Consider the following 143572-nt stretch of genomic DNA (forward strand, 5'->3'; position numbering starts at 1 on the left):
AAATCTCCCAACAGCCAAACGCAAAAGCAGCAAACATCTCGCTGTATGTCCCACATCCAAAGTGCCAAGAGAGAGCTTGCTCTCCCTGTCTTTGAGTACTGTTTTCACTGTCCCGGTTACCTCTTTGCTAACATTCTCTTCAGAGCTGCAGTGAAACCAGGAACCACGTGGAGAAGGCACCCACACTGAAAGTGCCTGGAGGGAACATTGGGGCTTCTTCTCAGTGTCTCTGACATAGGGTTTCACTGTCCCGGGAAAGTCTCTGCTAACACCGTGCAGAGCGCTGTGCCCAATATACAGAAACGTCTTGCGGTATCTCCTACAGGGAAAGTGCCAGGAGGGAATTGTCGAGCTTGTTCTCAGTGTCTCTGAGAATTGCTCTGATTATCCCTGTGACCTCTTTGCTAAGACTCTCCAGAGAGACGTCCTCAAAACCAACACACATCTTGACATATCTCCCGCATTGATCGCAGTGTCTCCAGAAACGGCATTCAAGGAGCCAGGACCTTTTCTCCCTACACTGTCCATTGAGTTGTCCTCAAAACCAATATCCATCCTGCTATATCTCCCACATGGAAAGTGCCAGGAGGGAGAAGTGGGGATTATGTTTAGACTTTCTCGGAACTGCTTCAAATCAACTAGATATCTTTGGGCTGTAAATCTCCCAACAGCCAAACGCAAAAGCAGCAAACATCTCGCTGTATGTCCCACATCCAAAGTGCCAAGAGAGAGCTTGCTCTCCCTGTCTTTGAGTACTGTTTTCACTGTCCCGGTTACCTCTTTGCTAACATTCTCTTCAGAGCTGCAGTGAAACCAGGAACCACGTGGAGAAGGCACCCACACTGAAAGTGCCTGGAGGGAACATTGGGGCTTCTTCTCAGTGTCTCTGACATAGGGTTTCACTGTCCCGGGAAAGTCTCTGCTAACACCGTGCAGAGCGCTGTGCCCAATATACAGAAACGTCTTGCGGTATCTCCTACAGGGAAAGTGCCAGGAGGGAATTGTCGAGCTTGTTCTCAGTGTCTCTGAGAATTGCTCTGATTATCCCTGTGACCTCTTTGCTAAGACTCTCCAGAGAGACGTCCTCAAAACCAACACACATCTTGACATATCTCCCGCATTGATCGCAGTGTCTCCAGAAACGGCATTCAAGGAGCCAGGACCTTTTCTCCCTACACTGTCCATTGAGTTGTCCTCAAAACCAATATCCATCCTGCTATATCTCCCACATGGAAAGTGCCAGGAGGGAGAAGTGGGGATTATGTTTAGACTTTCTCGGAACTGCTTCAAATCAACTAGATATCTTTGGGCTGTAAATCTCCCAACAGCCAAACGCAAAAGCAGCAAACATCTCGCTGTATGTCCCACATCCAAAGTGCCAAGAGAGAGCTTGCTCTCCCTGTCTTTGAGTACTGTTTTCACTGTCCCGGTTACCTCTTTGCTAACATTCTCTTCAGAGCTGCAGTGAAACCAGGAACCACGTGGAGAAGGCACCCACACTGAAAGTGCCTGGAGGGAACATTGGGGCTTCTTCTCAGTGTCTCTGACATAGGGTTTCACTGTCCCGGGAAAGTCTCTGCTAACACCGTGCAGAGCGCTGTGCCCAATATACAGAAACGTCTTGCGGTATCTCCTACAGGGAAAGTGCCAGGAGGGAATTGTCGAGCTTGTTCTCAGTGTCTCTGAGAATTGCTCTGATTATCCCTGTGACCTCTTTGCTAAGACTCTCCAGAGAGACGTCCTCAAAACAAACACACATCTTGACATATCTCCCGCATTGATCGCAGTGTCTCCAGAAACGGCATTCAAGGAGCCAGGAGGTTTTCTCCCTACACTGTCCATTGAGTTGTCCTCAAAACCAATATCCATCCTGCTATATCTCCCACATGGAAAGTGCCAGGAGGGAGAAGTGGGGATTATGTTTAGACTTTCTCGGAACTGCTTCAAATCAACTAGATATCTTTGTGCTGTAAATCTCCCAACAGCCAAACGCAAAAGCAGCAAACATCTCGCTGTATGTCCCACATCCAAAGTGCCAAGAGAGAGCTTGCTCTCCCTGTCTTTGAGTACTGTTTTCACTGTCCCGGTTACCTCTTTGCTAACATTCTCTTCAGAGCTGCAGTGAAACCAGGAACCACGTGGAGAAGGCACCCACACTGAAAGTGCCTGGAGGGAACATTGGGGCTTCTTCTCAGTGTCTCTGACATAGGGTTTCACTGTCCCGGGAAAGTCTCTGCTAACACCGTGCAGAGCGCTGTGCCCAATATACAGAAACGTCTTGCGGTATCTCCTACAGGGAAAGTGCCAGGAGGGAATTGTCGAGCTTGTTCTCAGTGTCTCTGAGAATTGCTCTGATTATCCCTGTGACCTCTTTGCTAAGACTCTCCAGAGAGCCGTCCTCAAAACAAACACACATCTTGACATATCTCCCGCATTGATCGCAGTGTCTCCAGAAACGGCATTCAAGGAGCCAGGACCTTTTCTCCCTACACTGTCCATTGAGTTGTCCTCAAAACCAATATCCATCCTGCTATATCTCCCACATGGAAAGTGCCAGGAGGGAGAAGTGGGGATTATGTTTAGACTTTCTCGGAACTGCTTCAAATCAACTAGATATCTTTGTGCTGTAAATCTCCCAACAGCCAAATGCAAAAGCAGCAAACATCTCGCTGTATGTCCCACATCCAATGTGCCAAGAGAGAGCTTGCTCTCCCTGTCTTTGAGTACTGTTTTCACTGTCCCGGTTACCTCTTTGCTAACATTCTCTTCAGAGCTGCAGTGAAACCAGGAACCACGTGGAGAAGGCAGCCACACTGAAAGTGCCTGGAGGGAACATTGGGGCTTCTTCTCAGTGTCTCTGACATAGGGTTTCACTGTCCCGGGAAAGTCTCTGCTAACACCGTGCAGAGCGCTGTGCCCAATATACAGAAACGTCTTGCGGTATCTCCTACAGGGAAAGTGCCAGGAGGGAATTGTCGAGCTTGTTCTCAGTGTCTCTGAGAATTGCTCTGATTATCCCTGTGACCTCTTTGCTAAGACTCTCCAGAGAGCCGTCCTCAAAACCAACACACATCTTGACATACCTCCCGCATTGATCGCAGTGTCTCCAGAAACGGCATTCAAGGAGCCAGGACCTTTTCTCCCTACACTGTCCATTGAGTTGTCCTCAAAACCAATATCCATCCTGCTATATCTCCCACATGGAAAGTGCCAGGAGGGAGAAGTGGGGATTATGTTTAGACTTTCTCGGAACTGCTTCAAATCAACTAGATATCTTTGTGCTGTAAATCTCCCAACAGCCAAACGCAAAAGCAGCAAACATCTCGCTGTATGTCCCACATCCCAAGTGCCAAGAGAGAGCTTGCTCTCCCTGTCTTTGAGTACTGTTTTCACTGTCCCGGTTACCTCTTTGCTAACATTCTCTTCAGAGCTGCAGTGAAACCAGGAACCACGTGGAGAAGGCACCCACACTGAAAGTGCCTGGAGGGAACATTGGGGCTTCTTCTCAGTGTCTCTGACATAGGGTTTCACTGTCCCGGGAAAGTCTCTGCTAACACCGTGCAGAGCGCTGTGCCCAATATACAGAAACGTCTTGCGGTATCTCCTACAGGGAAAGTGCCAGGAGGGAATTGTGGAGCTTGTTCTCAGTGTCTCTGAGAATTGCTCTGATTATCCCTGTGACCTCTTTGCTAAGACTCTCCAGAGAGCCGTCCTCAAAACAAACACACATCTTGACATATCTCCCGCATTGATCGCAGTGTCTCCAGAAACGGCATTCAAGGAGCCAGGACCTTTTCTCCCTACACTGTCCATTGAGTTGTCCTCAAAACCAATATCCATCCTGCTATATCTCCCACATGGAAAGTGCCAGGAGGGAGAAGTGGGGATTATGTTTAGACTTTCTCGGAACTGCTTCAAATCAACTAGATATCTTTGTGCTGTAAATCTCCCAACAGCCAAACGCAAAAGCAGCAAACATCTCGCTGTATGTCCCACATCCAATGTGCCAAGAGAGAGCTTGCTCTCCCTGTCTTTGAGTACTGTTTTCACTGTCCCGGTTACCTCTTTGCTAACATTCTCTTCAGAGCTGCAGTGAAACCAGGAACCACGTGGAGAAGGCACCCACACTGAAAGTGCCTGGAGGGAACATTGGGGCTTCTTCTCAGTGTCTCTGACATAGGGTTTCACTGTCCCGGGAAAGTCTCTGCTAACACCGTGCAGAGCGCTGTGCCCAATATACAGAAACGTCTTGCGGTATCTCCTACAGGGAAAGTGCCAGGAGGGAATTGTCGAGCTTGTTCTCAGTGTCTCTGAGAATTGCTCTGATTATCCCTGTGACCTCTTTGCTAAGACTCTCCAGAGAGCCGTCCTCAAAACCAACACACATCTTGACATACCTCCCGCATTGATCGCAGTGTCTCCAGAAACGGCATTCAAGGAGCCAGGACCTTTTCTCCCTACACTGTCCATTGAGTTGTCCTCAAAACCAATATCCATCCTGCTATATCTCCCACATGGAAAGTGCCAGGAGGGAGAAGTGGGGATTATGTTTAGACTTTCTCGGAACTGCTTCAAATCAACTAGATATCTTTGTGCTGTAAATCTCCCAACAGCCAAACGCAAAAGCAGCAAACATCTCGCTGTATGTCCCACATCCAAAGTGCCAAGAGAGAGCTTGCTCTCCCTGTCTTTGAGTACTGTTTTCACTGTCCCGGTTACCTCTTTGCTAACATTCTCTTCAGAGCTGCAGTGAAACCAGGAACCACGTGGAGAAGGCACCCACACTGAAAGTGCCTGGAGGGAACATTGGGGCTTCTTCTCAGTGTCTCTGACATAGGGTTTCACTGTCCCGGGAAAGTCTCTGCTAACACCGTGCAGAGCGCTGTGCCCAATATACAGAAACGTCTTGCGGTATCTCCTACAGGGAAAGTGCCAGGAGGGAATTGTGGAGCTTGTTCTCAGTGTCTCTGAGAATTGCTCTGATTATCCCTGTGACCTCTTTGCTAAGACTCTCCAGAGAGCCGTCCTCAAAACAAACACACATCTTGACATATCTCCCGCATTGATCGCAGTGTCTCCAGAAACGGCATTCAAGGAGCCAGGAGGTTTTCTCCCTACACTGTCCATTGAGTTGTCCTCAAAACCAATATCCATCCTGCTATATCTCCCACATGGAAAGTGCCAGGAGGGAGAAGTGGGGATTATGTTTAGACTTTCTCGGAACTGCTTCAAATCAACTAGATATCTTTGGGCTGTAAATCTCCCAACAGCCAAACGCAAAAGCAGCAAACATCTCGCTGTATGTCCCACATCCAAAGTGCCAAGAGAGAGCTTGCTCTCCCTGTCTTTGAGTACTGTTTTCACTGTCCCGGTTACCTCTTTGCTAACATTCTCTTCAGAGCTGCAGTGAAACCAGGAACCACGTGGAGAAGGCACCCACACTGAAAGTGCCTGGAGGGAACATTGGGGCTTCTTCTCAGTGTCTCTGACATAGGGTTTCACTGTCCCGGGAAAGTCTCTGCTAACACCCTGCAGAGCGCTGTGCCCAATATACAGAAACGTCTTGCGGTATCTCCTACAGGGAAAGTGACAGGAGGGAATTGTCGAGCTTGTTCTCAGTGTCTCTGAGAATTGCTCTGATTATCCCTGTGACCTCTTTGCTAAGACTCTCCAGAGAGACGTCCTCAAAACCAACACACATCTTGACATATCTCCCGCATTGATCGCAGTGTCTCCAGAAACGGCATTCAAGGAGCCAGGACCTTTTCTCCCTACACTGTCCATTGAGTTGTCCTCAAAACCAATATACATCCTGCTATATCTCCCACATGGAAAGTGCCAGGAGGGAGAAGTGGGGATTATGTTTAGACTTTCTCGGAACTGCTTCAAATCAACTAGATATCTTTGTGCTGTAAATCTCCCAACAGCCAAACGCAAAAGCAGCAAACATCTCGCTGTATGTCCCACATCCAAAGTGCCAAGAGAGAGCTTGCTCTCCCTGTCTTTGAGTACTGTTTTCACTGTCCCGGTTACCTCTTTGCTAACATTCTCTTCAGAGCTGCAGTGAAACCAGGAACCACGTGGAGAAGGCACCCACACTGAAAGTGCCTGGAGGGAACATTGGGGCTTCTTCTCAGTGTCTCTGACATAGGGTTTCACTGTCCCGGGAAAGTCTCTGCTAACACCGTGCAGAGCGCTGTGCCCAATATACAGAAACGTCTTGCGGTATCTCCTACAGGGAAAGTGCCAGGAGGGAATTGTCGAGCTTGTTCTCAGTGTCTCTGAGAATTGCTCTGATTATCCCTGTGACCTCTTTGCTAAGACTCTCCAGAGAGCCGTCCTCAAAACCAACACACATCTTGACATACCTCCCGCATTGATCGCAGTGTCTCCAGAAACGGCATTCAAGGAGCCAGGACCTTTTCTCCCTACACTGTCCATTGAGTTGTCCTCAAAACCAATATCCATCCTGCTATATCTCCCACATGGAAAGTGCCAGGAGGGAGAAGTGGGGATTATGTTTAGACTTTCTCGGAACTGCTTCAAATCAACTAGATATCTTTGTGCTGTAAATCTCCCAACAGCCAAACGCAAAAGCAGCAAACATCTCGCTGTATGTCCCACATCCAAAGTGCCAAGAGAGAGCTTGCTCTCCCTGTCTTTGAGTACTGTTTTCACTGTCCCGGTTACCTCTTTGCTAACATTCTCTTCAGAGCTGCAGTGAAACCAGGAACCACGTGGAGAAGGCACCCACACTGAAAGTGCCTGGAGGGAACATTGGGGCTTCTTCTCAGTGTCTCTGACATAGGGTTTCACTGTCCCGGGAAAGTCTCTGCTAACACCGTGCAGAGCGCTGTGCCCAATATACAGAAACGTCTTGCGGTATCTCCTACAGGGAAAGTGCCAGGAGGGAATTGTCGAGCTTGTTCTCAGTGTCTCTGAGAATTGCTCTGATTATCCCTGTGACCTCTTTGCTAAGACTCTCCAGAGAGACGTCCTCAAAACAAACACACATCTTGACATATCTCCCGCATTGATCGCAGTGTCTCCAGAAACGGCATTCAAGGAGCCAGGAGGTTTTCTCCCTACACTGTCCATTGAGTTGTCCTCAAAACCAATATCCATCCTGCTATATCTCCCACATGGAAAGTGCCAGGAGGGAGAAGTGGGGATTATGTTTAGACTTTCTCGGAACTGCTTCAAATCAACTAGATATCTTTGGGCTGTAAATCTCCCAACAGCCAAACGCAAAAGCAGCAAACATCTCGCTGTATGTCCCACATCCAAAGTGCCAAGAGAGAGCTTGCTCTCCCTGTCTTTGAGTACTGTTTTCACTGTCCCGGTTACCTCTTTGCTAACATTCTCTTCAGAGCTGCAGTGAAACCAGGAACCACGTGGAGAAGGCACCCACACTGAAAGTGCCTGGAGGGAACATTGGGGCTTCTTCTCAGTGTCTCTGACATAGGGTTTCACTGTCCCGGGAAAGTCTCTGCTAACACCCTGCAGAGCGCTGTGCCCAATATACAGAAACGTCTTGCGGTATCTCCTACAGGGAAAGTGACAGGAGGGAATTGTCGAGCTTGTTCTCAGTGTCTCTGAGAATTGCTCTGATTATCCCTGTGACCTCTTTGCTAAGACTCTCCAGAGAGACGTCCTCAAAACCAACACACATCTTGACATATCTCCCGCATTGATCGCAGTGTCTCCAGAAACGGCATTCAAGGAGCCAGGACCTTTTCTCCCTACACTGTCCATTGAGTTGTCCTCAAAACCAATATACATCCTGCTATATCTCCCACATGGAAAGTGCCAGGAGGGAGAAGTGGGGATTATGTTTAGACTTTCTCGGAACTGCTTCAAATCAACTAGATATCTTTGTGCTGTAAATCTCCCAACAGCCAAACGCAAAAGCAGCAAACATCTCGCTGTATGTCCCACATCCAAAGTGCCAAGAGAGAGCTTGCTCTCCCTGTCTTTGAGTACTGTTTTCACTGTCCCGGTTACCTCTTTGCTAACATTCTCTTCAGAGCTGCAGTGAAACCAGGAACCACGTGGAGAAGGCACCCACACTGAAAGTGCCTGGAGGGAACATTGGGGCTTCTTCTCAGTGTCTCTGACATAGGGTTTCACTGTCCCGGGAAAGTCTCTGCTAACACCGTGCAGAGCGCTGTGCCCAATATACAGAAACGTCTTGCGGTATCTCCTACAGGGAAAGTGCCAGGAGGGAATTGTCGAGCTTGTTCTCAGTGTCTCTGAGAATTGCTCTGATTATGCCTGTGACCTCTTTGCTAAGACTCTCCAGAGAGACGTCCTCAAAACCAACACACATCTTGACATATCTCCCGCATTGATCGCAGTGTCTCCAGAAACGGCATTCAAGGAGCCAGGACCTTTTCTCCCTACACTGTCCATTGAGTTGTCCTCAAAACCAATATCCATCCTGCTATATCTCCCACATGGAAAGTGCCAGGAGGGAGAAGTGGGGATTATGTTTAGACTTTCTCGGAACTGCTTCAAATCAACTAGATATCTTTGTGCTGTAAATCTCCCAACAGCCAAACGCAAAAGCAGCAAACATCTCGCTGTATGTCCCACATCCAAAGTGCCAAGAGAGAGCTTGCTCTCCCTGTCTTTGAGTACAGTTTTCAGTGTCCCGGTTACCTCTTTGCTAACATTCTCTTCAGAGCTGCAGTGAAACCAGGAACCACGTGGAGAAGGCACCCACACTGAAAGTGCCTGGAGGGAACATTGGGGCTTCTTCTCAGTGTCTCTGACATAGGGTTTCACTGTCCCGGGAAAGTCTCTGCTAACACCGTGCAGAGCGCTGTGCCCAATATACAGAAACGTCTTGCGGTATCTCCTACAGGGAAAGTGCCAGGAGGGAATTGTCGAGCTTGTTCTCAGTGTCTCTGAGAATTGCTCTGATTATGCCTGTGACCTCTTTGCTAAGACTCTCCAGAGAGCCGTCCTCAAAACAAACACACATCTTGACATATCTCCCGCATTGATCGCAGTGTCTCCAGAAACGGCATTCAAGGAGCCAGGACCTTTTCTCCCTACACTGTCCATTGAGTTGTCCTCAAAACCAATATACATCCTGCTATATCTCCCACATGGAAAGTGCCAGGAGGGAGAAGTGGGGATTATGTTTAGACTTTCTCGGAACTGCTTCAAATCAACTAGATATCTTTGTGCTGTAAATCTCCCAACAGCCAAGTGCAAAAGCAGCAAATATCTCGCTGTATGTCCCACATCCAAAGTGCCAAGAGAGAGCTTGCTCTCCCTGTCTTTGAGTACTGTTTTCACTGTCCCGGTTACCTCTTTGCTAACATTCTCTTCAGAGCTGCAGTGAAACCAGGAACCACGTGGAGAAGGCACCCACACTGAAAGTGCCTGGAGGGAACATTGGGGCTTCTTCTCAGTGTCTCTGACATAGGGTTTCACTGTCCCGGGAAAGTCTCTGCTAACACCGTGCAGAGCGCTGTGCCCAATATACAGAAACGTCTTGCGGTATCTCCTACAGGGAAAGTGCCAGGAGGGAATTGTGGAGCTTGTTCTCAGTGTCTCTGAGAATTGCTCTGATTATCTGTGTGACCTCTTTGCTAAGACTCTCCAGAGAGCCGTCCTCAAAACAAACACACATCTTGACATATCTCCCGCATTGATCGCAGTGTCTCCAGAAACGGCATTCAAGGAGCCAGGAGGTTTTCTCCCTACACTCTCCATTGAGTTGTCCTCAAAACCAATATACATCCTGCTATATCTCCCACATGGAAAGTGCCAGGAGGGAGAAGTGGGGATTATGTTTAGACTTTCTCGGAACTGCTTCAAATCAACTAGATATCTTTGTGCTGTAAATCTCCCAACAGCCAAACGCAAAAGCAGCAAACATCTCGCTGTATGTCCCACATCCAAAGTGCCAAGAGAGAGCTTGCTCTCCCTGTCTTTGAGTACTGTTTTCACTGTCCCGGTTACCTCTTTGCTAACATTCTCTTCAGAGCTGCAGTGAAACCAGGAACCACGTGGAGAAGGCACCCACACTGAAAGTGCCTGGAGGGAACATTGGGGCTTCTTCTCAGTGTCTCTGACATAGGGTTTCACTGTCCCGGGAAAGTCTCTGCTAACACCGTGCAGAGCGCTGTGCCCAATATACAGAAACGTCTTGCGGTATCTCCTACAGGGAAAGTGCCAGGAGGGAATTGTCGAGCTTGTTCTCAGTGTCTCTGAGAATTGCTCTGATTATCCCTGTGACCTCTTTGCTAAGACTCTCCAGAGAGCCGTCCTCAAAACAAACACACATCTTGACATATCTCCCGCATTGATCGCAGTGTCTCCAGAAACGGCATTCAAGGAGCCAGGACCTTTTCTCCCTACACTGTCCATTGAGTTGTCCTCAAAACCAATATCCATCCTGCTATATCTCCCACATGGAAAGTGCCAGGAGGGAGAAGTGGGGATTATGTTTAGACTTTCTCGGAACTGCTTCAAATCAACTAGATATCTTTGGGCTGTAAATCTCCCAACAGCCAAACGCAAAAGCAGCAAACATCTCGCTGTATGTCCCACATCCAAAGTGCCAAGAGAGAGCTTGCTCTCCCTGTCTTTGAGTACTGTTTTCACTGTCCCGGTTACCTCTTTGCTAACATTCTCTTCAGAGCTGCAGTGAAACCAGGAACCACGTGGAGAAGGCACCCACACTGAAAGTGCCTGGAGGGAACATTGGGGCTTCTTCTCAGTGTCTCTGACATAGGGTTTCACTGTCCCGGGAAAGTCTCTGCTAACACCGTGCAGAGCGCTGTGCCCAATATACAGAAACGTCTTGCGGTATCTCCTACAGGGAAAGTGCCAGGAGGGAATTGTCGAGCTTGTTCTCAGTGTCTCTGAGAATTGCTCTGATTATCCCTGTGACCTCTTTGCTAAGACTCTCCAGAGAGACGTCCTCAAAACAAACACACATCTTGACATATCTCCCGCATTGATCGCAGTGTCTCCAGAAACGGCATTCAAGGAGCCAGGAGGTTTTCTCCCTACACTGTCCATTGAGTTGTCCTCAAAACCAATATCCATCCTGCTATATCTCCCACATGGAAAGTGCCAGGAGGGAGAAGTGGGGATTATGTTTAGACTTTCTCGGAACTGCTTCAAATCAACTAGATATCTTTGTGCTGTAAATCTCCCAACAGCCAAACGCAAAAGCAGCAAACATCTCGCTGTATGTCCCACATCCAAAGTGCCAAGAGAGAGCTTGCTCTCCCTGTCTTTGAGTACTGTTTTCACTGTCCCGGTTACCTCTTTGCTAACATTCTCTTCAGAGCTGCAGTGAAACCAGGAACCACGTGGAGAAGGCACCCACACTGAAAGTGCCTGGAGGGAACATTGGGGCTTCTTCTCAGTGTCTCTGACATAGGGTTTCACTGTCCCGGGAAAGTCTCTGCTAACACCGTGCAGAGCGCTGTGCCCAATATACAGAAACGTCTTGCGGTATCTCCTACAGGGAAAGTGCCAGGAGGGAATTGTGGAGCTTGTTCTCAGTGTCTCTGAGAATTGCTCTGATTATGCCTGTGACCTCTTTGCTAAGACTCTCCAGAGAGCCGTCCTCAAAACAAACACACATCTTGACATATCTCCCGCATTGATCGCAGTGTCTCCAGAAACGGCATTCAAGGAGCCAGGACCTTTTCTCCCTACACTGTCCATTGAGTTGTCCTCAAAACCAATATCCATCCTGCTATATCTCCCACATGGAAAGTGCCAGGAGGGAGAAGTGGGGATTATGTTTAGACTTTCTCGGAACTGCTTCAAATCAACTAGATATCTTTGTGCTGTAAATCTCCCAACAGCCAAATGCAAAAGCAGCAAACATCTCGCTGTATGTCCCACATCCAATGTGCCAAGAGAGAGCTTGCTCTCCCTGTCTTTGAGTACTGTTTTCACTGTCCCGGTTACCTCTTTGCTAACATTCTCTTCAGAGCTGCAGTGAAACCAGGAACCACGTGGAGAAGGCAGCCACACTGAAAGTGCCTGGAGGGAACATTGGGGCTTCTTCTCAGTGTCTCTGACATAGGGTTTCACTGTCCCGGGAAAGTCTCTGCTAACACCGTGCAGAGCGCTGTGCCCAATATACAGAAACGTCTTGCGGTATCTCCTACAGGGAAAGTGCCAGGAGGGAATTGTCGAGCTTGTTCTCAGTGTCTCTGAGAATTGCTCTGATTATCCCTGTGACCTCTTTGCTAAGACTCTCCAGAGAGACGTCCTCAAAACAAACACACATCTTGACATATCTCCCGCATTGATCGCAGTGTCTCCAGAAACGGCATTCAAGGAGCCAGGAGGTTTTCTCCCTACACTGTCCATTGAGTTGTCCTCAAAACCAATATCCATCCTGCTATATCTCCCACATGGAAAGTGCCAGGAGGGAGAAGTGGGGATTATGTTTAGACTTTCTCGGAACTGCTTCAAATCAACTAGATATCTTTGTGCTGTAAATCTCCCAACAGCCAAACGCAAAAGCAGCAAACATCTCGCTGTATGTCCCACATCCAAAGTGCCAAGAGAGAGCTTGCTCTCCCTGTCTTTGAGTACTGTTTTCACTGTCCCGGTTACCTCTTTGCTAACATTCTCTTCAGAGCTGCAGTGAAACCAGGAACCACGTGGAGAAGGCACCCACACTGAAAGTGCCTGGAGGGAACATTGGGGCTTCTTCTCAGTGTCTCTGACATAGGGTTTCACTGTCCCGGGAAAGTCTCTGCTAACACCGTGCAGAGCGCTGTGCCCAATATACAGAAACGTCTTGCGGTATCTCCTACAGGGAAAGTGCCAGGAGGGAATTGTCGAGCTTGTTCTCAGTGTCTCTGAGAATTGCTCTGATTATCCCTGTGACCTCTTTGCTAAGACTCTCCAGAGAGCCGTCCTCAAAACAAACACACATCTTGACATATCTCCCGCATTGATCGCAGTGTCTCCAGAAACGGCATTCAAGGAGCCAGGAGGTTTTCTCCCTACACTGTCCATTGAGTTGTCCTCAAAACCAATATCCATCCTGCTATATCTCCCACATGGAAAGTGCCAGGAGGGAGAAGTGGGGATTATGTTTAGACTTTCTCGGAACTGCTTCAAATCAACTAGATATCTTTGTGCTGTAAATCTCCCAACAGCCAAACGCAAAAGCAGCAAACATCTCGCTGTATGTCCCACATCCAAAGTGCCAAGAGAGAGCTTGCTCTCCCTGTCTTTGAGTACTGTTTTCACTGTCCCGGTTACCTCTTGGCTAACATTCTCTTCAGAGCTGCAGTGAAACCAGGAACCACGTGGAGAAGGCACCCACACTGAAAGTGCCTGGAGGGAACATTGGGGCTTCTTCTCAGTGTCTCTGACATAGGGTTTCACTGTCCCGGGAAAGTCTCTGCTAACACCGTGCAGAGCGCTGTGCCCAATATACAGAAACGTCTTGCGGTATCTCCTACAGGGAAAGTGCCAGGAGGGAATTGTCGAGCTTGTTCTCAGTGTCTCTGAGAATTGCTCTGATTATCCCTGTGACCTCTTTGCTAAGACTCTCCAGAGAGCCGTCCTCAAAACAAACACACATCTTGACATATCTCCCGCATTGATCGCAGTGTCTCCAGAAACGGCATTCAAGGAGCCAGGACCTTTTCTCCCTACACTGTCCATTGAGTTGTCCTCAAAACCAATATCCATCCTGCTATATCTCCCACATGGAAAGTGCCAGGAGGGAGAAGTGGGGATTATGTTTAGACTTTCTCGGAACTGCTTCAAATCAACTAGATATCTTTGTGCTGTAAATCTCCCAACAGCCAAATGCAAAAGCAGCAAACATCTCGCTGTATGTCCCACATCCAATGTGCCAAGAGAGAGCTTGCTCTCCCTGTCTTTGAGTACTGTTTTCACTGTCCCGGTTACCTCTTTGCTAACATTCTCTTCAGAGCTGCAGTGAAACCAGGAACCACGTGGAGAAGGCAGCCACACTGAAAGTGCCTGGAGGGAACATTGGGGCTTCTTCTCAGTGTCTCTGACATAGGGTTTCACTGTCCCGGGAAAGTCTCTGCTAACACCGTGCAGAGCGCTGTGCCCAATATACAGAAACGTCTTGCGGTATCTCCTACAGGGAAAGTGCCAGGAGGGAATTGTCGAGCTTGTTCTCAGTGTCTCTGAGAATTGCTCTGATTATCCCTGTGACCTCTTTGCTAAGACTCTCCAGAGAGACGTCCTCAAAACAAACACACATCTTGACATATCTCCCGCATTGATCGCAGTGTCTCCAGAAACGGCATTCAAGGAGCCAGGAGGTTTTCTCCCTACACTGTCCATTGAGTTGTCCTCAAAACCAATATCCATCCTGCTATATCTCCCACATGGAAAGTGCCAGGAGGGAGAAGTGGGGATTATGTTTAGACTTTCTCGGAACTGCTTCAAATCAACTAGATATCTTTGTGCTGTAAATCTCCCAACAGCCAAACGCAAAAGCAGCAAACATCTCGCTGTATGTCCCACATCCAAAGTGCCAAGAGAGAGCTTGCTCTCCCTGTCTTTGAGTACTGTTTTCACTGTCCCGGTTACCTCTTTGCTAACATTCTCTTCAGAGCTGCAGTGAAACCAGGAACCACGTGGAGAAGGCACCCACACTGAAAGTGCCTGGAGGGAACATTGGGGCTTCTTCTCAGTGTCTCTGACATAGGGTTTCACTGTCCCGGGAAAGTCTCTGCTAACACCGTGCAGAGCGCTGTGCCCAATATACAGAAACGTCTTGCGGTATCTCCTACAGGGAAAGTGCCAGGAGGGAATTGTGGAGCTTGTTCTCAGTGTCTCTGAGAATTGCTCTGATTATCCCTGTGACCTCTTTGCTAAGACTCTCCAGAGAGCCGTCCTCAAAACAAACACACATCTTGACATATCTCCCGCATTGATCGCAGTGTCTCCAGAAACGGCATTCAAGGAGCCAGGACCTTTTCTCCCTACACTGTCCATTGAGTTGTCCTCAAAACCAATATCCATCCTGCTATATCTCCCACATGGAAAGTGCCAGGAGGGAGAAGTGGGGATTATGTTTAGACTTTCTCGGAACTGCTTCAAATCAACTAGATATCTTTGTGCTGTAAATCTCCCAACAGCCAAATGCAAAAGCAGCAAACATCTCGCTGTATGTCCCACATCCAATGTGCCAAGAGAGAGCTTGCTCTCCCTGTCTTTGAGTACTGTTTTCACTGTCCCGGTTACCTCTTTGCTAACATTCTCTTCAGAGCTGCAGTGAAACCAGGAACCACGTGGAGAAGGCACCCACACTGAAAGTGCCTGGAGGGAACATTGGGGCTTCTTCTCAGTGTCTCTGACATAGGGTTTCACTGTCCCGCGAAAGTCTCTGCTAACACCCTGCAGAGCGCTGTGCCCAATATACAGAAACGTCTTGCGGTATCTCCTACAGGGAAAGTGCCAGGAGGGAATTGTCGAGCTTGTTCTCAGTGTCTCTGAGAATTGCTCTGATTATCCCTGTGACCTCTTTGCTAAGACTCTCCAGAGAGACGTCCTCAAAACCAACACACATCTTGACATACCTCCCGCATTGATCGCAGTGTCTCCAGAAACGGCATTCAAGGAGCCAGGACCTTTTCTCCCTACACTGTCCATTGAGTTGTCCTCAAAACCAATATCCATCCTGCTATATCTCCCACATGGAAAGTGCCAGGAGGGAGAAGTGGGGATTATGTTTAGACTTTCTCGGAACTGCTTCAAATCAACTAGATATCTTTGTGCTGTAAATCTCCCAACAGCCAAACGCAAAAGCAGCAAACATCTCGCTGTATGTCCCACATCCCAAGTGCCAAGAGAGAGCTTGCTCTCCCTGTCTTTGAGTACTGTTTTCACTGTCCCGGTTACCTCTTTGCTAACATTCTCTTCAGAGCTGCAGTGAAACCAGGAACCACGTGGAGAAGGCACCCACACTGAAAGTGCCTGGAGGGAACATTGGGGCTTCTTCTCAGTGTCTCTGACATAGGGTTTCACTGTCCCGGGAAAGTCTCTGCTAACACCGTGCAGAGCGCTGTGCCCAATATACAGAAACGTCTTGCGGTATCTCCTACAGGGAAAGTGCCAGGAGGGAATTGTGGAGCTTGTTCTCAGTGTCTCTGAGAATTGCTCTGATTATCCCTGTGACCTCTTTGCTAAGACTCTCCAGAGAGCCGTCCTCAAAACAAACACACATCTTGACATATCTCCCGCATTGATCGCAGTGTCTCCAGAAACGGCATTCAAGGAGCCAGGACCTTTTCTCCCTACACTGTCCATTGAGTTGTCCTCAAAACCAATATCCATCCTGCTATATCTCCCACATGGAAAGTGCCAGGAGGGAGAAGTGGGGATTATGTTTAGACTTTCTCGGAACTGCTTCAAATCAACTAGATATCTTTGTGCTGTAAATCTCCCAACAGCCAAACGCAAAAGCAGCAAACATCTCGCTGTATGTCCCACATCCAATGTGCCAAGAGAGAGCTTGCTCTCCCTGTCTTTGAGTACTGTTTTCACTGTCCCGGTTACCTCTTTGCTAACATTCTCTTCAGAGCTGCAGTGAAACCAGGAACCACGTGGAGAAGGCACCCACACTGAAAGTGCCTGGAGGGAACATTGGGGCTTCTTCTCAGTGTCTCTGACATAGGGTTTCACTGTCCCGGGAAAGTCTCTGCTAACACCGTGCAGAGCGCTGTGCCCAATATACAGAAACGTCTTGCGGTATCTCCTACAGGGAAAGTGCCAGGAGGGAATTGTCGAGCTTGTTCTCAGTGTCTCTGAGAATTGCTCTGATTATCCCTGTGACCTCTTTGCTAAGACTCTCCAGAGAGCCGTCCTCAAAACCAACACACATCTTGACATACCTCCCGCATTGATCGCAGTGTCTCCAGAAACGGCATTCAAGGAGCCAGGACCTTTTCTCCCTACACTGTCCATTGAGTTGTCCTCAAAACCAATATCCATCCTGCTATATCTCCCACATGGAAAGTGCCAGGAGGGAGAAGTGGGGATTATGTTTAGACTTTCTCGGAACTGCTTCAAATCAACTAGATATCTTTGTGCTGTAAATCTCCCAACAGCCAAACGCAAAAGCAGCAAACATCTCGCTGTATGTCCCACATCCAAAGTGCCAAGAGAGAGCTTGCTCTCCCTGTCTTTGAGTACTGTTTTCACTGTCCCGGTTACCTCTTTGCTAACATTCTCTTCAGAGCTGCAGTGAAACCAGGAACCACGTGGAGAAGGCACCCACACTGAAAGTGCCTGGAGGGAACATTGGGGCTTCTTCTCAGTGTCTCTGACATAGGGTTTCACTGTCCCGGGAAAGTCTCTGCTAACACCGTGCAGAGCGCTGTGCCCAATATACAGAAACGTCTTGCGGTATCTCCTACAGGGAAAGTGCCAGGAGGGAATTGTCGAGCTTGTTCTCAGTGTCTCTGAGAATTGCTCTGATTATCCCTGTGACCTCTTTGCTAAGACTCTCCAGAGAGACGTCCTCAAAACAAACACACATCTTGACATATCTCCCGCATTGATCGCAGTGTCTCCAGAAACGGCATTCAAGGAGCCAGGAGGTTTTCTCCCTACACTGTCCATTGAGTTGTCCTCAAAACCAATATCCATCCTGCTATATCTCCCACATGGAAAGTGCCAGGAGGGAGAAGTGGGGATTATGTTTAGACTTTCTCGGAACTGCTTCAAATCAACTAGATATCTTTGGGCTGTAAATCTCCCAACAGCCAAACGCAAAAGCAGCAAACATCTCGCTGTATGTCCCACATCCAAAGTGCCAAGAGAGAGCTTGCTCTCCCTGTCTTTGAGTACTGTTTTCACTGTCCCGGTTACCTCTTTGCTAACATTCTCTTCAGAGCTGCAGTGAAACCAGGAACCACGTGGAGAAGGCACCCACACTGAAAGTGCCTGGAGGGAACATTGGGGCTTCTTCTCAGTGTCTCTGACATAGGGTTTCACTGTCCCGGGAAAGTCTCTGCTAACACCCTGCAGAGCGCTGTGCCCAATATACAGAAACGTCTTGCGGTATCTCCTACAGGGAAAGTGACAGGAGGGAATTGTCGAGCTTGTTCTCAGTGTCTCTGAGAATTGCTCTGATTATCCCTGTGACCTCTTTGCTAAGACTCTCCAGAGAGACGTCCTCAAAACCAACACACATCTTGACATATCTCCCGCATTGATCGCAGTGTCTCCAGAAACGGCATTCAAGGAGCCAGGACCTTTTCTCCCTACACTGTCCATTGAGTTGTCCTCAAAACCAATATACATCCTGCTATATCTCCCACATGGAAAGTGCCAGGAGGGAGAAGTGGGGATTATGTTTAGACTTTCTCGGAACTGCTTCAAATCAACTAGATATCTTTGTGCTGTAAATCTCCCAACAGCCAAACGCAAAAGCAGCAAACATCTCGCTGTATGTCCCACATCCAAAGTGCCAAGAGAGAGCTTGCTCTCCCTGTCTTTGAGTACTGTTTTCACTGTCCCGGTTACCTCTTTGCTAACATTCTCTTCAGAGCTGCAGTGAAACCAGGAACCACGTGGAGAAGGCACCCACACTGAAAGTGCCTGGAGGGAACATTGGGGCTTCTTCTCAGTGTCTCTGACATAGGGTTTCACTGTCCCGGGAAAGTCTCTGCTAACACCGTGCAGAGCGCTGTGCCCAATATACAGAAACGTCTTGCGGTATCTCCTACAGGGAAAGTGCCAGGAGGGAATTGTCGAGCTTGTTCTCAGTGTCTCTGAGAATTGCTCTGATTATGCCTGTGACCTCTTTGCTAAGACTCTCCAGAGAGACGTCCTCAAAACCAACACACATCTTGACATATCTCCCGCATTGATCGCAGTGTCTCCAGAAACGGCATTCAAGGAGCCAGGACCTTTTCTCCCTACACTGTCCATTGAGTTGTCCTCAAAACCAATATCCATCCTGCTATATCTCCCACATGGAAAGTGCCAGGAGGGAGAAGTGGGGATTATGTTTAGACTTTCTCGGAACTGCTTCAAATCAACTAGATATCTTTGTGCTGTAAATCTCCCAACAGCCAAACGCAAAAGCAGCAAACATCTCGCTGTATGTCCCACATCCAAAGTGCCAAGAGAGAGCTTGCTCTCCCTGTCTTTGAGTACTGTTTTCACTGTCCCGGTTACCTCTTTGCTAACATTCTCTTCAGAGCTGCAGTGAAACCAGGAACCACGTGGAGAAGGCACCCACACTGAAAGTGCCTGGAGGGAACATTGGGGCTTCTTCTCAGTGTCTCTGACATAGGGTTTCACTGTCCCGGGAAAGTCTCTGCTAACACCGTGCAGAGCGCTGTGCCCAATATACAGAAACGTCTTGCGGTATCTCCTACAGGGAAAGTGCCAGGAGGGAATTGTCGAGCTTGTTCTCAGTGTCTCTGAGAATTGCTCTGATTATGCCTGTGACCTCTTTGCTAAGACTCTCCAGAGAGCCGTCCTCAAAACAAACACACATCTTGACATATCTCCCGCATTGATCGCAGTGTCTCCAGAAACGGCATTCAAGGAGCCAGGACCTTTTCTCCCTACACTCTCCATTGAGTTGTCCTCAAAACCAATATCCATCCTGCTATATCTCCCACATGGAAAGTGCCAGGAGGGAGAAGTGGGGATTATGTTTAGACTTTCTCGGAACTGCTTCAAATCAACTAGATATCTTTGTGCTGTAAATCTCCCAACAGCCAAACGCAAAAGCAGCAAACATCTCGCTGTATGTCCCACATCCAAAGTGCCAAGAGAGAGCTTGCTCTCCCTGTCTTTGAGTACAGTTTTCAGTGTCCCGGTTACCTCTTTGCTAACATTCTCTTCAGAGCTGCAGTGAAACCAGGAACCACGTGGAGAAGGCACCCACACTGAAAGTGCCTGGAGGGAACATTGGGGCTTCTTCTCAGTGTCTCTGACATAGGGTTTCACTGTCCCGGGAAAGTCTCTGCTAACACCGTGCAGAGCGCTGTGCCCAATATACAGAAATGTCTTGCGGTATCTCCTACAGGGAAAGTGCCAGGAGGGAATTGTCGAGCTTGTTCTCAGTGTCTCTGAGAATTGCTCTGATTATGCCTGTGACCTCTTTGCTAAGACTCTCCAGAGAGCCGTCCTCAAAACAAACACACATCTTGACATATCTCCCGCATTGATCGCAGTGTCTCCAGAAACGGCATTCAAGGAGCCAGGACCTTTTCTCCCTACACTGTCCATTGAGTTGTCCTCAAAACCAATATACATCCTGCTATATCTCCCACATGGAAAGTGCCAGGAGGGAGAAGTGGGGATTATGTTTAGACTTTCTCGGAACTGCTTCAAATCAACTAGATATCTTTGTGCTGTAAATCTCCCAACAGCCAAGTGCAAAAGCAGCAAATATCTCGCTGTATGTCCCACATCCAAAGTGCCAAGAGAGAGCTTGCTCTCCCTGTCTTTGAGTACTGTTTTCACTGTCCCGGTTACCTCTTTGCTAACATTCTCTTCAGAGCTGCAGTGAAACCAGGAACCACGTGGAGAAGGCACCCACACTGAAAGTGCCTGGAGGGAACATTGGGGCTTCTTCTCAGTGTCTCTGACATAGGGTTTCACTGTCCCGGGAAAGTCTCTGCTAACACCGTGCAGAGCGCTGTGCCCAATATACAGAAACGTCTTGCGGTATCTCCTACAGGGAAAGTGCCAGGAGGGAATTGTGGAGCTTGTTCTCAGTGTCTCTGAGAATTGCTCTGATTATCTGTGTGACCTCTTTGCTAAGACTCTCCAGAGAGCCGTCCTCAAAACAAACACACATCTTGACATATCTCCCGCATTGATCGCAGTGTCTCCAGAAACGGCATTCAAGGAGCCAGGACCTTTTCTCCCTACACTCTCCATTGAGTTGTCCTCAAAACCAATATACATCCTGCTATATCTCCCACATGGAAAGTGCCAGGAGGGAGAAGTGGGGATTATGTTTAGACTTTCTCGGAACTGCTTCAAATCAACTAGATATCTTTGTGCTGTAAATCTCCCAACAGCCAAACGCAAAAGCAGCAAACATCTCGCTGTATGTCCCACATCCAAAGTGCCAAGAGAGAGCTTGCTCTCCCTGTCTTTGAGTACTGTTTTCACTGTCCCGGTTACCTCTTTGCTAACATTCTCTTCAGAGCTGCAGTGAAACCAGGAACCACGTGGAGAAGGCACCCACACTGAAAGTGCCTGGAGGGAACATTGGGGCTTCTTCTCAGTGTCTCTGACATAGGGTTTCACTGTCCCGGGAAAGTCTCTGCTAACACCGTGCAGAGCGCTGTGCCCAATATACAGAAACGTCTTGCGGTATCTCCTACAGGGAAAGTGCCAGGAGGGAATTGTCGAGCTTGTTCTCAGTGTCTCTGAGAATTGCTCTGATTATCCCTGTGACCTCTTTGCTAAGACTCTCCAGAGAGCCGTCCTCAAAACAAACACACATCTTGACATATCTCCCGCATTGATCGCAGTGTCTCCAGAAACGGCATTCAAGGAGCCAGGACCTTTTCTCCCTACACTGTCCATTGAGTTGTCCTCAAAACCAATATCCATCCTGCTATATCTCCCACATGGAAAGTGCCAGGAGGGAGAAGTGGGGATTATGTTTAGACTTTCTCGGAACTGCTTCAAATCAACTAGATATCTTTGTGCTGTAAATCTCCCAACAGCCAAACGCAAAAGCAGCAAACATCTCGCTGTATGTCCCACATCCAAAGTGCCAAGAGAGAGCTTGCTCTCCCTGTCTTTGAGTACTGTTTTCACTGTCCCGGTTACCTCTTTGCTAACATTCTCTTCAGAGCTGCAGTGAAACCAGGAACCACGTGGAGAAGGCAGCCACACTGAAAGTGCCTGGAGGGAACATTGGGGCTTCTTCTCAGTGTCTCTGACATAGGGTTTCACTGTCCCGGGAAAGTCTCTGCTAACACCGTGCAGAGCGCTGTGCCCAATATACAGAAACGTCTTGCGGTATCTCCTACAGGGAAAGTGCCAGGAGGGAATTGTCGAGCTTGTTCTCAGTGTCTCTGAGAATTGCTCTGATTATCCCTGTGACCTCTTTGCTAAGACTCTCCAGAGAGCCGTCCTCAAAACCAACACACATCTTGACATATCTCCCACATTGATCGCAGTGTCTCCAGAAACGGCATTCAAGGAGCCAGGACCTTTTCTCCCTACACTGTCCATTGAGTTGTCCTCAAAACCAATATCCATCCTGCTATATCTCCCACATGGAAAGTGCCAGGAGGGAGAAGTGGGGATTATGTTTAGACTTTCTCGGAACTGCTTCAAATCAACTAGATATCTTTGTGCTGTAAATCTCCCAACAGCCAAACGCAAAAGCAGCAAACATCTCGCTGTATGTCCCACATCCAATGTGCCAAGAGAGAGCTTGCTCTCCCTGTCTTTGAGTACTGTTTTCACTGTCCCGGTTACCTCTTTGCTAACATTCTCTTCAGAGCTGCAGTGAAACCAGGAACCACGTGGAGAAGGCACCCACACTGAAAGTGCCTGGAGGGAACATTGGGGCTTCTTCTCAGTGTCTCTGACATAGGGTTTCACTGTCCCGGGAAAGTCTCTGCTAACACCCTGCAGAGCGCTGTGCCCAATATACAGAAACGTCTTGCGGTATCTCCTACAGGGAAAGTGCCAGGAGGGAATTGTCGAGCTTGTTCTCAGTGTCTCTGAGAATTGCTCTGATTATCCCTGTGACCTCTTTGCTAAGACTCTCCAGAGAGCCGTCCTCAAAACCAACACACATCTTGACATACCTCCCGCATTGATCGCAGTGTCTCCAGAAACGGCATTCAAGGAGCCAGGACCTTTTCTCCCTACACTGTCCATTGAGTTGTCCTCAAAACCAATATCCATCCTGCTATATCTCCCACATGGAAAGTGCCAGGAGGGAGAAGTGGGGATTATGTTTAGACTTTCTCGGAACTGCTTCAAATCAACTAGATATCTTTGTGCTGTAAATCTCCCAACAGCCAAACGCAAAAGCAGCAAACATCTCGCTGTATGTCCCACATCCAAAGTGCCAAGAGAGAGCTTGCTCTCCCTGTCTTTGAGTACTGTTTTCACTGTCCCGGTTACCTCTTTGCTAACATTCTCTTCAGAGCTGCAGTGAAACCAGGAACCACGTGGAGAAGGCACCCACACTGAAAGTGCCTGGAGGGAACATTGGGGCTTCTTCTCAGTGTCTCTGACATAGGGTTTCACTGTCCCGGGAAAGTCTCTGCTAACACCGTGCAGAGCGCTGTGCCCAATATACAGAAACGTCTTGCGGTATCTCCTACAGGGAAAGTGCCAGGAGGGAATTGTCGAGCTTGTTCTCAGTGTCTCTGAGAATTGCTCTGATTATCCCTGTGACCTCTTTGCTAAGACTCTCCAGAGAGACGTCCTCAAAACAAACACACATCTTGACATATCTCCCGCATTGATCGCAGTGTCTCCAGAAACGGCATTCAAGGAGCCAGGAGGTTTTCTCCCTACACTGTCCATTGAGTTGTCCTCAAAACCAATATCCATCCTGCTATATCTCCCACATGGAAAGTGCCAGGAGGGAGAAGTGGGGATTATGTTTAGACTTTCTCGGAACTGCTTCAAATCAACTAGATATCTTTGTGCTGTAAATCTCCCAACAGCCAAACGCAAAAGCAGCAAACATCTCGCTGTATGTCCCACATCCAAAGTGCCAAGAGAGAGCTTGCTCTCCCTGTCTTTGAGTACTGTTTTCACTGTCCCGGTTACCTCTTTGCTAACATTCTCTTCAGAGCTGCAGTGAAACCAGGAACCACGTGGAGAAGGCACCCACACTGAAAGTGCCTGGAGGGAACATTGGGGCTTCTTCTCAGTGTCTCTGACATAGGGTTTCACTGTCCCGGGAAAGTCTCTGCTAACACCCTGCAGAGCGCTGTGCCCAATATACAGAAACGTCTTGCGGTATCTCCTACAAGGAAAGTGCCAGGAGGGAATTGTCGAGCTTGTTCTCAGTGTCTCTGAGAATTGCTCTGATTATCCGTGTGACCTCTTTGCTAAGACTCTCCAGAGAGACGTCCTCAAAACCAACACACATCTTGACATATCTCCCGCATTGATCGCAGTGTCTCCAGAAACGGCATTCAAGGAGCCAGGACCTTTTCTCCCTACACTGTCCATTGAGTTGTCCTCAAAACCAATATACATCCTGCTATATCTCCCACATGGAAAGTGCCAGGAGGGAGAAGTGGGGATTATGTTTAGACTTTCTCGGAACTGCTTCAAATCAACTAGATATCTTTGTGCTGTAAATCTCCCAACAGCCAAACGCAAAAGCAGCAAACATCTCGCTGTATGTCCCACATCCAAAGTGCCAAGAGAGAGCTTGCTCTCCCTGTCTTTGAGTACTGTTTTCACTGTCCCGGTTACCTCTTTGCTAACATTCTCTTCAGAGCTGCAGTGAAACCAGGAACCACGTGGAGAAGGCACCCACACTGAAAGTGCCTGGAGGGAACATTGGGGCTTCTTCTCAGTGTCTCTGACATAGGGTTTCACTGTCCCGGGAAAGTCTCTGCTAACACTCTGCAGAGCGCTGTGCCCAATATACAGAAACGTCTTGCGGTATCTCCTACAGGGAAAGTGCCAGGAGGGAATTGTCGAGCTTGTTCTCAGTGTCTCTGAGAATTGCTCTGATTATGCCTGTGACCTCTTTGCTAAGACTCTCCAGAGAGACGTCCTCAAAACCAACACACATCTTGACATATCTCCCGCATTGATCGCAGTGTCTCCAGAAACGGCATTCAAGGAGCCAGGACCTTTTCTCCCTACACTGTCCATTGAGTTGTCCTCAAAACCAATATCCATCCTGCTATATCTCCCACATGGAAAGTGCCAGGAGGGAGAAGTGGGGATTATGTTTAGACTTTCTCGGAACTGCTTCAAATCAACTAGATATCTTTGTGCTGTAAATCTCCCAACAGCCAAACGCAAAAGCAGCAAACATCTCGCTGTATGTCCCACATCCAAAGTGCCAAGAGAGAGCTTGCTCTCCCTGTCTTTGAGTACTGTTTTCACTGTCCCGGTTACCTCTTTGCTAACATTCTCTTCAGAGCTGCAGTGAAACCAGGAACCACGTGGAGAAGGCACCCACACTGAAAGTGCCTGGAGGGAACATTGGGGCTTCTTCTCAGTGTCTCTGACATAGGGTTTCACTGTCCCGGGAAAGTCTCTGCTAACACCGTGCAGAGCGCTGTGCCCAATATACAGAAACGTCTTGCGGTATCTCCTACAGGGAAAGTGCCAGGAGGGAATTGTGGAGCTTGTTCTCAGTGTCTCTGAGAATTGCTCTGATTATGCCTGTGACCTCTTTGCTAAGACTCTCCAGAGAGCCGTCCTCAAAACAAACACACATCTTGACATACCTCCCGCATTGATCGCAGTGTCTCCAGAAACGGCATTCAAGGAGCCAGGACCTTTTCTCCCTACACTGTCCATTGAGTTGCCCTCAAAACCAATATACATCCTGCTATATCTCCCACATGGAAAGTGCCAGGAGGGAGAAGTGGGGATTATGTTTAGACTTTCTCGGAACTGCTTCAAATCAACTAGATATCTTTGTGCTGTAAATCTCCCAACAGCCAAACGCAAAAGCAGCAAACATCTCGCTGTATGTCCCACATCCAAAGTGCCAAGAGAGAGCTTGCTCTCCCTGTCTTTGAGTACAGTTTTCAGTGTCCCGGTTACCTCTTTGCTAACATTCTCTTCAGAGCTGCAGTGAAACCAGGAACCACGTGGAGAAGGCACCCACACTGGAAGTGCCTGGAGGGAACATTGGGGCTTCTTCTCAGTGTCTCTGACATAGGGTTTCACTGTCCCGGGGAAGTCTCTGCTAACACCGTGCAGAGCGCTGTGCCCAATATACAGAAACGTCTTGCGGTATCTCCTACAGGGAAAGTGCCAGGAGGGAATTGCGGAGCTTGTTCTCAGTGTCTCTGAGAATTGCTCTGATTATCTGTGTGACCTCTTTGCTAAGACTCTCCAGAGAGCCGTCCTCAAAACAAACACACATCTTGACATATCTCCCGCATTGATCGCAGTGTCTCCAGAAACGGCATTCAAGGAGCCAGGACCTTTTCTCCCTACACTGTCCATTGAGTTGTCCTCAAAACCAATATACATCCTGCTATATCTCCCACATGGAAAGTGCCAGGAGGGAGAAGTGGGGATTATGTTTAGACTTTCTCGGAACTGCTTCAAATCAACTAGATATCTTTGTGCTGTAAATCTCCCAACAGCCAAACGCAAAAGCAGCAAACATCTCGCTGTATGTCCCACATCCAAAGTGCCAAGAGAGAGCTTGCTCTCCCTGTCTTTGAGTACTGTTTTCACTGTCCCGGTTACCTCTTTGCTAACATTCTCTTCAGAGCTGCAGTGAAACCAGGAACCACGTGGAGAAGGCACCCACACTGAAAGTGCCTGGAGGGAACATTGGGGCTTCTTCTCAGTGTCTCTGACATAGGGTTTCACTGTCCCGGGAAAGTCTCTGCTAACACCGTGCAGAGCGCTGTGCCCAATATACAGAAACGTCTTGCGGTATCTCCTACAGGGAAAGTGCCAGGAGGGAATTGTGGAGCTTGTTCTCAGTGTCTCTGAGAATTGCTCTGATTATCTGTGTGACCTCTTTGCTAAGACTCTCCAGAGAGCCGTCCTCAAAACAAACACACATCTTGACATATCTCCCGCATTGATCGCAGTGTCTCCAGAAACGGCATTCAAGGAGCCAGGACCTTTTCTCCCTACACTGTCCATTGAGTTGTCCTCAAAACCAATATACATCCTGCTATATCTCCCACATGGAAAGTGCCAGGAGGGAGAAGTGGGGATTATGTTTAGACTTTCTCGGAACTGCTTCAAATCAACTAGATATCTTTGTGCTGTAAATCTCCCAACAGCCAAACGCAAAAGCAGCAAACATCTCGCTGTATGTCCCACATCCAAAGTGCCAAGAGAGAGCTTGCTCTCCCTGTCTTTGAGTACTGTTTTCACTGTCCCGGTTACCTCTTTGCTAACATTCTCTTCAGAGCTGCAGTGAAACCAGGAACCACGTGGAGAAGGCACCCACACTGAAAGTGCCTGGAGGGAACATTGGGGCTTCTTCTCAGTGTCTCTGACATAGGGTTTCACTGTCCCGGGAAAGTCTCTGCTAACACCGTGCAGAGCGCTGTGCCCAATATACAGAAACGTCTTGCGGTATCTCCTACAGGGAAAGTGCCAGGAGGGAATTGTCGAGCTTGTTCTCAGTGTCTCTGAGAATTGCTCTGATTATCCGTGTGACCTCTTTGCTAAGACTCTCCAGAGAGACGTCCTCAAAACCAACACACATCTTGACATATCTCCCGCATTGATCGCAGTGTCTCCAGAAACGGCATTCAAGGAGCCAGGACCTTTTCTCCCTACACTGTCCATTGAGTTGTCCTCAAAACCAATATCCATCCTGCTATATCTCCCACATGGAAAGTGCCAGGAGGGAGAAGTGGGGATTATGTTTAGACTTTCTCGGAACTGCTTCAAATCAACTAGATATCTTTGTGCTGTAAATCTCCCAACAGCCAAACGCAAAAGCAGCAAACATCTCGCTGTATGTCCCACATCCAAAGTGCCAAGAGAGAGCTTGCTCTCCCTGTCTTTGAGTACTGTTTTCACTGTCCCGGTTACCTCTTTGCTAACATTCTCTTCAGAGCTGCAGTGAAACCAGGAACCACGTGGAGAAAGCACCCACACTGAAAGTGCCTGGAGGGAACATTGGGGCTTCTTCTCAGTGTCTCTGACATAGGGTTTCACTGTCCCGGGAAAGTCTCTGCTAACACTCTGCAGAGCGCTGTGCCCAATATACAGAAACGTCTTGCGGTATCTCCTACAGGGAAAGTGCCAGGAGGGAATTGTCGAGCTTGTTCTCAGTGTCTCTGAGAATTGCTCTGATTATGCCTGTGACCTCTTTGCTAAGACTCTCCAGAGAGACGTCCTCAAAACCAACACACATCTTGACATATCTCCCGCATTGATCGCAGTGTCTCCAGAAACGGCATTCAAGGAGCCAGGACCTTTTCTCCCTACACTGTCCATTGAGTTGTCCTCAAAACCAATATACATCCTGCTATATCTCCCACATGGAAAGTGCCAGGAGGGAGAAGTGGGGATTATGTTTAGACTTTCTCGGAACTGCTTCAAATCAACTAGATATCTTTGTGCTGTAAATCTCCCAACAGCCAAACGCAAAAGCAGCAAACATCTCGCTGTATGTCCCACATCCAAAGTGCCAAGAGAGAGCTTGCTCTCCCTGTCTTTGAGTACTGTTTTCACTGTCCCGGTTACCTCTTTGCTAACATTCTCTTCAGAGCTGCAGTGAAACCAGGAACCACGTGGAGAAGGCACCCACACTGAAAGTGCCTGGAGGGAACATTGGGGCTTCTTCTCAGTGTCTCTGACATAGGGTTTCACTGTCCCGGGAAAGTCTCTGCTAACACCGTGCAGAGCGCTGTGCCCAATATACAGAAACGTCTTGCGGTATCTCCTACAGGGAAAGTGCCAGGAGGGAATTGTCGAGCTTGTTCTCAGTGTCTCTGAGAATTGCTCTGATTATCCCTGTGACCTCTTTGCTAAGACTCTCCAGAGAGCCGTCCTCAAAACAAACACACATCTTGACATATCTCCCACATTGATCGCAGTGTCTCCAGAAACGGCATTCAAGGAGCCAGGACCTTTTCTCCCTACACTGTCCATTGAGTTGTCCTCAAAACCAATATACATCCTGCTATATCTCCCACATGGAAAGTGCCAGGAGGGAGAAGTGGGGATTATGTTTAGACTTTCTCGGAACTGCTTCAAATCAACTAGATATCTTTGTGCTGTAAATCTCCCAACAGCCAAACGCAAAAGCAGCAAACATCTCGCTGTATGTCCCACATCCAAAGTGCCAAGAGAGAGCTTGCTCTCCCTGTCTTTGAGTACTGTTTTCACTGTCCCGGTTACCTCTTTGCTAACATTCTCTTCAGAGCTGCAGTGAAACCAGGAACCACGTGGAGAAGGCACCCACACTGAAAGTGCCTGGAGGGAACATTGGGGCTTCTTCTCAGTGTCTCTGACATAGGGTTTCACTGTCCCGGGAAAGTCTCTGCTAACACCCTGCAGAGCGCTGTGCCCAATATACAGAAACGTCTTGCGGTATCTCCTACAGGGAAAGTGCCAGGAGGGAATTGTCGAGCTTGTTCTCAGTGTCTCTGAGAATTGCTCTGATTATCCCTGTGACCTCTTTGCTAAGACTCTCCAGAGAGCCGTCCTCAAAACCAACACACATCTTGACATATCTCCCGCATTGATCGCAGTGTCTCCAGAAACGGCATTCAAGGAGCCAGGACCTTTTCTCCCTACACTGTCCATTGAGTTGTCCTCAAAACCAATATCCATCCTGCTATATCTCCCACATGGAAAGTGCCAGGAGGGAGAAGTGGGGATTATGTTTAGACTTTCTCGGAACTGCTTCAAATCAACTAGATATCTTTGTGCTGTAAATCTCCCAACAGCCAAACGCAAAAGCAGCAAACATCTCGCTGTATGTCCCACATCCGAAGTGCCAAGAGAGAGCTTGCTCTCCCTGTCTTTGAGTACTGTTTTCACTGTCCCGGTTACCTCTTTGCTAACATTCTCTTCAGAGCTGCAGTGAAACCAGGAACCACGTGGAGAAGGCACCCACACTGAAAGTGCCTGGAGGGAACATTGGGGCTTCTTCTCAGTGTCTCTGACATAGGGTTTCACTGTCCCGGGAAAGTCTCTGCTAACACTCTGCAGAGCGCTGTGCCCAATATACAGAAACGTCTTGCGGTATCTCCTACAGGGAAAGTGCCAGGAGGGAATTGTCGAGCTTGTTCTCAGTGTCTCTGAGAATTGCTCTGATTATCCCTGTGACCTCTTTGCTAAGACTCTCCAGAGAGCCGTCCTCAAAACCAACACACATCTTGACATATCTCCCACATTGATCGCAGTGTCTCCAGAAACGGCATTCAAGGAGCCAGGACCTTTTCTCCCTACACTGTCCATTGAGTTGTCCTCAAAACCAATATACATCCTGCTATATCTCCCACATGGAAAGTGCCAGGAGGGAGAAGTGGGGATTATGTTTAGACTTTCTCGGAACTGCTTCAAATCAACTAGATATCTTTGTGCTGTAAATCTCCCAACAGCCAAACGCAAAAGCAGCAAACATCTCGCTGTATGTCCCACATCCAAAGTGCCAAGAGAGAGCTTGCTCTCCCTGTCTTTGAGTACTGTTTTCACTGTCCCGGCTACCTCTTGGCTAACATTCTCTTCAGAGCTGCAGTGAAACCAGGAACCACGTGGAGAAGGCACCCACACTGAAAGTGCCTGGAGGGAACATTGGGGCTTCTTCTCAGTGTCTCTGACATAGGGTTTCACTGTCCCGGGAAAGTCTCTGCTAACACCGTGCAGAGCGCTGTGCCCAATATACAGAAACGTCTTGCGGTATCTCCTACAGGGAAAGTGCCAGGAGGGAATTGTGGAGCTTGTTCTCAGTGTCTCTGAGAATTGCTCTGATTATGCCTGTGACCTCTTTGCTAAGACTCTCCAGAGAGCCGTCCTCAAAACAAACACACATCTTGACATATCTCCCGCATTGATCGCAGTGTCTCCAGAAACGGCATTCAAGGAGCCAGGACCTTTTCTCCCTACACTGTCCATTGAGTTGTCCTCAAAACCAATATCCATCCTGCTATATCTCCCACATGGAAAGTGCCAGGAGGGAGAAGTGGGGATTATGTTTAGACTTTCTCGGAACTGCTTCAAATCAACTAGATATCTTTGTGCTGTAAATCTCCCAACAGCCAAACGCAAAAGCAGCAAACATCTCGCTGTATGTCCCACATCCAAAGTGCCAAGAGAGAGCTTGCTCTCCCTGTCTTTGAGTACTGTTTTCACTGTCCCGGTTACCTCTTTGCTAACATTCTCTTCAGAGCTGCAGTGAAACCAGGAACCACGTGGAGAAGGCACCCACACTGAAAGTGCCTGGAGGGAACATTGGGGCTTCTTCTCAGTGTCTCTGACATAGGGTTTCACTGTCCCGGGAAAGTCTCTGCTAACACCGTGCAGAGCGCTGTGCCCAATATACAGAAACGTCTTGCGGTATCTCCTACAGGGAAAGTGCCAGGAGGGAATTGTGGAGCTTGTTCTCAGTGTCTCTGAGAATTGCTCTGATTATGCCTGTGACCTCTTTGCTAAGACTCTCCAGAGAGCCGTCCTCAAAACAAACACACATCTTGACATATCTCCCGCATTGATCGCAGTGTCTCCAGAAACGGCATTCAAGGAGCCAGGACCTTTTCTCCCTACACTGTCCATTGAGTTGTCCTCAAAACCAATATCCATCCTGCTATATCTCCCACATGGAAAGTGCCAGGAGGGAGAAGTGGGGATTATGTTTAGACTTTCTCGGAACTGCTTCAAATCAACTAGATATCTTTGTGCTGTAAATCTCCCAACAGCCAAATGCAAAAGCAGCAAATATCTCGCTGTATGTCCCACATCCAAAGTGCCAAGAGAGAGCTTGCTCTCCCTGTCTTTGAGTACTGTTTTCACTGTCCCGGTTACCTCTTTGCTAACATTCTCTTCAGAGCTGCAGTGAAACCAGGAACCACGTGGAGAAGGCACCCACACTGGAAGTGCCTGGAGGGAACATTGGGGCTTCTTCTCAGTGTCTCTGACATAGGGTTTCACTGTCCCGGGAAAGTCTCTGCTAACACCGTGCAGAGCGCTGTGCCCAATATACAGAAACGTCTTGCGGTATCTCCTACAGGGAAAGTGCCAGGAGGGAATTGTCGAGCTTGTTCTCAGTGTCTCTGAGAATTGCTCTGATTATCCCTGTGACCTCTTTGCTAAGACTCTCCAGAGAGACGTCCTCAAAACCAACACACATCTTGACATATCTCCCGCATTGATCGCAGTGTCTCCAGAAACGGCATTCAAGGAGCCAGGACCTTTTCTCCCTACACTGTCCATTGAGTTGTCCTCAAAACCAATATCCATCCTGCTATATCTCCCACATGGAAAGTGCCAGGAGGGAGAAGTGGGGATTATGTTTAGACTTTCTCGGAACTGCTTCAAATCAACTAGATATCTTTGTGCTGTAAATCTCCCAACAGCCAAACGCAAAAGCAGCAAACATCTCGCTGTATGTCCCACATCCAAAGTGCCAAGAGAGAGCTTGCTCTCCCTGTCTTTGAGTACTGTTTTCACTGTCCCGGTTACCTCTTTGCTAACATTCTCTTCAGAGCTGCAGTGAAACCAGGAACCACGTGGAGAAGGCAGCCACACTGAAAGTGCCTGGAGGGAACATTGGGGCTTCTTCTCAGTGTCTCTGACATAGGGTTTCACTGTCCCGGGAAAGTCTCTGCTAACACCGTGCAGAGCGCTGTGCCCAATATACAGAAACGTCTTGCGGTATCTCCTACAGGGAAAGTGCCAGGAGGGAATTGTGGAGCTTGTTCTCAGTGTCTCTGAGAATTGCTCTGATTATCCGTGTGACCTCTTTGCTAAGACTCTCCAGAGAGCCGTCCTCAAAACAAACACACATCTTGACATATCTCCCGCATTGATCGCAGTGTCTCCAGAAACGGCATTCAAGGAGCCAGGACCTTTTCTCCCTACACTGTCCATTGAGTTGTCCTCAAAACCAATATCCATCCTGCTATATCTCCCACATGGAAAGTGCCAGGAGGGAGAAGTGGGGATTATGTTTAGACTTTCTCGGAACTGCTTCAAATCAACTAGATATCTTTGTGCTGTAAATCTCCCAACAGCCAAACGCAAAAGCAGCAAACATCTCGCTGTATGTCCCACATCCAAAGTGCCAAGAGAGAGCTTGCTCTCCCTGTCTTTGAGTACTGTTTTCACTGTCCCGGTTACCTCTTTGCTAACATTCTCTTCAGAGCTGCAGTGAAACCAGGAACCACGTGGAGAAGGCAGCCACACTGAAAGTGCCTGGAGGGAACATTGGGGCTTCTTCTCAGTGTCTCTGACATAGGGTTTCACTGTCCCGGGAAAGTCTCTGCTAACACCGTGCAGAGCGCTGTGCCCAATATACAGAAACGTCTTGCGGTATCTCCTACAGGGAAAGTGCCAGGAGGGAATTGTCGAGCTTGTTCTCAGTGTCTCTGAGAATTGCTCTGATTATCCCTGTGACCTCTTTGCTAAGACTCTCCAGAGAGCCGTCCTCAAAACCAACACACATCTTGACATATCTCCCGCATTGATCGCAGTGTCTCCAGAAACGGCATTCAAGGAGCCAGGACCTTTTCTCCCTACACTCTCCATTGAGTTGTCCTCAAAACCAATATACATCCTGCTATATCTCCCACATGGAAAGTGCCAGGAGGGAGAAGTGGGGATTATGTTTAGACTTTCTCGGAACTGCTTCAAATCAACTAGATATCTTTGTGCTGTAAATCTCCCAACAGCCAAACGCAAAAGCAGCAAACATCTCGCTGTATGTCCCACATCCAAAGTGCCAAGAGAGAGCTTGCTCTCCCTGTCTTTGAGTACTGTTTTCACTGTCCCGGTTACCTCTTTGCTAACATTCTCTTCAGAGCTGCAGTGAAACCAGGAACCACGTGGAGAAGGCAGCCACACTGAAAGTGCCTGGAGGGAACATTGGGGCTTCTTCTCAGTGTCTCTGACATAGGGTTTCACTGTCCCGGGAAAGTCTCTGCTAACACCGTGCAGAGCGCTGTGCCCAATATACAGAAACGTCTTGCGGTATCTCCTACAGGGAAAGTGCCAGGAGGGAATTGTCGAGCTTGTTCTCAGTGTCTCTGAGAATTGCTCTGATTATCCGTGTGACCTCTTTGCTAAGACTCTCCAGAGAGCCGTCCTCAAAACAAACACACATCTTGACATATCTCCCGCATTGATCGCAGTGTCTCCAGAAACGGCATTCAAGGAGCCAGGACCTTTTCTCCCTACACTGTCCATTGAGTTGTCCTCAAAACCAATATCCATCCTGCTATATCTCCCACATGGAAAGTGCCAGGAGGGAGAAGTGGGGATTATGTTTAGACTTTCTCGGAACTGCTTCAAATCAACTAGATATCTTTGTGCTGTAAATCTCCCAACAGCCAAACGCAAAAGCAGCAAACATCTCGCTGTATGTCCCACATCCAAAGTGCCAAGAGAGAGCTTGCTCTCCCTGTCTTTGAGTACTGTTTTCACTGTCCCGGTTACCTCTTTGCTAACATTCTCTTCAGAGCTGCAGTGAAACCAGGAACCACGTGGAGAAGGCAGCCACACTGAAAGTGCCTGGAGGGAACATTGGGGCTTCTTCTCAGTGTCTCTGACATAGGGTTTCACTGTCCCGGGAAAGTCTCTGCTAACACCGTGCAGAGCGCTGTGCCCAATATACAGAAACGTCTTGCGGTATCTCCTACAGGGAAAGTGCCAGGAGGGAATTGTCGAGCTTGTTCTCAGTGTCTCTGAGAATTGCTCTGATTATCCCTGTGACCTCTTTGCTAAGACTCTCCAGAGAGACGTCCTCAAAACCAACACACATCTTGACATATCTCCCGCATTGATCGCAGTGTCTCCAGAAACGGCATTCAAGGAGCCAGGACCTTTTCTCCCTACACTGTCCATTGAGTTGTCCTCAAAACCAATATACATCCTGCTATATCTCCCACATGGAAAGTGCCAGGAGGGAGAAGTGGGGATTATGTTTAGACTTTCTCGGAACTGCTTCAAATCAACTAGATATCTTTGTGCTGTAAATCTCCCAACAGCCAAACGCAAAAGCAGCAAACATCTCGCTGTATGTCCCACATCCAAAGTGCCAAGAGAGAGCTTGCTCTCCCTGTCTTTGAGTACTGTTTTCACTGTCCCGGTTACCTCTTTGCTAACATTCTCTTCAGAGCTGCAGTGAAACCAGGAACCACGTGGAGAAGGCACCCACACTGAAAGTGCCTGGAGGGAACATTGGGGCTTCTTCTCAGTGTCTCTGACATAGGGTTTCACTGTCCCGGGAAAGTCTCTGCTAACACCGTGCAGAGCGCTGTGCCCAATATACAGAAACGTCTTGCAGTATCTCCTACAGGGAAAGTGCCAGGAGGGAATTGTCGAGCTTGTTCTCAGTGTCTCTGAGAATTGCTCTGATTATCCCTGTGACCTCTTTGCTAAGACTCTCCAGAGAGACGTCCTCAAAACCAACACACATCTTGACATATCTCCCGCATTGATCGCAGTGTCTCCAGAAACGGCATTCAAGGAGCCAGGACCTTTTCTCCCTACACTCTCCATTGAGTTGTCCTCAAAACCAATATACATCCTGCTATATCTCCCACATGGAAAGTGCCAGGAGGGAGAAGTGGGGATTATGTTTAGACTTTCTCGGAACTGCTTCAAATCAACTAGATATCTTTGTGCTGTAAATCTCCCAACAGCCAAACGCAAAAGCAGCAAACATCTCGCTGTATGTCCCACATCCAAAGTGCCAAGAGAGAGCTTGCTCTCCCTGTCTTTGAGTACTGTTTTCACTGTCCCGGTTACCTCTTTGCTAACATTCTCTTCAGAGCTGCAGTGAAACCAGGAACCACGTGGAGAAGGCACCCACACTGAAAGTGCCTGGAGGGAACATTGGGGCTTCTTCTCAGTGTCTCTGACATAGGGTTTCACTGTCCCGGGAAAGTCTCTGCTAACACCCTGCAGAGCGCTGTGCCCAATATACAGAAACGTCTTGCGGTATCTCCTACAGGGAAAGTGCCAGGAGGGAATTGTCGAGCTTGTTCTCAGTGTCTCTGAGAATTGCTCTGATTATCCCTGTGACCTCTTTGCTAAGACTCTCCAGAGAGCCGTCCTCAAAACAAACACACATCTTGACATACCTCCCGCATTGATCGCAGTGTCTCCAGAAACGGCATTCAAGGAGCCAGGACCTTTTCTCCCTACACTGTCCATTGAGTTGTCCTCAAAACCAATATCCATCCTGCTATATCTCCCACATGGAAAGTGCCAGGAGGGAGAAGTGGGGATTATGTTTAGACTTTCTCGGAACTGCTTCAAATCAACTAGATATCTTTGTGCTGTAAATCTCCCAACAGCCAAACGCAAAAGCAGCAAACATCTCGCTGTATGTCCCACATCCAAAGTGCCAAGAGAGAGCTTGCTCTCCCTGTCTTTGAGTACTGTTTTCACTGTCCCGGTTACCTCTTTGCTAACATTCTCTTCAGAGCTGCAGTGAAACCAGGAACCACGTGGAGAAGGCACCCACACTGAAAGTGCCTGGAGGGAACATTGGGGCTTCTTCTCAGTGTCTCTGACATAGGGTTTCACTGTCCTGGGAAAGTCTCTGCTAACACCCTGCAGAGCGCTGTGCCCAATATACAGAAACGTCTTGCGGTATCTCCTACAGGGAAAGTGCCAGGAGGGAATTGTCGAGCTTGTTCTCAGTGTCTCTGAGAATTGCTCTGATTATGCCTGTGACCTCTTTGCTAAGACTCTCCAGAGAGCCGTCCTCAAAACCAACACACATCTTGACATATCTCCCGCGTTGATCGCAGTGTCTCCAGAAACGGCATTCAAGGAGCCAGGACCTTTTCTCCCTACACTGTCCATTGAGTTGTCCTCAAAACCAATATACATCCTGCTATATCTCCCACATGGAAAGTGCCAGGAGGGAGAAGTGGGGATTATGTTTAGACTTTCTCGGAACTGCTTCAAATCAACTAGATATCTTTGTGCTGTAAATCTCCCAACAGCCAAACGCAAAAGCAGCAAACATCTCGCTGTATGTCCCACATCCAAAGTGCCAAGAGAGAGCTTGCTCTCCCTGTCTTTGAGTACTGTTTTCACTGTCCCGGTTACCTCTTTGCTAACATTCTCTTCAGAGCTGCAGTGAAACCAGGAACCACGTGGAGAAGGCACCCACACTGAAAGTGCCTGGAGGGAACATTGGGGCTTCTTCTCAGTGTCTCTGACATAGGGTTTCACTGTCCCGGGAAAGTCTCTGCTAACACCGTGCAGAGCGCTGTGCCCAATATACAGAAACGTCTTGCGGTATCTCCTACAGGGAAAGTGCCAGGAGGGAATTGTCGAGCTTGTTCTCAGTGTCTCTGAGAATTGCTCTGATTATCCCTGTGACCTCTTTGCTAAGACTCTCCAGAGAGACGTCCTCAAAACAAACACACATCTTGACATATCTCCCGCATTGATCGCAGTGTCTCCAGAAACGGCATTCAAGGAGCCAGGACCTTTTCTCCCTACACTCTCCATTGAGTTGTCCTCAAAACCAATATACATCCTGCTATATCTCCCACATGGAAAGTGCCAGGAGGGAGAAGTGGGGATTATGTTTAGACTTTCTCGGAACTGCTTCAAATCAACTAGATATCTTTGTGCTGTAAATCTCCCAACAGCCAAACGCAAAAGCAGCAAACATCTCGCTGTATGTCCCACATCCAAAGTGCCAAGAGAGAGCTTGCTCTCCCTGTCTTTGAGTACTGTTTTCACTGTCCCGGTTACCTCTTTGCTAACATTCTCTTCAGAGCTGCAGTGAAACCAGGAACCACGTGGAGAAGGCACCCACACTGAAAGTGCCTGGAGGGAACATTGGGGCTTCTTCTCAGTGTCTCTGACATAGGGTTTCACTGTCCCGGGAAAGTCTCTGCTAACACCGTGCAGAGCGCTGTGCCCAATATACAGAAACGTCTTGCGGTATCTCCTACAGGGAAAGTGCCAGGAGGGAATTGTCGAGCTTGTTCTCAGTGTCTCTGAGAATTGCTCTGATTATCCCTGTGACCTCTTTGCTAAGACTCTCCAGAGAGACGTCCTCAAAACAAACACACATCTTGACATATCTCCCGCATTGATCGCAGTGTCTCCAGAAACGGCATTCAAGGAGCCAGGACCTTTTCTCCCTACACTCTCCATTGAGTTGTCCTCAAAACCAATATACATCCTGCTATATCTCCCACATGGAAAGTGCCAGGAGGGAGAAGTGGGGATTATGTTTAGACTTTCTCGGAACTGCTTCAAATCAACTAGATATCTTTGTGCTGTAAATCTCCCAACAGCCAAACGCAAAAGCAGCAAACATCTCGCTGTATGTCCCACATCCAAAGTGCCAAGAGAGAGCTTGCTCTCCCTGTCTTTGAGTACTGTTTTCACTGTCCCGGTTACCTCTTTGCTAACATTCTCTTCAGAGCTGCAGTGAAACCAGGAACCACGTGGAGAAGGCACCCACACTGAAAGTGCCTGGAGGGAACATTGGGGCTTCTTCTCAGTGTCTCTGACATAGGGTTTCACTGTCCCGGGAAAGTCTCTGCTAACACCGTGCAGAGCGCTGTGCCCAATATACAGAAACGTCTTGCGGTATCTCCTACAGGGAAAGTGCCAGGAGGGAATTGTCGAGCTTGTTCTCAGTGTCTCTGAGAATTGCTCTGATTATCCGTGTGACCTCTTTGCTAAGACTCTCCAGAGAGCCGTCCTCAAAACCAACACACATCTTGACATATCTCCCGCATTGATCGCAGTGTCTCCAGAAACGGCATTCAAGGAGCCAGGACCTTTTCTCCCTACACTGTCCATTGAGTTGTCCTCAAAACCAATACCCATCCTGCTATATCTCCCACATGGAAAGTGCCAGGAGGGAGAAGTGGGGATTATGTTTAGACTTTCTCGGAACTGCTTCAAATCAACTAGATATCTTTGTGCTGTAAATCTCCCAACAGCCAAATGCAAAAGCAGCAAACATCTCGCTGTATGTCCCACATCCAAAGTGCCAAGAGAGAGCTTGCTCTCCCTGTCTTTGAGTACTGTTTTCACTGTCCCGGTTACCTCTTTGCTAGCATTCTCTTCAGAGCTGCAGTGAAACCAGGAACCACGTGGAGAAGGCAGCCACACTGAAAGTGCCTGGAGGGAACATTGGGGCTTCTTCTCAGTGTCTCTGACATAGGGTTTCACTGTCCCGGGAAAGTCTCTGCTAACACCGTGCAGAGCGCTGTGCCCAATATACAGAAACGTCTTGCGGTATCTCCTACAGGGAAAGTGCCAGGAGGGAATTGTCGAGCTTGTTCTCAGTGTCTCTGAGAATTGCTCTGATTATACCTGTGACCTCTTTGCTAAGACTCTCCAGAGAGACGTCCTCAAAACCAACACACATCTTGACATATCTCCCGCATTGATCGCAGTGTCTCCAGAAACGGCATTCAAGGAGCCAGGACCTTTTCTCCCTACACTCTCCATTGAGTTGTCCTCAAAACCAATATCCATCCTGCTATATCTCCCACATGGAAAGTGCCAGGAGGGAGAAGTGGGGATTATGTTTAGACTTTCTCGGAACTGCTTCAAATCAACTAGATATCTTTGTGCTGTAAATCTCCCAACAGCCAAACGCAAAAGCAGCAAACATCTCGCTGTATGTCCCACATCCAAAGTGCCAAGAGAGAGCTTGCTCTCCCTGTCTTTGAGTACTGTTTTCACTGTCCCGGTTACCTCTTTGCTAACATTCTCTTCAGAGCTGCAGTGAAACCAGGAACCACGTGGAGAAGGCACCCACACTGAAAGTGCCTGGAGGGAACATTGGGGCTTCTTCTCAGTGTCTCTGACATAGGGTTTCACTGTCCCGGGAAAGTCTCTGCCAACACCCTGCAGAGCGCTGTGCCCAATATACAGAAACGTCTTGCGGTATCTCCTACAGGGAAAGTGCCAGGAGGGAATTGTCGAGCTTGTTCTCAGTGTCTCTGAGAATTGCTCTGATTATCTGTGTGACCTCTTTGCTAAGACTCTCCAGAGAGCCGTCCTCAAAACAAACACACATCTTGACATATCTCCCGCATTGATCGCAGTGTCTCCAGAAACGGCATTCAAGGAGCCAGGACCTTTTCTCCCTACACTCTCCATTGAGTTGTCCTCAAAACCAATATACATCCTGCTATATCTCCCACATGGAAAGTGCCAGGAGGGAGAAGTGGGGATTATGTTTAGACTTTCTCGGAACTGCTTCAAATCAACTAGATATCTTTGTGCTGTAAATCTCCCAACAGCCAAACGCAAAAGCAGCAAACATCTCGCTGTATGTCCCACATCCAAAGTGCCAAGAGAGAGCTTGCTCTCCCTGTCTTTGAGTACTGTTTTCACTGTCCCGGTTACCTCTTTGCTAACATTCTCTTCAGAGCTGCAGTGAAACCAGGAACCACGTGGAGAAGGCACCCACACTGAAAGTGCCTGGAGGGAACATTGGGGCTTCTTCTCAGTGTCTCTGACATAGGGTTTCACTGTCCCGGGAAAGTCTCTGCTAACACCGTGCAGAGCGCTGTGCCCAATATACAGAAACGTCTTGCGGTATCTCCTACAGGGAAAGTGCCAGGAGGGAATTGTCGAGCTTGTTCTCAGTGTCTCTGAGAATTGCTCTGATTATCCGTGTGACCTCTTTGCTAAGACTCTCCAGAGAGACGTCCTCAAAACCAACACACATCTTGACATATCTCCCGCATTGATCGCAGTGTCTCCAGAAACGGCATTCAAGGAGCCAGGACCTTTTCTCCCTACACTGTCCATTGAGTTGTCCTCAAAACCAATATCCATCCTGCTATATCTCCCACATGGAAAGTGCCAGGAGGGAGAAGTGGGGATTATGTTTAGACTTTCTCGGAACTGCTTCAAATCAACTAGATATCTTTGTGCTGTAAATCTCCCAACAGCCAAACGCAAAAGCAGCAAACATCTCGCTGTATGTCCCACATCCAAAGTGCCAAGAGAGAGCTTGCTCTCCCTGTCTTTGAGTACTGTTTTCACTGTCCCGGTTACCTCTTTGCTAACATTCTCTTCAGAGCTGCAGTGAAACCAGGAACCACATGGAGAAGGCACCCACACTGAAAGTGCCTGGAGGGAACATTGGGGCTTCTTCTCAGTGTCTCTGACATAGGGTTTCACTGTCCCGGGAAAGTCTCTGCCAACACCCTGCAGAGCGCTGTGCCCAATATACAGAAACGTCTTGCGGTATCTCCTACAGGGAAAGTGCCAGGAGGGAATTGTCGAGCTTGTTCTCAGTGTCTCTGAGAATTGCTCTGATTATCCGTGTGACCTCTTTGCTAAGACTCTCCAGAGAGACGTCCTCAAAACCAACACACATCTTGACATATCTCCCGCATTGATCGCAGTGTCTCCAGAAACGGCATTCAAGGAGCCAGGACCTTTTCTCCCTACACTGTCCATTGAGTTGTCCTCAAAACCAATACCCATCCTGCTATATCTCCCACATGGAAAGTGCCAGGAGGGAGAAGTGGGGATTATGTTTAGACTTTCTCGGAACTGCTTCAAATCAACTAGATATCTTTGTGCTGTAAATCTCCCAACAGCCAAACGCAAAAGCAGCAAACATCTCGCTGTATGTCCCACATCCAAAGTGCCAAGAGAGAGCTTGCTCTCCCTGTCTTTGAGTACTGTTTTCACTGTCCCGGTTACCTCTTTGCTAACATTCTCTTCAGAGCTGCAGTGAAACCAGGAACCACGTGGAGAAGGCACCCACACTGGAAGTGCCTGGAGGGAACATTGGGGCTTCTTCTCAGTGTCTCTGACATAGGGTTTCACTGTCCTGGGAAAGTCTCTGCTAACACCCTGCAGAGCGCTGTGCCCAATATACAGAAACGTCTTGCGGTATCTCCTACAGGGAAAGTGCCAGGAGGGAATTGTCGAGCTTGTTCTCAGTGTCTCTGAGAATTGCTCTGATTATACCTGTGACCTCTTTGCTAAGACTCTCCAGAGAGACGTCCTCAAAACCAACACACATCTTGACATATCTCCCGCATTGATCGCAGTGTCTCCAGAAACGGCATTCAAGGAGCCAGGACCTTTTCTCCCTACACTGTCCATTGAGTTGTCCTCAAAACCAATATCCATCCTGCTATATCTCCCACATGGAAAGTGCCAGGAGGGAGAAGTGGGGATTATGTTTAGACTTTCTCGGAACTGCTTCAAATCAACTAGATATCTTTGTGCTGTAAATCTCCCAACAGCCAAACGCAAAAGCAGCAAACATCTCGCTGTATGTCCCACATCCAAAGTGCCAAGAGAGAGCTTGCTCTCCCTGTCTTTGAGTACTGTTTTCACTGTCCCGGTTACCTCTTTGCTAACATTCTCTTCAGAGCTGCAGTGAAACCAGGAACCACGTGGAGAAGGCACCCACACTGAAAGTGCCTGGAGGGAACATTGGGGCTTCTTCTCAGTGTCTCTGACATAGGGTTTCACTGTCCCGGGAAAGTCTCTGCCAACACCCTGCAGAGCGCTGTGCCCAATATACAGAAACGTCTTGCGGTATCTCCTACAGGGAAAGTGCCAGGAGGGAATTGTGGAGCTTGTTCTCAGTGTCTCTGAGAATTGCTCTGATTATCCCTGTGACCTCTTTGCTAAGACTCTCCAGAGAGCCGTCCTCAAAACAAACACACATCTTGACATATCTCCCGCATTGATCGCAGTGTCTCCAGAAACGGCATTCAAGGAGCCAGGACCTTTTCTCCCTACACTGTCCATTGAGTTGTCCTCAAAACCAATATCCATCCTGCTATATCTCCCACATGGAAAGTGCCAGGAGGGAGAAGTGGGGATTATGTTTAGACTTTCTCGGAACTGCTTCAAATCAACTAGATATCTTTGTGCTGTAAATCTCCCAACAGCCAAACGCAAAAGCAGCAAACATCTCGCTGTATGTCCCACATCCAAAGTGCCAAGAGAGAGCTTGCTCTCCCTGTCTTTGAGTACTGTTTTCACTGTCCCGGTTACCTCTTTGCTAACATTCTCTTCAGAGCTGCAGTGAAACCAGGAACCACGTGGAGAAAGCACCCACACTGAAAGTGCCTGGAGGGAACATTGGGGCTTCTTCTCAGTGTCTCTGACATAGGGTTTCACTGTCCCGGGAAAGTCTCTGCTAACACCGTGCAGAGCGCTGTGCCCAATATACAGAAACGTCTTGCGGTATCTCCTACAGGGAAAGTGCCAGGAGGGAATTGTGGAGCTTGTTCTCAGTGTCTCTGAGAATTGCTCTGATTATCCGTGTGACCTCTTTGCTAAGACTCTCCAGAGAGACGTCCTCAAAACCAACACACATCTTGACATATCTCCCGCATTGATCGCAGTGTCTCCAGAAACGGCATTCAAGGAGCCAGGACCTTTTCTCCCTACACTGTCCATTGAGTTGTCCTCAAAACCAATATCCATCCTGCTATATCTCCCACATGGAAAGTGCCAGGAGGGAGAAGTGGGGATTATGTTTAGACTTTCTCGGAACTGCTTCAAATCAACTAGATATCTTTGTGCTGTAAATCTCCCAACAGCCAAACGCAAAAGCAGCAAACATCTCGCTGTATGTCCCACATCCAAAGTGCCAAGAGAGAGCTTGCTCTCCCTGTCTTTGAGTACTGTTTTCACTGTCCCGGTTACCTCTTTGCTAACATTCTCTTCAGAGCTGCAGTGAAACCAGGAACCACGTGGAGAAGGCACCCACACTGAAAGTGCCTGGAGGGAACATTGGGGCTTCTTCTCAGTGTCTCTGACATAGGGTTTCACTGTCCCGGGAAAGTCTCTGCCAACACCCTGCAGAGCGCTGTGCCCAATATACAGAAACGTCTTGCGGTATCTCCTACAGGGAAAGTGCCAGGAGGGAATTGTGGAGCTTGTTCTCAGTGTCTCTGAGAATTGCTCTGATTATCTGTGTGACCTCTTTGCTAAGACTCTCCAGAGAGCCGTCCTCAAAACAAACACACATCTTGACATATCTCCCGCATTGATCGCAGTGTCTCCAGAAACGGCATTCAAGGAGCCAGGACCTTTTCTCCCTACACTGTCCATTGAGTTGTCCTCAAAACCAATATCCATCCTGCTATATCTCCCACATGGAAAGTGCCAGGAGGGAGAAGTGGGGATTATGTTTAGACTTTCTCGGAACTGCTTCAAATCAACTAGATATCTTTGTGCTGTAAATCTCCCAACAGCCAAACGCAAAAGCAGCAAACATCTCGCTGTATGTCCCACATCCAAAGTGCCAAGAGAGAGCTTGCTCTCCCTGTCTTTGAGTACTGTTTTCACTGTCCCGGTTACCTCTTTGCTAACATTCTCTTCAGAGCTGCAGTGAAACCAGGAACCACGTGGAGAAAGCACCCACACTGAAAGTGCCTGGAGGGAACATTGGGGCTTCTTCTCAGTGTCTCTGACATAGGGTTTCACTGTCCCGGGAAAGTCTCTGCTAACACCGTGCAGAGCGCTGTGCCCAATATACAGAAACGTCTTGCGGTATCTCCTACAGGGAAAGTGCCAGGAGGGAATTGTCGAGCTTGTTCTCAGTGTCTCTGAGAATTGCTCTGATTATCCGTGTGACCTCTTTGCTAAGACTCTCCAGAGAGACGTCCTCAAAACCAACACACATCTTGACATATCTCCCGCATTGATCGCAGTGTCTCCAGAAACGGCATTCAAGGAGCCAGGAACTTTTCTCCCTACACTGTCCATTGAGTTGTCCTCAAAACCAATATCCATCCTGCTATATCTCCCACATGGAAAGTGCCAGGAGGGAGAAGTGGGGATTATGTTTAGACTTTCTCGGAACTGCTTCAAATCAACTAGATATCTTTGTGCTGTAAATCTCCCAACAGCCAAATGCAAAAGCAGCAAACATCTCGCTGTATGTCCCACATCCAAAGTGCCAAGAGAGAGCTTGCTCTCCCTGTCTTTGAGTACTGTTTTCACTGTCCCGGTTACCTCTTTGCTAACATTCTCTTCAGAGCTGCAGTGAAACCAGGAACCACGTGGAGAAGGCACCCACACTGAAAGTGCCTGGAGGGAACATTGGGGCTTCTTCTCAGTGTCTCTGACATAGGGTTTCACTGTCCCGGGAAAGTCTCTGCTAACACCGTGCAGAGCGCTGTGCCCAATATACAGAAACGTCTTGCGGTATCTCCTACAGGGAAAGTGCCAGGAGGGAATTGTCGAGCTTGTTCTCAGTGTCTCTGAGAATTGCTCTGATTATCCCTGTGACCTCTTTGCTAAGACTCTCCAGAGAGCCGTCCTCAAAACCAACACACATCTTGACATATCTCCCGCATTGATCGCAGTGTCTCCAGAAACGGCATTCAAGGAGCCAGGACCTTTTCTCCCTACACTCTCCATTGAGTTGTCCTCAAAACCAATATACATCCTGCTATATCTCCCACATGGAAAGTGCCAGGAGGGAGAAGTGGGGATTATGTTTAGACTTTCTCGGAACTGCTTCAAATCAACTAGATATCTTTGTGCTGTAAATCTCCCAACAGCCAAACGCAAAAGCAGCAAACATCTCGCTGTATGTCCCACATCCAAAGTGCCAAGAGAGAGCTTGCTCTCCCTGTCTTTGAGTACTGTTTTCACTGTCCCGGTTACCTCTTTGCTAACATTCTCTTCAGAGCTGCAGTGAAACCAGGAACCACGTGGAGAAGGCACCCACACTGAAAGTGCCTGGAGGGAACATTGGGGCTTCTTCTCAGTGTCTCTGACATAGGGTTTCACTGTCCCGGGAAAGTCTCTGCTAACACCCTGCAGAGCGCTGTGCCCAATATACAGAAACGTCTTGCGGTATCTCCTACAGGGAAAGTGCCAGGAGGGAATTGTCGAGCTTGTTCTCAGTGTCTCTGAGAATTGCTCTGATTATCTGTGTGACCTCTTTGCTAAGACTCTCCAGAGAGCCGTCCTCAAAACAAACACACATCTTGACATATCTCCCACATTGATCGCAGTGTCTCCAGAAACGGCATTCAAGGAGCCAGGACCTTTTCTCCCTACACTGTCCATTGAGTTGTCCTCAAAACCAATACCCATCCTGCTATATCTCCCACATGGAAAGTGCCAGGAGGGAGAAGTGGGGATTATGTTTAGACTTTCTCGGAACTGCTTCAAATCAACTAGATATCTTTGTGCTGTAAATCTCCCAACAGCCAAATGCAAAAGCAGCAAACATCTCGCTGTATGTCCCACATCCAAAGTGCCAAGAGAGAGCTTGCTCTCCCTGTCTTTGAGTACTGTTTTCACTGTCCCGGTTACCTCTTTGCTAACATTCTCTTCAGAGCTGCAGTGAAACCAGGAACCACGTGGAGAAGGCACCCACACTGAAAGTGCCTGGAGGGAACATTGGGGCTTCTTCTCAGTGTCTCTGACATAGGGTTTCACTGTCCCGGGAAAGTCTCTGCTAACACCGTGCAGAGCGCTGTGCCCAATATACAGAAACGTCTTGCGGTATCTCCTACAGGGAAAGTGCCAGGAGGGAATTGTCGAGCTTGTTCTCAGTGTCTCTGAGAATTGCTCTGATTATCCCTGTGACCTCTTTGCTAAGACTCTCCAGAGAGACGTCCTCAAAACCAACACACATCTTGACATATCTCCCGCATTGATCGCAGTGTCTCCAGAAACGGCATTCAAGGAGCCAGGACCTTTTCTCCCTACACTCTCCATTGAGTTGTCCTCAAAACCAATATACATCCTGCTATATCTCCCACATGGAAAGTGCCAGGAGGGAGAAGTGGGGATTATGTTTAGACTTTCTCGGAACTGCTTCAAATCAACTAGATATCTTTGTGCTGTAAATCTCCCAACAGCCAAACGCAAAAGCAGCAAACATCTCGCTGTATGTCCCACATCCCAAGTGCCAAGAGAGAGCTTGCTCTCCCTGTCTTTGAGTACTGTTTTCACTGTCCCGGTTACCTCTTTGCTAACATTCTCTTCAGAGCTGCAGTGAAACCAGGAACCACGTGGAGAAGGCACCCACACTGAAAGTGCCTGGAGGGAACATTGGGGCTTCTTCTCAGTGTCTCTGACATAGGGTTTCACTGTCCCGGGAAAGTCTCTGCTAACACCCTGCAGAGCGCTGTGCCCAATATACAGAAACGTCTTGCGGTATCTCCTACAGGGAAAGTGCCAGGAGGGAATTGTCGAGCTTGTTCTCAGTGTCTCTGAGAATTGCTCTGATTATCTGTGTGACCTCTTTGCTAAGACTCTCCAGAGAGACGTCCTCAAAACAAACACACATCTTGACATATCTCCCACATTGATCGCAGTGTCTCCAGAAACGGCATTCAAGGAGCCAGGACCTTTTCTCCCTACACTGTCCATTGAGTTGTCCTCAAAACCAATACCCATCCTGCTATATCTCCCACATGGAAAGTGCCAGGAGGGAGAAGTGGGGATTATGTTTAGACTTTCTCGGAACTGCTTCAAATCAACTAGATATCTTTGTGCTGTAAATCTCCCAACAGCCAAACGCAAAAGCAGCAAACATCTCGCTGTATGTCCCACATCCAAAGTGCCAAGAGAGAGCTTGCTCTCCCTGTCTTTGAGTACTGTTTTCACTGTCCCGGTTACCTCTTGGCTAACATTCTCTTCAGAGCTGCAGTGAAACCAGGAACCACGTGGAGAAGGCACCCACACTGGAAGTGCCTGGAGGGAACATTGGGGCTTCTTCTCAGTGTCTCTGACATAGGGTTTCACTGTCCCGGGAAAGTCTCTGCTAACACCGTGCAGAGCGCTGTGCCCAATATACAGAAACGTCTTGCGGTATCTCCTACAGGGAAAGTGCCAGGAGGGAATTGTCGAGCTTGTTCTCAGTGTCTCTGAGAATTGCTCTGATTATACCTGTGACCTCTTTGCTAAGACTCTCCAGAGAGACGTCCTCAAAACCAACACACATCTTGACATATCTCCCGCATTGATCGCAGTGTCTCCAGAAACGGCATTCAAGGAGCCAGGACCTTTTCTCCCTACACTCTCCATTGAGTTGTCCTCAAAACCAATATCCATCCTGCTATATCTCCCACATGGAAAGTGCCAGGAGGGAGAAGTGGGGATTATGTTTAGACTTTCTCGGAACTGCTTCAAATCAACTAGATATCTTTGTGCTGTAAATCTCCCAACAGCCAAACGCAAAAGCAGCAAACATCTCGCTGTATGTCCCACATCCAAAGTGCCAAGAGAGAGCTTGCTCTCCCTGTCTTTGAGTACTGTTTTCACTGTCCCGGTTACCTCTTTGCTAACATTCTCTTCAGAGCTGCAGTGAAACCAGGAACCACGTGGAGAAGGCACCCACACTGAAAGTGCCTGGAGGGAACATTGGGGCTTCTTCTCAGTGTCTCTGACATAGGGTTTCACTGTCCCGGGAAAGTCTCTGCTAACACCGTGCAGAGCGCTGTGCCCAATATACAGAAACGTCTTGCGGTATCTCCTACAGGGAAAGTGCCAGGAGGGAATTGTCGAGCTTGTTCTCAGTGTCTCTGAGAATTGCTCTGATTATCCGTGTGACCTCTTTGCTAAGACTCTCCAGAGAGACGTCCTCAAAACCAACACACATCTTGACATATCTCCCGCATTGATCGCAGTGTCTCCAGAAACGGCATTCAAGGAGCCAGGACCTTTTCTCCCTACACTGTCCATTGAGTTGTCCTCAAAACTAATATACATCCTGCTATATCTCCCACATGGAAAGTGCCAGGAGGGAGAAGTGGGGATTATGTTTAGACTTTCTCGGAACTGCTTCAAATCAACTAGATATCTTTGTGCTGTAAATCTCCCAACAGCCAAATGCAAAAGCAGCAAACATCTCACTGTATGTCCCACATCCAAAGTGCCAAGAGAGAGCTTGCTCTCCCTGTCTTTGAGTACTGTTTTCACTGTCCCGGTTACCTCTTTGCTAACATTCTCTTCAGAGCTGCAGTGAAACCAGGAACCACGTGGAGAAGGCACCCACACTGAAAGTGCCTCGAGGGAACATTGGGGCTTCTTCTCAGTGTCTCTGACATAGGGTTTCACTGTCCCGGGAAAGTCTCTGCTAACACCCTGCAGAGCGCTGTGCCCAATATACAGAAACGTCTTGCGGTATCTCCTACAGGGAAAGTGCCAGGAGGGAATTGTCGAGCTTGTTCTCAGTGTCTCTGAGAATTGCTCTGATTATCCCTGTGACCTCTTTGCTAAGACTCTCCAGAGAGACGTCCTCAAAACAAACACACATCTTGACATATCTCCCACATTGATCGCAGTGTCTCCAGAAACGGCATTCAAGGAGCCAGGACCTTTTCTCCCTACACTGTCCATTGAGTTGTCCTCAAAACCAATACCCATCCTGCTATATCTCCCACATGGAAAGTGCCAGGAGGGAGAAGTGGGGATTATGTTTAGACTTTCTCGGAACTGCTTCAAATCAACTAGATATCTTTGTGCTGTAAATCTCCCAACAGCCAAACGCAAAAGCAGCAAACATCTCGCTGTATGTCCCACATCCAAAGTGCCAAGAGAGAGCTTGCTCTCCCTGTCTTTGAGTACTGTTTTCACTGTCCCGGTTACCTCTTTGCTAACATTCTCTTCAGAGCTGCAGTGAAACCAGGAACCACGTGGAGAAGGCACCCACACTGGAAGTGCCTGGAGGGAACATTGGGGCTTCTTCTCAGTGTCTCTGACATAGGGTTTCACTGTCCCGGGAAAGTCTCTGCTAACACCGTGCAGAGCGCTGTGCCCAATATACAGAAACGTCTTGCGGTATCTCCTACAGGGAAAGTGCCAGGAGGGAATTGTCGAGCTTGTTCTCAGTGTCTCTGAGAATTGCTCTGATTATCCGTGTGACCTCTTTGCTAAGACTCTCCAGAGAGACGTCCTCAAAACCAACACACATCTTGACATATCTCCCGCATTGATCGCAGTGTCTCCAGAAACGGCATTCAAGGAGCCAGGACCTTTTCTCCCTACACTGTCCATTGAGTTGTCCTCAAAACCAATATACATCCTGCTATATCTCCCACATGGAAAGTGCCAGGAGGGAGAAGTGGGGATTATGTTTAGACTTTCTCGGAACTGCTTCAAATCAACTAGATATCTTTGTGCTGTAAATCTCCCAACAGCCAAATGCAAAAGCAGCAAACATCTCGCTGTATGTCCCACATCCAAAGTGCCAAGAGAGAGCTTGCTCTCCCTGTCTTTGAGTACTGTTTTCACTGTCCCGGTTACCTCTTTGCTAACATTCTCTTCAGAGCTGCAGTGAAACCAGGAACCACGTGGAGAAGGCAGCCACACTGAAAGTGCCTGGAGGGAACATTGGGGCTTCTTCTCAGTGTCTCTGACATAGGGTTTCACTGTCCCGGGAAAGTCTCTGCTAACACCGTGCAGAGCGCTGTGCCCAATATACAGAAACGTCTTGCGGTATCTCCTACAGGGAAAGTGCCAGGAGGGAATTGTCGAGCTTGTTCTCAGTGTCTCTGAGAATTGCTCTGATTATCCCTGTGACCTCTTTGCTAAGACTCTCCAGAGAGCCGTCCTCAAAACAAACACACATCTTGACATATCTCCCGCATTGATCGCAGTGTCTCCAGAAACGGCATTCAAGGAGCCAGGACCTTTTCTCCCTACACTCTCCATTGAGTTGTCCTCAAAACCAATATCCATCCTGCTATATCTCCCACATGGAAAGTGCCAGGAGGGAGAAGTGGGGATTATGTTTAGACTTTCTCGGAACTGCTTCAAATCAACTAGATATCTTTGTGCTGTAAATCTCCCAACAGCCAAATGCAAAAGCAGCAAACATCTCGCTGTATGTCCCACATCCAAAGTGCCAAGAGAGAGCTTGCTCTCCCTGTCTTTGAGTACTGTTTTCACTGTCCCGGTTACCTCTTTGCTAACATTCTCTTCAGAGCTGCAGTGAAACCAGGAACCACGTGGAGAAGGCAGCCACACTGAAAGTGCCTGGAGGGAACATTGGGGCTTCTTCTCAGTGTCTCTGACATAGGGTTTCACTGTCCCGGGAAAGTCTCTGCTAACACCGTGCAGAGCGCTGTGCCCAATATACAGAAACGTCTTGCGGTATCTCCTACAGGGAAAGTGCCAGGAGGGAATTGTCGAGCTTGTTCTCAGTGTCTCTGAGAATTGCTCTGATTATCTGTGTGACCTCTTTGCTAAGACTCTCCAGAGAGCCGTCCTCAAAACAAACACACATCTTGACATATCTCCCGCATTGATCGCAGTGTCTCCAGAAACGGCATTCAAGGAGCCAGGACCTTTTCTCCCTACACTGTCCATTGAGTTGTCCTCAAAACCAATATCCATCCTGCTATATCTCCCACATGGAAAGTGCCAGGAGGGAGAAGTGGGGATTATGTTTAGACTTTCTCGGAACTGCTTCAAATCAACTAGATATCTTTGTGCTGTAAATCTCCCAACAGCCAAATGCAAAAGCAGCAAACATCTCGCTGTATGTCCCACATCCAAAGTGCCAAGAGAGAGCTTGCTCTCCCTGTCTTTGAGTACTGTTTTCACTGTCCCGGTTACCTCTTTGCTAACATTCTCTTCAGAGCTGCAGTGAAACCAGGAACCACGTGGAGAAGGCACCCACACTGAAAGTGCCTGGAGGGAACATTGGGGCTTCTTCTCAGTGTCTCTGACATAGGGTTTCACTGTCCCGGGAAAGTCTCTGCTAACACCGTGCAGAGCGCTGTGCCCAATATACAGAAACGTCTTGCGGTATCTCCTACAGGGAAAGTGCCAGGAGGGAATTGTCGAGCTTGTTCTCAGTGTCTCTGAGAATTGCTCTGATTATCTGTGTGACCTCTTTGCTAAGACTCTCCAGAGAGACGTCCTCAAAACAAACACACATCTTGACATATCTCCCACATTGATCGCAGTGTCTCCAGAAACGGCATTCAAGGAGCCAGGAGGTTTTCTCCCTACACTGTCCATTGAGTTGTCCTCAAAACCAATACCCATCCTGCTATATCTCCCACATGGAAAGTGCCAGGAGGGAGAAGTGGGGATTATGTTTAGACTTTCTCGGAACTGCTTCAAATCAACTAGATATCTTTGTGCTGTAAATCTCCCAACAGCCAAACGCAAAAGCAGCAAACATCTCGCTGTATGTCCCACATCCAAAGTGCCAAGAGAGAGCTTGCTCTCCCTGTCTTTGAGTACTGTTTTCACTGTCCCGGTTACCTCTTTGCTAACATTCTCTTCAGAGCTGCAGTGAAACCAGGAACCACGTGGAGAAGGCACCCACACTGAAAGTGCCTCGAGGGAACATTGGGGCTTCTTCTCAGTGTCTCTGACATAGGGTTTCACTGTCCCGGGAAAGTCTCTGCTAACACCGTGCAGAGCGCTGTGCCCAATATACAGAAACGTCTTGCGGTATCTCCTACAGGGAAAGTGCCAGGAGGGAATTGTCGAGCTTGTTCTCAGTGTCTCTGAGAATTGCTCTGATTATCCCTGTGACCTCTTTGCTAAGACTCTCCAGAGAGACGTCCTCAAAACAAACACACATCTTGACATATCTCCCGCATTGATCGCAGTGTCTCCAGAAACGGCATTCAAGGAGCCAGGACCTTTTCTCCCTACACTGTCCATTGAGTTGTCCTCAAAACCAATATCCATCCTGCTATATCTCCCACATGGAAAGTGCCAGGAGGGAGAAGTGGGGATTATGTTTAGACTTTCTCGGAACTGCTTCAAATCAACTAGATATCTTTGTGCTGTAAATCTCCCAACAGCCAAACGCAAAAGCAGGAAACATCTCGCTGTATGTCCCACATCCCAAGTGCCAAGAGAGAGCTTGCTCTCCCTGTCTTTGAGTACTGTTTTCACTGTCCCGGTTACCTCTTTGCTAACATTCTCTTCAGAGCTGCAGTGAAACCAGGAACCACGTGGAGAAGGCACCCACACTGAAAGTGCCTGGAGGGAACATTGGGGCTTCTTCTCAGTGTCTCTGACATAGGGTTTCACTGTCCCGGGAAAGTCTCTGCCAACACCCTGCAGAGCGCTGTGCCCAATATACAGAAACGTCTTGCGGTATCTCCTACAGGGAAAGTGCCAGGAGGGAATTGTCGAGCTTGTTCTCAGTGTCTCTGAGAATTGCTCTGATTATCCCTGTGACCTCTTTGCTAAGACTCTCCAGAGAGACGTCCTCAAAACCAACACACATCTTGACATATCTCCCGCATTGATCGCAGTGTCTCCAGAAACGGCATTCAAGGAGCCAGGACCTTTTCTCCCTACACTGTCCATTGAGTTGTCCTCAAAACTAATATACATCCTGCTATATCTCCCACATGGAAAGTGCCAGGAGGGAGAAGTGGGGATTATGTTTAGACTTTCTCGGAACTGCTTCAAATCAACTAGATATCTTTGTGCTGTAAATCTCCCAACAGCCAAATGCAAAAGCAGCAAACATCTCGCTGTATGTCCCACATCCAAAGTGCCAAGAGAGAGCTTGCTCTCCCTGTCTTTGAGTACTGTTTTCACTGTCCCGGTTACCTCTTTGCTAGCATTCTCTTCAGAGCTGCAGTGAAACCAGGAACCACGTGGAGAAGGCACCCACACTGAAAGTGCCTGGAGGGAACATTGGGGCTTCTTCTCAGTGTCTCTGACATAGGGTTTCACTGTCCCGGGAAAGTCTCTGACAACAACCTGCAGAGCGCTGTGCCCAATATACAGAAACGTCTTGCGGTATCTCCTACAGGGAAAGTGCCAGGAGGGAATTGTCGAGCTTGTTCTCAGTGTCTCTGAGAATTGCTCTGATTATGCCTGTGACCTCTTTGCTAAGACTCTCCAGAGAGACGTCCTCAAAACCAACACACATCTTGACATATCTCCCGCATTGATCGCAGTGTCTCCAGAAACGGCATTCAAGGAGCCAGGACCTTTTCTCCCTACACTGTCCATTGAGTTGTCCTCAAAACCAATACCCATCCTGCTATATCTCCCACATGGAAAGTGCCAGGAGGGAGAAGTGGGGATTATGTTTAGACTTTCTCGGAACTGCTTCAAATCAACTAGATATCTTTGTGCTGTAAATCTCCCAACAGCCAAACGCAAAAGCAGCAAACATCTCGCTGTATGTCCCACATCCAAAGTGCCAAGAGAGAGCTTGCTCTCCCTGTCTTTGAGTACTGTTTTCACTGTCCCGGTTACCTCTTTGCTAACATTCTCTTCAGAGCTGCAGTGAAACCAGGAACCACGTGGAGAAGGCACCCACACTGGAAGTGCCTGGAGGGAACATTGGGGCTTCTTCTCAGTGTCTCTGACATAGGGTTTCACTGTCCCGGGAAAGTCTCTGCTAACACCCTGCAGAGCGCTGTGCCCAATATACAGAAACGTCTTGCGGTATCTCCTACAGGGAAAGTGCCAGGAGGGAATTGTCGAGCTTGTTCTCAGTGTCTCTGAGAATTGCTCTGATTATACCTGTGACCTCTTTGCTAAGACTCTCCAGAGAGACGTCCTCAAAACCAACACACATCTTGACATATCTCCCGCATTGATCGCAGTGTCTCCAGAAACGGCATTCAAGGAGCCAGGACCTTTTCTCCCTACACTGTCCATTGAGTTGTCCTCAAAACCAATATCCATCCTGCTATATCTCCCACATGGAAAGTGCCAGGAGGGAGAAGTGGGGATTATGTTTAGACTTTCTCGGAACTGCTTCAAATCAACTAGATATCTTTGTGCTGTAAATCTCCCAACAGCCAAACGCAAAAGCAGCAAACATCTCGCTGTATGTCCCACATCCAAAGTGCCAAGAGAGAGCTTGCTCTCCCTGTCTTTGAGTACTGTTTTCACTGTCCCGGTTACCTCTTTGCTAACATTCTCTTCAGAGCTGCAGTGAAACCAGGAACCACGTGGAGAAGGCACCCACACTGAAAGTGCCTGGAGGGAACATTGGGGCTTCTTCTCAGTGTCTCTGACATAGGGTTTCACTGTCCCGGGAAAGTCTCTGCCAACACCCTGCAGAGCGCTGTGCCCAATATACAGAAACGTCTTGCGGTATCTCCTACAGGGAAAGTGCCAGGAGGGAATTGTCGAGCTTGTTCTCAGTGTCTCTGAGAATTGCTCTGATTATCTGTGTGACCTCTTTGCTAAGACTCTCCAGAGAGCCGTCCTCAAAACAAACACACATCTTGACATATCTCCCGCATTGATCGCAGTGTCTCCAGAAACGGCATTCAAGGAGCCAGGACCTTTTCTCCCTACACTGTCCATTGAGTTGTCCTCAAAACCAATATCCATCCTGCTATATCTCCCACATGGAAAGTGCCAGGAGGGAGAAGTGGGGATTATGTTTAGACTTTCTCGGAACTGCTTCAAATCAACTAGATATCTTTGTGCTGTAAATCTCCCAACAGCCAAACGCAAAAGCAGCAAACATCTCGCTGTATGTCCCACATCCAAAGTGCCAAGAGAGAGCTTGCTCTCCCTGTCTTTGAGTACTGTTTTCACTGTCCCGGTTACCTCTTTGCTAACATTCTCTTCAGAGCTGCAGTGAAACCAGGAACCACGTGGAGAAGGCACCCACACTGAAAGTGCCTGGAGGGAACATTGGGGCTTCTTCTCAGTGTCTCTGACATAGGGTTTCACTGTCCCGGGAAAGTCTCTGCTAACACCGTGCAGAGCGCTGTGCCCAATATACAGAAACGTCTTGCGGTATCTCCTACAGGGAAAGTGCCAGGAGGGAATTGTCGAGCTTGTTCTCAGTGTCTCTGAGAATTGCTCTGATTATCCCTGTGACCTCTTTGCTAAGACTCTCCAGAGAGACGTCCTCAAAACCAACACACATCTTGACATATCTCCCGCATTGATCGCAGTGTCTCCAGAAACGGCATTCAAGGAGCCAGGACCTTTTCTCCCTACACTGTCCATTGAGTTGTCCTCAAAACCAATATCCATCCTGCTATATCTCCCACATGGAAAGTGCCAGGAGGGAGAAGTGGGGATTATGTTTAGACTTTCTCGGAACTGCTTCAAATCAACTAGATATCTTTGTGCTGTAAATCTCCCAACAGCCAAACGCAAAAGCAGCAAACATCTCGCTGTATGTCCCACATCCAAAGTGCCAAGAGAGAGCTTGCTCTCCCTGTCTTTGAGTACTGTTTTCACTGTCCCGGTTACCTCTTTGCTAACATTCTCTTCAGAGCTGCAGTGAAACCAGGAACCACGTGGAGAAGGCACCCACACTGAAAGTGCCTGGAGGGAACATTGGGGCTTCTTCTCAGTGTCTCTGACATAGGGTTTCACTGTCCCGGGAAAGTCTCTGCTAACACCCTGCAGAGCGCTGTGCCCAATATACAGAAACGTCTTGCGGTATCTCCTACAGGGAAAGTGCCAGGAGGGAATTGTCGAGCTTGTTCTCAGTGTCTCTGAGAATTGCTCTGATTATCTGTGTGACCTCTTTGCTAAGACTCTCCAGAGAGACGTCCTCAAAACAAACACACATCTTGACATATCTCCCACATTGATCGCAGTGTCTCCAGAAACGGCATTCAAGGAGCCAGGACCTTTTCTCCCTACACTGTCCATTGAGTTGTCCTCAAAACCAATACCCATCCTGCTATATCTCCCACATGGAAAGTGCCAGGAGGGAGAAGTGGGGATTATGTTTAGACTTTCTCGGAACTGCTTCAAATCAACTAGATATCTTTGTGCTGTAAATCTCCCAACAGCCAAACGCAAAAGCAGCAAACATCTCGCTGTATGTCCCACATCCAAAGTGCCAAGAGAGAGCTTGCTCTCCCTGTCTTTGAGTACTGTTTTCACTGTCCCGGTTACCTCTTTGCTAACATTCTCTTCAGAGCTGCAGTGAAACCAGGAACCACGTGGAGAAGGCACCCACACTGGAAGTGCCTGGAGGGAACATTGGGGCTTCTTCTCAGTGTCTCTGACATAGGGTTTCACTGTCCCGGGAAAGTCTCTGCTAACACCGTGCAGAGCGCTGTGCCCAATATACAGAAACGTCTTGCGGTATCTCCTACAGGGAAAGTGCCAGGAGGGAATTGTCGAGCTTGTTCTCAGTGTCTCTGAGAATTGCTCTGATTATCCGTGTGACCTCTTTGCTAAGACTCTCCAGAGAGACGTCCTCAAAACCAACACACATCTTGACATATCTCCCGCATTGATCGCAGTGTCTCCAGAAACGGCATTCAAGGAGCCAGGACCTTTTCTCCCTACACTGTCCATTGAGTTGTCCTCAAAACCAATATACATCCTGCTATATCTCCCACATGGAAAGTGCCAGGAGGGAGAAGTGGGGATTATGTTTAGACTTTCTCGGAACTGCTTCAAATCAACTAGATATCTTTGTGCTGTAAATCTCCCAACAGCCAAACGCAAAAGCAGGAAACATCTCGCTGTATGTCCCACATCCCAAGTGCCAAGAGAGAGCTTGCTCTCCCTGTCTTTGAGTACTGTTTTCACTGTCCCGGTTACCTCTTTGCTAACATTCTCTTCAGAGCTGCAGTGAAACCAGGAACCACGTGGAGAAGGCACCCACACTGAAAGTGCCTGGACGGAACATTGGGGCTTCTTCTCAGTGTCTCTGACATAGGGTTTCACTGTCCCGGGAAAGTCTCTGCCAACACCCTGCAGAGCGCTGTGCCCAATATACAGAAACGTCTTGCGGTATCTCCTACAGGGAAAGTGCCAGGAGGGAATTGTCGAGCTTGTTCTCAGTGTCTCTGAGAATTGCTCTGATTATCCCTGTGACCTCTTTGCTAAGACTCTCCAGAGAGACGTCCTCAAAACCAACACACATCTTGACATATCTCCCGCATTGATCGCAGTGTCTCCAGAAACGGCATTCAAGGAGCCAGGACCTTTTCTCCCTACACTGTCCATTGAGTTGTCCTCAAAACTAATATACATCCTGCTATATCTCCCACATGGAAAGTGCCAGGAGGGAGAAGTGGGGATTATGTTTAGACTTTCTCGGAACTGCTTCAAATCAACTAGATATCTTTGTGCTGTAAATCTCCCAACAGCCAAATGCAAAAGCAGCAAACATCTCGCTGTATGTCCCACATCCAAAGTGCCAAGAGAGAGCTTGCTCTCCCTGTCTTTGAGTACTGTTTTCACTGTCCCGGTTACCTCTTTGCTAGCATTCTCTTCAGAGCTGCAGTGAAACCAGGAACCACGTGGAGAAGGCACCCACACTGAAAGTGCCTGGAGGGAACATTGGGGCTTCTTCTCAGTGTCTCTGACATAGGGTTTCACTGTCCCGGGAAAGTCTCTGCCAACAACCTGCAGAGCGCTGTGCCCAATATACAGAAACGTCTTGCGGTATCTCCTACAGGGAAAGTGCCAGGAGGGAATTGTCGAGCTTGTTCTCAGTGTCTCTGAGAATTGCTCTGATTATGCCTGTGACCTCTTTGCTAAGACTCTCCAGAGAGACGTCCTCAAAACCAACACACATCTTGACATATCTCCCGCATTGATCGCAGTGTCTCCAGAAACGGCATTCAAGGAGCCAGGACCTTTTCTCCCTACACTGTCCATTGAGTTGTCCTCAAAACCAATACCCATCCTGCTATATCTCCCACATGGAAAGTGCCAGGAGGGAGAAGTGGGGATTATGTTTAGACTTTCTCGGAACTGCTTCAAATCAACTAGATATCTTTGTGCTGTAAATCTCCCAACAGCCAAACGCAAAAGCAGCAAACATCTCGCTGTATGTCCCACATCCAAAGTGCCAAGAGAGAGCTTGCTCTCCCTGTCTTTGAGTACTGTTTTCACTGTCCCGGTTACCTCTTTGCTAACATTCTCTTCAGAGCTGCAGTGAAACCAGGAACCACGTGGAGAAGGCACCCACACTGGAAGTGCCTGGAGGGAACATTGGGGCTTCTTCTCAGTGTCTCTGACATAGGGTTTCACTGTCCCGGGAAAGTCTCTGCTAACACCCTGCAGAGCGCTGTGCCCAATATACAGAAACGTCTTGCGGTATCTCCTACAGGGAAAGTGCCAGGAGGGAATTGTCGAGCTTGTTCTCAGTGTCTCTGAGAATTGCTCTGATTATACCTGTGACCTCTTTGCTAAGACTCTCCAGAGAGACGTCCTCAAAACCAACACACATCTTGACATATCTCCCGCATTGATCGCAGTGTCTCCAGAAACGGCATTCAAGGAGCCAGGACCTTTTCTCCCTACACTGTCCATTGAGTTGTCCTCAAAACCAATATCCATCCTGCTATATCTCCCACATGGAAAGTGCCAGGAGGGAGAAGTGGGGATTATGTTTAGACTTTCTCGGAACTGCTTCAAATCAACTAGATATCTTTGTGCTGTAAATCTCCCAACAGCCAAACGCAAAAGCAGCAAACATCTCGCTGTATGTCCCACATCCAAAGTGCCAAGAGAGAGCTTGCTCTCCCTGTCTTTGAGTACTGTTTTCACTGTCCCGGTTACCTCTTTGCTAACATTCTCTTCAGAGCTGCAGTGAAACCAGGAACCACGTGGAGAAGGCACCCACACTGAAAGTGCCTGGAGGGAACATTGGGGCTTCTTCTCAGTGTCTCTGACATAGGGTTTCACTGTCCCGGGAAAGTCTCTGCCAACACCCTGCAGAGCGCTGTGCCCAATATACAGAAACGTCTTGCGGTATCTCCTACAGGGAAAGTGCCAGGAGGGAATTGTGGAGCTTGTTCTCAGTGTCTCTGAGAATTGCTCTGATTATCTGTGTGACCTCTTTGCTAAGACTCTCCAGAGAGCCGTCCTCAAAACAAACACACATCTTGACATATCTCCCGCATTGATCGCAGTGTCTCCAGAAACGGCATTCAAGGAGCCAGGACCTTTTCTCCCTACACTGTCCATTGAGTTGTCCTCAAAACCAATATCCATCCTGCTATATCTCCCACATGGAAAGTGCCAGGAGGGAGAAGTGGGGATTATGTTTAGACTTTCTCGGAACTGCTTCAAATCAACTAGATATCTTTGTGCTGTAAATCTCCCAACAGCCAAACGCAAAAGCAGCAAACATCTCGCTGTATGTCCCACATCCAAAGTGCCAAGAGAGAGCTTGCTCTCCCTGTCTTTGAGTACTGTTTTCACTGTCCCGGTTACCTCTTTGCTAACATTCTCTTCAGAGCTGCAGTGAAACCAGGAACCACGTGGAGAAAGCACCCACACTGAAAGTGCCTGGAGGGAACATTGGGGCTTCTTCTCAGTGTCTCTGACATAGGGTTTCACTGTCCCGGGATAGTCTCTGCTAACACCCTGCAGAGCGCTGTGCCCAATATACAGAAACGTCTTGCGGTATCTCCTACAGGGAAAGTGCCAGGAGGGAATTGTCGAGCTTGTTCTCAGTGTCTCTGAGAATTGCTCTGATTATCCGTGTGACCTCTTTGCTAAGACTCTCCAGAGAGACGTCCTCAAAACCAACACACATCTTGACATATCTCCCGCATTGATCGCAGTGTCTCCAGAAACGGCATTCAAGGAGCCAGGACCTTTTCTCCCTACACTGTCCATTGAGTTGTCCTCAAAACCAATATCCATCCTGCTATATCTCCCACATGGAAAGTGCCAGGAGGGAGAAGTGGGGATTATGTTTAGACTTTCTCGGAACTGCTTCAAATCAACTAGATATCTTTGTGCTGTAAATCTCCCAACAGCCAAACGCAAAAGCAGCAAACATCTCGCTGTATGTCCCACATCCAAAGTGCCAAGAGAGAGCTTGCTCTCCCTGTCTTTGAGTACTGTTTTCACTGTCCCGGTTACCTCTTTGCTAACATTCTCTTCAGAGCTGCAGTGAAACCAGGAACCACGTGGAGAAAGCACCCACACTGAAAGTGCCTGGAGGGAACATTGGGGCTTCTTCTCAGTGTCTCTGACATAGGGTTTCACTGTCCCGGGAAAGTCTCTGCTAACACCGTGCAGAGCGCTGTGCCCAATATACAGAAACGTCTTGCGGTATCTCCTACAGGGAAAGTGCCAGGAGGGAATTGTCGAGCTTGTTCTCAGTGTCTCTGAGAATTGCTCTGATTATCCGTGTGACCTCTTTGCTAAGACTCTCCAGAGAGACGTCCTCAAAACCAACACACATCTTGACATATCTCCCGCATTGATCGCAGTGTCTCCAGAAACGGCATTCAAGGAGCCAGGACCTTTTCTCCCTACACTGTCCATTGAGTTGTCCTCAAAACCAATATCCATCCTGCTATATCTCCCACATGGAAAGTGCCAGGAGGGAGAAGTGGGGATTATGTTTAGACTTTCTCGGAACTGCTTCAAATCAACTAGATATCTTTGTGCTGTAAATCTCCCAACAGCCAAACGCAAAAGCAGCAAACATCTCGCTGTATGTCCCACATCCAAAGTGCCAAGAGAGAGCTTGCTCTCCCTGTCTTTGAGTACTGTTTTCACTGTCCCGGTTACCTCTTTGCTAACATTCTCTTCAGAGCTGCAGTGAAACCAGGAACCACGTGGAGAAGGCACCCACACTGAAAGTGCCTGGAGGGAACATTGGGGCTTCTTCTCAGTGTCTCTGACATAGGGTTTCACTGTCCCGGGAAAGTCTCTGCTAACACCCTGCAGAGCGCTGTGCCCAATATACAGAAACGTCTTGCGGTATCTCCTACAGGGAAAGTGCCAGGAGGGAATTGTCGAGCTTGTTCTCAGTGTCTCTGAGAATTGCTCTGATTATCTGTGTGACCTCTTTGCTAAGACTCTCCAGAGAGACGTCCTCAAAACAAACACACATCTTGACATATCTCCCACATTGATCGCAGTGTCTCCAGAAACGGCATTCAAGGAGCCAGGACCTTTTCTCCCTACACTGTCCATTGAGTTGTCCTCAAAACCAATACCCATCCTGCTATATCTCCCACATGGAAAGTGCCAGGAGGGAGAAGTGGGGATTATGTTTAGACTTTCTCGGAACTGCTTCAAATCAACTAGATATCTTTGTGCTGTAAATCTCCCAACAGCCAAACGCAAAAGCAGCAAACATCTCGCTGTATGTCCCACATCCAAAGTGCCAAGAGAGAGCTTGCTCTCCCTGTCTTTGAGTACTGTTTTCACTGTCCCGGTTACCTCTTTGCTAACATTCTCTTCAGAGCTGCAGTGAAACCAGGAACCACGTGGAGAAGGCACCCACACTGGAAGTGCCTGGAGGGAACATTGGGGCTTCTTCTCAGTGTCTCTGACATAGGGTTTCACTGTCCCGGGAAAGTCTCTGCCAACACCCTGCAGAGCGCTGTGCCCAATATACAGAAACGTCTTGCGGTATCTCCTACAGGGAAAGTGCCAGGAGGGAATTGTGGAGCTTGTTCTCAGTGTCTCTGAGAATTGCTCTGATTATCCCTGTGACCTCTTTGCTAAGACTCTCCAGAGAGCCGTCCTCAAAACAAACACACATCTTGACATATCTCCCGCATTGATCGCAGTGTCTCCAGAAACGGCATTCAAGGAGCCAGGACCTTTTCTCCCTACACTGTCCATTGAGTTGTCCTCAAAACCAATATCCATCCTGCTATATCTCCCACATGGAAAGTGCCAGGAGGGAGAAGTGGGGATTATGTTTAGACTTTCTCGGAACTGCTTCAAATCAACTAGATATCTTTGTGCTGTAAATCTCCCAACAGCCAAACGCAAAAGCAGCAAACATCTCGCTGTATGTCCCACATCCAAAGTGCCAAGAGAGAGCTTGCTCTCCCTGTCTTTGAGTACTGTTTTCACTGTCCCGGTTACCTCTTTGCTAACATTCTCTTCAGAGCTGCAGTGAAACCAGGAACCACGTGGAGAAAGCACCCACACTGAAAGTGCCTGGAGGGAACATTGGGGCTTCTTCTCAGTGTCTCTGACATAGGGTTTCACTGTCCCGGGATAGTCTCTGCTAACACCCTGCAGAGCGCTGTGCCCAATATACAGAAACGTCTTGCGGTATCTCCTACAGGGAAAGTGCCAGGAGGGAATTGTCGAGCTTGTTCTCAGTGTCTCTGAGAATTGCTCTGATTATCCGTGTGACCTCTTTGCTAAGACTCTCCAGAGAGACGTCCTCAAAACCAACACACATCTTGACATATCTCCCGCATTGATCGCAGTGTCTCCAGAAACGGCATTCAAGGAGCCAGGACCTTTTCTCCCTACACTGTCCATTGAGTTGTCCTCAAAACCAATATCCATCCTGCTATATCTCCCACATGGAAAGTGCCAGGAGGGAGAAGTGGGGATTATGTTTAGACTTTCTCGGAACTGCTTCAAATCAACTAGATATCTTTGTGCTGTAAATCTCCCAACAGCCAAACGCAAAAGCAGCAAACATCTCGCTGTATGTCCCACATCCAAAGTGCCAAGAGAGAGCTTGCTCTCCCTGTCTTTGAGTACTGTTTTCACTGTCCCGGTTACCTCTTTGCTAACATTCTCTTCAGAGCTGCAGTGAAACCAGGAACCACGTGGAGAAAGCACCCACACTGAAAGTGCCTGGAGGGAACATTGGGGCTTCTTCTCAGTGTCTCTGACATAGGGTTTCACTGTCCCGGGAAAGTCTCTGCTAACACCGTGCAGAGCGCTGTGCCCAATATACAGAAACGTCTTGCGGTATCTCCTACAGGGAAAGTGCCAGGAGGGAATTGTCGAGCTTGTTCTCAGTGTCTCTGAGAATTGCTCTGATTATCCGTGTGACCTCTTTGCTAAGACTCTCCAGAGAGACGTCCTCAAAACAAACACACATCTTGACATATCTCCCGCATTGATCGCAGTGTCTCCAGAAACGGCATTCAAGGAGCCAGGACCTTTTCTCCCTACACTCTCCATTGAGTTGTCCTCAAAACCAATATCCATCCTGCTATATCTCCCACATGGAAAGTGCCAGGAGGGAGAAGTGGGGATTATGTTTAGACTTTCTCGGAACTGCTTCAAATCAACTAGATATCTTTGTGCTGTAAATCTCCCAACAGCCAAACGCAAAAGCAGCAAACATCTCGCTGTATGTCCCACATCCAAAGTGCCAAGAGAGAGCTTGCTCTCCCTGTCTTTGAGTACTGTTTTCACTGTCCCGGTTACCTCTTTGCTAACATTCTCTTCAGAGCTGCAGTGAAACCAGGAACCACGTGGAGAAGGCACCCACACTGAAAGTGCCTGGAGGGAACATTGGGGCTTCTTCTCAGTGTCTCTGACATAGGGTTTCACTGTCCCGGGAAAGTCTCTGCTAACACCCTGCAGAGCGCTGTGCCCAATATACAGAAACGTCTTGCGGTATCTCCTACAGGGAAAGTGCCAGGAGGGAATTGTCGAGCTTGTTCTCAGTGTCTCTGAGAATTGCTCTGATTATCTGTGTGACCTCTTTGCTAAGACTCTCCAGAGAGACGTCCTCAAAACAAACACACATCTTGACATATCTCCCACATTGATCGCAGTGTCTCCAGAAACGGCATTCAAGGAGCCAGGACCTTTTCTCCCTACACTGTCCATTGAGTTGTCCTCAAAACCAATACCCATCCTGCTATATCTCCCACATGGAAAGTGCCAGGAGGGAGAAGTGGGGATTATGTTTAGACTTTCTCGGAACTGCTTCAAATCAACTAGATATCTTTGTGCTGTAAATCTCCCAACAGCCAAACGCAAAAGCAGCAAACATCTCGCTGTATGTCCCACATCCAAAGTGCCAAGAGAGAGCTTGCTCTCCCTGTCTTTGAGTACTGTTTTCACTGTCCCGGTTACCTCTTTGCTAACATTCTCTTCAGAGCTGCAGTGAAACCAGGAACCACGTGGAGAAGGCACCCACACTGGAAGTGCCTGGAGGGAACATTGGGGCTTCTTCTCAGTGTCTCTGACATAGGGTTTCACTGTCCCGGGAAAGTCTCTGCTAACACCGTGCAGAGCGCTGTGCCCAATATACAGAAACGTCTTGCGGTATCTCCTACAGGGAAAGTGCCAGGAGGGAATTGTCGAGCTTGTTCTCAGTGTCTCTGAGAATTGCTCTGATTATCCGTGTGACCTCTTTGCTAAGACTCTCCAGAGAGACGTCCTCAAAACAAACACACATCTTGACATATCTCCCACATTGATCGCAGTGTCTCCAGAAACGGCATTCAAGGAGCCAGGACCTTTTCTCCCTACACTGTCCATTGAGTTGTCCTCAAAACCAATACCCATCCTGCTATATCTCCCACATGGAAAGTGCCAGGAGGGAGAAGTGGGGATTATGTTTAGACTTTCTCGGAACTGCTTCAAATCAACTAGATATCTTTGTGCTGTAAATCTCCCAACAGCCAAACGCAAAAGCAGCAAACATCTCGCTGTATGTCCCACATCCAAAGTGCCAAGAGAGAGCTTGCTCTCCCTGTCTTTGAGTACTGTTTTCACTGTCCCGGTTACCTCTTTGCTAACATTCTCTTCAGAGCTGCAGTGAAACCAGGAACCACGTGGAGAAGGCACCCACACTGGAAGTGCCTGGAGGGAACATTGGGGCTTCTTCTCAGTGTCTCTGACATAGGGTTTCACTGTCCCGGGAAAGTCTCTGCTAACACCGTGCAGAGCGCTGTGCCCAATATACAGAAACGTCTTGCGGTATCTCCTACAGGGAAAGTGCCAGGAGGGAATTGTCGAGCTTGTTCTCAGTGTCTCTGAGAATTGCTCTGATTATCCGTGTGACCTCTTTGCTAAGACTCTCCAGAGAGACGTCCTCAAAACCAACACACATCTTGACATATCTCCCGCATTGATCGCAGTGTCTCCAGAAACGGCATTCAAGGAGCCAGGACCTTTTCTCCCTACACTGTCCATTGAGTTGTCCTCAAAACCAATATACATCCTGCTATATCTCCCACATGGAAAGTGCCAGGAGGGAGAAGTGGGGATTATGTTTAGACTTTCTCGGAACTGCTTCAAATCAACTAGATATCTTTGTGCTGTAAATCTCCCAACAGCCAAATGCAAAAGCAGCAAACATCTCGCTGTATGTCCCACATCCAAAGTGCCAAGAGAGAGCTTGCTCTCCCTGTCTTTGAGTACTGTTTTCACTGTCCCGGTTACCTCTTTGCTAACATTCTCTTCAGAGCTGCAGTGAAACCAGGAACCACGTGGAGAAGGCACCCACACTGAAAGTGCCTGGAGGGAACATTGGGGCTTCTTCTCAGTGTCTCTGACATAGGGTTTCACTGTCCCGGGAAAGTCTCTGCTAACACCGTGCAGAGCGCTGTGCCCAATATACAGAAACGTCTTGCGGTATCTCCTACAGGGAAAGTGCCAGGAGGGAATTGTCGAGCTTGTTCTCAGTGTCTCTGAGAATTGCTCTGATTATCTGTGTGACCTCTTTGCTAAGACTCTCCAGAGAGCCGTCCTCAAAACAAACACACATCTTGACATATCTCCCGCATTGATCGCAGTGTCTCCAGAAACGGCATTCAAGGAGCCAGGACCTTTTCTCCCTACACTGTCCATTGAGTTGTCCTCAAAACCAATATCCATCCTGCTATATCTCCCACATGGAAAGTGCCAGGAGGGAGAAGTGGGGATTATGTTTAGACTTTCTCGGAACTGCTTCAAATCAACTAGATATCTTTGTGCTGTAAATCTCCCAACAGCCAAATGCAAAAGCAGCAAACATCTCGCTGTATGTCCCACATCCAAAGTGCCAAGAGAGAGCTTGCTCTCCCTGTCTTTGAGTACTGTTTTCACTGTCCCGGTTACCTCTTTGCTAACATTCTCTTCAGAGCTGCAGTGAAACCAGGAACCACGTGGAGAAGGCACCCACACTGGAAGTGCCTGGAGGGAACATTGGGGCTTCTTCTCAGTGTCTCTGACATAGGGTTTCACTGTCCCGGGAAAGTCTCTGCTAACACCGTGCAGAGCGCTGTGCCCAATATACAGAAACGTCTTGCGGTATCTCCTACAGGGAAAGTGCCAGGAGGGAATTGTCGAGCTTGTTCTCAGTGTCTCTGAGAATTGCTCTGATTATCCGTGTGACCTCTTTGCTAAGACTCTCCAGAGAGACGTCCTCAAAACCAACACACATCTTGACATATCTCCCGCATTGATCGCAGTGTCTCCAGAAACGGCATTCAAGGAGCCAGGACCTTTTCTCCCTACACTGTCCATTGAGTTGTCCTCAAAACCAATATACATCCTGCTATATCTCCCACATGGAAAGTGCCAGGAGGGAGAAGTGGGGATTATGTTTAGACTTTCTCGGAACTGCTTCAAATCAACTAGATATCTTTGTGCTGTAAATCTCCCAACAGCCAAATGCAAAAGCAGCAAACATCTCGCTGTATGTCCCACATCCAAAGTGCCAAGAGAGAGCTTGCTCTCCCTGTCTTTGAGTACTGTTTTCACTGTCCCGGTTACCTCTTTGCTAACATTCTCTTCAGAGCTGCAGTGAAACCAGGAACCACGTGGAGAAGGCACCCACACTGAAAGTGCCTGGAGGGAACATTGGGGCTTCTTCTCAGTGTCTCTGACATAGGGTTTCACTGTCCCGGGAAAGTCTCTGCTAACACCGTGCAGAGCGCTGTGCCCAATATACAGAAACGTCTTGCGGTATCTCCTACAGGGAAAGTGCCAGGAGGGAATTGTCGAGCTTGTTCTCAGTGTCTCTGAGAATTGCTCTGATTATCTGTGTGACCTCTTTGCTAAGACTCTCCAGAGAGCCGTCCTCAAAACAAACACACATCTTGACATATCTCCCGCATTGATCGCAGTGTCTCCAGAAACGGCATTCAAGGAGCCAGGACCTTTTCTCCCTACACTCTCCATTGAGTTGTCCTCAAAACCAATATCCATCCTGCTATATCTCCCACATGGAAAGTGCCAGGAGGGAGAAGTGGGGATTATGTTTAGACTTTCTCGGAACTGCTTCAAATCAACTAGATATCTTTGTGCTGTAAATCTCCCAACAGCCAAATGCAAAAGCAGCAAACATCTCGCTGTATGTCCCACATCCAAAGTGCCAAGAGAGAGCTTGCTCTCCCTGTCTTTGAGTACTGTTTTCACTGTCCCGGTTACCTCTTTGCTAACATTCTCTTCAGAGCTGCAGTGAAACCAGGAACCACGTGGAGAAGGCACCCACACTGAAAGTGCCTGGAGGGAACATTGGGGCTTCTTCTCAGTGTCTCTGACATAGGGTTTCACTGTCCCGGGAAAGTCTCTGCTAACACCCTGCAGAGCGCTGTGCCCAATATACAGAAACGTCTTGCGGTATCTCCTACAGGGAAAGTGCCAGGAGGGAATTGTCGAGCTTGTTCTCAGTGTCTCTGAGAATTGCTCTGATTATCCCTGTGACCTCTTTGCTAAGACTCTCCAGAGAGACGTCCTCAAAACAAACACACATCTTGACATATCTCCCACATTGATCGCAGTGTCTCCAGAAACGGCATTCAAGGAGCCAGGAGGTTTTCTCCCTACACTGTCCATTGAGTTGTCCTCAAAACCAATACCCATCCTGCTATATCTCCCACATGGAAAGTGCCAGGAGGGAGAAGTGGGGATTATGTTTAGACTTTCTCGGAACTGCTTCAAATCAACTAGATATCTTTGTGCTGTAAATCTCCCAACAGCCAAACGCAAAAGCAGCAAACATCTCGCTGTATGTCCCACATCCAAAGTGCCAAGAGAGAGCTTGCTCTCCCTGTCTTTGAGTACTGTTTTCACTGTCCCGGTTACCTCTTTGCTAACATTCTCTTCAGAGCTGCAGTGAAACCAGGAACCACGTGGAGAAGGCACCCACACTGAAAGTGCCTCGAGGGAACATTGGGGCTTCTTCTCAGTGTCTCTGACATAGGGTTTCACTGTCCCGGGAAAGTCTCTGCTAACACCGTGCAGAGCGCTGTGCCCAATATACAGAAACGTCTTGCGGTATCTCCTACAGGGAAAGTGCCAGGAGGGAATTGTCGAGCTTGTTCTCAGTGTCTCTGAGAATTGCTCTGATTATCCGTGTGACCTCTTTGCTAAGACTCTCCAGAGAGACGTCCTCAAAACAAACACACATCTTGACATATCTCCCGCATTGATCGCAGTGTCTCCAGAAACGGCATTCAAGGAGCCAGGACCTTTTCTCCCTACACTCTCCATTGAGTTGTCCTCAAAACCAATATACATCCTGCTATATCTCCCACATGGAAAGTGCCAGGAGGGAGAAGTGGGGATTATGTTTAGACTTTCTCGGAACTGCTTCAAATCAACTAGATATCTTTGTGCTGTAAATCTCCCAACAGCCAAACGCAAAAGCAGCAAACATCTCGCTGTATGTCCCACATCCAAAGTGCCAAGAGAGAGCTTGCTCTCCCTGTCTTTGAGTACTGTTTTCACTGTCCCGGTTACCTCTTTGCTAACATTCTCTTCAGAGCTGCAGTGAAACCAGGAACCACGTGGAGAAGGCACACACACTGAAAGTGCCTGGAGGGAACATTGGGGCTTCTTCTCAGTGTCTATGACATAGGGTTTCACTGTCCCGGGAAAGTCTCTGCTAACACCCTGCAGAGCGCTGTGCCCAATATACAGAAACGTCTTGCGGTATCTCCTACAGGGAAAGTGCCAGGAGGGAATTGTCGAGCTTGTTCTCAGTGTCTCTGAGAATTGCTCTGATTATCTGTGTGACCTCTTTGCTAAGACTCTCCAGAGAGCCGTCCTCAAAACAAACACACATCTTGACATATCTCCCGCATTGATCGCAGTGTCTCCAGAAACGGCATTCAAGGAGCCAGGACCTTTTCTCCCTACACTGTCCATTGAGTTGTCCTCAAAACCAATATCCATCCTGCTATATCTCCCACATGGAAAGTGCCAGGAGGGAGAAGTGGGGATTATGTTTAGACTTTCTCGGAACTGCTTCAAATCAACTAGATATCTTTGTGCTGTAAATCTCCCAACAGCCAAACGCAAAAGCAGCAAACATCTCGCTGTATGTCCCACATCCAAAGTGCCAAGAGAGAGCTTGCTCTCCCTGTCTTTGAGTACTGTTTTCACTGTCCCGGTTACCTCTTTGCTAACATTCTCTTCAGAGCTGCAGTGAAACCAGGAACCACGTGGAGAAGGCACCCACACTGGAAGTGCCTGGAGGGAACATTGGGGCTTCTTCTCAGTGTCTCTGACATAGGGTTTCACTGTCCCGGGAAAGTCTCTGCTAACACCGTGCAGAGCGCTGTGCCCAATATACAGAAACGTCTTGCGGTATCTCCTACAGGGAAAGTGCCAGGAGGGAATTGTCGAGCTTGTTCTCAGTGTCTCTGAGAATTGCTCTGATTATCCGTGTGACCTCTTTGCTAAGACTCTCCAGAGAGACGTCCTCAAAACCAACACACATCTTGACATATCTCCCGCATTGATCGCAGTGTCTCCAGAAACGGCATTCAAGGAGCCAGGACCTTTTCTCCCTACACTGTCCATTGAGTTGTCCTCAAAACCAATATCCATCCTGCTATATCTCCCACATGGAAAGTGCCAGGAGGGAGAAGTGGGGATTATGTTTAGACTTTCTCGGAACTGCTTCAAATCAACTAGATATCTTTGTGCTGTAAATCTCCCAACAGCCAAACGCAAAAGCAGCAAACATCTCGCTGTATGTCCCACATCCAAAGTGCCAAGAGAGAGCTTGCTCTCCCTGTCTTTGAGTACTGTTTTCACTGTCCCGGTTACCTCTTTGCTAACATTCTCTTCAGAGCTGCAGTGAAACCAGGAACCACGTGGAGAAGGCACCCACACTGAAAGTGCCTGGAGGGAACATTGGGGCTTCTTCTCAGTGTCTCTGACATAGGGTTTCACTGTCCCGGGAAAGTCTCTGCTAACACCGTGCAGAGCGCTGTGCCCAATATACAGAAACGTCTTGCGGTATCTCCTACAGGGAAAGTGCCAGGAGGGAATTGTGGAGCTTGTTCTCAGTGTCTCTGAGAATTGCTCTGATTATCCCTGTGACCTCTTTGCTAAGACTCTCCAGAGAGCCGTCCTCAAAACAAACACACATCTTGACATATCTCCCGCATTGATCGCAGTGTCTCCAGAAACGGCATTCAAGGAGCCAGGACCTTTTCTCCCTACACTGTCCATTGAGTTGTCCTCAAAACCAATATACATCCTGCTATATCTCCCACATGGAAAGTGCCAGGAGGGAGAAGTGGGGATTATGTTTAGACTTTCTCGGAACTGCTTCAAATCAACTAGATATCTTTGTGCTGTAAATCTCCCAACAGCCAAACGCAAAAGCAGCAAACATCTCGCTGTATGTCCCACATCCAAAGTGCCAAGAGAGAGCTTGCTCTCCCTGTCTTTGAGTACTGTTTTCACTGTCCCGGTTACCTCTTTGCTAACATTCTCTTCAGAGCTGCAGTGAAACCAGGAACCACGTGGAGAAGGCACCCACACTGAAAGTGCCTGGAGGGAACATTGGGGCTTCTTCTCAGTGTCTCTGACATAGGGTTTCACTGTCCCGGGAAAGTCTCTGCTAACACCCTGCAGAGCGCTGTGCCCAATATACAGAAACGTCTTGCGGTATCTCCTACAGGGAAAGTGCCAGGAGGGAATTGTCGAGCTTGTTCTCAGTGTCTCTGAGAATTGCTCTGATTATCCGTGTGACCTCTTTGCTAAGACTCTCCAGAGAGACGTCCTCAAAACCAACACATATCTTGACATATCTCCCGCATTGATCGCAGTGTCTCCAGAAACGGCATTCAAGGAGCCAGGACCTTTTCTCCCTACACTGTCCATTGAGTTGTCCTCAAAACTAATATCCATCCTGCTATATCTCCCACATGGAAAGTGCCAGGAGGGAGAAGTGGGGATTATGTTTAGACTTTCTCGGAACTGCTTCAAATCAACTAGATATCTTTGTGCTGTAAATCTCCCAACAGCCAAATGCAAAAGCAGCAAACATCTCGCTGTATGTCCCACATCCAAAGTGCCAAGAGAGAGCTTGCTCTCCCTGTCTTTGAGTACTGTTTTCACTGTCCCGGTTACCTCTTTGCTAACATTCTCTTCAGAGCTGCAGTGAAACCAGGAACCACGTGGAGAAGGCACCCACACTGAAAGTGCCTGGAGGGAACATTGGGGCTTCTTCTCAGTGTCTCTGACATAGGGTTTCACTGTCCCGGGAAAGTCTCTGCTAACACCGTGCAGAGCGCTGTGCCCAATATACAGAAACGTCTTGCGGTATCTCCTACAGGGAAAGTGCCAGGAGGGAATTGTCGAGCTTGTTCTCAGTGTCTCTGAGAATTGCTCTGATTATCCCTGTGACCTCTTTGCTAAGACTCTCCAGAGAGACGTCCTCAAAACAAACACACATCTTGACATATCTCCCACATTGATCGCAGTGTCTCCAGAAACGGCATTCAAGGAGCCAGGACCTTTTCTCCCTACACTGTCCATTGAGTTGTCCTCAAAACCAATACCCATCCTGCTATATCTCCCACATGGAAAGTGCCAGGAGGGAGAAGTGGGGATTATGTTTAGACTTTCTCGGAACTGCTTCAAATCAACTAGATATCTTTGTGCTGTAAATCTCCCAACAGCCAAACGCAAAAGCAGCAAACATCTCGCTGTATGTCCCACATCCAAAGTGCCAAGAGAGAGCTTGCTCTCCCTGTCTTTGAGTACTGTTTTCACTGTCCCGGTTACCTCTTTGCTAACATTCTCTTCAGAGCTGCAGTGAAACCAGGAACCACGTGGAGAAGGCACCCACACTGGAAGTGCCTGGAGGGAACATTGGGGCTTCTTCTCAGTGTCTCTGACATAGGGTTTCACTGTCCCGGGAAAGTCTCTGCTAACACCGTGCAGAGCGCTGTGCCCAATATACAGAAACGTCTTGCGGTATCTCCTACAGGGAAAGTGCCAGGAGGGAATTGTCGAGCTTGTTCTCAGTGTCTCTGAGAATTGCTCTGATTATCCGTGTGACCTCTTTGCTAAGACTCTCCAGAGAGACGTCCTCAAAACCAACACACATCTTGACATATCTCCCGCATTGATCGCAGTGTCTCCAGAAACGGCATTCAAGGAGCCAGGACCTTTTCTCCCTACACTGTCCATTGAGTTGTCCTCAAAACCAATATACATCCTGCTATATCTCCCACATGGAAAGTGCCAGGAGGGAGAAGTGGGGATTATGTTTAGACTTTCTCGGAACTGCTTCAAATCAACTAGATATCTTTGTGCTGTAAATCTCCCAACAGCCAAATGCAAAAGCAGCAAACTTCTCGCTGTATGTCCCACATCCAAAGTGCCAAGAGAGAGCTTGCTCTCCCTGTCTTTGAGTACTGTTTTCACTGTCCCGGTTACCTCTTTGCTAACATTCTCTTCAGAGCTGCAGTGAAACCAGGAACCACGTGGAGAAGGCACCCACACTGAAAGTGCCTGGAGGGAACATTGGGGCTTCTTCTCAGTGTCTCTGACATAGGGTTTCACTGTCCCGGGAAAGTCTCTGCTAACACCGTGCAGAGCGCTGTGCCCAATATACAGAAACGTCTTGCGGTATCTCCTACAGGGAAAGTGCCAGGAGGGAATTGTCGAGCTTGTTCTCAGTGTCTCTGAGAATTGCTCTGATTATCCGTGTGACCTCTTTGCTAAGACTCTCCAGAGAGCCGTCCTCAAAACAAACACACATCTTGACATATCTCCCGCATTGATCGCAGTGTCTCCAGAAACGGCATTCAAGGAGCCAGGACCTTTTCTCCCTACACTGTCCATTGAGTTGTCCTCAAAACCAATATACATCCTGCTATATCTCCCACATGGAAAGTGCCAGGAGGGAGAAGTGGGGATTATGTTTAGACTTTCTCGGAACTGCTTCAAATCAACTAGATATCTTTGTGCTGTAAATCTCCCAACAGCCAAATGCAAAAGCAGCAAACATCTCGCTGTATGTCCCACATCCAAAGTGCCAAGAGAGAGCTTGCTCTCCCTGTCTTTGAGTACTGTTTTCACTGTCCCGGTTACCTCTTTGCTAACATTCTCTTCAGAGCTGCAGTGAAACCAGGAACCACGTGGAGAAGGCACCCACACTGAAAGTGCCTGGAGGGAACATTGGGGCTTCTTCTCAGTGTCTCTGACATAGGGTTTCACTGTCCCGGGAAAGTCTCTGCTAACACCGTGCAGAGCGCTGTGCCCAATATACAGAAACGTCTTGCGGTATCTCCTACAGGGAAAGTGCCAGGAGGGAATTGTCGAGCTTGTTCTCAGTGTCTCTGAGAATTGCTCTGATTATCCCTGTGACCTCTTTGCTAAGACTCTCCAGAGAGCCGTCCTCAAAACAAACACACATCTTGACATATCTCCCGCATTGATCGCAGTGTCTCCAGAAACGGCATTCAAGGAGCCAGGACCTTTTCTCCCTACACTGTCCATTGAGTTGTCCTCAAAACCAATATACATCCTGCTATATCTCCCACATGGAAAGTGCCAGGAGGGAGAAGTGGGGATTATGTTTAGACTTTCTCGGAACTGCTTCAAATCAACTAGATATCTTTGTGCTGTAAATCTCCCAACAGCCAAACGCAAAAGCAGCAAACATCTCGCTGTATGTCCCACATCCAAAGTGCCAAGAGAGAGCTTGCTCTCCCTGTCTTTGAGTACTGTTTTCACTGTCCCGGTTACCTCTTTGCTAACATTCTCTTCAGAGCTGCAGTGAAACCAGGAACCACGTGGAGAAGGCACCCACACTGAAAGTGCCTGGAGGGAACATTGGGGCTTCTTCTCAGTGTCTCTGACATAGGGTTTCACTGTCCCGGGAAAGTCTCTGCTAACACCCTGCAGAGCGCTGTGCCCAATATACAGAAACGTCTTGCGGTATCTCCTACAGGGAAAGTGCCAGGAGGGAATTGTCGAGCTTGTTCTCAGTGTCTCTGAGAATTGCTCTGATTATGCCTGTGACCTCTTTGCTAAGACTCTCCAGAGAGCCGTCCTCAAAACAAACACACATCTTGACATATCTCCCGCATTGATCGCAGTGTCTCCAGAAACGGCATTCAAGGAGCCAGGACCTTTTCTCCCTACACTGTCCATTGAGTTGTCCTCAAAACCAATATCCATCCTGCTATATCTCCCACATGGAAAGTGCCAGGAGGGAGAAGTGGGGATTATGTTTAGACTTTCTCGGAACTGCTTCAAATCAACTAGATATCTTTGTGCTGTAAATCTCCCAACAGCCAAACGCAAAAGCAGCAAACATCTCGCTGTATGTCCCACATCCAAAGTGCCAAGAGAGAGCTTGCTCTCCCTGTCTTTGAGTACTGTTTTCACTGTCCCGGTTACCTCTTTGCTAACATTCTCTTCAGAGCTGCAGTGAAACCAGGAACCACGTGGAGAAGGCACCCACACTGAAAGTGCCTGGAGGGAACATTGGGGCTTCTTCTCAGTGTCTCTGACATAGGGTTTCACTGTCCCGGGAAAGTCTCTGCTAACACCCTGCAGAGCGCTGTGCCCAATATACAGTAACGTCTTGCGGTATCTCCTACAGGGAAAGTGCCAGGAGGGAATTGTCGAGCTCGTTCTCAGTGTCTCTGAGAATTGCTCTGATTATGCCTGTGACCTCTTTGCTAAGACTCTCCAGAGAGACGTCCTCAAAACCAACACACATCTTGACATATCTCCCGCATTGATCGCAGTGTCTCCAGAAACGGCATTCAAGGAGCCAGGACCTTTTCTCCCTACACTGTCCATTGAGTTGTCCTCAAAACTAATATACATCCTGCTATATCTCCCACATGGAAAGTGCCAGGAGGGAGAAGTGGGGATTATGTTTAGACTTTCTCGGAACTGCTTCAAATCAACTAGATATCTTTGTGCTGTAAATCTCCCAACAGCCAAACGCAAAAGCAGCAAACATCTCGCTGTATGTCCCACATCCAAAGTGCCAAGAGAGAGCTTGCTCTCCCTGTCTTTGAGTACTGTTTTCACTGTCCCGGTTACCTCTTTGCTAACATTCTCTTCAGAGCTGCAGTGAAACCAGGAACCACGTGGAGAAGGCACCCACACTGGAAGTGCCTGGAGGGAACATTGGGGCTTCTTCTCAGTGTCTCTGACATAGGGTTTCACTGTCCCGGGAAAGTCTCTGCTAACACCGTGCAGAGCGCTGTGCCCAATATACAGAAACGTCTTGCGGTATCTCCTACAGGGAAAGTGCCAGGAGGGAATTGTCGAGCTTGTTCTCAGTGTCTCTGAGAATTGCTCTGATTATCCGTGTGACCTCTTTGCTAAGACTCTCCAGAGAGACGTCCTCAAAACCAACACACATCTTGACATATCTCCCGCATTGATCGCAGTGTCTCCAGAAACGGCATTCAAGGAGCCAGGACCTTTTCTCCCTACACTGTCCATTGAGTTGCCCTCAAAACCAATATACATCCTGCTATATCTCCCACATGGAAAGTGCCAGGAGGGAGAAGTGGGGATTATGTTTAGACTTTCTCGGAACTGCTTCAAATCAACTAGATATCTTTGTGCTGTAAATCTCCCAACAGCCAAATGCAAAAGCAGCAAACATCTCGCTGTATGTCCCACATCCAAAGTGCCAAGAGAGAGCTTGCTCTCCCTGTCTTTGAGTACTGTTTTCACTGTCCCGGTTACCTCTTTGCTAGCATTCTCTTCAGAGCTGCAGTGAAACCAGGAACCACGTGGAGAAGGCACCCACACTGAAAGTGCCTGGAGGGAACATTGGGGCTTCTTCTCAGTGTCTCTGACATAGGGTTTCACTGTCCCGGGATAGTCTCTGCTAACACCCTGCAGAGCGCTGTGCCCAATATACAGAAACGTCTTGCGGTATCTCCTACAGGGAAAGTGCCAGGAGGGAATTGTCGAGCTTGTTCTCAGTGTCTCTGAGAATTGCTCTGATTATCCGTGTGACCTCTTTGCTAAGACTCTCCAGAGAGACGTCCTCAAAACCAACACACATCTTGACATATCTCCCGCATTGATCGCAGTGTCTCCAGAAACGGCATTCAAGGAGCCAGGACCTTTTCTCCCTACACTGTCCATTGAGTTGTCCTCAAAACTAATATCCATCCTGCTATATCTCCCACATGGAAAGTGCCAGGAGGGAGAAGTGGGGATTATGTTTAGACTTTCTCGGAACTGCTTCAAATCAACTAGATATCTTTGTGCTGTAAATCTCCCAACAGCCAAATGCAAAAGCAGCAAACATCTCGCTGTATGTCCCACATCCAAAGTGCCAAGAGAGAGCTTGCTCTCCCTGTCTTTGAGTACTGTTTTCACTGTCCCGGTTACCTCTTTGCTAACATTCTCTTCAGAGCTGCAGTGAAACCAGGAACCACGTGGAGAAGGCACCCACACTGAAAGTGCCTGGAGGGAACATTGGGGCTTCTTCTCAGTGTCTCTGACATAGGGTTTCACTGTCCCGGGAAAGTCTCTGCTAACACCGTGCAGAGCGCTGTGCCCAATATACAGAAACGTCTTGCGGTATCTCCTACAGGGAAAGTGCCAGGAGGGAATTGTGGAGCTTGTTCTCAGTGTCTCTGAGAATTGCTCTGATTATCCCTGTGACCTCTTTGCTAAGACTCTCCAGAGAGCCGTCCTCAAAACAAACACACATCTTGACATATCTCCCGCATTGATCGCAGTGTCTCCAGAAACGGCATTCAAGGAGCCAGGACCTTTTCTCCCTACACTGTCCATTGAGTTGTCCTCAAAACCAATATACATCCTGCTATATCTCCCACATGGAAAGTGCCAGGAGGGAGAAGTGGGGATTATGTTTAGACTTTCTCGGAACTGCTTCAAATCAACTAGATATCTTTGTGCTGTAAATCTCCCAACAGCCAAACGCAAAAGCAGCAAACATCTCGCTGTATGTCCCACATCCAAAGTGCCAAGAGAGAGCTTGCTCTCCCTGTCTTTGAGTACTGTTTTCACTGTCCCGGTTACCTCTTTGCTAACATTCTCTTCAGAGCTGCAGTGAAACCAGGAACCACGTGGAGAAGGCACCCACACTGAAAGTGCCTGGAGGGAACATTGGGGCTTCTTCTCAGTGTCTCTGACATAGGGTTTCACTGTCCCGGGAAAGTCTCTGCTAACACCCTGCAGAGCGCTGTGCCCAATATACAGAAACGTCTTGCGGTATCTCCTACAGGGAAAGTGCCAGGAGGGAATTGTCGAGCTTGTTCTCAGTGTCTCTGAGAATTGCTCTGATTATCCGTGTGACCTCTTTGCTAAGACTCTCCAGAGAGCCGTCCTCAAAACAAACACACATCTTGACATATCTCCCGCATTGATCGCAGTGTCTCCAGAAACGGCATTCAAGGAGCCAGGACCTTTTCTCCCTACACTGTCCATTGAGTTGTCCTCAAAACCAATATCCATCCTGCTATATCTCCCACATGGAAAGTGCCAGGAGGGAGAAGTGGGGATTATGTTTAGACTTTCTCGGAACTGCTTCAAATCAACTAGATATCTTTGTGCTGTAAATCTCCCAACAGCCAAACGCAAAAGCAGCAAACATCTCGCTGTATGTCCCACATCCAAAGTGCCAAGAGAGAGCTTGCTCTCCCTGTCTTTGAGTACTGTTTTCACTGTCCCGGTTACCTCTTTGCTAACATTCTCTTCAGAGCTGCAGTGAAACCAGGAACCACGTGGAGAAGGCAGCCACACTGAAAGTGCCTGGAGGGAACATTGGGGCTTCTTCTCAGTGTCTCTGACATAGGGTTTCACTGTCCCGGGAAAGTCTCTGCTAACACCCTGCAGAGCGCTGTGCCCAATATACAGAAACGTCTTGCGGTATCTCCTACAGGGAAAGTGCCAGGAGGGAATTGTCGAGCTTGTTCTCAGTGTCTCTGAGAATTGCTCTGATTATCCCTGTGACCTCTTTGCTAAGACTCTCCAGAGAGCCGTCCTCAAAACAAACACACATCTTGACATATCTCCCGCATTGATCGCAGTGTCTCCAGAAACGGCATTCAAGGAGCCAGGACCTTTTCTCCCTACACTGTCCATTGAGTTGTCCTCAAAACCAATATACATCCTGCTATATCTCCCACATGGAAAGTGCCAGGAGGGAGAAGTGGGGATTATGTTTAGACTTTCTCGGAACTGCTTCAAATCAACTAGATATCTTTGTGCTGTAAATCTCCCAACAGCCAAACGCAAAAGCAGCAAACATCTCGCTGTATGTCCCACATCCAAAGTGCCAAGAGAGAGCTTGCTCTCCCTGTCTTTGAGTACTGTTTTCACTGTCCCGGTTACCTCTTTGCTAACATTCTCTTCAGAGCTGCAGTGAAACCAGGAACCACGTGGAGAAGGCACCCACACTGAAAGTGCCTGGAGGGAACATTGGGGCTTCTTCTCAGTGTCTCTGACATAGGGTTTCACTGTCCCGGGAAAGTCTCTGCTAACACCCTGCAGAGCGCTGTGCCCAATATACAGAAACGTCTTGCGGTATCTCGTACAGGGAAAGTGCCAGGAGGGAATTGTCGAGCTTGTTCTCAGTGTCTCTGAGAATTGCTCTGATTATGCCTGTGACCTCTTTGCTAAGACTCTCCAGAGAGCCGTCCTCAAAACAAACACACATCTTGACATATCTCCCGCATTGATCGCAGTGTCTCCAGAAACGGCATTCAAGGAGCCAGGAGGTTTTCTCCCTACACTGTCCATTGAGTTGTCCTCAAAACCAATATCCATCCTGCTATATCTCCCACATGGAAAGTGCCAGGAGGGAGAAGTGGGGATTATGTTTAGACTTTCTCGGAACTGCTTCAAATCAACTAGATATCTTTGTGCTGTAAATCTCCCAACAGCCAAACGCAAAAGCAGCAAACATCTCGCTGTATGTCCCACATCCAAAGTGCCAAGAGAGAGCTTGCTCTCCCTGTCTTTGAGTACTGTTTTCACTGTCCCGGTTACCTCTTTGCTAACATTCTCTTCAGAGCTGCAGTGAAACCAGGAACCACGTGGAGAAGGCACCCACACTGGAAGTGCCTGGAGGGAACATTGGGGCTTCTTCTCAGTGTCTCTGACATAGGGTTTCACTGTCCCGGGAAAGTCTCTGCTAACACCGTGCAGAGCGCTGTGCCCAATATACAGAAACGTCTTGCGGTATCTCCTACAGGGAAAGTGCCAGGAGGGAATTGTCGAGCTTGTTCTCAGTGTCTCTGAGAATTGCTCTGATTATCCGTGTGACCTCTTTGCTAAGACTCTCCAGAGAGACGTCCTCAAAACCAACACACATCTTGACATATCTCCCGCATTGATCGCAGTGTCTCCAGAAACGGCATTCAAGGAGCCAGGACCTTTTCTCCCTACACTGTCCATTGAGTTGCCCTCAAAACCAATATACATCCTGCTATATCTCCCACATGGAAAGTGCCAGGAGGGAGAAGTGGGGATTATGTTTAGACTTTCTCGGAACTGCTTCAAATCAACTAGATATCTTTGTGCTGTAAATCTCCCAACAGCCAAATGCAAAAGCAGCAAACATCTCGCTGTATGTCCCACATCCAAAGTGCCAAGAGAGAGCTTGCTCTCCCTGTCTTTGAGTACTGTTTTCACTGTCCCGGTTACCTCTTTGCTAGCATTCTCTTCAGAGCTGCAGTGAAACCAGGAACCACGTGGAGAAGGCACCCACACTGAAAGTGCCTGGAGGGAACATTGGGGCTTCTTCTCAGTGTCTCTGACATAGGGTTTCACTGTCCCGGGAAAGTCTCTGCTAACACCCTGCAGAGCGCTGTGCCCAATATACAGAAACGTCTTGCGGTATCTCCTACAGGGAAAGTGCCAGGAGGGAATTGTCGAGCTTGTTCTCAGTGTCTCTGAGAATTGCTCTGATTATCCGTGTGACCTCTTTGCTAAGACTCTCCAGAGAGACGTCCTCAAAACCAACACACATCTTGACATATCTCCCGCATTGATCGCAGTGTCTCCAGAAACGGCATTCAAGGAGCCAGGACCTTTTCTCCCTACACTGTCCATTGAGTTGTCCTCAAAACTAATATCCATCCTGCTATATCTCCCACATGGAAAGTGCCAGGAGGGAGAAGTGGGGATTATGTTTAGACTTTCTCGGAACTGCTTCAAATCAACTAGATATCTTTGTGCTGTAAATCTCCCAACAGCCAAATGCAAAAGCAGCAAACATCTCGCTGTATGTCCCACATCCAAAGTGCCAAGAGAGAGCTTGCTCTCCCTGTCTTTGAGTACTGTTTTCACTGTCCCGGTTACCTCTTTGCTAACATTCTCTTCAGAGCTGCAGTGAAACCAGGAACCACGTGGAGAAGGCACCCACACTGAAAGTGCCTGGAGGGAACATTGGGGCTTCTTCTCAGTGTCTCTGACATAGGGTTTCACTGTCCCGGGAAAGTCTCTGCTAACACCGTGCAGAGCGCTGTGCCCAATATACAGAAACGTCTTGCGGTATCTCCTACAGGGAAAGTGCCAGGAGGGAATTGTGGAGCTTGTTCTCAGTGTCTCTGAGAATTGCTCTGATTATCCCTGTGACCTCTTTGCTAAGACTCTCCAGAGAGCCGTCCTCAAAACAAACACACATCTTGACATATCTCCCGCATTGATCGCAGTGTCTCCAGAAACGGCATTCAAGGAGCCAGGACCTTTTCTCCCTACACTGTCCATTGAGTTGTCCTCAAAACCAATATACATCCTGCTATATCTCCCACATGGAAAGTGCCAGGAGGGAGAAGTGGGGATTATGTTTAGACTTTCTCGGAACTGCTTCAAATCAACTAGATATCTCTGTGCTGTAAATCTCCCAACAGCCAAACGCAAAAGCAGCAAACATCTCGCTGTATGTCCCACATCCAAAGTGCCAAGAGAGAGCTTGCTCTCCCTGTCTTTGAGTACTGTTTTCACTGTCCCGGTTACCTCTTTGCTAACATTCTCTTCAGAGCTGCAGTGAAACCAGGAACCACGTGGAGAAGGCACCCACACTGAAAGTGCCTGGAGGGAACATTGGGGCTTCTTCTCAGTGTCTCTGACATAGGGTTTCACTGTCCCGGGAAAGTCTCTGCTAACACCCTGCAGAGCGCTGTGCCCAATATACAGAAACGTCTTGCGGTATCTCCTACAGGGAAAGTGCCAGGAGGGAATTGTCGAGCTTGTTCTCAGTGTCTCTGAGAATTGCTCTGATTATCCGTGTGACCTCTTTGCTAAGACTCTCCAGAGAGCCGTCCTCAAAACAAACACACATCTTGACATATCTCCCGCATTGATCGCAGTGTCTCCAGAAACGGCATTCAAGGAGCCAGGACCTTTTCTCCCTACACTGTCCATTGAGTTGTCCTCAAAACCAATATCCATCCTGCTATATCTCCCACATGGAAAGTGCCAGGAGGGAGAAGTGGGGATTATGTTTAGACTTTCTCGGAACTGCTTCAAATCAACTAGATATCTTTGTGCTGTAAATCTCCCAACAGCCAAACGCAAAAGCAGCAAACATCTCGCTGTATGTCCCACATCCAAAGTGCCAAGAGAGAGCTTGCTCTCCCTGTCTTTGAGTACTGTTTTCACTGTCCCGGTTACCTCTTTGCTAACATTCTCTTCAGAGCTGCAGTGAAACCAGGAACCACGTGGAGAAGGCAGCCACACTGAAAGTGCCTGGAGGGAACATTGGGGCTTCTTCTCAGTGTCTCTGACATAGGGTTTCACTGTCCCGGGAAAGTCTCTGCTAACACCCTGCAGAGCGCTGTGCCCAATATACAGAAACGTCTTGCGGTATCTCGTACAGGGAAAGTGCCAGGAGGGAATTGTCGAGCTCGTTCTCAGTGTCTCTGAGAATTGCTCTGATTATGCCTGTGACCTCTTTGCTAAGACTCTCCAGAGAGACGTCCTCAAAACCAACACACATCTTGACATATCTCCCGCATTGATCGCAGTGTCTCCAGAAACGGCATTCAAGGAGCCAGGACCTTTTCTCCCTACACTGTCCATTGAGTTGTCCTCAAAACCAATATCCATCCTGCTATATCTCCCACATGGAAAGTGCCAGGAGGGAGAAGTGGGGATTATGTTTAGACTTTCTCGGAACTGCTTCAAATCAACTAGATATCTTTGTGCTGTAAATCTCCCAACAGCCAAACGCAAAAGCAGCAAACATCTCGCTGTATGTCCCACATCCAAAGTGCCAAGAGAGAGCTTGCTCTCCCTGTCTTTGAGTACTGTTTTCACTGTCCCGGTTACCTCTTTGCTAACATTCTCTTCAGAGCTGCAGTGAAACCAGGAACCACGTGGAGAAGGCACCCACACTGGAAGTGCCTGGAGGGAACATTGGGGCTTCTTCTCAGTGTCTCTGACATAGGGTTTCACTGTCCCGGGAAAGTCTCTGCTAACACCCTGCAGAGCGCTGTGCCCAATATACAGAAACGTCTTGCGGTATCTCCTACAGGGAAAGTGCCAGGAGGGAATTGTCGAGCTTGTTCTCAGTGTCTCTGAGAATTGCTCTGATTATCCCTGTGACCTCTTTGCTAAGACTCTCCAGAGAGCCGTCCTCAAAACAAACACACATCTTGACATATCTCCCGCATTGATCGCAGTGTCTCCAGAAACGGCATTCAAGGAGCCAGGACCTTTTCTCCCTACACTGTCCATTGAGTTGTCCTCAAAACCAATATACATCCTGCTATATCTCCCACATGGAAAGTGCCAGGAGGGAGAAGTGGGGATTATGTTTAGACTTTCTCGGAACTGCTTCAAATCAACTAGATATCTTTGTGCTGTAAATCTCCCAACAGCCAAACGCAAAAGCAGCAAACATCTCGCTGTATGTCCCACATCCAAAGTGCCAAGAGAGAGCTTGCTCTCCCTGTCTTTGAGTACTGTTTTCACTGTCCCGGTTACCTCTTTGCTAACATTCTCTTCAGAGCTGCAGTGAAACCAGGAACCACGTGGAGAAGGCACCCACACTGAAAGTGCCTGGAGGGAACATTGGGGCTTCTTCTCAGTGTCTCTGACATAGGGTTTCACTGTCCCGGGAAAGTCTCTGCTAACACCCTGCAGAGCGCTGTGCCCAATATACAGAAACGTCTTGCGGTATCTCGTACAGGGAAAGTGCCAGGAGGGAATTGTCGAGCTTGTTCTCAGTGTCTCTGAGAATTGCTCTGATTATGCCTGTGACCTCTTTGCTAAGACTCTCCAGAGAGCCGTCCTCAAAACAAACACACATCTTGACATATCTCCCGCATTGATCGCAGTGTCTCCAGAAACGGCATTCAAGGAGCCAGGACCTTTTCTCCCTACACTGTCCATTGAGTTGTCCTCAAAACCAATATCCATCCTGCTATATCTCCCACATGGAAAGTGCCAGGAGGGAGAAGTGGGGATTATGTTTAGACTTTCTCGGAACTGCTTCAAATCAACTAGATATCTTTGTGCTGTAAATCTCCCAACAGCCAAACGCAAAAGCAGCAAACATCTCGCTGTATGTCCCACATCCAAAGTGCCAAGAGAGAGCTTGCTCTCCCTGTCTTTGAGTACTGTTTTCACTGTCCCGGTTACCTCTTTGCTAACATTCTCTTCAGAGCTGCAGTGAAACCAGGAACCACGTGGAGAAGGCACCCACACTGGAAGTGCCTGGAGGGAACATTGGGGCTTCTTCTCAGTGTCTCTGACATAGGGTTTCACTGTCCCGGGAAAGTCTCTGCTAACACCGTGCAGAGCGCTGTGCCCAATATACAGAAACGTCTTGCGGTATCTCCTACAGGGAAAGTGCCAGGAGGGAATTGTCGAGCTTGTTCTCAGTGTCTCTGAGAATTGCTCTGATTATCCGTGTGACCTCTTTGCTAAGACTCTCCAGAGAGACGTCCTCAAAACCAACACACATCTTGACATATCTCCCGCATTGATCGCAGTGTCTCCAGAAACGGCATTCAAGGAGCCAGGACCTTTTCTCCCTACACTGTCCATTGAGTTGCCCTCAAAACCAATATACATCCTGCTATATCTCCCACATGGAAAGTGCCAGGAGGGAGAAGTGGGGATTATGTTTAGACTTTCTCGGAACTGCTTCAAATCAACTAGATATCTTTGTGCTGTAAATCTCCCAACAGCCAAATGCAAAAGCAGCAAACATCTCGCTGTATGTCCCACATCCAAAGTGCCAAGAGAGAGCTTGCTCTCCCTGTCTTTGAGTACTGTTTTCACTGTCCCGGTTACCTCTTTGCTAGCATTCTCTTCAGAGCTGCAGTGAAACCAGGAACCACGTGGAGAAGGCACCCACACTGAAAGTGCCTGGAGGGAACATTGGGGCTTCTTCTCAGTGTCTCTGACATAGGGTTTCACTGTCCCGGGAAAGTCTCTGCTAACACCCTGCAGAGCGCTGTGCCCAATATACAGAAACGTCTTGCGGTATCTCCTACAGGGAAAGTGCCAGGAGGGAATTGTCGAGCTTGTTCTCAGTGTCTCTGAGAATTGCTCTGATTATCCGTGTGACCTCTTTGCTAAGACTCTCCAGAGAGACGTCCTCAAAACCAACACACATCTTGACATATCTCCCGCATTGATCGCAGTGTCTCCAGAAACGGCATTCAAGGAGCCAGGACCTTTTCTCCCTACACTGTCCATTGAGTTGTCCTCAAAACTAATATCCATCCTGCTATATCTCCCACATGGAAAGTGCCAGGAGGGAGAAGTGGGGATTATGTTTAGACTTTCTCGGAACTGCTTCAAATCAACTAGATATCTTTGTGCTGTAAATCTCCCAACAGCCAAATGCAAAAGCAGCAAACATCTCGCTGTATGTCCCACATCCAAAGTGCCAAGAGAGAGCTTGCTCTCCCTGTCTTTGAGTACTGTTTTCACTGTCCCGGTTACCTCTTTGCTAACATTCTCTTCAGAGCTGCAGTGAAACCAGGAACCACGTGGAGAAGGCACCCACACTGAAAGTGCCTGGAGGGAACATTGGGGCTTCTTCTCAGTGTCTCTGACATAGGGTTTCACTGTCCCGGGAAAGTCTCTGCTAACACCGTGCAGAGCGCTGTGCCCAATATACAGAAACGTCTTGCGGTATCTCCTACAGGGAAAGTGCCAGGAGGGAATTGTGGAGCTTGTTCTCAGTGTCTCTGAGAATTGCTCTGATTATCCCTGTGACCTCTTTGCTAAGACTCTCCAGAGAGCCGTCCTCAAAACAAACACACATCTTGACATATCTCCCGCATTGATCGCAGTGTCTCCAGAAACGGCATTCAAGGAGCCAGGACCTTTTCTCCCTACACTGTCCATTGAGTTGTCCTCAAAACCAATATACATCCTGCTATATCTCCCACATGGAAAGTGCCAGGAGGGAGAAGTGGGGATTATGTTTAGACTTTCTCGGAACTGCTTCAAATCAACTAGATATCTTTGTGCTGTAAATCTCCCAACAGCCAAACGCAAAAGCAGCAAACATCTCGCTGTATGTCCCACATCCAAAGTGCCAAGAGAGAGCTTGCTCTCCCTGTCTTTGAGTACTGTTTTCACTGTCCCGGTTACCTCTTTGCTAACATTCTCTTCAGAGCTGCAGTGAAACCAGGAACCACGTGGAGAAGGCACCCACACTGAAAGTGCCTGGAGGGAACATTGGGGCTTCTTCTCAGTGTCTCTGACATAGGGTTTCACTGTCCCGGGAAAGTCTCTGCTAACACCCTGCAGAGCGCTGTGCCCAATATACAGAAACGTCTTGCGGTATCTCCTACAGGGAAAGTGCCAGGAGGGAATTGTCGAGCTTGTTCTCAGTGTCTCTGAGAATTGCTCTGATTATCCGTGTGACCTCTTTGCTAAGACTCTCCAGAGAGCCGTCCTCAAAACAAACACACATCTTGACATATCTCCCGCATTGATCGCAGTGTCTCCAGAAACGGCATTCAAGGAGCCAGGACCTTTTCTCCCTACACTGTCCATTGAGTTGTCCTCAAAACCAATATCCATCCTGCTATATCTCCCACATGGAAAGTGCCAGGAGGGAGAAGTGGGGATTATGTTTAGACTTTCTCGGAACTGCTTCAAATCAACTAGATATCTTTGTGCTGTAAATCTCCCAACAGCCAAACGCAAAAGCAGCAAACATCTCGCTGTATGTCCCACATCCAAAGTGCCAAGAGAGAGCTTGCTCTCCCTGTCTTTGAGTACTGTTTTCACTGTCCCGGTTACCTCTTTGCTAACATTCTCTTCAGAGCTGCAGTGAAACCAGGAACCACGTGGAGAAGGCAGCCACACTGAAAGTGCCTGGAGGGAACATTGGGGCTTCTTCTCAGTGTCTCTGACATAGGGTTTCACTGTCCCGGGAAAGTCTCTGCTAACACCCTGCAGAGCGCTGTGCCCAATATACAGAAACGTCTTGCGGTATCTCGTACAGGGAAAGTGCCAGGAGGGAATTGTCGAGCTCGTTCTCAGTGTCTCTGAGAATTGCTCTGATTATGCCTGTGACCTCTTTGCTAAGACTCTCCAGAGAGACGTCCTCAAAACCAACACACATCTTGACATATCTCCCGCATTGATCGCAGTGTCTCCAGAAACGGCATTCAAGGAGCCAGGACCTTTTCTCCCTACACTGTCCATTGAGTTGTCCTCAAAACCAATATCCATCCTGCTATATCTCCCACATGGAAAGTGCCAGGAGGGAGAAGTGGGGATTATGTTTAGACTTTCTCGGAACTGCTTCAAATCAACTAGATATCTTTGTGCTGTAAATCTCCCAACAGCCAAACGCAAAAGCAGCAAACATCTCGCTGTATGTCCCACATCCAAAGTGCCAAGAGAGAGCTTGCTCTCCCTGTCTTTGAGTACTGTTTTCACTGTCCCGGTTACCTCTTTGCTAACATTCTCTTCAGAGCTGCAGTGAAACCAGGAACCACGTGGAGAAGGCACCCACACTGGAAGTGCCTGGAGGGAACATTGGGGCTTCTTCTCAGTGTCTCTGACATAGGGTTTCACTGTCCCGGGAAAGTCTCTGCTAACACCCTGCAGAGCGCTGTGCCCAATATACAGAAACGTCTTGCGGTATCTCCTACAGGGAAAGTGCCAGGAGGGAATTGTCGAGCTTGTTCTCAGTGTCTCTGAGAATTGCTCTGATTATGCCTGTGACCTCTTTGCTAAGACTCTCCAGAGAGACGTCCTCAAAACCAACACACATCTTGACATATCTCCCGCATTGATCGCAGTGTCTCCAGAAACGGCATTCAAGGAGCCAGGACCTTTTCTCCCTACACTGTCCATTGAGTTGTCCTCAAAACCAATATCCATCCTGCTATATCTCCCACATGGAAAGTGCCAGGAGGGAGAAGTGGGGATTATGTTTAGACTTTCTCGGAACTGCTTCAAATCAACTAGATATCTTTGTGCTGTAAATCTCCCAACAGCCAAACGCAAAAGCAGCAAACATCTCGCTGTATGTCCCACATCCAAAGTGCCAAGAGAGAGCTTGCTCTCCCTGTCTTTGAGTACTGTTTTCACTGTCCCGGTTACCTCTTGGCTAACATTCTCTTCAGAGCTGCAGTGAAACCAGGAACCACGTGGAGAAGGCACCCACACTGAAAGTGCCTGGAGGGAACATTGGGGCTTCTTCTCAGTGTCTCTGACATAGGGTTTCACTGTCCCGGGAAAGTCTCTGCCAACACCCTGCAGAGCGCTGTGCCCAATATACAGAAACGTCTTGCGGTATCTCCTACAGGGAAAGTGCCAGGAGGGAATTGTCGAGCTTGTTCTCAGTGTCTCTGAGAATTGCTCTGATTATCTGTGTGACCTCTTTGCTAAGACTCTCCAGAGAGCCGTCCTCAAAACAAACACACATCTTGACATATCTCCCACATTGATCGCAGTGTCTCCAGAAACGGCATTCAAGGAGCCAGGAGGTTTTCTCCCTACACTGTCCATTGAGTTGTCCTCAAAACCAATATACATCCTGCTATATCTCCCACATGGAAAGTGCCAGGAGGGAGAAGTGGGGATTATGTTTAGACTTTCTCGGAACTGCTTCAAATCAACTAGATATCTTTGTGCTGTAAATCTCCCAACAGCCAAACGCAAAAGCAGCAAACATCTCGCTGTATGTCCCACATCCAAAGTGCCAAGAGAGAGCTTGCTCTCCCTGTCTTTGAGTACTGTTTTCACTGTCCCGGTTACCTCTTTGCTAACATTCTCTTCAGAGCTGCAGTGAAACCAGGAACCACGTGGAGAAGGCACCCACACTGAAAGTGCCTCGAGGGAACATTGGGGCTTCTTCTCAGTGTCTCTGACATAGGGTTTCACTGTCCCGGGAAAGTCTCTGCTAACACCGTGCAGAGCGCTGTGCCCAATATACAGAAACGTCTTGCGGTATCTCCTACAGGGAAAGTGCCAGGAGGGAATTGTCGAGCTTGTTCTCAGTGTCTCTGAGAATTGCTCTGATTATCTGTGTGACCTCTTTGCTAAGACTCTCCAGAGAGCCGTCCTCAAAACAAACACACATCTTGACATATCTCCCACATTGATCGCAGTGTCTCCAGAAACGGCATTCAAGGAGCCAGGACCTTTTCTCCCTACACTGTCCATTGAGTTGTCCTCAAAACCAATATCCATCCTGCTATATCTCCCACATGGAAAGTGCCAGGAGGGAGAAGTGGGGATTATGTTTAGACTTTCTCGGAACTGCTTCAAATCAACTAGATATCTTTGTGCTGTAAATCTCCCAACAGCCAAACGCAAAAGCAGCAAACATCTCGCTGTATGTCCCACATCCAAAGTGCCAAGAGAGAGCTTGCTCTCCCTGTCTTTGAGTACTGTTTTCACTGTCCCGGTTACCTCTTTGCTAACATTCTCTTCAGAGCTGCAGTGAAACCAGGAACCACGTGGAGAAGGCACCCACACTGAAAGTGCCTGGAGGGAACATTGGGGCTTCTTCTCAGTGTCTCTGACATAGGGTTTCACTGTCCCGGGAAAGTCTCTGCTAACACCCTGCAGAGCGCTGTGCCCAATATACAGAAACGTCTTGCGGTATCTCCTACAGGGAAAGTGCCAGGAGGGAATTGTCGAGCTCGTTCTCAGTGTCTCTGAGAATTGCTCTGATTATGCCTGTGACCTCTTTGCTAAGACTCTCCAGAGAGACGTCCTCAAAACCAACACACATCTTGACATATCTCCCACATTGATCGCAGTGTCTCCAGAAACGGCATTCAAGGAGCCAGGAGGTTTTCTCCCTACACTGTCCATTGAGTTGTCCTCAAAACCAATATCCATCCTGCTATATCTCCCACATGGAAAGTGCCAGGAGGGAGAAGTGGGGATTATGTTTAGACTTTCTCGGAACTGCTTCAAATCAACTAGATATCTTTGTGCTGTAAATCTCCCAACAGCCAAACGCAAAAGCAGCAAACATCTCGCTGTATGTCCCACATCCAAAGTGCCAAGAGAGAGCTTGCTCTCCCTGTCTTTGAGTACTGTTTTCACTGTCCCGGTTACCTCTTTGCTAACATTCTCTTCAGAGCTGCAGTGAAACCAGGAACCACGTGGAGAAGGCACCCACACTGGAAGTGCCTGGAGGGAACATTGGGGCTTCTTCTCAGTGTCTCTGACATAGGGTTTCACTGTCCCGCGAAAGTCTCTGCTAACACCCTGCAGAGCGCTGTGCCCAATATACAGAAACGTCTTGCGGTATCTCCTACAGGGAAAGTGCCAGGAGGGAATTGTCGAGCTTGTTCTCAGTGTCTCTGAGAATTGCTCTGATTATGCCTGTGACCTCTTTGCTAAGACTCTCCAGAGAGCCGTCCTCAAAACCAACACACATCTTGACATATCTCCCGCATTGATCGCAGTGTCTCCAGAAACGGCATTCAAGGAGCCAGGACCTTTTCTCCCTACACTGTCCATTGAGTTGTCCTCAAAACCAATATACATCCTGCTATATCTCCCACATGGAAAGTGCCAGGAGGGAGAAGTGGGGATTATGTTTAGACTTTCTCGGAACTGCTTCAAATCAACTAGATATCTTTGTGCTGTAAATCTCCCAACAGCCAAACGCAAAAGCAGCAAACATCTCGCTGTATGTCCCACATCCAAAGTGCCAAGAAGAGAGCTTGCTCTCCCTGTCTTTGAGTACTGTTTTCACTGTCCCGGTTACCTCTTTGCTAACATTCTCTTCAGAGCTGCAGTGAAAACAGGAACCACGTGGAGAAGGCACCCACACTGAAAGTGCCTGGAGGGAACATTGGGGCTTCTTCTCAGTGTCTCTGACATAGGGTTTCACTGTCCCGCGAAAGTCTCTGCCAACACCCTGCAGAGCGCTGTGCCCAATATACAGAAACGTCTTGCGGTATCTCGTACAGGGAAAGTGCCAGGAGGGAATTGTCGAGCTTGTTCTCAGTGTCTCTGAGAATTGCTCTGATTATCTGTGTGACCTCTTTGCTAAGACTCTCCAGAGAGACGTCCTCAAAACACACACATCTTGACATATCTCCCGCATTGATCGCAGTGTCTCCAGAAACGGCATTCAAGGAGCCAGGACCTTTTCTCCCTACACTGTCCATTGAGTTGTCCTCAAAACCAATATCCATCCTGCTATATCTCCCACATGGAAAGTGCCAGGAGGGAGAAGTGGGGATTATGTTTAGACTTTCTCGGAACTGCTTCAAATCAACTAGATATCTTTGTGCTGTAAATCTCCCAACAGCCAAACGCAAAAGCAGCAAACATCTCGCTGTATGTCCCACATCCAAAGTGCCAAGAGAGAGCTTGCTCTCCCTGTCTTTGAGTACTGTTTTCACTGTCCCGGTTACCTCTTTGCTAACATTCTCTTCAGAGCTGCAGTGAAACCAGGAACCACGTGGAGAAGGCACCCACACTGAAAGTGCCTGGAGGGAACATTGGGGCTTCTTCTCAGTGTCTCTGACATAGGGTTTCACTGTCCCGGGAAAGTCTCTGCCAACACCCTGCAGAGCGCTGTGCCCAATATACAGAAACGTCTTGCGGTATCTCCTACAGGGAAAGTGCCAGGAGGGAATTGTGGAGCTTGTTCTCAGTGTCTCTGAGAATTGCTCTGATTATCCCTGTGACCTCTTTGCTAAGACTCTCCAGAGAGCCGTCCTCAAAACAAACACACATCTTGACATATCTCCCACATTGATCGCAGTGTCTCCAGAAACGGCATTCAAGGAGCCAGGACCTTTTCTCCCTACACTGTCCATTGAGTTGTCCTCAAAACCAATATACATCCTGCTATATCTCCCACATGGAAAGTGCCAGGAGGGAGAAGTGGGGATTATGTTTAGACTTTCTCGGAACTGCTTCAAATCAACTAGATATCTTTGTGCTGTAAATCTCCCAACAGCCAAACGCAAAAGCAGCAAACATCTCGCTGTATGTCCCACATCCAAAGTGCCAAGAGAGAGCTTGCTCTCCCTGTCTTTGAGTACTGTTTTCACTGTCCCGGTTACCTCTTTGCTAACATTCTCTTCAGAGCTGCAGTGAAACCAGGAACCACGTGGAGAAGGCACCCACACTGAAAGTGCCTCGAGGGAACATTGGGGCTTCTTCTCAGTGTCTCTGACATAGGGTTTCACTGTCCCGGGAAAGTCTCTGCTAACACCGTGCAGAGCGCTGTGCCCAATATACAGAAACGTCTTGCGGTATCTCCTACAGGGAAAGTGCCAGGAGGGAATTGTCGAGCTTGTTCTCAGTGTCTCTGAGAATTGCTCTGATTATCTGTGTGACCTCTTTGCTAAGACTCTCCAGAGAGCCGTCCTCAAAACAAACACACATCTTGACATATCTCCCACATTGATCGCAGTGTCTCCAGAAACGGCATTCAAGGAGCCAGGACCTTTTCTCCCTACACTGTCCATTGAGTTGTCCTCAAAACCAATATCCATCCTGCTATATCTCCCACATGGAAAGTGCCAGGAGGGAGAAGTGGGGATTATGTTTAGACTTTCTCGGAACTGCTTCAAATCAACTAGATATCTTTGTGCTGTAAATCTCCCAACAGCCAAACGCAAAAGCAGCAAACATCTCGCTGTATGTCCCACATCCAAAGTGCCAAGAGAGAGCTTGCTCTCCCTGTCTTTGAGTACTGTTTTCACTGTCCCGGTTACCTCTTTGCTAACATTCTCTTCAGAGCTGCAGTGAAACCAGGAACCACGTGGAGAAGGCACCCACACTGAAAGTGCCTGGAGGGAACATTGGGGCTTCTTCTCAGTGTCTCTGACATAGGGTTTCACTGTCCCGGGAAAGTCTCTGCTAACACCCTGCAGAGCGCTGTGCCCAATATACAGAAACGTCTTGCGGTATCTCCTACAGGGAAAGTGCCAGGAGGGAATTGTCGAGCTCGTTCTCAGTGTCTCTGAGAATTGCTCTGATTATGCCTGTGACCTCTTTGCTAAGACTCTCCAGAGAGACGTCCTCAAAACCAACACACATCTTGACATATCTCCCACATTGATCGCAGTGTCTCCAGAAACGGCATTCAAGGAGCCAGGAGGTTTTCTCCCTACACTGTCCATTGAGTTGTCCTCAAAACCAATATCCATCCTGCTATATCTCCCACATGGAAAGTGCCAGGAGGGAGAAGTGGGGATTATGTTTAGACTTTCTCGGAACTGCTTCAAATCAACTAGATATCTTTGTGCTGTAAATCTCCCAACAGCCAAACGCAAAAGCAGCAAACATCTCGCTGTATGTCCCACATCCAAAGTGCCAAGAGAGAGCTTGCTCTCCCTGTCTTTGAGTACTGTTTTCACTGTCCCGGTTACCTCTTTGCTAACATTCTCTTCAGAGCTGCAGTGAAACCAGGAACCACGTGGAGAAGGCACCCACACTGGAAGTGCCTGGAGGGAACATTGGGGCTTCTTCTCAGTGTCTCTGACATAGGGTTTCACTGTCCCGCGAAAGTCTCTGCTAACACCCTGCAGAGCGCTGTGCCCAATATACAGAAACGTCTTGCGGTATCTCCTACAGGGAAAGTGCCAGGAGGGAATTGTCGAGCTTGTTCTCAGTGTCTCTGAGAATTGCTCTGATTATGCCTGTGACCTCTTTGCTAAGACTCTCCAGAGAGCCGTCCTCAAAACCAACACACATCTTGACATATCTCCCGCATTGATCGCAGTGTCTCCAGAAACGGCATTCAAGGAGCCAGGACCTTTTCTCCCTACACTGTCCATTGAGTTGTCCTCAAAACCAATATACATCCTGCTATATCTCCCACATGGAAAGTGCCAGGAGGGAGAAGTGGGGATTATGTTTAGACTTTCTCGGAACTGCTTCAAATCAACTAGATATCTTTGTGCTGTAAATCTCCCAACAGCCAAACGCAAAAGCAGCAAACATCTCGCTGTATGTCCCACATCCAAAGTGCCAAGAGAGAGCTTGCTCTCCCTGTCTTTGAGTACTGTTTTCACTGTCCCGGTTACCTCTTTGCTAACATTCTCTTCAGAGCTGCAGTGAAACCAGGAACCACGTGGAGAAGGCACCCACACTGAAAGTGCCTGGAGGGAACATTGGGGCTTCTTCTCAGTGTCTCTGACATAGGGTTTCACTGTCCCGGGAAAGTCTCTGCCAACACCCTGCAGAGCGCTGTGCCCAATATACAGAAACGTCTTGCGGTATCTCCTACAGGGAAAGTGCCAGGAGGGAATTGTGGAGCTTGTTCTCAGTGTCTCTGAGAATTGCTCTGATTATCCCTGTGACCTCTTTGCTAAGACTCTCCAGAGAGCCGTCCTCAAAACAAACACACATCTTGACATATCTCCCACATTGATCGCAGTGTCTCCAGAAACGGCATTCAAGGAGCCAGGACCTTTTCTCCCTACACTGTCCATTGAGTTGTCCTCAAAACCAATATCCATCCTGCTATATCTCCCACATGGAAAGTGCCAGGAGGGAGAAGTGGGGATTATGTTTAGACTTTCTCGGAACTGCTTCAAATCAACTAGATATCTTTGTGCTGTAAATCTCCCAACAGCCAAACGCAAAAGCAGCAAACATCTCGCTGTATGTCCCACATCCAAAGTGCCAAGAGAGAGCTTGCTCTCCCTGTCTTTGAGTACTGTTTTCACTGTCCCGGTTACCTCTTTGCTAACATTCTCTTCAGAGCTGCAGTGAAACCAGGAACCACGTGGAGAAGGCACCCACACTGAAAGTGCCTGGAGGGAACATTGGGGCTTCTTCTCAGTGTCTCTGACATAGGGTTTCACTGTCCCGGGAAAGTCTCTGCTAACACCCTGCAGAGCGCTGTGCCCAATATACAGAAACGTCTTGCGGTATCTCCTACAGGGAAAGTGCCAGGAGGGAATTGTCGAGCTTGTTCTCAGTGTCTCTGAGAATTGCTCTGATTATGCCTGTGACCTCTTTGCTAAGACTCTCCAGAGAGCCGTCCTCAAAACAAACACACATCTTGACATATCTCCCGCATTGATCGCAGTGTCTCCAGAAATGGCATTCAAGGAGCCAGGACCTTTTCTCCCTACACTGTCCATTGAGTTGTCCTCAAAACCAATATCCATCCTGCTATATCTCCCACATGGAAAGTGCCAGGAGGGAGAAGTGGGGATTATGTTTAGACTTTCTCGGAACTGCTTCAAATCAACTAGATATCTTTGTGCTGTAAATCTCCCAACAGCCAAACGCAAAAGCAGCAAACATCTCGCTGTATGTCCCACATCCAAAGTGCCAAGAGAGAGCTTGCTCTCCCTGTCTTTGAGTACTGTTTTCACTGTCCCGGTTACCTCTTTGCTAACATTCTCTTCAGAGCTGCAGTGAAACCAGGAACCACGTGGAGAAGGCACCCACACTGAAAGTGCCTGGAGGGAACATTGGGGCTTCTTTCTCAGTGTCTCTGACATAGGGTTTCACTGTCCCGGGAAAGTCTCTGCTAACACCGTGCAGAGCGCTGTGCCCAATATACAGAAACGTCTTGCGGTATCTCCTACAGGGAAAGTGCCAGGAGGGAATTGTCGAGCTTGTTCTCAGTGTCTCTGAGAATTGCTCTGATTATCCCTGTGACCTCTTTGCTAAGACTCTCCAGAGAGCCGTCCTCAAAACAAACACACATCTTGACATATCTCCCGCATTGATCGCAGTGTCTCCAGAAACGGCATTCAAGGAGCCAGGAGGTTTTCTCCCTACACTGTCCATTGAGTTGTCCTCAAAACCAATATCCATCCTGCTATATCTCCCACATGGAAAGTGCCAGGAGGGAGAAGTGGGGATTATGTTTAGACTTTCTCGGAACTGCTTCAAATCAACTAGATATCTTTGTGCTGTAAATCTCCCAACAGCCAAACGCAAAAGCAGCAAACATCTCGCTGTATGTCCCACATCCAAAGTGCCAAGAGAGAGCTTGCTCTCCCTGTCTTTGAGTACTGTTTTCACTGTCCCGGTTACCTCTTTGCTAACATTCTCTTCAGAGCTGCAGTGAAACCAGGAACCACGTGGAGAAGGCAGCCACACTGAAAGTGCCTGGAGGGAACATTGGGGCTTCTTCTCAGTGTCTATGACATAGGGTTTCACTGTCCCGGGAAAGTCTCTGCTAACACCCTGCAGAGCGCTGTGCCCAATATACAGAAACGTCTTGCGGTATCTCCTACAGGGAAAGTGCCAGGAGGGAATTGTCGAGCTTGTTCTCAGTGTCTCTGAGAATTGCTCTGATTATCCCTGTGACCTCTTTGCTAAGACTCTCCAGAGAGACGTCCTCAAAACCAACACACATCTTGACATATCTCCCGCATTGATCGCAGTGTCTCCAGAAACGGCATTCAAGGAGCCAGGACCTTTTCTCCCTACACTGTCCATTGAGTTGTCCTCAAAACTAATATACATCCTGCTATATCTCCCACATGGAAAGTGCCAGGAGGGAGAAGTGGGGATTATGTTTAGACTTTCTCGGAACTGCTTCAAATCAACTAGATATCTTTGTGCTGTAAATCTCCCAACAGCCAAATGCAAAAGCAGCAAACATCTCGCTGTATGTCCCACATCCAAAGTGCCAAGAGAGAGCTTGCTCTCCCTGTCTTTGAGTACTGTTTTCACTGTCCCGGTTACCTCTTTGCTAACATTCTCTTCAGAGCTGCAGTGAAACCAGGAACCACGTGGAGAAGGCACCCACACTGAAAGTGCCTGGAGGGAACATTGGGGCTTCTTCTCAGTGTCTCTGACATAGGGTTTCACTGTCCCGGGAAAGTCTCTGCTAACACCGTGCAGAGCGCTGTGCCCAATATACAGAAACGTCTTGCGGTATCTCCTACAGGGAAAGTGCCAGGAGGGAATTGTCGAGCTTGTTCTCAGTGTCTCTGAGAATTGCTCTGATTATCCCTGTGACCTCTTTGCTAAGACTCTCCAGAGAGCCGTCCTCAAAACAAACACACATCTTGACATATCTCCCGCATTGATCGCAGTGTCTCCAGAAACGGCATTCAAGGAGCCAGGACCTTTTCTCCCTACACTGTCCATTGAGTTGTCCTCAAAACCAATATCCATCCTGCTATATCTCCCACATGGAAAGTGCCAGGAGGGAGAAGTGGGGATTATGTTTAGACTTTCTCGGAACTGCTTCAAATCAACTAGATATCTTTGTGCTGTAAATCTCCCAACAGCCAAACGCAAAAGCAGCAAACATCTCGCTGTATGTCCCACATCCAAAGTGCCAAGAGAGAGCTTGCTCTCCCTGTCTTTGAGTACTGTTTTCACTGTCCCGGTTACCTCTTTGCTAACATTCTCTTCAGAGCTGCAGTGAAACCAGGAACCACGTGGAGAAGGCAGCCACACTGAAAGTGCCTGGAGGGAACATTGGGGCTTCTTCTCAGTGTCTCTGACATAGGGTTTCACTGTCCCGGGAAAGTCTCTGCTAACACCCTGCAGAGCGCTGTGCCCAATATACAGAAACGTCTTGCGGTATCTCGTACAGGGAAAGTGCCAGGAGGGAATTGTCGAGCTCGTTCTCAGTGTCTCTGAGAATTGCTCTGATTATGCCTGTGACCTCTTTGCTAAGACTCTCCAGAGAGACGTCCTCAAAACCAACACACATCTTGACATATCTCCCGCATTGATCGCAGTGTCTCCAGAAACGGCATTCAAGGAGCCAGGACCTTTTCTCCCTACACTGTCCATTGAGTTGTCCTCAAAACCAATATCCATCCTGCTATATCTCCCACATGGAAAGTGCCAGGAGGGAGAAGTGGGGATTATGTTTAGACTTTCTCGGAACTGCTTCAAATCAACTAGATATCTTTGTGCTGTAAATCTCCCAACAGCCAAACGCAAAAGCAGCAAACATCTCGCTGTATGTCCCACATCCAAAGTGCCAAGAGAGAGCTTGCTCTCCCTGTCTTTGAGTACTGTTTTCACTGTCCCGGTTACCTCTTTGCTAACATTCTCTTCAGAGCTGCAGTGAAACCAGGAACCACGTGGAGAAGGCACCCACACTGGAAGTGCCTGGAGGGAACATTGGGGCTTCTTCTCAGTGTCTCTGACATAGGGTTTCACTGTCCCGGGAAAGTCTCTGCTAACACCCTGCAGAGCGCTGTGCCCAATATACAGAAACGTCTTGCGGTATCTCCTACAGGGAAAGTGCCAGGAGGGAATTGTCGAGCTTGTTCTCAGTGTCTCTGAGAATTGCTCTGATTATGCCTGTGACCTCTTTGCTAAGACTCTCCAGAGAGACGTCCTCAAAACCAACACACATCTTGACATATCTCCCGCATTGATCGCAGTGTCTCCAGAAACGGCATTCAAGGAGCCAGGACCTTTTCTCCCTACACTGTCCATTGAGTTGTCCTCAAAACCAATATACATCCTGCTATATCTCCCACATGGAAAGTGCCAGGAGGGAGAAGTGGGGATTATGTTTAGACTTTCTCGGAACTGCTTCAAATCAACTAGATATCTTTGTGCTGTAAATCTCCCAACAGCCAAACGCAAAAGCAGCAAACATCTCGCTGTATGTCCCACATCCAAAGTGCCAAGAGAGAGCTTGCTCTCCCTGTCTTTGAGTACTGTTTTCACTGTCCCGGTTACCTCTTGGCTAACATTCTCTTCAGAGCTGCAGTGAAACCAGGAACCACGTGGAGAAGGCACCCACACTGAAAGTGCCTGGAGGGAACATTGGGGCTTCTTCTCAGTGTCTCTGACATAGGGTTTCACTGTCCCGGGAAAGTCTCTGCCAACACCCTGCAGAGCGCTGTGCCCAATATACAGAAACGTCTTGCGGTATCTCCTACAGGGAAAGTGCCAGGAGGGAATTGTCGAGCTTGTTCTCAGTGTCTCTGAGAATTGCTCTGATTATCTGTGTGACCTCTTTGCTAAGACTCTCCAGAGAGACGTCCTCAAAACACACACACATCTTGACATATCTCCCACATTGATCGCAGTGTCTCCAGAAACGGCATTCAAGGAGCCAGGACCTTTTCTCCCTACACTGTCCATTGAGTTGTCCTCAAAACCAATATCCATCCTGCTATATCTCCCACATGGAAAGTGCCAGGAGGGAGAAGTGGGGATTATGTTTAGACTTTCTCGGAACTGCTTCAAATCAACTAGATATCTTTGTGCTGTAAATCTCCCAACAGCCAAACGCAAAAGCAGCAAACATCTCGCTGTATGTCCCACATCCAAAGTGCCAAGAGAGAGCTTGCTCTCCCTGTCTTTGAGTACTGTTTTCACTGTCCCGGTTACCTCTTGGCTAACATTCTCTTCAGAGCTGCAGTGAAACCAGGAACCACGTGGAGAAGGCACCCACACTGAAAGTGCCTGGAGGGAACATTGGGGCTTCTTCTCAGTGTCTCTGACATAGGGTTTCACTGTCCCGGGAAAGTCTCTGCCAACACCCTGCAGAGCGCTGTGCCCAATATACAGAAACGTCTTGCGGTATCTCCTACAGGGAAAGTGCCAGGAGGGAATTGTCGAGCTTGTTCTCAGTGTCTCTGAGAATTGCTCTGATTATCTGTGTGACCTCTTTGCTAAGACTCTCCAGAGAGACGTCCTCAAAACACACACACATCTTGACATATCTCCCACATTGATCGCAGTGTCTCCAGAAACGGCATTCAAGGAGCCAGGACCTTTTCTCCCTACACTGTCCATTGAGTTGTCCTCAAAACCAATATCCATCCTGCTATATCTCCCACATGGAAAGTGCCAGGAGGGAGAAGTGGGGATTATGTTTAGACTTTCTCGGAACTGCTTCAAATCAACTAGATATCTTTGTGCTGTAAATCTCCCAACAGCCAAACGCAAAAGCAGCAAACATCTCGCTGTATGTCCCACATCCAAAGTGCCAAGAGAGAGCTTGCTCTCCCTGTCTTTGAGTACTGTTTTCACTGTCCCGGTTACCTCTTTGCTAACATTCTCTTCAGAGCTGCAGTGAAACCAGGAACCACGTGGAGAAGGCACCCACACTGAAAGTGCCTGGAGGGAACATTGGGGCTTCTTCTCAGTGTCTCTGACATAGGGTTTCACTGTCCCGGGAAAGTCTCTGCTAACACCGTGCAGAGCGCTGTGCCCAATATACAGAAACGTCTTGCGGTATCTCCTACAGGGAAAGTGCCAGGAGGGAATTGTCGAGCTTGTTCTCAGTGTCTCTGAGAATTGCTCTGATTATCCCTGTGACCTCTTTGCTAAGACTCTCCAGAGAGCCGTCCTCAAAACAAACACACATCTTGACATATCTCCCGCATTGATCGCAGTGTCTCCAGAAACGGCATTCAAGGAGCCAGGACCTTTTCTCCCTACACTGTCCATTGAGTTGTCCTCAAAACCAATATACATCCTGCTATATCTCCCACATGGAAAGTGCCAGGAGGGAGAAGTGGGGATTATGTTTAGACTTTCTCGGAACTGCTTCAAATCAACTAGATATCTTTGTGCTGTAAATCTCCCAACAGCCAAATGCAAAAGCAGCAAACATCTCGCTGTATGTCCCACATCCAAAGTGCCAAGAGAGAGCTTGCTCTCCCTGTCTTTGAGTACTGTTTTCACTGTCCCGGTTACCTCTTTGCTAACATTCTCTTCAGAGCTGCAGTGAAACCAGGAACCACGTGGAGAAGGCACCCACACTGAAAGTGCCTCGAGGGAACATTGGGGCTTCTTCTCAGTGTCTCTGACATAGGGTTTCACTGTCCCGGGAAAGTCTCTGCTAACACCGTGCAGAGCGCTGTGCCCAATATACAGAAACGTCTTGCGGTATCTCCTACAGGGAAAGTGCCAGGAGGGAATTGTCGAGCTTGTTCTCAGTGTCTCTGAGAATTGCTCTGATTATCTGTGTGACCTCTTTGCTAAGACTCTCCAGAGAGCCGTCCTCAAAACCAACACACATCTTGACATATCTCCCACATTGATCGCAGTGTCTCCAGAAACGGCATTCAAGGAGCCAGGACCTTTTCTCCCTACACTGTCCATTGAGTTGTCCTCAAAACCAATATCCATCCTGCTATATCTCCCACATGGAAAGTGCCAGGAGGGAGAAGTGGGGATTATGTTTAGACTTTCTCGGAACTGCTTCAAATCAACTAGATATCTTTGTGCTGTAAATCTCCCAACAGCCAAACGCAAAAGCAGCAAACATCTCGCTGTATGTCCCACATCCAAAGTGCCAAGAGAGAGCTTGCTCTCCCTGTCTTTGAGTACTGTTTTCACTGTCCCGGTTACCTCTTTGCTAACATTCTCTTCAGAGCTGCAGTGAAACCAGGAACCACGTGGAGAAGGCACCCACACTGAAAGTGCCTGGAGGGAACATTGGGGCTTCTTCTCAGTGTCTCTGACATAGGGTTTCACTGTCCCGGGAAAGTCTCTGCTAACACCCTGCAGAGCGCTGTGCCCAATATACAGAAACGTCTTGCGGTATCTCCTACAGGGAAAGTGCCAGGAGGGAATTGTCGAGCTCGTTCTCAGTGTCTCTGAGAATTGCTCTGATTATGCCTGTGACCTCTTTGCTAAGACTCTCCAGAGAGACGTCCTCAAAACCAACACACATCTTGACATATCTCCCACATTGATCGCAGTGTCTCCAGAAACGGCATTCAAGGAGCCAGGACCTTTTCTCCCTACACTGTCCATTGAGTTGTCCTCAAAACCAATATACATCCTGCTATATCTCCCACATGGAAAGTGCCAGGAGGGAGAAGTGGGGATTATGTTTAGACTTTCTCGGAACTGCTTCAAATCAACTAGATATCTTTGTGCTGTAAATCTCCCAACAGCCAAACGCAAAAGCAGCAAACATCTCGCTGTATGTCCCACATCCAAAGTGCCAAGAAGAGAGCTTGCTCTCCCTGTCTTTGAGTACTGTTTTCACTGTCCCGGTTACCTCTTTGCTAACATTCTCTTCAGAGCTGCAGTGAAAACAGGAACCACGTGGAGAAGGCACCCACACTGAAAGTGCCTGGAGGGAACATTGGGGCTTCTTCTCAGTGTCTCTGACATAGGGTTTCACTGTCCCGCGAAAGTCTCTGCCAACACCCTGCAGAGCGCTGTGCCCAATATACAGAAACGTCTTGCGGTATCTCGTACAGGGAAAGTGCCAGGAGGGAATTGTCGAGCTTGTTCTCAGTGTCTCTGAGAATTGCTCTGATTATCTGTGTGACCTCTTTGCTAAGACTCTCCAGAGAGACGTCCTCAAAACACACACATCTTGACATATCTCCCGCATTGATCGCAGTGTCTCCAGAAACGGCATTCAAGGAGCCAGGACCTTTTCTCCCTACACTGTCCATTGAGTTGTCCTCAAAACCAATATCCATCCTGCTATATCTCCCACATGGAAAGTGCCAGGAGGGAGAAGTGGGGATTATGTTTAGACTTTCTCGGAACTGCTTCAAATCAACTAGATATCTTTGTGCTGTAAATCTCCCAACAGCCAAACGCAAAAGCAGCAAACATCTCGCTGTATGTCCCACATCCAAAGTGCCAAGAGAGAGCTTGCTCTCCCTGTCTTTGAGTACTGTTTTCACTGTCCCGGTTACCTCTTTGCTAACATTCTCTTCAGAGCTGCAGTGAAACCAGGAACCACGTGGAGAAGGCACCCACACTGAAAGTGCCTGGAGGGAACATTGGGGCTTCTTCTCAGTGTCTCTGACATAGGGTTTCACTGTCCCGGGAAAGTCTCTGCCAACACCCTGCAGAGCGCTGTGCCCAATATACAGAAACGTCTTGCGGTATCTCCTACAGGGAAAGTGCCAGGAGGGAATTGTGGAGCTTGTTCTCAGTGTCTCTGAGAATTGCTCTGATTATCCCTGTGACCTCTTTGCTAAGACTCTCCAGAGAGCCGTCCTCAAAACAAACACACATCTTGACATATCTCCCACATTGATCGCAGTGTCTCCAGAAACGGCATTCAAGGAGCCAGGACCTTTTCTCCCTACACTGTCCATTGAGTTGTCCTCAAAACCAATATCCATCCTGCTATATCTCCCACATGGAAAGTGCCAGGAGGGAGAAGTGGGGATTATGTTTAGACTTTCTCGGAACTGCTTCAAATCAACTAGATATCTTTGTGCTGTAAATCTCCCAACAGCCAAACGCAAAAGCAGCAAACATCTCGCTGTATGTCCCACATCCAAAGTGCCAAGAGAGAGCTTGCTCTCCCTGTCTTTGAGTACTGTTTTCACTGTCCCGGTTACCTCTTTGCTAACATTCTCTTCAGAGCTGCAGTGAAACCAGGAACCACGTGGAGAAGGCACCCACACTGAAAGTGCCTGGAGGGAACATTGGGGCTTCTTCTCAGTGTCTCTGACATAGGGTTTCACTGTCCCGGGAAAGTCTCTGCTAACACCCTGCAGAGCGCTGTGCCCAATATACAGAAACGTCTTGCGGTATCTCCTACAGGGAAAGTGCCAGGAGGGAATTGTCGAGCTTGTTCTCAGTGTCTCTGAGAATTGCTCTGATTATGCCTGTGACCTCTTTGCTAAGACTCTCCAGAGAGCCGTCCTCAAAACAAACACACATCTTGACATATCTCCCGCATTGATCGCAGTGTCTCCAGAAATGGCATTCAAGGAGCCAGGACCTTTTCTCCCTACACTGTCCATTGAGTTGTCCTCAAAACCAATATCCATCCTGCTATATCTCCCACATGGAAAGTGCCAGGAGGGAGAAGTGGGGATTATGTTTAGACTTTCTCGGAACTGCTTCAAATCAACTAGATATCTTTGTGCTGTAAATCTCCCAACAGCCAAACGCAAAAGCAGCAAACATCTCGCTGTATGTCCCACATCCAAAGTGCCAAGAGAGAGCTTGCTCTCCCTGTCTTTGAGTACTGTTTTCACTGTCCCGGTTACCTCTTTGCTAACATTCTCTTCAGAGCTGCAGTGAAACCAGGAACCACGTGGAGAAGGCACCCACACTGAAAGTGCCTGGAGGGAACATTGGGGCTTCTTTCTCAGTGTCTCTGACATAGGGTTTCACTGTCCCGGGAAAGTCTCTGCTAACACCCTGCAGAGCGCTGTGCCCAATATACAGAAACGTCTTGCGGTATCTCCTACAGGGAAAGTGCCAGGAGGGAATTGTCGAGCTTGTTCTCAGTGTCTCTGAGAATTGCTCTGATTATCTGTGTGACCTCTTTGCTAAGACTCTCCAGAGAGCCGTCCTCAAAACAAACACACATCTTGACATATCTCCCGCATTGATCGCAGTGTCTCCAGAAACGGCATTCAAGGAGCCAGGAGGTTTTCTCCCTACACTGTCCATTGAGTTGTCCTCAAAACCAATATACATCCTGCTATATCTCCCACATGGAAAGTGCCAGGAGGGAGAAGTGGGGATTATGTTTAGACTTTCTCGGAACTGCTTCAAATCAACTAGATATCTTTGTGCTGTAAATCTCCCAACAGCCAAACGCAAAAGCAGCAAACATCTCGCTGTATGTCCCACATCCAAAGTGCCAAGAGAGAGCTTGCTCTCCCTGTCTTTGAGTACTGTTTTCACTGTCCCGGTTACCTCTTTGCTAACATTCTCTTCAGAGCTGCAGTGAAACCAGGAACCACGTGGAGAAGGCACCCACACTGAAAGTGCCTGGAGGGAACATTGGGGCTTCTTCTCAGTGTCTCTGACATAGGGTTTCACTGTCCCGGGAAAGTCTCTGCTAACACCCTGCAGAGCGCTGTGCCCAATATACAGAAACGTCTTGCGGTATCTCCTACAGGGAAAGTGCCAGGAGGGAATTGTCGAGCTTGTTCTCAGTGTCTCTGAGAATTGCTCTGATTATCTGTGTGACCTCTTTGCTAAGACTCTCCAGAGAGCCGTCCTCAAAACAAACACACATCTTGACATATCTCCCACATTGATCGCAGTGTCTCCAGAAACGGCATTCAAGGAGCCAGGACCTTTTCTCCCTACACTGTCCATTGAGTTGTCCTCAAAACCAATATCCATCCTGCTATATCTCCCACATGGAAAGTGCCAGGAGGGAGAAGTGGGGATTATGTTTAGACTTTCTCGGAACTGCTTCAAATCAACTAGATATCTTTGTGCTGTAAATCTCCCAACAGCCAAACGCAAAAGCAGCAAACATCTCGCTGTATGTCCCACATCCAAAGTGCCAAGAGAGAGCTTGCTCTCCCTGTCTTTGAGTACTGTTTTCACTGTCCCGGTTACCTCTTTGCTAACATTCTCTTCAGAGCTGCAGTGAAACCAGGAACCACGTGGAGAAGGCACCCACACTGAAAGTGCCTGGAGGGAACATTGGGGCTTCTTCTCAGTGTCTCTGACATAGGGTTTCACTGTCCCGGGAAAGTCTCTGCTAACACCCTGCAGAGCGCTGTGCCCAATATACAGAAACGTCTTGCGGTATCTCCTACAGGGAAAGTGCCAGGAGGGAATTGTCGAGCTCGTTCTCAGTGTCTCTGAGAATTGCTCTGATTATGCCTGTGACCTCTTTGCTAAGACTCTCCAGAGAGACGTCCTCAAAACCAACACACATCTTGACATATCTCCCACATTGATCGCAGTGTCTCCAGAAACGGCATTCAAGGAGCCAGGAGGTTTTCTCCCTACACTGTCCATTGAGTTGTCCTCAAAACCAATATCCATCCTGCTATATCTCCCACATGGAAAGTGCCAGGAGGGAGAAGTGGGGATTATGTTTAGACTTTCTCGGAACTGCTTCAAATCAACTAGATATCTTTGTGCTGTAAATCTCCCAACAGCCAAACGCAAAAGCAGCAAACATCTCGCTGTATGTCCCACATCCAAAGTGCCAAGAGAGAGCTTGCTCTCCCTGTCTTTGAGTACTGTTTTCACTGTCCCGGTTACCTCTTTGCTAACATTCTCTTCAGAGCTGCAGTGAAACCAGGAACCACGTGGAGAAGGCACCCACACTGGAAGTGCCTGGAGGGAACATTGGGGCTTCTTCTCAGTGTCTCTGACATAGGGTTTCACTGTCCCGCGAAAGTCTCTGCTAACACCCTGCAGAGCGCTGTGCCCAATATACAGAAACGTCTTGCGGTATCTCCTACAGGGAAAGTGCCAGGAGGGAATTGTCGAGCTTGTTCTCAGTGTCTCTGAGAATTGCTCTGATTATGCCTGTGACCTCTTTGCTAAGACTCTCCAGAGAGCCGTCCTCAAAACCAACACACATCTTGACATATCTCCCGCATTGATCGCAGTGTCTCCAGAAACGGCATTCAAGGAGCCAGGACCTTTTCTCCCTACACTGTCCATTGAGTTGTCCTCAAAACCAATATACATCCTGCTATATCTCCCACATGGAAAGTGCCAGGAGGGAGAAGTGGGGATTATGTTTAGACTTTCTCGGAACTGCTTCAAATCAACTAGATATCTTTGTGCTGTAAATCTCCCAACAGCCAAACGCAAAAGCAGCAAACATCTCGCTGTATGTCCCACATCCAAAGTGCCAAGAAGAGAGCTTGCTCTCCCTGTCTTTGAGTACTGTTTTCACTGTCCCGGTTACCTCTTTGCTAACATTCTCTTCAGAGCTGCAGTGAAAACAGGAACCACGTGGAGAAGGCACCCACACTGAAAGTGCCTGGAGGGAACATTGGGGCTTCTTCTCAGTGTCTCTGACATAGGGTTTCACTGTCCCGCGAAAGTCTCTGCCAACACCCTGCAGAGCGCTGTGCCCAATATACAGAAACGTCTTGCGGTATCTCGTACAGGGAAAGTGCCAGGAGGGAATTGTCGAGCTTGTTCTCAGTGTCTCTGAGAATTGCTCTGATTATCTGTGTGACCTCTTTGCTAAGACTCTCCAGAGAGACGTCCTCAAAACACACACATCTTGACATATCTCCCGCATTGATCGCAGTGTCTCCAGAAACGGCATTCAAGGAGCCAGGACCTTTTCTCCCTACACTGTCCATTGAGTTGTCCTCAAAACCAATATCCATCCTGCTATATCTCCCACATGGAAAGTGCCAGGAGGGAGAAGTGGGGATTATGTTTAGACTTTCTCGGAACTGCTTCAAATCAACTAGATATCTTTGTGCTGTAAATCTCCCAACAGCCAAACGCAAAAGCAGCAAACATCTCGCTGTATGTCCCACATCCAAAGTGCCAAGAGAGAGCTTGCTCTCCCTGTCTTTGAGTACTGTTTTCACTGTCCCGGTTACCTCTTTGCTAACATTCTCTTCAGAGCTGCAGTGAAACCAGGAACCACGTGGAGAAGGCACCCACACTGAAAGTGCCTGGAGGGAACATTGGGGCTTCTTCTCAGTGTCTCTGACATAGGGTTTCACTGTCCCGGGAAAGTCTCTGCCAACACCCTGCAGAGCGCTGTGCCCAATATACAGAAACGTCTTGCGGTATCTCCTACAGGGAAAGTGCCAGGAGGGAATTGTGGAGCTTGTTCTCAGTGTCTCTGAGAATTGCTCTGATTATCCCTGTGACCTCTTTGCTAAGACTCTCCAGAGAGCCGTCCTCAAAACAAACACACATCTTGACATATCTCCCACATTGATCGCAGTGTCTCCAGAAACGGCATTCAAGGAGCCAGGACCTTTTCTCCCTACACTGTCCATTGAGTTGTCCTCAAAACCAATATCCATCCTGCTATATCTCCCACATGGAAAGTGCCAGGAGGGAGAAGTGGGGATTATGTTTAGACTTTCTCGGAACTGCTTCAAATCAACTAGATATCTTTGTGCTGTAAATCTCCCAACAGCCAAACGCAAAAGCAGCAAACATCTCGCTGTATGTCCCACATCCAAAGTGCCAAGAGAGAGCTTGCTCTCCCTGTCTTTGAGTACTGTTTTCACTGTCCCGGTTACCTCTTTGCTAACATTCTCTTCAGAGCTGCAGTGAAACCAGGAACCACGTGGAGAAGGCACCCACACTGAAAGTGCCTGGAGGGAACATTGGGGCTTCTTTCTCAGTGTCTCTGACATAGGGTTTCACTGTCCCGGGAAAGTCTCTGCTAACACCCTGCAGAGCGCTGTGCCCAATATACAGAAACGTCTTGCGGTATCTCCTACAGGGAAAGTGCCAGGAGGGAATTGTCGAGCTTGTTCTCAGTGTCTCTGAGAATTGCTCTGATTATCCCTGTGACCTCTTTGCTAAGACTCTCCAGAGAGCCGTCCTCAAAACAAACACACATCTTGACATATCTCCCGCATTGATCGCAGTGTCTCCAGAAACGGCATTCAAGGAGCCAGGAGGTTTTCTCCCTACACTGTCCATTGAGTTGTCCTCAAAACCAATATCCATCCTGCTATATCTCCCACATGGAAAGTGCCAGGAGGGAGAAGTGGGGATTATGTTTAGACTTTCTCGGAACTGCTTCAAATCAACTAGATATCTTTGTGCTGTAAATCTCCCAACAGCCAAACGCAAAAGCAGCAAACATCTCGCTGTATGTCCCACATCCAAAGTGCCAAGAAGAGAGCTTGCTCTCCCTGTCTTTGAGTACTGTTTTCACTGTCCCGGTTACCTCTTTGCTAACATTCTCTTCAGAGCTGCAGTGAAAACAGGAACCACGTGGAGAAGGCACCCACACTGAAAGTGCCTGGAGGGAACATTGGGGCTTCTTCTCAGTGTCTCTGACATAGGGTTTCACTGTCCCGCGAAAGTCTCTGCCAACACCCTGCAGAGCGCTGTGCCCAATATACAGAAACGTCTTGCGGTATCTCGTACAGGGAAAGTGCCAGGAGGGAATTGTCGAGCTTGTTCTCAGTGTCTCTGAGAATTGCTCTGATTATCTGTGTGACCTCTTTGCTAAGACTCTCCAGAGAGACGTCCTCAAAACACACACATCTTGACATATCTCCCGCATTGATCGCAGTGTCTCCAGAAACGGCATTCAAGGAGCCAGGACCTTTTCTCCCTACACTGTCCATTGAGTTGTCCTCAAAACCAATATCCATCCTGCTATATCTCCCACATGGAAAGTGCCAGGAGGGAGAAGTGGGGATTATGTTTAGACTTTCTCGGAACTGCTTCAAATCAACTAGATATCTTTGTGCTGTAAATCTCCCAACAGCCAAACGCAAAAGCAGCAAACATCTCGCTGTATGTCCCACATCCAAAGTGCCAAGAGAGAGCTTGCTCTCCCTGTCTTTGAGTACTGTTTTCACTGTCCCGGTTACCTCTTTGCTAACATTCTCTTCAGAGCTGCAGTGAAACCAGGAACCACGTGGAGAAGGCACCCACACTGAAAGTGCCTGGAGGGAACATTGGGGCTTCTTCTCAGTGTCTCTGACATAGGGTTTCACTGTCCCGCGAAAGTCTCTGCCAACACCCTGCAGAGCGCTGTGCCCAATATACAGAAACGTCTTGCGGTATCTCCTACAGGGAAAGTGCCAGGAGGGAATTGTGGAGCTTGTTCTCAGTGTCTCTGAGAATTGCTCTGATTATCCCTGTGACCTCTTTGCTAAGACTCTCCAGAGAGCCGTCCTCAAAACAAACACACATCTTGACATATCTCCCACATTGATCGCAGTGTCTCCAGAAACGGCATTCAAGGAGCCAGGACCTTTTCTCCCTACACTGTCCATTGAGTTGTCCTCAAAACCAATATCCATCCTGCTATATCTCCCACATGGAAAGTGCCAGGAGGGAGAAGTGGGGATTATGTTTAGACTTTCTCGGAACTGCTTCAAATCAACTAGATATCTTTGTGCTGTAAATCTCCCAACAGCCAAACGCAAAAGCAGCAAACATCTCGCTGTATGTCCCACATCCAAAGTGCCAAGAGAGAGCTTGCTCTCCCTGTCTTTGAGTACTGTTTTCACTGTCCCGGTTACCTCTTTGCTAACATTCTCTTCAGAGCTGCAGTGAAACCAGGAACCACGTGGAGAAGGCACCCACACTGAAAGTGCCTGGAGGGAACATTGGGGCTTCTTCTCAGTGTCTCTGACATAGGGTTTCACTGTCCCGGGAAAGTCTCTGCTAACACCCTGCAGAGCGCTGTGCCCAATATACAGAAACGTCTTGCGGTATCTCCTACAGGGAAAGTGCCAGGAGGGAATTGTCGAGCTTGTTCTCAGTGTCTCTGAGAATTGCTCTGATTATGCCTGTGACCTCTTTGCTAAGACTCTCCAGAGAGCCGTCCTCAAAACAAACACACATCTTGACATATCTCCCGCATTGATCGCAGTGTCTCCAGAAATGGCATTCAAGGAGCCAGGACCTTTTCTCCCTACACTGTCCATTGAGTTGTCCTCAAAACCAATATCCATCCTGCTATATCTCCCACATGGAAAGTGCCAGGAGGGAGAAGTGGGGATTATGTTTAGACTTTCTCGGAACTGCTTCAAATCAACTAGATATCTTTGTGCTGTAAATCTCCCAACAGCCAAACGCAAAAGCAGCAAACATCTCGCTGTATGTCCCACATCCAAAGTGCCAAGAGAGAGCTTGCTCTCCCTGTCTTTGAGTACTGTTTTCACTGTCCCGGTTACCTCTTTGCTAACATTCTCTTCAGAGCTGCAGTGAAACCAGGAACCACGTGGAGAAGGCACCCACACTGAAAGTGCCTGGAGGGAACATTGGGGCTTCTTTCTCAGTGTCTCTGACATAGGGTTTCACTGTCCCGGGAAAGTCTCTGCTAACACCCTGCAGAGCGCTGTGCCCAATATACAGAAACGTCTTGCGGTATCTCCTACAGGGAAAGTGCCAGGAGGGAATTGTCGAGCTTGTTCTCAGTGTCTCTGAGAATTGCTCTGATTATCCCTGTGACCTCTTTGCTAAGACTCTCCAGAGAGCCGTCCTCAAAACAAACACACATCTTGACATATCTCCCGCATTGATCGCAGTGTCTCCAGAAACGGCATTCAAGGAGCCAGGAGGTTTTCTCCCTACACTGTCCATTGAGTTGTCCTCAAAACCAATATCCATCCTGCTATATCTCCCACATGGAAAGTGCCAGGAGGGAGAAGTGGGGATTATGTTTAGACTTTCTCGGAACTGCTTCAAATCAACTAGATATCTTTGTGCTGTAAATCTCCCAACAGCCAAATGCAAAAGCAGCAAACATCTCGCTGTATGTCCCACATCCAAAGTGCCAAGAGAGAGCTTGCTCTCCCTGTCTTTGAGTACTGTTTTCACTGTCCCGGTTACCTCTTTGCTAACATTCTCTTCAGAGCTGCAGTGAAACCAGGAACCACGTGGAGAAGGCACCCACACTGAAAGTGCCTCGAGGGAACATTGGGGCTTCTTCTCAGTGTCTCTGACATAGGGTTTCACTGTCCCGGGAAAGTCTCTGCTAACACCGTGCAGAGCGCTGTGCCCAATATACAGAAACGTCTTGCGGTATCTCCTACAGGGAAAGTGCCAGGAGGGAATTGCGGAGCTTGTTCTCAGTGTCTCTGAGAATTGCTCTGATTATCTGTGTGACCTCTTTGCTAAGACTCTCCAGAGAGCCGTCCTCAAAACAAACACACATCTTGACATATCTCCCACATTGATCGCAGTGTCTCCAGAAACGGCATTCAAGGAGCCAGGACCTTTTCTCCCTACACTGTCCATTGAGTTGTCCTCAAAACCAATATCCATCCTGCTATATCTCCCACATGGAAAGTGCCAGGAGGGAGAAGTGGGGATTATGTTTAGACTTTCTCGGAACTGCTTCAAATCAACTAGATATCTTTGTGCTGTAAATCTCCCAACAGCCAAACGCAAAAGCAGCAAACATCTCGCTGTATGTCCCACATCCAAAGTGCCAAGAGAGAGCTTGCTCTCCCTGTCTTTGAGTACTGTTTTCACTGTCCCGGTTACCTCTTTGCTAACATTCTCTTCAGAGCTGCAGTGAAACCAGGAACCACGTGGAGAAGGCACCCACACTGAAAGTGCCTGGAGGGAACATTGGGGCTTCTTCTCAGTGTCTCTGACATAGGGTTTCACTGTCCCGGGAAAGTCTCTGCTAACACCCTGCAGAGCGCTGTGCCCAATATACAGAAACGTCTTGCGGTATCTCCTACAGGGAAAGTGCCAGGAGGGAATTGTCGAGCTCGTTCTCAGTGTCTCTGAGAATTGCTCTGATTATGCCTGTGACCTCTTTGCTAAGACTCTCCAGAGAGACGTCCTCAAAACCAACACACATCTTGACATATCTCCCACATTGATCGCAGTGTCTCCAGAAACGGCATTCAAGGAGCCAGGAGGTTTTCTCCCTACACTGTCCATTGAGTTGTCCTCAAAACCAATATCCATCCTGCTATATCTCCCACATGGAAAGTGCCAGGAGGGAGAAGTGGGGATTATGTTTAGACTTTCTCGGAACTGCTTCAAATCAACTAGATATCTTTGTGCTGTAAATCTCCCAACAGCCAAACGCAAAAGCAGCAAACATCTCGCTGTATGTCCCACATCCAAAGTGCCAAGAGAGAGCTTGCTCTCCCTGTCTTTGAGTACTGTTTTCACTGTCCCGGTTACCTCTTTGCTAACATTCTCTTCAGAGCTGCAGTGAAACCAGGAACCACGTGGAGAAGGCACCCACACTGGAAGTGCCTGGAGGGAACATTGGGGCTTCTTCTCAGTGTCTCTGACATAGGGTTTCACTGTCCCGCGAAAGTCTCTGCTAACACCCTGCAGAGCGCTGTGCCCAATATACAGAAACGTCTTGCGGTATCTCCTACAGGGAAAGTGCCAGGAGGGAATTGTCGAGCTTGTTCTCAGTGTCTCTGAGAATTGCTCTGATTATGCCTGTGACCTCTTTGCTAAGACTCTCCAGAGAGACGTCCTCAAAACCAACACACATCTTGACATATCTCCCGCATTGATCGCAGTGTCTCCAGAAACGGCATTCAAGGAGCCAGGACCTTTTCTCCCTACACTGTCCATTGAGTTGTCCTCAAAACCAATATACATCCTGCTATATCTCCCACATGGAAAGTGCCAGGAGGGAGAAGTGGGGATTATGTTTAGACTTTCTCGGAACTGCTTCAAATCAACTAGATATCTTTGTGCTGTAAATCTCCCAACAGCCAAACGCAAAAGCAGCAAACATCTCGCTGTATGTCCCACATCCAAAGTGCCAAGAAGAGAGCTTGCTCTCCCTGTCTTTGAGTACTGTTTTCACTGTCCCGGTTACCTCTTTGCTAACATTCTCTTCAGAGCTGCAGTGAAAACAGGAACCACGTGGAGAAGGCACCCACACTGAAAGTGCCTGGAGGGAACATTGGGGCTTCTTCTCAGTGTCTCTGACATAGGGTTTCACTGTCCCGCGAAAGTCTCTGCTAACACCCTGCAGAGCGCTGTGCCCAATATACAGAAACGTCTTGCGGTATCTCGTACAGGGAAAGTGCCAGGAGGGAATTGTCGAGCTTGTTCTCAGTGTCTCTGAGAATTGCTCTGATTATCTGTGTGACCTCTTTGCTAAGACTCTCCAGAGAGACGTCCTCAAAACACACACATCTTGACATATCTCCCGCATTGATCGCAGTGTCTCCAGAAACGGCATTCAAGGAGCCAGGACCTTTTCTCCCTACACTGTCCATTGAGTTGTCCTCAAAACCAATATCCATCCTGCTATATCTCCCACATGGAAAGTGCCAGGAGGGAGAAGTGGGGATTATGTTTAGACTTTCTCGGAACTGCTTCAAATCAACTAGATATCTTTGTGCTGTAAATCTCCCAACAGCCAAACGCAAAAGCAGCAAACATCTCGCTGTATGTCCCACATCCAAAGTGCCAAGAGAGAGCTTGCTCTCCCTGTCTTTGAGTACTGTTTTCACTGTCCCGGTTACCTCTTTGCTAACATTCTCTTCAGAGCTGCAGTGAAACCAGGAACCACGTGGAGAAGGCACCCACACTGAAAGTGCCTGGAGGGAACATTGGGGCTTCTTCTCAGTGTCTCTGACATAGGGTTTCACTGTCCCGCGAAAGTCTCTGCCAACACCCTGCAGAGCGCTGTGCCCAATATACAGAAACGTCTTGCGGTATCTCCTACAGGGAAAGTGCCAGGAGGGAATTGTCGAGCTTGTTCTCAGTGTCTCTGAGAATTGCTCTGATTATGCCTGTGACCTCTTTGCTAAGACTCTCCAGAGAGCCGTCCTCAAAACAAACACACATCTTGACATATCTCCCGCATTGATCGCAGTGTCTCCAGAAACGGCATTCAAGGAGCCAGGAGGTTTTCTCCCTACACTGTCCATTGAGTTGTCCTCAAAACCAATATACATCCTGCTATATCTCCCACATGGAAAGTGCCAGGAGGGAGAAGTGGGGATTATGTTTAGACTTTCTCGGAACTGCTTCAAATCAACTAGATATCTTTGTGCTGTAAATCTCCCAACAGCCAAACGCAAAAGCAGCAAACATCTCGCTGTATGTCCCACATCCAAAGTGCCAAGAGAGAGCTTGCTCTCCCTGTCTTTGAGTACTGTTTTCACTGTCCCGGTTACCTCTTTGCTAACATTCTCTTCAGAGCTGCAGTGAAACCAGGAACCACGTGGAGAAGGCACCCACACTGGAAGTGCCTGGAGGGAACATTGGGGCTTCTTCTCAGTGTCTCTGACATAGGGTTTCACTGTCCCGGGAAAGTCTCTGCTAACACCCTGCAGAGCGCAGTGCCCAATATACAGAAACGTTTTGCGGTATCTCCTACAAGGAAAGTGCCAAGAGGGAATTGTCGATCTTGTTCTCAGTGTCTCTCACCCTGCAGAGCGCTGTGCCCTATATACACAAAAATCTTGCGCTATCTCCAACATGTAAAGTGCCAGGAGAGAATTGCAGGAATTCATCGCAGTGCTCCAAGAATGGCATTCAATGTGCCAGAAACTTTCCTGCCTACAGTCTCCAGGGAGATTTCCTCAAAACCAATAAGCATCCCGCTATATGTCCTAAATGGAAAGTGTCAGGAGGGAAATATAGGACTTGCTCTGCCTATCTTTGAATACTGCTTTCTACTCTCCTGGTTAAGTCTTTGCTAACATTCTCTCCAGGGAGTTGCCCTCAAAACCAACACACATCTTGACATATCTCCCACATGGAAAGTGCCAGCAGGGAAAAATGGGGACTGTTCTTAGACTCAATAGGATCTGCTTCAAGTCACCTAGTTATCTCCTGGGCTACATTCTTCAAAGAGATAGGTGCAAAACAATCAAAAAATCATCTTGCTGTGTCTCCAACATGGAAAGTGCCAGGAGGGAATTCTAGGGCTTGTTCCCAGCGTCTCTCAGAATTCTTCTCATGACCCTGGCTACATCTCTGCTAAGACGCTTGCATTGCCCAGAGACCTACGACATCTTTGGGCGTGGAACCAGTCTCCAGACATATGGCCATTTTTGTGCCTGGCGCGGCGCCAAGTGGGAAAGGGTGGTTTTGAGGCTGAAGGCAGCGGGAAAGCCTGCAAGCTCCAGATGTGTGGGGCTACGCAAGCGGTTCCCAAAGAGCTTTAGAAGAAGGCATAGTTTTCCCTGCTGGCTCTTTGGGCGTGGGACCAGTCTCCAGACATATGGCCATTTTTGTGCCTGGCGTGGTGCCAAGTGGGAAAGGGTGGTTTTGAGGCTGAAGGCAGCAGGAAAGCCTGCAGCCCCCAGGTCTGTGGGGCTACGCAAGCCGTTCCCAAAGAGCTTTACAACAAGGCATAGTTTTCCCTGCTGGCTCTTTGGGCGTGGGACCAGTCTCCAGACACATGGCCATTTTTGTGCCTGGCGCGGCGCCAACTGGGAAAGGGTGGTTTTGAGGCTGAAGGCAGCAGGAAAGCCTGCAGCCCCCAGGTCTGTGGGGCCACGCAAGCGGTTCCCAAAGAGCTTTAGAACAAGGCATAATTTTCCCTGCTGGCTCTTTGGGCGTGGGACCAATCTCCAGACATATGGCCATTTTTGTGCCTGGAGCGACGCCAACTGGGAAAGGGTGGTTTTGAGGCTGAAGGCAGCAGGAAAGCCTGCAGCCCCCAGGTCTGTGGGGCCACGCAAGCGGTTCCAAAAGAGCTTTAGAACAAGGCATAATTTTCCCTGCTGGCTCTTTGGGCGTGGGACTAGTCTCCAGACATATGGCCATTTTTGTGCCTGGCGTGGTGCCAAGTGGGAAAGGGTGGTTTTGAGGCTGAAGGCAGCAGGAAAGCCTGCAGCCCCCAGGTCTGTGGGGCTACGCAAGCGGTTCCCAAAGAGCTTTAGAAGAAGGCATAGTTTTCCCTGCTGGCTCTTTGGGCGTGGGACCAATCTCCAGACATATGGCCATTTTTGTGCCTGGCGCGGCTCCAAGTGGGAAAGGGTGGTTTTGAGGCTGAAGGCGGCAGGAAAGCCTGCAGCCCCCAGGTCTGTGGGGCTACGCAAGCGGTTCCCAAAGAGCTTTAGAAGAAGGCATAGTTTTCCCTGCTGGCTCTTTGGGCGTGGGACCAGTCTCCAGACATATGGCCATTTTTGTGCCTGGCGCGGCGCCAAGTGGGAAAGGGTGGTTTTGAGGCTGAAGGCAGCAGGAAAGCCTGCAGCCCCCAGGTCTGTGGGGCTACGCAAGAGGTTCCCAAAGAGCTTTAGAACAAGGCATAATTTTCCCTGCTGGCTCTTTGGGCGTGGGACCAATCTCCAGACATATGGCCATTTTTGTGCCTGGCGTGGCGCCAAGTGGGAAAGGGTGGTTTTGAGGCTGAAGGCAGCAGGAAAGCCTGCAGCCCCCGGGTGTGTGGGGCTACGCAAGCGGTTCCCAAAGAGCTTTAGAACAAGGCATAGTTTTCCCTGCTGTCTCTTTGGGCGTGGGACCAATCTCCAGACATATGGCCATTTTTGTGCCTGGAGCGGCGCCAAGTGGGAAAGGGTGGTTTTGAGGCTGAAGGCAGCAGGAAAGCCTGCAGCCCCCAGGTCTGTGGGGCTACGCAAGCAGTTCCCAAAGAGCTTTAGAACAAGGCATAATTTTCCCTGCTGGCTCTTTGGGCGTGGGACCAATCTCCAGACATATGGCCATTTTTGTGCCTGGCCCGGCGCCAAGTGGGAAAGGGTGGTTTTGAGGCTGAAGGCGGCAGGAAAGCCTGCAGCCCCCAGGTCTGTGGGGCTACGCAAGCGGTTCCCAAAGAGCTTTAGAAGAAGGCATAGTTTTCCCTGCTGGCTCTTTGGGCGTGGGACCAGTCTCCAGACATATGGCCATTTTTGTGCCTGGCGCGGCGACAAGAGGGAAAGGGTGGTTTTGAGGCTGAAGGCAGCAGGAAAGCCTGCAGCCCCCAGGTCTGTGGGGCTACGCAAGCCGTTCCCAAAGAGCTTTAGAACAAGGCATAGTTTTCCTTGCTGGCTCTTTGGGCGTGGGACCAATCTCCAGGGAAGGAACGTTGGGGCTTCTTCTCAGTGTCTCTGACATAGGGTTTCACTGTCCCGGGAAAGTCTCTGCTAACACCCTGCAGAGCGCAGTGCCCAATATACAGAAACGTTTTGCGGTATCTCCTACAAGGAAAGTGCCAAGAGGGAATTGTCGATCTTGTTTCAGTGTCTCTCACCCTGCAGAGCGCTGTGCCCTATATACACAAAAATCTTGCGCTATCTCCAACATGTAAAGTGCCAGGAGAGAATTGCAGGAATTCATCGCAGTGCTCCAAGAATGGCATTCAAGGTGCCAGAAACTTTCCTGCCTACAGTCTCCAGGGAGATTTCCTCAAAACCAATAAGCATCCCGCTATATGTCCTAAATGGAAAGTGTCAGGAGGGAAATATAGGACTTGCTCTGCCTATCTTTGAATACTGCTTTCTACTCTCCTGGTTAAGTCTTTGCTAACATTCTCTCCAGGGAGTTGCCCTCAAAACCAACACACATCTTGACATATCTCCCACATGGAAAGTGCCAGCAGGGAAAAATGGGGACTGTTCTTAGACTCAATAGGATCTGCTTCAAGTCACCTAGTTATCTCCTGGGCTACATTCTTCAAAGAGATAGGTGCAAAACAATCAAAAAATCATCTTGCTGTGTCTCCAACATGGAAAGTGCCAGGAGGGAATTCTAGGGCTTGTTCCCAGCGTCTCTCAGAATTCTTCTCATGACCCTGGCTACATCTCTGCTAAGACGCTTGCATTGCCCAGAGACCTACGACATCTTTGGGCGTGGAACCAGTCTCCAGACATATGGCCATTTTTGTGCCTGGCGCGGCGCCAAGTGGGAAAGGGTGGTTTTGAGGCTGAAGGCAGCAGGAAAGCCTGCAAGCTCCAGATGTGTGGGGCTACGCAAGCGGTTCCCAAAGAGCTTTAGAACAAGGCATAGTTTTCCCTGCTGGCTCTTTGGGCGTGGGACCAATCTCCAGACATATGGCCATTTTTGTGCCTGGCGCGGCGCCAAGTGGGAAAGGGTGGTTTTGAGGCTGAAGGCAGCAGGAAAGCCTGCAGCCCCCAGGTCTGTGGGGCCACGCAAGCGGTTCCCAAAGAGCTTTAGAACAAGGCATAGTTTTCCCTGCTGGCTCTTTGGGCGTGGGACTAGTCTCCAGACATATGGCCATTTTTGTGCCTGGCGTGGTGCCAAGTGGGAAAGGGTGGTTTTGAGGCTGAAGGCAGCAGGAAAGCCTGCAGCCCCCAGGTCTGTGGGGCTACGCAAGCGGTTCCCAAAGAGCTTTAGAAGAAGGCATAGTTTTCCCTGCTGGCTCTTTGGGCGTGGGACCAATCTCCAGACATATGGCCATTTTTGTGCCTGGTGCGGCTCCAAGTGGGAAAGGGTGGTTTTGAGGCTGAAGGCGGCAGGAAAGCCTGCAGCCCCCAGGTCTGTGGGGCTACGCAAGCGGTTCCCAAAGAGCTTTAGAAGAAGGCATAGTTTTCCCTGCTGGCTCTTTGGGCGTGGGACCAGTCTCCAGACATATGGCCATTTTTGTGCCTGGCGCGGCGCCAACTGGGAAAGGGTGGTTTTGAGGCTGAAGGCAGCAGGAAAGCCTGCAGCCCCCAGGTCTGTGGGGCTACGCAAGCCGTTCCCAAAGAGCTTTACAACAAGGCATAATTTTCCCTGCTGGCTCTTTGGGCGTGGGACCAATCTCCAGACATATGGCCATTTTTGTGCCTGGCGTGGCGCCAAGTGGGAAAGGGTGGTTTTGAGGCTGAAGGCAGCAGGAAAGCCTGCAGGCCCCGGGTGTGTGGGGCTACGCAAGCGGTTCCCAAAGAGCTTTAGAACAAGGCATAGTTTTCCCTGCTGTCTCTTTGGGCGTGGGACCAATCTCCAGACATATGGCCATTTTTGTGCCTGGAGCGACGCCAAGTGGGAAAGGGTGGTTTTGAGGCTGAAGGCAGCAGGAAAGCCTGCAGCCCCCAGGTCTGTGGGGCTACGCAAGCAGTTCCCAAAGAGCTTTAGAACAAGGCATAATTTTCCCTGCTGGCTCTTTGGGCGTGGGACCAATCTCCAGACATATGGCCATTTTTGTGCCTGGCCCGGCGCCAAGTGGGAAAGGGTGGTTTTGAGGCTGAAGGCGGCAGGAAAGCCTGCAGCCCCCAGGTCTGTGGGGCTACGCAAGCGGTTCCCAAAGAGCTTTAGAAGAAGGCATAGTTTTCCCTGCTGGCTCTTTGGGCGTGGGACCAGTCTCCAGACATATGGCCATTTTTGTGCCTGGCGCGGCGACAAGAGGGAAAGGGTGGTTTTGAGGCTGAAGGCAGCAGGAAAGCCTGCAGCCCCCAGGTCTGTGGGGCTACGCAAGCCGTTCCCAAAGAGCTTTAGAACAAGGCATAGTTTTCCTTGCTGGCTCTTTGGGCGTGGGACCAATCTCCAGGGAAGGAACGTTGGGGCTTCTTCTCAGTGTCTCTGACATAGGGTTTCACTGTCCCGGGAAAGTCTCTGCTAACACCCTGCAGAGCGCAGTGCCCAATATACAGAAACGTTTTGCGGTATCTCCTACAAGGAAAGTGCCAAGAGGGAATTGTCGATCTTGTTCTCAGTGTCTCTCACCCTGCAGAGCGCTGTGCCCTATATACACAAAAATCTTGCGCTATCTCCAACATGTAAAGTGCCAGGAGAGAATTGCAGGAATTCATCGCAGTGCTCCAAGAATGGCATTCAATGTGCCAGAAACTTTCCTGCCTACAGTCTCCAGGGAGATTTCCTCAAAACCAATAAGCATCCCGCTATATGTCCTAAATGGAAAGTGTCAGGAGGGAAATATAGGACTTGCTCTGCCTATCTTTGAATACTGCTTTCTACTCTCCTGGTTAAGTCTTTGCTAACATTCTCTCCAGGGAGTTGCCCTCAAAACCAACACACATCTTGACATATCTCCCACATGGAAAGTGCCAGCAGGGAAAAATGGGGACTGTTCTTAGACTCAATAGGATCTGCTTCAAGTCACCTAGTTATCTCCTGGGCTACATTCTTCAAAGAGATAGGTGCAAAACAATCAAAAAATCATCTTGCTGTGTCTCCAACATGGAAAGTGCCAGGAGGGAATTCTAGGGCTTGTTCCCAGCGTCTCTCAGAATTCTTCTCATGACCCTGGCTACATCTCTGCTAAGACGCTTGCATTGCCCAGAGACTTACGACATCTTTGGGCGTGGAACCAGTCTCCAGACATATGGCCATTTTTGTGCCTGGCGCGGCGCCAAGTGGGAAAGGGTGGTTTTGAGGCTGAAGGCAGCAGGAAAGCCTGCAGCCCCCAGGTCTGTGGGGCCACGCAAGCGGTTCCCAAAGAGCTTTAGAACAAGGCATAGTTTTCCCTGCTGTCTCTTTGGGCGTGGGACTAGTCTCCAGACATATGGCCATTTTTGTGCCTGGCGTGGTGCCAAGTGGGAAAGGGCGGTTTTGAGGCTGAAGGCAGCAGGAAAGCCTGCAGCCCCCAGGTCTGTGGGGCCACGCAAGCGGTTCCCAAAGAGCTTTAGAAGAAGGCATAGTTTTCCCTGCTGGCTCTTTGGGCGTGGGACCAATCTCCAGACATATGGCCATTTTTGTGCCTGGCGCGGCTCCAAGTGGGAAAGGGTGGTTTTGAGGCTGAAGGCGGCAGGAAAGCCTGCAGCCCCCAGGTCAGTGGGGCTACGCAAGCGGTTCCCAAAGAGCTTTAGAAGAAGGCATAGTTTTCCCTGCTGGCTCTTTGGGCGTGGGACCAGTCTCCAGACATATGGCCATTTTTGTGCCTGGCGTGGTGCCAAGTGGGAAAGGGTGGTTTTGAGGCTGAAGGCAGCAGGAAAGCCTGCAGCCCCCAGGTCTGTGGGGCTACGCAAGCGGTTCCCAAAGAGCTTTAGAAGAAGGCATAGTTTTCCCTGCTGGCTCTTTGGGCGTGGGACCAGTCTCCAGACATATGGCCATTTTTGTGCCTGGCGCGGCGCCAAGTGGGAAAGGGTGGTTTTGAGGCTGAAGGCAGTGGGAAAGCCTGCAGCCCCCAGGTCTGTGGGGCTACGCAAGCGGTTCCCAAAGAGCTTTAGAACAAGGCATAATTTTCCCTGCTGGCTCTTTGGGCATGGGACCAATCTCCAGACATATGGCCATTTTTGTGCCTGCGCGGCGCCAAGTGGGAAAGGGTGGTTTTGAGGCTGAAGGCAGCAGGAAAGCCTGCAGCCCCCAGGTCTGTGGGGCTACGCAAGCCGTTCCCAAAGAGCTTTAGAACAAGGCATAATTTTCCCTGCTGGCTCTTTGGGCGTGGGACCAATCTCCAGACATATTGCCATTTTTGTGCCTGGAGCGACGCCAACTGGGAAAGGGTGGTTTTGAGGCTGAAGGCAGCGGGAAAGCCTGCAGCCCCCAGGTCTGTGGGGCTACGCAAGCGGTTCCCAAAGAGCTTCAGAACAAGGCACAGTTTTCCCTGCTGGCTCTTTGGGCGTGGGACCAGTCTCCAGACATATGGCCATTTTTGTGCCTGGCGCGGCGCCAAGAGCGAAAGGGTGGTTTTGAGGCTGAAGGCGGCAGGAAAGCCTGCAGCCCCCAGGTCTGTGGGGCTACGCAAGCGGTTCCCAAAGAGCTTTAGAAGAAGGCATAGTTTTCCCTGCTGGCTCTTTGGGCGTGGGACCAGTCTCCAGACATATGGCCATTTTTGTGCCTGGCGCGGCGACAAGAGGGAAAGGGTGGTTTTGAGGCTGAAGGCAGCAGGAAAGCCTGCAGCCCCCAGGTCTGTGGGGCTACGCAAGCCGTTCCCAAAGAGCTTTAGAACAAGGCATAGTTTTCCTTGCTGGCTCTTTGGGCGTGGGACCAATCTCCAGGGAAGGAACGTTGGGGCTTCTTCTCAGTGTCTCTGACATAGGGTTTCACTGTCCCGGGAAAGTCTCTGCTAACACCCTGCAGAGCGCAGTGCCCAATATACAGAAACGTTTTGCGGTATCTCCTACAAGGAAAGTGCCAAGAGGGAATTGTCGATCTTGTTCTCAGTGTCTCTCACCCTGCAGAGCGCTGTGCCCTATATACACAAAAATCTTGCGCTATCTCCAACATGTAAAGTGCCAGGAGAGAATTGCAGGAATTCATCGCAGTGCTCCAAGAATGGCATTCAAGGTGCCAGAAACTTTCCTGCCTACAGTCTCCAGGGAGATTTCCTCAAAACCAATAAGCATCCCGCTATATGTCCTAAATGGAAAGTGTCAGGAGGGAAATATAGGACTTGCTCTGCCTATCTTTGAATACTGCTTTCTACTCTCCTGGTTAAGTCTTTGCTAACATTCTCTCCAGGGAGTTGCCCTCAAAACCAACACACATCTTGACATATCTCCCACATGGAAAGTGCCAGCAGGGAAAAATGGGGACTGTTCTTAGACTCAATAGGATCTGCTTCAAGTCACCTAGTTATCTCCTGGGCTACATTCTTCAAAGAGATAGGTGCAAAACAATCAAAAAATCATCTTGCTGTGTCTCCAACATGGAAAGTGCCAGGAGGGAATTCTAGGGCTTGTTCCCAGCGTCTCTCAGAATTCTTCTCATGACCCTGGCTACATCTCTGCTAAGACGCTTGCATTGCCCAGAGACCTACGACATCTTTGGGCGTGGAACCAGTCTCCAGACATATGGCCATTTTTGTGCCTGGCGCGGCGCCAAGTGGGAAAGGGTGGTTTTGAGGCTGAAGGCAGCGGGAAAGCCTGCAAGCTCCAGATGTGTGGGGCTACGCAAGCGGTTCCCAAAGAGCTTTAGAACAAGGCATAGTTTTCCCTGCTGGCTCTTTGGGCGTGGGACCAATCTCCAGACATATGGCCATTTTTGTGCCTGGCGCGGCGCCAAGTGGGAAAGGGTGGTTTTGAGGCTGAAGGCAGCAGGAAAGCCTGCAGCCCCCAGGTCTGTGGGGCCACGCAAGCGGTTCCCAAAGAGCTTTAGAACAAGGCATAGTTTTCCCTGCTGGCTCTTTGGGCGTGGGACTAGTCTCCAGACATATGGCCATTTTTGTGCCTGGCGTGGTGCCAAGTGGGAAAGGGTGGTTTTGAGGCTGAAGGCAGCAGGAAAGCCTGCAGCCCCCAGGTCTGTGGGGCTACGCAAGCGGTTCCCAAAGAGCTTTAGAAGAAGGCATAGTTTTCCCTGCTGGCTCTTTGGGCGTGGGACCAATCTCCAGACATATGGCCATTTTTGTGCCTGGTGCGGCTCCAAGTGGGAAAGGGTGGTTTTGAGGCTGAAGGCGGCAGGAAAGCCTGCAGCCCCCAGGTCTGTGGGGCTACGCAAGCGGTTCCCAAAGAGCTTTAGAAGAAGGCATAGTTTTCCCTGCTGGATCTTTGGGCGTGGGACCAGTCTCCAGACATATGGCCATTTTTGTGCCTGGCGCGGCGCCAAGTGGGAAAGGGTGGTTTTGAGGCTGAAGGCAGCAGGAAAGCCTGCAGCCCCCAGGTCTGTGGGGCTACGCAAGCGGTTCCCAAAGAGCTTTAGAACAAGGCATAATTTTCCCTGCTGGCTCTTTGGGCGTGGGACCAATCTCCAGACATATGGCCATTTTTGTGCCTGGCGTGGCGCCAAGTGGGAAAGGGTGGTTTTGAGGCTGAAGGCAGCAGGAAAGCCTGCAGGCCCCGGGTGTGTGGGGCTACGCAAGCGGTTCCCAAAGAGCTTTAGAACAAGGCATAGTTTTCCCTGCTGTCTCTTTGGGCGTGGGACCAATCTCCAGACATATGGCCATTTTTGTGCCTGGAGCGACGCCAAGTGGGAAAGGGTGGTTTTGAGGCTGAAGGCAGCAGGAAAGCCTGCAGCCCCCAGGTCTGTGGGGCTACGCAAGCAGTTCCCAAAGAGCTTTAGAACAAGGCATAATTTTCCCTGCTGGCTCTTTGGGCGTGGGACCAATCTCCAGACATATGGCCATTTTTGTGCCTGGCCCGGCGCCAAGTGGGAAAGGGTGGTTTTGAGGCTGAAGGCGGCAGGAAAGCCTGCAGCCCCCAGGTCTGTGGGGCTACGCAAGCGGTTCCCAAAGAGCTTTAGAAGAAGGCATAGTTTTCCCTGCTGGCTCTTTGGGCGTGGGACCAGTCTCCAGACATATGGCCATTTTTGTGCCTGGCGCGGCGACAAGAGGGAAAGGGTGGTTTTGAGGCTGAAGGCAGCAGGAAAGCCTGCAGCCCCCAGGTCTGTGGGGCTACGCAAGCCGTTCCCAAAGAGCTTTAGAACAAGGCATAGTTTTCCTTGCTGGCTCTTTGGGCGTGGGACCAATCTCCAGGGAAGGAACGTTGGGGCTTCTTCTCAGTGTCTCTGACATAGGGTTTCACTGTCCCGGGAAAGTCTCTGCTAACACCCTGCAGAGCGCAGTGCCCAATATACAGAAACGTTTTGCGGTATCTCCTACAAGGAAAGTGCCAAGAGGGAATTGTCGATCTTGTTCTCAGTGTCTCTCACCCTGCAGAGCGCTGTGCCCTATATACACAAAAATCTTGCGCTATCTCCAACATGTAAAGTGCCAGGAGAGAATTGCAGGAATTCATCGCAGTGCTCCAAGAATGGCATTCAATGTGCCAGAAACTTTCCTGCCTACAGTCTCCAGGGAGATTTCCTCAAAACCAATAAGCATCCCGCTATATGTCCTAAATGGAAAGTGTCAGGAGGGAAATATAGGACTTGCTCTGCCTATCTTTGAATACTGCTTTCTACTCTCCTGGTTAAGTCTTTGCTAACATTCTCTCCAGGGAGTTGCCCTCAAAACCAACACACATCTTGACATATCTCCCACATGGAAAGTGCCAGCAGGGAAAAATGGGGACTGTTCTTAGACTCAATAGGATCTGCTTCAAGTCACCTAGTTATCTCCTGGGCTACATTCTTCAAAGAGATAGGTGCAAAACAATCAAAAAATCATCTTGCTGTGTCTCCAACATGGAAAGTGCCAGGAGGGAATTCTAGGGCTTGTTCCCAGCGTCTCTCAGAATTCTTCTCATGACCCTGGCTACATCTCTGCTAAGACGCTTGCATTGCCCAGAGACCTACGACATCTTTGGGCGTGGAACCAGTCTCCAGACATATGGCCATTTTTGTGCCTGGCGCGGCGCCAAGTGGGAAAGGGTGGTTTTGAGGCTGAAGGCAGCAGGAAAGCCTGCAGCCCCCAGGTCTGTGGGGCCACGCAAGCGGTTCCCAAAGAGCTTTAGAACAAGGCATAGTTTTCCCTGCTGTCTCTTTGGGCGTGGGACTAGTCTCCAGACATATGGCCATTTTTGTGCCTGGCGTGGTGCCAAGTGGGAAAGGGCGGTTTTGAGGCTGAAGGCAGCAGGAAAGCCTGCAGCCCCCAGGTCTGTGGGGCCACGCAAGCGGTTCCCAAAGAGCTTTACAAGAAGGCATAGTTTTCCCTGCTGGCTCTTTGGGCGTGGGACCAATCTCCAGACATATGGCCATTTTTGTGCCTGGCGCGGCTCCAAGTGGGAAAGGGTGGTTTTGAGGCTGAAGGCGGCAGGAAAGCCTGCAGCCCCCAGGTCAGTGGGGCTACGCAAGCGGTTCCCAAAGAGCTTTAGAAGAAGGCATAGTTTTCCCTGCTGGCTCTTTGGGCGTGGGACCAGTCTCCAGACATATGGCCATTTTTGTGCCTGGCGTGGTGCCAAGTGGGAAAGGGTGGTTTTGAGGCTGAAGGCAGCAGGAAAGCCTGCAGCCCCCAGGTCTGTGGGGCTACGCAAGCGGTTCCCAAAGAGCTTTAGAAGAAGGCATAGTTTTCCCTGCTGGCTCTTTGGGCGTGGGACCAGTCTCCAGACATATGGCCATTTTTGTGCCTGGCGCGGCGCCAAGTGGGAAAGGGTGGTTTTGAGGCTGAAGGCAGTGGGAAAGCCTGCAGCCCCCAGGTCTGTGGGGCTACGCAAGCGGTTCCCAAAGAGCTTTAGAACAAGGCATAATTTTCCCTGCTGGCTCTTTGGGCATGGGACCAATCTCCAGACATATGGCCATTTTTGTGCCTGCGCGGCGCCAAGTGGGAAAGGGTGGTTTTGAGGCTGAAGGCAGCAGGAAAGCCTGCAGCCCCCAGGTCTGTGGGGCTACGCAAGCCGTTCCCAAAGAGCTTTAGAACAAGGCATAATTTTCCCTGCTGGCTCTTTGGGCGTGGGACCAATCTCCAGACATATTGCCATTTTTGTGCCTGGAGCGACGCCAACTGGGAAAGGGTGGTTTTGAGGCTGAAGGCAGCGGGAAAGCCTGCAGCCCCCAGGTCTGTGGGGCTACGCAAGCGGTTCCCAAAGAGCTTCAGAACAAGGCACAGTTTTCCCTGCTGGCTCTTTGGGCGTGGGACCAGTCTCCAGACATATGGCCATTTTTGTGCCTGGCGCGGCGCCAAGTGGGAAAGGGCGGTTTTGAGGCTGAAGGCGGCAGGAAAGCCTGCAGCCCCCAGGTGTGTGGGGCTACGCAAGCGGTTCCCAAAGAGCTTTAGAAGAAGGCATAGTTTTCCCTGCTGGCTCTTTGGGCGTGGGACCAATCTCCAGACATATGGCCATTTTTGTGCCTGGCGCGGCGCCAAGTGGGAAAGGGTGGTTTTGAGGCTGAAGGCAGCAGGAAAGCCTGCAGCCCCCAGGTCTGTGGGGCTACGCAAGCGTTTCCCAAAGAGCTTTAGAACAAGGCATAGTTTTCCCTGCTGGCTCTTTGGGCGTGGGACCAGTCTCCAGACATATGGCCATTTTTGTGCCTGGCATAGCGCCAAGTGGGAAAGGGTGGTTTTGAGGCTGAAGGCAGCAGGAAAGCCTGCAGCCCCCAGGTCTGTGGGGCTACGCAAGCGGTTCCCAAAGAGCTTTAGAACAAGGCATAGTTTTCCCTGCTGTCTCTTTGGGCGTGGGACCAATCTCCAGACATATGGCCTTTTTTGTGCCTGGAGCGACGCCAAGTGGGAAAGGGTGGTTTTGAGGCTGAAGGCAGCGGGAAAGCCTGCAGCCCCCAGGTCTGTGGGGCTACGCAAGCGTTTCCCAAAGAGCTTTAGAACAAGGCATAATTTTCCCTGCTGGCTCTTTGGGCGTGGGACCAGTCTCCAGACATATGGCCATTTTTGTGCCTGGCGCGGCTCCAAGTGGGAAAGGGTGGTTTTGAGGCTGAAGGCAGCAGGAAAGCCTGCAGCCCCCAGGTCTGTGGGGCTACGCAAGCGGTTCCCAAAGAGCTTTAGAAGAAGACATAGTTTTCCCTGCTGGCTCTTTGGGCGTGGGACCAGTCTCCAGACATATGGCCATTTTTGTGCCTGGCGCGGCTCCAAGTGGGAAAGGGTGGTTTTGAGGCTGAAGGCAGCAGGAAAGCCTGCAGCCCCCAGGTCTGTGGGGCTACGCAAACCGTTCCCAAAGAGCTTTAGAAGAAGGCATAGTTTTCCCTGCTGGCTCTTTGGGCGTGGGACCAATCTCCAGACATATGGCCATTTTTTTGCCTGGCGCGGCGACAAGAGGGAAAGGGTGGTTTTGAGGCTGAAGGCAGCAGGAAAGCCTGCAGCCCCCAGGTCTGTGGGGCTACGCAAGCCGTTCCCAAAGAGCTTTAGAACAAGGCATAGTTTTCCCTGCTGGCTCTTTGGGCGTGGGACCAGTCTCCAGACATATGGCCATTTTTGTGCCTGGCGCGGCGCCAAGTGGGAAAGGGTGGTTTTGAGGCTGAAGGCAGCAGGAAAGCCTGCAGCCCCCAGGTGTGTGGGGCTACACAAGCGGTTCCCAAAGAGCTTTAGAACAAGGCATAGTTTTCCTTGCTGGCTCTTTGGGCGTGGGACCAATCTCCAGGGAAGGAACGTTGGGGCTTCTTCTCAGTGTCTCTGACATAGGGTTTCACTGTCCCGGGAAAGCCTCTGCTAACACCCTGCAGAGCGCAGTGCCCAATATACAGAAACGTTTTGCGGTATCTCCTACAAGGAAAGTGCCAAGAGGGAATTGTCGATCTTGTTTCAGTGTCTCTCACCCTGCAGAGCGCTGTGCCCTATATACACAAAAATCTTGCGCTATCTCCAACATGTAAAGTGCCAGGAGAGAATTGCAGGAATTCATCGCAGTGCTCCAAGAATGGCATTCAAGGTGCCAGAAACTTTCCTGCCTACAGTCTCCAGGGAGATTTCCTCAAAACCAATAAGCATCCCGCTATATGTCCTAAATGGAAAGTGTCAGGAGGGAAATATAGGACTTGCTCTGCCTATCTTTGAATACTGCTTTCTACTCTCCTGGTTAAGTCTTTGCTAACATTCTCTCCAGGGAGTTGCCCTCAAAACCAACACACATCTTGACATATCTCCCACATGGAAAGTGCCAGCAGGGAAAAATGGGGACTGTTCTTAGACTCAATAGGATCTGCTTCAAGTCACCTAGTTATCTCCTGGGCTACATTCTTCAAAGAGATAGGTGCAAAACAATCAAAAAATCATCTTGCTGTGTCTCCAACATGGAAAGTGCCAGGAGGGAATTCTAGGGCTTGTTCCCAGCGTCTCTCAGAATTCTTCTCATGACCCTGGCTACATCTCTGCTAAGACGCTTGCATTGCCCAGAGACCTACGACATCTTTGGGCGCGGAACCAGTCTCCAGACATATGGCCATTTTTGTGCCTGGCGCGGCGCCAAGTGGGAAAGGGTGGTTTTGAGGCTGAAGGCAGCGGGAAAGCCTGCAAGCTCCAGATGTGTGGGGCTACGCAAGCGGTTCCCAAAGAGCTTTAGAAGAAGGCATAGTTTTCCCTGCTGGCTCTTTGGGCGTGGGACCAGTCTCCAGACATATGGCCATTTTTGTGCCTGGCGTGGTGCCAAGTGGGAAAGGGTGGTTTTGAGGCTGAAGGCAGCAGGAAAGCCTGCAGCCCCCAGGTCTGTGGGGCTACGCAAGCCGTTCCCAAAGAGCTTTACAACAAGGCATAGTTTTCCCTGCTGGCTCTTTGGGCGTGGGACCAGTCTCCAGACATATGGCCATTTTTGTGCCTGGCGCGGCGCCAAGTGGGAAAGGGTGGTTTTGAGGCTGAAGGCAGTGGGAAAGCCTGCAGCCCCCAGGTCTGTGGGGCTACGCAAGCGGTTCCCAAAGAGCTTTAGAACAAGGCATAATTTTCCCTGCTGGCTCTTTGGGCGTGGGACCAATCTCCAGACATATGGCCATTTTTGTGCCTGGCGTGGTGCCAAGTGGGAAAGGGTGGTTTTGAGGCTGAAGGCAGCAGGAAAGCCTGCAGCCCCCAGGTCTGTGGGGCTACGCAAGCGGTTCCCAAAGAGCTTTAGAACAAGGCATAATTTTCCCTGCTGGCTCTTTGGGCGTGGGACCAATCTCCAGACATATGGCCATTTTTGTGCCTGGAGCGACGCCAACTGGGAAAGGGTGGTTTTGAGGCTGAAGGCAGCGGGAAAGCCTGCAGCCCCCAGGTCTGTGGGGCTACGCAAGCGGTTCCCAAAGAGCTTCAGAACAAGGCACAGTTTTCCCTGCTGGCTCTTTGGGCGTGGGACCAGTCTCCAGACATATGGCCATTTTTGTGCCTGGAGCGACGCCAAGAGCGAAAGGGTGGTTTTGAGGCTGAAGGCGGCAGGAAAGCCTGCAGCCCCCGGGTCTGTGGGGCTACGCAGGCAGTTCCCAAAGAGCTTTAGAACAAGGCATAGTTCTCCCTGCTGGCTCTTTGGGCGTGGGACCAGTCTCCGGACATATGGCCATTTTTGTGCCTGGCGTGGTGCCAAGTGGGAAAGGGCGGTTTTGAGGCTGAAGGCAGCAGGAAAGCCTGCAGCCCCCAGGTGTGTGGGGCTACGCAAGCGGTTCCCAAAGAGCTTTAGAACAAGGCATAATTTTCCCTGCTGGCTCTTTGGGCGTGGGACCAGTCTCCAGACATATGGCCATTTTTGTGCCTGGAGCAACGCCAAGTGGGAAAGGGTGGTTTTGAGGCTGAAGGCAGCAGGAAAGCCTGCAGCCCCCAGGTCTGTGGGGCTACGCAAGCGTTTCCCAAAGAGCTTTAGAACAAGGCATAGTTTTCCCTGCTGGCTCTTTGGGCGTGGGACCAGTCTCCAGACATATGGCCATTTTTGTGCCTGGCGCGGCTCCAAGTGGGAAAGGGTGGTTTTGAGGCTGAAGGCGGCAGGAAAGCCTGCAGCCCCCAGGTGTGTGGGGCTACGCAAGCGGTTCCCAAAGAGCTTTAGAACAAGGCATAGTTTTCCCTGCTGGCTCTTTGGGCGTGGGACCAGTCTCCAGACATATGGCCATTTTTGTGCCTGGCGTGGTGCCAAGTGGGAAAGGGTGGTTTTGAGGCTGAAGGCAGCAGGAAAGCCTGCAGCCCCCAGGTCTGTGGGGCTACGCAAGCGGTTCCCAAAGAGCTTTAGAAGAAGGCATAGTTTTCCCTGCTGGCTCTTTGGGCGTGGGACCAGTCTCCAGACATATGGCCATTTTTGTGCCTGGCGCGGCGCCAAGTGGGAAAGGGTGGTTTTGAGGCTGAAGGCAGTGGGAAAGTCTGCAGCCCCCAGGTCTGTGGGGCTACGCAAGCGGTTCCCAAAGAGCTTTAGAACAAGGCATAATTTTCCCTGCTGGCTCTTTGGGCATGGGACCAATCTCCAGACATATGGCCATTTTTGTGCCTGCGCGGCGCCAAGTGGGAAAGGGTGGTTTTGAGGCTGAAGGCAGCAGGAAAGCCTGCAGCCCCCAGGTCTGTGGGGCTACGCAAGCCGTTCCCAAAGAGCTTTAGAACAAGGCATAATTTTCCCTGCTGGCTCTTTGGGCGTGGGACCAATCTCCAGACATATTGCCATTTTTGTGCCTGGAGCGACGCCAACTGGGAAAGGGTGGTTTTGAGGCTGAAGGCAGCGGGAAAGCCTGCAGCCCCCAGGTCTGTGGGGCTACGCAAGCGGTTCCCAAAGAGCTTCAGAACAAGGCACAGTTTTCCCTGCTGGCTCTTTGGGCGTGGGACCAGTCTCCAGACATATGGCCATTTTTGTGCCTGGCGCGGCGCCAAGAGCGAAAGGGTGGTTTTGAGGCTGAAGGCGGCAGGAAAGCCTGCAGCCCCCAGGTGTGTGGGGCTACGCAAGCGGTTCCCAAAGAGCTTTAGAACAAGGCATAGTTTTCCCTGCTGGCTCTTTGGGCGTGGGACCAATCTCCAGACATATGGCCATTTTTGTGCCTGGCGCGGCGCCAAGTGGGAAAGGGTGGTTTTGAGGCTGAAGGCAGCAGGAAAGCCTGCAGCCCCCAGGTCTGTGGGGCTACGCAGCGTTTCCCAAAGAGCTTTAGAACAAGGCATAGTTTTCCCTGCTGGCTCTTTGGGCGTGGGACCAGTCTCCAGACATATGGCCATTTTTGTGCCTGGCGCGGCTCCAAGTGGGAAAGGGTGGTTTTGAGGCTGAAGGCAGCAGGAAAGCCTGCAGCCCCCAGGTGTGTAGGGCTACGCAAGCGGTTCCCAAAGAGCTTTAGAACAAGGCATAGTTTTCCCTACTGGCTCTTTGGGCGTGGGACCAATCTCCAGCCATATGGCCATTTTTGTGCCTGGCACGGCGCCAAGTGGGAAAGGGTGGTTTTGAGGCTGAAGGCAGCAGGAAAGCCTGCAGCCACCAGGTCTGTGGGGCTACGCAGCGGAACCCAAAGAGCTTTAGAACAAGGCATAGTTCTCCCTGCTGGCTCTTTGGGCGTGGGACCAGTCTCCGGACATATGGCCATTTTTGTGCCTGGCGTGGTGCCAAGTGGGAAAGGGCGGTTTTGAGGCTGAAGGCAGCAGGAAAGCCTGCAGCCCCCAGGTCTGTGGGGCTACGCAAGCGGTTCCCAAAGAGCTTTAGAACAAGGCATAATTTTCCCTGCTGGCTCTTTGGGCGTGGGACCAATCTCCAGACATATGGCCATTTTTGTGCCTGGAGCGGCGCCAAGTGGGAAAGGGTGGTTTTGAGGCTGAAGGCAGCAGGAAAGCCTGCAGCCCCCAGGTCTGTGGGGCTACGCAAGCGTTTCCCAAAGAGCTTTAGAACAAGGCATAGTTTTCCCTGCTGGCTCTTTGGGCGTGGGACCAGTCTCCAGACATATGGCCATTTTTGTGCCTGGCGCGGCGCCAAGTGGGAAAGGGTGGTTTTGAGGCTGAAGGCAGCAGGAAAGCCTGCAGCCCCCAGGTCAGTGGGGCTACGCAGGCGGTTCCAAAAGAGCTTTAGAACAAAGCATAGTTTTCCCTGCTGGCTCTTTGGGCGTGGGACCAGTCTCCAGACATATGGCCATTTTTGTGCCTGGCGCGACGCCAAGTGGGAAAGGGTGGTTTTGAGGCTGAAGGCAGCAGGAAAGCCTGCAGCCCCCAGGTCTGTGGGGCTACGCAAGCGGTTCCCAAAGAGCTTTAGAAGAAGGCATAGTTTTCCCTGCTGGCTCTTTGGGCGTGGGACCAATCTCCAGACATATGGCCATTTTTGTGCCTGGCATGGCGCCAAGTGGGAAAGGGTGGTTTTGAGGCTGAAGGCGGCAGGAAAGCCTGCAGCCCCCAGGTCTGTGGGGCTACGCAAGCGGTTCCCAAAGAGCTTTAGAAGAAGGCATAGTTTTCCCTGCTGGCTCTTTGGGCGTGGGACCAGTCTCCAGACATATGGCCATTTTTGTGCCTGGCGCGGCGCCAAGTGGGAAAGGGTGGTTTTGAGGCTGAAGGCAGCAGGAAAGCCTGCAGCCCCAGGTCTGTGGGGCTACGCAAGCGGTTCCCAAAGAGCTTTAGAACAAGGCATAATTTTCCCTGCTGGCTCTTTGGGCGTGGGACCAATCTCCAGACATATGGCCATTTTTGTGCCTGGCATGGCGCCAAGTGGGAAAGGGTGGTTTTGAGGCTGAAGGCAGCAGGAAAGCCTGCAGCCCCCAGGTCTGTGGGGCTACGCAAGCGGTTCCCAAAGAGCTTTAGAAGAAGGCATAGTTTTCCCTGCTGTCTCTTTGGGCGTGGGACCAATCTCCAGACATATGGCCTTTTTTGTGCCTGGAGCGACGCCAAGTGGGAAAGGGTGGTTTTGAGGCTGAAGGCAGCGGGAAAGCCTGCAGCCCCCAGGTCTGTGGGGCTACGCAAGCGTTTCCCAAAGAGCTTTAGAAGAAGGCATAGTTTTCCCTGCTGGCTCTTTGGGCGTGGGACCAGTCTCCAGACATATGGCCATTTTTGTGCCTGGCGCGGTGCCAAGTGGGAAAGGGTGGTTTTGAGGCTGAAGGCAGCAGGAAAGCCTGCAGCCCCCAGGTCTGTGGGGCTACGCAAGCCGTTCCCAAAGAGCTTTAGAACAAGGCATAGTTTTCCCTGCTGGCTCTTTGGACGTGGGACCAGTCTCCAGACATATGGCCATTTTTGTGCCTGGCGCGGCGCCAAGTGGGAAAGGGTGGTTTTGAGGCTGAAGGCAGCAGGAAAGCCTGCAGCCCCCAGGTGTGTGGGGCTACACAAGCGGTTCCCAAAGAGCTTTAGAACAAGGCATAGTTTTCCTTGCTGGCTCTTTGGGCGTGGGACCAATCTCCAGGGAAGGAACGTTGGGGCTTCTTCTCAGTGTCTCTGACATAGGGTTTCACTGTCCCGGGAAAGCCTCTGCTAACACCCTGCAGAGCGCAGTGCCCAATATACAGAAACGTTTTGCGGTATCTCCTACAAGGAAAGTGCCAAGAGGGAATTGTCGATCTTGTTTCAGTGTCTCTCACCCTGCAGAGCGCTGTGCCCTATATACACAAAAATCTTGCGCTATCTCCAACATGTAAAGTGCCAGGAGAGAATTGCAGGAATTCATCGCAGTGCTCCAAGAATGGCATTCAAGGTGCCAGAAACTTTCCTGCCTACAGTCTCCAGGGAGATTTCCTCAAAACCAATAAGCATCCCGCTATATGTCCTAAATGGAAAGTGTCAGGAGGGAAATATAGGACTTGCTCTGCCTATCTTTGAATACTGCTTTCTACTCTCCTGGTTAAGTCTTTGCTAACATTCTCTCCAGGGAGTTGCCCTCAAAACCAACACACATCTTGACATATCTCCCACATGGAAAGTGCCAGCAGGGAAAAATGGGGACTGTTCTTAGACTCAATAGGATCTGCTTCAAGTCACCTAGTTATCTCCTGGGCTACATTCTTCAAAGAGATAGGTGCAAAACAATCAAAAAATCATCTTGCTGTGTCTCCAACATGGAAAGTGCCAGGAGGGAATTCTAGGGCTTGTTCCCAGCGTCTCTCAGAATTCTTCTCATGACCCTGGCTACATCTCTGCTAAGACGCTTGCATTGCCCAGAGACCTACGACATCTTTGGGCGCGGAACCAGTCTCCAGACATATGGCCATTTTTGTGCCTGGCGCGGCGCCAAGAGGGAAAGGGTGGTTTTGAGGCTGAAGGCAGCAGGAAAGCCTGCAGCCCCCGGGTCTGTGGGGCTACGCAGGCGGTTCCCAAAGAGCTTTAGAACAAGGCATAGTTCTCCCTGCTGGCTCTTTGGGCGTGGGACCAGTCTCCGGACATATGGCCATTTTTGTGCCTGGCGTGGTGCCAAGTGGGAAAGGGCGGTTTTGAGGCTGAAGGCAGCAGGAAAGCCTGCAGCCCCCAGGTGTGTGGGGCTACGCAAGCGGTTCCCAAAGAGCTTTAGAACAAGGCATAATTTTCCCTGCTGGCTCTTTGGGCGTGGGACCAGTCTCCAGACATATGGCCATTTTTGTGCCTGGAGCGACGCCAAGTGGGAAAGGGTGGTTTTGAGGCTGAAGGCAGCAGGAAAGCCTGCAGCCCCCAGGTCTGTGGGGCTACGCAAGCGGTTCCCAAAGAGCTTTAGAACAAGGCATAGTTTTCCCTGCTGGCTCTTTGGGCGTGGGACCAGTCTCCAGACATATGGCCATTTTTGTGCCTGGCGCGGCGCCAAGTGGGAAAGGGTGGTTTTGAGGCTGAAGGCAGCAGGAAAGCCTGCAGCCCCCAGGTGTGTAGGGCTACGCAAGCGGTTCCCAAAGAGCTTTAGAAGAAGGCATAGTTTTCCCTGCTGGCTCTTTGGGCGTGGGACCAGTCTCCAGACATATGGCCATTTTTGTGCCTGGCGCGGCTCCAAGTGGGAAAGGGTGGTTTTGAGGCTGAAGGCAGCAGGAAAGCCTGCAGCCCCCAGGTCTGTGGGGCTACGCAAGCGGTTCCCAAAGAGCTTTAGAAGAAGGCATAGTTTTCCCTGCTGGCTCTTTGGGCGTGGGACCAATCTCCAGACATATGGCCATTTTTTTGCCTGGCGCGGCGACAAGAGGGAAACGGTGGTTTTGAGGCTGAAGGCAGCAGGAAAGCCTGCAGCCCCCAGGTCTGTGGGGCTACGCAAGCCGTTCCCAAAGAGCTTTAGAACAAGGCATAGTTTTCCCTGCTGGCTCTTTGGGCGTGGGACCAGTCTCCAGACATATGGCCATTTTTGTGCCTGGCGCGGCGCCAAGTGGGAAAGGGTGGTTTTGAGGCTGAAGGCAGCAGGAAAGCCTGCAGCCCCCAGGTGTGTGGGGCTACACAAGCGGTTCCCAAAGAGCTTTAGAACAAGGCATAGTTTTCCTTGCTGGCTCTTTGGGCGTGGGACCAATCTCCAGGGAAGGAACGTTGGGGCTTCTTCTCAGTGTCTCTGACATAGGGTTTCACTGTCCCGGGAAAGTCTCTGCTAACACCCTGCAGAGCGCAGTGCCCAATATACAGAAACGTTTTGCGGTATCTCCTACAAGGAAAGTGCCAAGAGGGAATTGTCGATCTTGTTTCAGTGTCTCTCACCCTGCAGAGCGCTGTGCCCTATATACACAAAAATCTTGCGCTATCTCCAACATGTAAAGTGCCAGGAGAGAATTGCAGGAATTCATCGCAGTGCTCCAAGAATGGCATTCAATGTGCCAGAAACTTTCCTGCCTACAGTCTCCAGGGAGATTTCCTCAAAACCAATAAGCATCCCGCTATATGTCCTAAATGGAAAGTGTCAGGAGGGAAATATAGGACTTGCTCTGCCTATCTTTGAATACTGCTTTCTACTCTCCTGGTTAAGTCTTTGCTAACATTCTCTCCAGGGAGTTGCCCTCAAAACCAACACACATCTTGACATATCTCCCACATGGAAAGTGCCAGCAGGGAAAAATGGGGACTGTTCTTAGACTCAATAGGATCTGCTTCAAGTCACCTAGTTATCTCCTGGGCTACATTCTTCAAAGAGATAGGTGCAAAACAATCAAAAAATCATCTTGCTGTGTCTCCAACATGGAAAGTGCCAGGAGGGAATTCTAGGGCTTGTTCCCAGCGTCTCTCAGAATTCTTCTCATGACCCTGGCTACATCTCTGCTAAGACGCTTGCATTGCCCAGAGACCTACGACATCTTTGGGCGTGGAACCAGTCTCCAGACATATGGCCATTTTTGTGCCTGGCGCGGCGCCAAGTGGGAAAGGGTGGTTTTGAGGCTGAAGGCAGCGGGAAAGCCTGCAAGCTCCAGATGTGTGGGGCTACGCAAGCGGTTCCCAAAGAGCTTTAGAAGAAGGCATAGTTTTCCCTGCTGGCTCTTTGGGCGTGGGACCAGTCTCCAGACATATGGCCATTTTTGTGCCTGGCGTGGTGCCAAGTGGGAAAGGGTGGTTTTGAGGCTGAAGGCAGCAGGAAAGCCTGCAGCCCCCAGGTCTGTGGGGCTACGCAAGCCGTTCCCAAAGAGCTTTACAACAAGGCATAGTTTTCCCTGCTGGCTCTTTGGGCGTGGGACCAGTCTCCAGACATATGGCCATTTTTGTGCCTGGCGCGGCGCCAACTGGGAAAGGGTGGTTTTGAGGCTGAAGGCAGCAGGAAAGCCTGCAGCCCCCAGGTCTGTGGGGCTACGCAAGCGGTTCCCAAAGAGCTTTAGAACAAGGCATAATTTTCCCTGCTGGCTCTTTGGGCGTGGGACCAATCTCCAGACATATGGCCATTTTTGTGCCTGGCGTGGCGCCAAGTGGGAAAGGGTGGTTTTGAGGCTGAAGGCAGCAGGAAAGCCTGCAGCCCCCAGGTCTGTGGGGCCACGCAAGCGGTTCCAAAAGAGCTTTAGAACAAGGCATAATTTTCCCTGCTGGCTCTTTGGGCGTGGGACCAGTCTCCAGACATATGGCCATTTTTGTGCCTGGCGCGGCTCCAAGTGGGAAAGGGTGGTTTTGAGGCTGAAGGCAGCAGGAAAGCCTGCAGCCCCCAGGTCTGTGGGGCTACGCAAGCGGTTCCCAAAGAGCTTTAGAAGAAGGCATAGTTTTCCCTGCTGGCTCTTTGGGCGTGGGACCAGTCTCCAGACATATGGCCATTTTTGTGCCTGGCGCGGCTCCAAGTGGGAAAGGGTGGTTTTGAGGCTGAAGGCAGCAGGAAAGCCTGCAGCCCCCAGGTCTGTGGGGCTACGCAGGCGGTTCCCAAAGAGCTTTAGAACAAGGCATAGTTTTCCCTGCTGGCTCTTTGGGCGTGGGACCAGTCTCCAGACATATGGCCATTTTTGTGCCTGGAGCGACGCCAAGTGGGAAAGGGTGGTTTTGAGGCTGAAGGCAGCAGGAAAGCCTGCAGCCCCCAGGTGTGTAGGGCTACGCAAGCGGTTCCCAAAGAGCTTTAGAACAAGGCATAGTTTTCCCTACTGGCTCTTTGGGTGTGGGACCAGTCTCCAGACATATGGCCATTTTTGTGCCTGGCGCGGCGCCAAGTGGGAAAGGGTGGTTTTGAGGCTGAAGGCATCAGGAAAGCCTGCAGCCCCCAGGTGTGTGGGGCTACGCAGCGGAACCCAAAGAGCTTTAGAACAAGGCATAGTTCTCCCTGCTGGCTCTTTGGGCGTGGCACCAGCCTCCGGACTATGGCCATTTTTGTGCCTGGCGCGGTGCCAAGTGGGAAAGGGCGGTTTTGAGGCTGAAGGCAGCAGGAAAGCCTGCAGCCCCCAGGTCTGTGGGGCTACGCAAGCGGTTCCCAAAGAGCTTTAGAACAAGGCATAATTTTCCCTGCTGGCTCTTTGGGCGTGGGACCAATCTCCAGACATATGGCCATTTTTGTGCCTGGCATGGCGCCAAGTGGGAAAGGGTGGTTTTGAGGCTGAAGGCAGCAGGAAAGCCTGCAGCCCCCAGGTCTGTGGGGCTACGCAAGCGGTTCCCAAAGAGCTTTAGAACAAGGCATAGTTTTCCCTGCTGGCTCTTTGGGCGTGGGACCAATCTCCAGACATATGGCCATTTTTGTGCCTGGCGCGGCGCCAAGTGGGAAAGGGTGGTTTTGAGGCTGAAGGCAGCAGGAAAGCCTGCAGCCCCCAGGTCTGTGGGGCTACGCAAGCGGTTCCCAAAGAGCTTTAGAACAAGGCATAGTTTTCCCTGCTGGCTCTTTGGGCGTGGGACCAGTCTCCAGACATATGGCCATTTTTGTGCCTGGCGCGGCGCCAAGTGGGAAAGGGTGGTTTTGAGGCTGAAGGCAGCAGGAAAGCCTGCAGCCCCCAGGTGTGTGGGGCTACACAAGCGGTTCCCAAAGAGCTTTAGAACAAGGCATAGTTTTCCTTGCTGGCTCTTTGGGCGTGGGACCAATCTCCAGGGAAGGAACGTTGGGGCTTCTTCTCAGTGTCTCTGACATAGGGTTTCACTGTCCCGGGAAAGCCTCTGCTAACACCCTGCAGAGCGCAGTGCCCAATATACAGAAACGTTTTGCGGTATCTCCTACAAGGAAAGTGCCAAGAGGGAATTGTCGATCTTGTTCTCAGTGTCTCTCACCCTGCAGAGCGCTGTGCCCTATATACACAAAAATCTTGCGCTATCTCCAACATGTAAAGTGCCAGGAGAGAATTGCAGGAATTCATCGCAGTGCTCCAAGAATGGCATTCAAGGTGCCAGAAACTTTCCTGCCTACAGTCTCCAGGGAGATTTCCTCAAAACCAATAAGCATCCCGCTATATGTCCTAAATGGAAAGTGTCAGGAGGGAAATATAGGACTTGCTCTGCCTATCTTTGAATACTGCTTTCTACTCTCCTGGTTAAGTCTTTGCTAACATTCTCTCCAGGGAGTTGCCCTCAAAACCAACACACATCTTGACATATCTCCCACATGGAAAGTGCCAGCAGGGAAAAATGGGGACTGTTCTTAGACTCAATAGGATCTGCTTCAAGTCACCTAGTTATCTCCTGGGCTACATTCTTCAAAGAGATAGGTGCAAAACAATCAAAAAATCATCTTGCTGTGTCTCCAACATGGAAAGTGCCAGGAGGGAATTCTAGGGCTTGTTCCCAGCGTCTCTCAGAATTCTTCTCATGACCCTGGCTACATCTCTGCTAAGACGCTTGCATTGCCCAGAGACCTACGACATCTTTGGGCGTGGAACCAGTCTCCAGACATATGGCCATTTTTGTGCCTGGCGCGGCGCCAACTGGGAAAGGGTGGTTTTGAGGCTGAAGGCAGCAGGAAAGCCTGCAGCCCCCAGGTCTGTGGGGCTACGCAAGCGGTTCCCAAAGAGCTTTAGAAGAAGACATAGTTTTCCCTGCTGGCTCTTTGGGCGTGGGACCAGTCTCCAGACATATGGCCATTTTTGTGCCTGGCGCGGCTCCAAGTGGGAAAGGGTGGTTTTGAGGCTGAAGGCAGCAGGAAAGCCTGCAGCCCCCAGGTCTGTGGGGCTACGCAAGCCGTTCCCAAAGAGCTTTAGAAGAAGGCATAGTTTTCCCTGCTGGCTCTTTGGGCGTGGGACCAATCTCCAGACATATGGCCATTTTTTTGCCTGGCGCGGCGACAAGAGGGAAAGGGTGGTTTTGAGGCTGAAGGCAGCAGGAAAGCCTGCAGCCCCCAGGTCTGTGGGGCTACGCAAGCCGTTCCCAAAGAGCTTTAGAACAAGGCATAGTTTTCCCTGCTGGCTCTTTGGACGTGGGACCAGTCTCCAGACATATGGCCATTTTTGTGCCTGGCGCGGCGCCAAGTGGGAAAGGGTGGTTTTGAGGCTGAAGGCAGCAGGAAAGCCTGCAGCCCCCAGGTCTGTGGGGCTACGCAAGCGGTTCCCAAAGAGCTTTAGAACAAGGCATAGTTTTCCCTGCTGGCTCTTTGGGCGTGGGACCAGTCTCCAGACATATGGCCATTTTTGTGCCTGGCGCGGCGCCAAGTGGGAAAGGGTGGTTTTGAGGCTGAAGGCAGCAGGAAAGCCTGCAGCCCCCAGGTGTGTAGGGCTACGCAAGCGGTTCCCAAAGAGCTTTAGAAGAAGGCATAGTTTTCCCTGCTGGCTCTTTGGGCGTGGGACCAGTCTCCAGACATATGGCCATTTTTGTGCCTGGCGCGGCTCCAAGTGGGAAAGGGTGGTTTTGAGGCTGAAGGCAGCAGGAAAGCCTGCAGCCCCCAGGTCTGTGGGGCTACGCAAGCCGTTCCCAAAGAGCTTTAGAACAAGGCATAGTTTTCCCTGCTGGCTCTTTGGGCGTGGGACCAGTCTCCAGACATATGGCCATTTTTGTGCCTGGCGCGGCGCCAAGTGGGAAAGGGTGGTTTTGAGGCTGAAGGCAGCAGGAAAGCCTGCAGCCCCCAGGTGTGTGGGGCTACACAAGCGGTTCCCAAAGAGCTTTAGAACAAGGCATAGTTTTCCTTGCTGGCTCTTTGGGCGTGGGACCAATCTCCAGGGAAGGAACGTTGGGGCTTCTTCTCAGTGTCTCTGACATAGGGTTTCACTGTCCCGGGAAAGTCTCTGCTAACACCCTGCAGAGCGCAGTGCCCAATATACAGAAACGTTTTGCGGTATCTCCTACAAGGAAAGTGCCAAGAGGGAATTGTCGATCTTGTTTCAGTGTCTCTCACCCTGCAGAGCGCTGTGCCCTATATACACAAAAATCTTGCGCTATCTCCAACATGTAAAGTGCCAGGAGAGAATTGCAGGAATTCATCGCAGTGCTCCAAGAATGGCATTCAAGGTGCCAGAAACTTTCCTGCCTACAGTCTCCAGGGAGATTTCCTCAAAACCAATAAGCATCCCGCTATATGTCCTAAATGGAAAGTGTCAGGAGGGAAATATAGGACTTGCTCTGCCTATCTTTGAATACTGCTTTCTACTCTCCTGGTTAAGTCTTTGCTAACATTCTCTCCAGGGAGTTGCCCTCAAAACCAACACACATCTTGACATATCTCCCACATGGAAAGTGCCAGCAGGGAAAAATGGGGACTGTTCTTAGACTCAATAGGATCTGCTTCAAGTCACCTAGTTATCTCCTGGGCTACATTCTTCAAAGAGATAGGTGCAAAACAATCAAAAAATCATCTTGCTGTGTCTCCAACATGGAAAGTGCCAGGAGGGAATTCTAGGGCTTGTTCCCAGCGTCTCTCAGAATTCTTCTCATGACCCTGGCTACATCTCTGCTAAGACGCTTGCATTGCCCAGAGACCTACGACATCTTTGGGCGTGGAACCAGTCTCCAGACATATGGCCATTTTTGTGCCTGGCGCGGCGCCAAGTGGGAAAGGGTGGTTTTGAGGCTGAAGGCAGCGGGAAAGCCTGCAAGCTCCAGATGTGTGGGGCTACGCAAGCGGTTCCCAAAGAGCTTTAGAAGAAGGCATAGTTTTCCCTGCTGGCTCTTTGGGCGTGGGACCAGTCTCCAGACATATGGCCATTTTTGTGCCTGGCGTGGTGCCAAGTGGGAAAGGGTGGTTTTGAGGCTGAAGGCAGCAGGAAAGCCTGCAGCCCCCAGGTCTGTGGGGCTACGCAAGCCGTTCCCAAAGAGCTTTACAACAAGGCATAGTTTTCCCTGCTGGCTCTTTGGGCGTGGGACCAGTCTCCAGACACATGGCCATTTTTGTGCCTGGCGCGGCGCCAACTGGGAAAGGGTGGTTTTGAGGCTGAAGGCAGCAGGAAAGCCTGCAGCCCCCAGGTCTGTGGGGCCACGCAAGCGGTTCCCAAAGAGCTTTAGAACAAGGCATAATTTTCCCTGCTGGCTCTTTGGGCGTGGGACCAGTCTCCAGACATATGGCCATTTTTGTGCCTGGCGCGGCGCCAAGTGGGAAAGGGTGGTTTTGAGGCTGAAGGCAGCAGGAAAGCCTGCAGCCCCCAGGTGTGTGGGGCTACACAAGCGGTTCCCAAAGAGCTTTAGAACAAGGCATAGTTTTCCTTGCTGGCTCTTTGGGCGTGGGACCAATCTCCAGGGAAGGAACGTTGGGGCTTCTTCTCAGTGTCTCTGACATAGGGTTTCACTGTCCCGGGAAAGTCTCTGCTAACACCCTGCAGAGCGCAGTGCCCAATATACAGAAACGTTTTGCGGTATCTCCTACAAGGAAAGTGCCAAGAGGGAATTGTCGATCTTGTTTCAGTGTCTCTCACCCTGCAGAGCGCTGTGCCCTATATACACAAAAATCTTGCGCTATCTCCAACATGTAAAGTGCCAGGAGAGAATTGCAGGAATTCATCGCAGTGCTCCAAGAATGGCATTCAATGTGCCAGAAACTTTCCTGCCTACAGTCTCCAGGGAGATTTCCTCAAAACCAATAAGCATCCCGCTATATGTCCTAAATGGAAAGTGTCAGGAGGGAAATATAGGACTTGCTCTGCCTATCTTTGAATACTGCTTTCTACTCTCCTGGTTAAGTCTTTGCTAACATTCTCTCCAGGGAGTTGCCCTCAAAACCAACACACATCTTGACATATCTCCCACATGGAAAGTGCCAGCAGGGAAAAATGGGGACTGTTCTTAGACTCAATAGGATCTGCTTCAAGTCACCTAGTTATCTCCTGGGCTACATTCTTCAAAGAGATAGGTGCAAAACAATCAAAAAATCATCTTGCTGTGTCTCCAACATGGAAAGTGCCAGGAGGGAATTCTAGGGCTTGTTCCCAGCGTCTCTCAGAATTCTTCTCATGACCCTGGCTACATCTCTGCTAAGACGCTTGCATTGCCCAGAGACCTACGACATCTTTGGGCGTGGAACCAGTCTCCAGACATATGGCCATTTTTGTGCCTGGCGCGGCGCCAAGTGGGAAAGGGTGGTTTTGAGGCTGAAGGCAGCGGGAAAGCCTGCAAGCTCCAGATGTGTGGGGCTACGCAAGCGGTTCCCAAAGAGCTTTAGAAGAAGGCATAGTTTTCCCTGCTGGCTCTTTGGGCGTGGGACCAGTCTCCAGACATATGGCCATTTTTGTGCCTGGCGTGGTGCCAAGTGGGAAAGGGTGGTTTTGAGGCTGAAGGCAGCAGGAAAGCCTGCAGCCCCCAGGTCTGTGGGGCTACGCAAGCCGTTCCCAAAGAGCTTTACAACAAGGCATAGTTTTCCCTGCTGGCTCTTTGGGCGTGGGACCAGTCTCCAGACACATGGCCATTTTTGTGCCTGGCGCGGCGCCAACTGGGAAAGGGTGGTTTTGAGGCTGAAGGCAGCAGGAAAGCCTGCAGCCCCCAGGTCTGTGGGGCCACGCAAGCGGTTCCCAAAGAGCTTTAGAACAAGGCATAATTTTCCCTGCTGGCTCTTTGGGCGTGGGACCAATCTCCAGACATATGGCCATTTTTGTGCCTGGAGCGACG

This window comes from Larus michahellis, unplaced genomic scaffold (assembly GCF_964199755.1).
Source record: "Larus michahellis unplaced genomic scaffold, bLarMic1.1 SCAFFOLD_75, whole genome shotgun sequence".
Lineage (NCBI taxonomy): Eukaryota > Metazoa > Chordata > Aves > Charadriiformes > Laridae > Larus > Larus michahellis.